Here is a 144179-nt window from a genome sequence, read left to right on the forward strand (position 1 = left end):
TCTAAGGGGTCAAAAAATCAACGTTGATCTCAAAGGTACATTTACTATCTACTATTAGGCAAGACGAGCGTTTTCCTGGCCACTATGACCATCGAGACTCCAATAGTAGCGCCTTGTATCATTTATGGCCTCTTGCTGCTCAGGTGTTAATTGCAGGTCTTCGGTATTGGTCTCTGCGTTAACCATTGGTCTGCGCTGCGGTGAGTCAGATCTTGACCGGTTTCCATAGTTCTGGAGGTAATAGTTTCCTCTTCTCGGAGGAGTCCAGCGTCTGGTCCTGTCTGAGCGCTCATCTGTTTGCACCGGGCGGTTTTGCTGATCTAGGCGACGAGGTTCCGGATACGGGCGATATTGTCTCTGAATCTGTCGATTAGGCCACGCGTTCTGCCTAATCGTGCGCACCTGCGGCGACCTGGTATTCTGCGGATGACGAGAATTAGCATCTTCATCACGTCGTCGCTCACCACCTGCGTTTTCATACTGTCTGAAGCCAATGGGTTCTTCACTCGACTCGTAGCTTTTTAGGAAAGCAGTGAGATCACGAATGTTTCTGGGTGCATTCGCAAGGCACAGATGACGTACACCGAAGGGCAATTGTTCGATAATTAGCGTAACAACTTCCGGTTCTCGCAGAGTGTCCGATAGATTTTTAAAACCTGCGTATATGCTCCAGGCATAACTTTCCATGCTCGCATTGGTCTGCCGCGAGTACCGCCGTCTTCGCAAGGCTGCCAGTTGGCTTTGCTTGGCCTCAATAGAAGCAAACTGTGCCTTAAACTGATCACAAAAATCCTCGTAGTCGAGAAAGTGGTCACAATTATCCGAGAGCCAATGCTCTGCAGTGCCAACAAAAATTCTCGACAACAAGTCCAATCGACACTCATCTGGCACTTGTATCAGATCGAAACTTAGGTTCAACTCGCGGAGGTATTTCTCGGCAGAATGGGCTTCGATGTTTCCATCAAACTTCGGCAGCTGGTTGATGTCTGTCATACGGGGAACTCGAAAAACAGGATCTTGGCACAGGACACTGTCTTTGTCGGAAGAATCTTCGTATCTCAGACCACGCCGATGATCGTTTCTTGCTTGCTTGGTGGGGAGAGACACAGGTACCTGTACATGAGTAGTTAACTGTCTATCGTTACCCATATTGCGAAGTCTGTCAGCTGTTTGGGCACCGGGAACTGACTTACGGGTTAAGTCACGCTCGTTTGTCACTGGAAGTTCTAATGAAGCTAAACCTGTACCTTCAGGGAACGCCTTATCTGCACGTAGCGATAAGTTTGTCACACGTTCTCCAAGTTCTTTTATTGAGTCCATTAGAGTGGAGCGTGTTTCGGTCACCGTACTCTGCACATGTGTTCGAAGTCCCAAAATTTCACTTGACAGTCGACCACTGAGTCCCGTCACTTCTTCCTGTACAGCAACAACTTCAGTTTCTAAAACAGTATGTTTACATACGAGTTCTTGTTGTGCCGACTCCACCTGAGTTATCCTCTCTTCAGTTAACTGAATCCGTGCAGGAATGGAACTAAGTTGCTGCACCACTTCGGATAACTGGCCCGTAAGCTGTTCATGGCGTCTCTTCTCCTCCTCCTTTTCGGCCTTCAATCTCTCTTCGCGCTCTCGGTCTTTCTCTGTGAACGCTGCGATCAGCTGTTCATGTCGCTTGCGCTCCTTTTCCGCTAGGGAAGTCACCAAAACATTGACCCACTCAGGCATCATCACTGTTGCTGGAGACGTCGGAGTTGGCTGAAGTCGTACTTCGAGGCATCTCTGGCATCGAAACTCCTTATCACCTCCATCCACAACAGTCTCTGTCATTGGACAGCACTCCGGGTGATAAAGAAGCCGACACTCCAAACATTGGTAACCTGAAGCGTCGCTCCACGGCTGGCTGCAGCACGCTGCCGATGTCTCGGAGAGTTCGGTGCGAACTTTGCTTCTAGGTATCCGACGATCACCACGATCCATCTTCTGGAAATGGCAATGGATTGGGTGGACAAAACACTAAGGGAGCACTGGGCAACACTTCACTGGCAAGGGGGAAGTCTTGTTTCTTCGCGCCCCTTAGTTGCGGCGCCAACAAATTGCAATGCAATTTGCCCCACGTTGCGGTGCCACAAAATGCAAGTAACTCCAGGGTATGGAGATCCGAATTGGCAACACACCGCTCCTTGCTCCGGCTGGTCAGTTGGGAGCACCAGTTCTCACCCAGGGATCGGGATTAAGACGATCCACCCTTCTTCCAGGAAGGTAACCAGCGAATTGCGACACGTGACAGTAAATAAAATTCCAAATAATCTATAATTAAAATGTCCAAAATCTTTAATCACGAATCGCGCGCGTACACACTGATTCGCACAAGTTAAAAATTGTATTTTGTTGGGTCTTCCACGCTGGTAGGCAGTGACAAGCAATTTATTTAACACGAAAGTCCGCGCACCGCCTTCACAGTTAATAGCAAGACCTCAACTGCCTACCTCAAGCGCGAGGCGCAGCATAACAGATTGTTCTAACTTACAATACAAACTCATAACATAAAATAGCACAAGAAAAACTGATAATTTATATAACACATCAATGGGCCCGTTCCGAAAGTCGCACGAGTTTAACGCGTTAAACGAGTTATGGTAACTGGCCGTTCCATAAGTGCTTCCGTGTGTTTCGTGAGTTTCATTATGCTGTACCAATAGTCGCATTCCGTGCGTTTCGTGCAAGAACGAGATTCACCAAACGCACGGGCCAGGATGCTGGTTTGTTCCGTGAAAATCGTCTGCTCCTTGCAGACAAAGCGCGTGCTGATGGATTCAAACTGCACTAGTTCGGAAAATGTATTATAATTTTAACACATAGCGATATGAAGCAACATGCACAAGGTAAGTATGCCTTGACCGTTCTTAGAATGTGATTAAAATGAGTAACAGTGACCATAATAGAGTTTATTTTTGCCATAAGGACATTCCTTCCGCTGACGCTATGCGGAAACTTTCTCTAAATAAAACGCTGCGCCTGCGCTTTCGCCTAGCGTGTCCCATAAGTCTGTAAAATAACTGGTTTCACCAGATTCACGAGCCCAGTTATTTTCGTTGAATGCGTTCGTTTCGTTAAGACTTTCGGAACGCACCCAATGTTAATTAGCGATAGTAAGCTAAAGTTCAGGTTGGCAACAATTAAAAATGCCAACGTGGAAGTTTTTACATCGCCAAGAACACGAAGCGTGGTTCCCCCACTCCTAACATAAACAGCCAATAGGAATACGATATTTTATTGAAAACGAGGGAGAAATACTTTGCTATAATATTACAATATTAAACTATATAGAAATAACTAAACTGATGTTATCAAATAAATCATATTTGCCCTTGCACATAAAAATGATTAAATAAACATTTAGTTTATAACGAAGACAAATTACTTCAATCTTGTACATTGTTGAACAAAAATCGATATTAAGAAGAGATGTATTTAACTTGTGTTTGAAAAACAATGAAAACGTTGCATATATTATTTGGGATAATTATTAGCCTATGAATTCTGAATAAATGTTGCAAAAATACGCGAATAATATTATAACATAAGATAAATCGTGAATATATACATGAATTATAAAAACAATTAAGTATAAATAATTTAATCCAAGTTCTTAACTTGAAAGTATACGAATAAGATAAATGCCAATATACAACTGAAATCTGCCTAACATGGCGGTCGTTACAGGTTCTTCAGAATGTGGTAAAGTCATGGGAGAGACGATTACACGTGTGTGTTGCGCAAGAGGGACGTCATATTGAGCATGTGTTATAACTTTGTGGTATTGTTAACTCTGCAACAATTAAAGTTAGGTGAAAACAAATGCCACAGTTGTTTTCCTGGTGAAATTCTAGCCCATTTTGATATGTCGGACGACCCCCTTCCCATTTAAATTTCTGAAGTTGAATTCAAGATGGCGGGCATCAAGATGGCTGCCGACCATGCGGGTGACGTCAATGTGGTTCCCCCTTGGCCTGATAACGATTGGTCATCGCCAGTTTCACGTCCCATGCCGCAGTGGCATTGTACTGGGGGTGTTAAGTGACTTATTGAGCCACCCTGTATATATATGACACTGATTTCTCACGCATTTAAAATGATACATTTGTTACAATCATGCAGTCGTAACCTTAATTATATATAGGTTCACCCCTACATTTCTCGTGAAATTGTAGCCTGATTTGATTCTATTCTGACTCTCACTACTCTGAAGCGAACTACTCTACTAAGTCAATGGCTGAGGCTTACTTGTCTAACCTAACCTAACCTTCCTGTGAATGGTGCATGGGGCTATTCGCCAATGGTGTGTGACCTATACATCCATGGTTCTATACTTTTGTAGCACATAACTCGTGAAGAGACATTCTTAATCAAAGGAACCGAATCACCGTTTTCTCCACGCGTAGTTATCAATACATGCACTGTCTCTGTACAGTTTCAAAGCATGCCTGCGTGGACACATGTAACTACCCTCCTTTGGCAGAACACCAAATTCCATCAATTTGTTAACCAAACCATGACCATCCTCTTCTACACCCCACTTATATAACTGTAGCACATTAACAATCTTTTCATTCCTCTCCGCCATTCTTCCATGACCTTCCACGACCAATGCTGTGAACCAAAGAGAATTGCTCTGAACAGCGTCGCAATGCTCTAGGTCTAGACAGTGGAACGGACGTTGATCGTCATTTCCTCACATTATCAAACATGGTACCTATGTTTCTTTATGGGGAATAATTGCGATAATTAACAACATTATTTTACAAGTTTTACAACTCAATGTGCAATTAAAACACGTTACCCCCAAATATTATGTGCATATATGTAAGTACGACTGCATATTTAGTGAGTATAACAACTAGTAGACTAATTACATAATATCTCTATATTGTAAATTCTTACCGATATCAGTGCAAAAGTAGTGAAGAGACTTGCATAATGTTCTGTGCAACAAAAGACATATATTATGTCTTGTCACCATTGTCATGAATATAATGTTATATATATTTTTAAATTCCTTTGTTATTTTCTTTGTTTACGTTCTTTGTTTATGCGTAGCATAGATACTCAATGTTGAACTTTTGCTTTGAAAACATACACACATATAATGCAGCATGATGTTATAAAGGCTTAAGAACAAATCACGAGTCTCTGCAGGTATACAAGTTGTATTAATGAAAAAGGACGTGCCCTGCCGGAAGGGCTATTGTTTAACACTTACTATCAAAGGATTCAGGGTATAATTTCCAGTGATTTGAATTCAACTGTAGCTTGAAGTTGAACAGTGCACAGTTTCCCGGCAGCAGAAATTCAGTATGGATTTTCCTGGTTTCTCCAGTCTTCGTGGAAAGTCATGAAATGATTGAAGTAACGATTCAGTTTATGGAACTTGAAAAATTGACACAGAGCAAAAAAAGTAGCAACTGTATGGGGGAACCCCCTCTTCAGTTAACACCCTGGTGGCAGGAATATTGGGTAGAAAATAATGCTACAGTGGAATGTAGATCAATGCATTTGTTTTCTTTGCAGGTTAACTATAGTCCAGGTGCGGTTGGCCCTATAGCGCACAGGATCAGTGAACCCCCAGTAATATACGATAATCACCTCGAGAATGAACAATAAACAATGTCTTTACATTTTCACATTATTTCGCTAAAAATTCTACACAATAAGTCATGTATTTGTGCCCGTAATACGGTGAACTCTTTTGCTGAGAAGAAGAAACCGCGATTCGGCCACCCTGATACAGACCCTCAGTTGAACCCCCACAGGACAGCTCTTGCCATTGTGAAAGCTTCGTGCGGGAGCAGAAGCGCGAGGAGGGTATAGGACAAAATACATGGGAGGTGAGATTTGCAGAACCTATGTTCAACCCAACGGTCATGCGCAGTTCGTTCTCTCGCAGAAGGCGCGGGACAAGGCTCCGATCTCGCTGCTTCCTCCCTTCCAGTGTTGCTGTGTGCAGTTCAAGTTTGAAGCGCACACATTACATATTCAATATTCCCTTTGTATCATTTTTGTACTGAACTTCTTGGAATAAATGCAAAATTGTGGCAGAGATGAATGAGTGGAAACAAATAAAAGCTGTAATTAGATGCGATGAATTAAAATAAAGGAGATACATTACCAAAATAGCTCGTGCATGCATTCAGAGGTTTTTCCTTAAAGGTGGAAACACTTCGGGTTCGCGAAAGAGAAAGAATGGCGCGAAGACGTGACTCGCTGTCGCTCGGTGTCAATCGTCTCAAGTTTGTTAGTTTTTGAAGTGCTTGGATACTTGTTGGAAAGTATTAAGTGATGCTGCGAGTGAAGCGAGGGATGGACTTTACCTAGGTTATGTCACATGATGCAGTGTAGGCGTTGCTGTCCGCGCAGGTAAGAAATGACCGATAGAAATGCACGTAATTAACGTAAACGAACTTCCTTGTCCACTGAAAAAAAGCGTGTGCTGGTCGACCAGCCCCAAATTTGAACAAAGCTATCTTGTATCAATGAAAGGGTCTCAGGTTCGATTTCTAGTATGCACATGCCATTAGTTGCCATTTCCCTTTAATAAATGTAGGACCAGTTTTGATTAGTCGGCATGGACGTCCGGAAGGGGAAAAGGGGGCAGCCCCTCATGGAAATTGAATGTAAACCAAAAATTATATATTACACGCATATAATTTAATTTCAGTCACAGTAATTTTTGGTAATTATTATAAAAGCGTTGCAGTAACTTCAGACTGAAGGAGTGTTTTTTGCTCCTCCTGAGGAAAAAATATATTACTTGCCCCTACTTGAGGACGTCCATTCCAACAAAACTCAACTTTTTTCATAAAGGCACAATTTATTGTAGTTTCAGCCCTAAATTTATTCGCACACCCCTAATACAAAACCTTATACTCCCATATAAAAAAAATTCTGGACAAATCTTTTAAGCCCGCCCCCCATCCTTTTGTTAGGCGAAGGAAGTTTATTTTGCGGAAACTGAATATATGTCACATGACTTCAGTGAACCCCCGGGTAGGGTTACCAGATCGCTATAAGGGCAATGTAGGACATGCTGTCCCAAAATGTAGGACATTAAGTCAAAATGTAGGACACAAAACATTCTCAATAAAAAATACATATTTCTATACAGAACATGTTAGAAAGTAGTTGAAAAATGACACTTTTCAGTTTTAGAAAAATGAATTCTTAATGAATTTTTAATGCAAAATTTCAAAACTTGCAATCATACTAATCAATGCACCTCTTACTACATGATTTAAGTGGTACGTCTCAGAGAAGACATTTGTTATCAAAATTGCAGGTTTAGTCAAACTATATTTATGTTAGAGTGGACAGAAATAGAGCCAAAGAGACAGAAAAAAGTGAGGTAAAATAAACTAAATCAACCAATCAGTCATTTTGATAGCAAAAATTCTTGACCACAAGAATAATTTATTGCCTTTTTATTGACTTCTTAACCTACTAGTTGATTTCTTTACTTTTTCGTGACTTCCATGACTTTCTTGACTGGCAGACACCGTGAATAACTTTGTTCTCTATACCCCTGCTTTATAATCAAATTATATTGAATAAGAATGGGCAACACCTTGTTCCATCAATATAAATCCTAAGGCAAGAAATTCTGCTCAGGCATTGAACAGTGCCGTTATCAGAAAGTGGTCCCAAAACTTGTTCATTAATTGCTTCCATTTTCCAGTTTGTTTAATAGCAGGACAAACTTTTTTTTATTTTTGGGCAATGACTGAATCAAAATAAATTTCAGTATTGAGTTTGGAAGCGCAGTCCATAGACTTGTAACTTGCATGATTTTTTCTGTTACGTATATTCCTAATTAATATTATGTGACGCTCAAAATGTAGGACATTTATGATATTTTTCAAATTCCTCCCGGACGCCGGACATAAGGCTAAAATGTAGGACATGTCCGGAAAAAACCGGACGTCTGGTAACCCTACCCCCGGGTAAGTAATGCACGAGCCGCGCCTGCTATAGTCTGAAATATAATTGTATAGTTCTCACATAAACCCATATCCAGTAGCGAACTAAAGAGTGGTGATGGGATAATATCCCCCACTGAGCTAAAATTTTGTAAAATAAAATTTAGAAATTTGGATATGTGAAAGGATGGTACCACAACTATTTTGTACTGGTTACCCTGAAAAGAAAAGTAATTATACACCCTACTGATGGTCATATCTTTTCCTCTGCAAAATTTGCAATGCATGAATTTAAGAGGTCGTGAGTTCAGTAGCCAATAGGGCATATTTCATTGTAGAGAAACTCTATATTCAACCGTAAATCATTTGAACTTAAGATCACTTAAGGATGTGCAGTAGCATGCAGAGTAATTTGGAAGGGCTAGGACATAACAGTAAATGGAATATGACTCCAGTTTCAGCAGCAGAATGCTTATCAATATGATATTTTACCATCTTTTAATTTCTTACTAATCCCTTTGGTCTACATACACAACTTTAAGAGAGAGCCTTGAATCGGAAGTATGTCCAAAATACAGGTTATTGTTTAATTAAGTAAAGCAAGAGCATTTCTTGGCACATTCTAGAAAATGAATTCTAGCAACTTACACAAAATTTATGATTGACCAGTGTGTACCAGTGAGACCAAAGCTTCTGGTCCTAATGAAGCTGCAGTTTCTAGTCGGAATCAAAATCACCTAACATGGTTAATTAAGTCAGTACGTAAAGCAGCAAGATGGTGAAGTCTTTCTTATCCAGTAGTGTTGCATCTATTCGTCCCGAGTCTTCAGCGACAATAAAGGAGCGCTCACAAGCTGCTGAATTCACAGGGACTGTCAATAATATTTTGAAGCTTATCAATGAAATTAGGAAAACAATCAGTTAATTGGCTTTCCACTAAAAAAGTAAATTTGGGTTCAAACAATCAGTGTTGTTACTTGCACACATTCATGACAACACATTGGGTTCTGAAGCAAGGCTGGATTAACGGTTCAGGGAACAATTGATCCTTGAAGGGCTTGAGGACACATTGTATTTTATTTTTTTCATATAACATGATAAATAATTATTAATAAATTACAATTTCCACAGTTGGAATGAAATGCAACAAGCATTATGACATTTAAAGACTCACGCAAGAACAGATTAAAGTGAGCCAAGAAGGGACTAGTGGATGACATACCTTACAAGGGCATTATTTTATTTTTCAGATATTGTTAAATAATTTGCAATGATGGAATGAAACGTTAAGGCATTTTGTGACACACTTGACCAGTTAGAGTTAAGGAGAACAGGAGGCAATTGCCACAGGAGTTCACAAGTGGGATTGGTGTGAAAGATACAGGGAGCTGAAAGGAGGTTTTGTCAAAAGTTGCAGGAAATGAAAATACTTGTGTGAAGGACTAACCTTGCTACTCGGTCTTTTGCCTAAGATCATAATGTCAAATGGCGGTAACGGGATTATTGTAATAAACTTCTGAATCCCAAAAGTGGATTCAAGTTGTCTGGAGGTGACCTACCTCCCCAAAAGGTCTTGATAGTGGCATAGGAACAACTGTACAGGGCCTCATTTAATATTTTTCAGATATTGGGAAATAATTCATACTGTTTGAATAAAATAAACATAAGAATTTTCCAGCACATATGCAAAACAGAGACAGCCCCTTGAAGCACAGAGGAAAACGCCCTGCAACGGTAGGTGTTTATAGGATCTCCTGTGAAAACCCTGCCACTTTTCTCTGTGATGCAAATGGTTCCAATAGAAGGTTAAAAATTGAGACCATTTATTTACACGTTGTTTTAGGAATTATCTCATGTATGATAAGCATTATAGTTTTCTCATTGAATAAAATGTTGGAAATCGTGCATGTTAATAAATGTGGTACATTTTCCTGGAATTTTACGTTGCTTAAGCAAAAAAGTGTTGAAATTCTCAGGAAAGGTCACAATTCGCATTTTATGCCAAATTCGCATTTGATAAAAATCAACGTCTCTAGTGACAGTATAGTACTAATTTTTATTTTAAAAAATAGTGTCAATTTTGAACTTTAATAAGACTGTTATTGTTTCTTGTTTTAATTTTTTCCTTGAAACATTTTTCTTTGTGTACAATTTCATGCAACAATTTGACAATTGTTTGAGAGAATTGAAACTTAAATCATGTGTTTGTTGTAAATGCTGTGAAAATTTTGGTATTAAAATGGGTATCAGTAGTTCTTTAGTCGATTATACGTATTAACGAAATTGAACACATTTGGATTGTCAAGGACATGAGCAGTACTTGCTCTCAGGCTTAGGTGTCAAGATACACTGGAAATATCAACCTTCTGCTTGATGGGGAAGGCACTCAGTGGCGTATTTGTGACTTTATTTTGGGAGGAATTAATTTTCAGGGAGTATGAAAATTTGAATATACCTAGGTATGTTAAGGTTAGTAAATGAAGGAAACTATTGCCTTCTGGTTCTAAGAACCTTAGATCTTTGGATCTAAGCTTATTATAATTAACACTTATGGCAGCATTCACAGGTAATCTAGAAACACTATATTCACATTCCAAGAAAACCCAAATTCATACACAAAAAGAACTATCGAACAAGTCCGAAAACATGACTAAATTTCAGTTTGCCAAGTTCAAGCTTCAACCTTAATACCCATCTAACTTAACTACAAGTTTCTTGTGAACACTCTAACATGTGTAAAATACATAGGGCTTCCATGATGGCATAGTAGTAGTAACAGTAGGATCTGCTGGCGTGAGGGGCAGGTAGGTTAGCAGATAATGGGCAATGTGTTTAATCATTCGTGGGTGGGAGATGAGGGTGTACCAGTATAAGGGCGGCAGTGGGATCTGCTAGCGTGAGGGAGAGGTGGGTATGTTAGCAGATGATGGGCAATGTGTTTAATGATCTGTGGGTGGGAGACGAGGGTGTACCAGATGGAGGGCAGCAGTGGGATCTGCTAGCGTGAGGGAGGGGTGGGTATGTTAGCAGATGATGGGCAATGTGTTTAATCATTCGTGGGTGGGAGACGAGGGTCTACCAGATGGAGGGCAGAAGTGGGATCTGCTAGCGTGAGGGAGGGGCGGGTATGTTAGCAGATGATGGGCAAAATGTGTTTAATCAATGTGGGTGGGAGACGAGGGTGTACCAGATGGAGGGCAGCAGTGGGATCTGCTAGTCTGAGGGAGGGGCGGGTATGTTAGCAGATGATGGGCAATGTGTTTAATCATTCGTGGGTGGGAGACGAGGGTCTACCAGATGGAGGGCAGCAGTGGGATCTGCTAGCGTGAGGGAGGGGCGGGTATGTTAGCAGATGATGGGCAAAATGTGTTTAATCATCCGTGGGTGGGAGACGAGGGTCTACCAGATGGAGGGCAGCAGTGGGATCTGCTAGCGTGAGGGAGGGGTGGGTATGTTAGCAGATGATGGGCAATGTGTTTAATCATTCGTGGGTGGGATACGAGGGTCTACCAGATGGAGGGCAGCAGTGGGATCTGTTAGCGTGAGGGAGGGGCGGGTATGTTAGCAGATGATGGGCAATGTGTTTAATCATTCGTGGGTGGGAGACGAGGGTCTACCAGATGGAGGGCAGCAGTGGGATCTGCTAGCGTGAGGGAGGGGTGGGTATGTTAGCAGATGATGGGCAATGTGTTTAATCATTCGTGGGTGGGATACAAGGGTCTACCAGATGGAGGGCAGCAGTGGGATCTGCTAGCGTGAGGGAGGGGTGGGTATGTTAGCAGATGATGGGCAATGTGTTTAATCATTCGTGGGTGGGATACAAGGGTCTACCAGATGGAGGGCAGCAGTGGGATCTGCTAGCATGAGGGAGGGGTGGGTATGTTAGCAGATGATGGGCAATGTGTTTAATCATTCGTGGGTGGGAGACGAGGGTCTACCAGATGGAGGGCAGCAGTGGGATCTGCTAGCGTGAGGGAGGGGCGGGTATGTTAGCAGATGATGGGCAATGTGTTTAATCATTCGTGGGTGGGAGACGAGGGTCTACCAGATGGAGGGCAGCAGAGGGATCTGCTAGCGTGAGGGAGGGGTGGGTATGTTAGCAGATGATGGGCAATGTGTTTAATCATTCGTGGGTGGGAGACGAGGGTCTACCAGATGGAGGGCAGCAGTGGGATCTGCTAGCGTGAGGGAGGGGCGGGTATGTTAGCAGATGATGGGCAATGTGTTTAATCATTCGTGGGTGGGAGACGAGGGTCTACGAGATGGAGGGCAGCAGTGGGATCTGCTAGCGTGAGGGAGGGGTGGGTATGTTAGCAGATGATGGGTAATGTGTTTAATCATTCGTGGGTGGGAGACGAGGGTCTACCAGATGGAGGGCAGCAGTGGGATCTGCTAGCGTGAGGGAGGGGCGGGTATGTTAGCAGATGATGGGCAATGTGTTTAATCATTCGTGGGTGGGAGACGAGGGTCTACCAGATGGAGGGCAGCAGTGGGATCTGCTAGCGTGAGGGAGGGGCGGGTATGTTAGCAGATGATGGGCAATGTGTTTAATCATTCGTGGGTGGGAGACGAGGGTCTACCAGATGGAGGGCAGCAGTGGGATCTGCTAGCGTGAGGGAGGGGTGGGTATGTTAGCAGATGATGGGCAATGTGTTTAATCATTCGTGGGTGGGAGACGAGGGTCTACCAGATGGAGGGCAGCAGTGGGATCTGCTAGCGTGAGGGAGGGGCGGGTATGTTAGCAGATGATGGGCAATGTGTTTAATCATTCGTGGGTGGGAGACGAGGGTCTACCAGATGGAGGGCAGCAGTGGGATCTGCTAGCGTGAGGGAGGGGTGGGTATGTTAGCAGATGATGGGTAATGTGTTTAATCATTCGTGGGTGGGAGACGAGGGTCTACCAGATGGAGGGCAGCAGTGGGATCTGCTAGCGTGAGGGAGGGGCGGGTATGTTAGCAGATGATGGGCAATGTGTTTAATCATTCGTGGGTGGGAGACGAGGGTCTACCAGATGGAGGGCAGCAGTGGGATCTGCTAGCGTGAGGGAGGGGTGGGTATGTTAGCAGATGATGGGCAATGTGTTTAATCATTCGTGGGTGGGAGACGAGGGTCTACCAGATGGAGGGCAGCAGTGGGATCTGCTAGCGTGAGGGAGGGGCGGGTATGTTAGCAGATGATGGGCAATGTGTTTAATCATTCGTGGGTGGGAGACGAGGGTCTACCAGATGGAGGGCAGCAGTGGGATCTGCTAGCGTGAGGGAGGGGCGGGTATGTTAGCAGATGATGGGCAATGTGTTTAATCATTCGTGGGTGGGATACGAGGGTCTACCAGATGGAGGGCAGCAGAGGGATCTGCTAGCGTGAGGGAGGGGTGGGTATGTTAGCAGATGATGGGCAATGTGTTTAATCATTCGTGGGTGGGAGACGAGGGTCTACCAGATGGAGGGCAGCAGTGGGATCAGCTAGCGTGAGGGAGGGGCGGGTATGTTAGCAGATGATGGGCAATGTGTTTAATCATTCGTGGGTGGGAGACGAGGGTCTACCAGATGGAGGGCAGCAGTGGGATCTGCTAGCGTGAGGGAGGGGTGGGTATGTTAGCAGATGATGGGTAATGTGTTTAATCATTCGTGGGTGGGAGACGAGGGTCTACCAGATGGAGGGCAGCAGTGGGATCTGCTAGCGTGAGGGAGGGGCGGGTATGTTAGCAGATGATGGGCAATGTGTTTAATCATTCGTGGGTGGGAGACGAGGGTCTACCAGATGGAGGGCAGCAGTGGGATCTGCTAGCGTGAGGGAAGGGCGGGTATGTTAGCAGATGATGGGCAAAATGTGTTTAATCATCCGTGGGTGGGAGACGAGGGAGTACCAGATGGAGGGCAGCAGTGGGATCTGCTAGCGTGAGGGAGGGGCGGGTATGTTAGCAGATGATGGGCAAAATGTGTTTAATCATCCGTGGGTGGGAGACGAGGGTGTACCAGATGGAGGGCAGCCGTGGGATCTGCTAGCGTGAGGGAGGGGTGGGTATGTTAGCAGATGATGGGCAATGTGTTTAATCATTCGTGGGTGGGAGACGAGGGTCTACCAGATGGAGGGCAGCAGTGGGATCTGCTAGCGTGAGGGAGGGGTGGGTATGTTAGCAGATGATGGGCAATGTGTTTAATCATTCGTGGGTGGGATACGAGGGTCTACCAGATGGAGGGCCGCAGTGGGATCTGCTAGCGTGAGGGAGGGGCGGGTATGTTAGCAGATGATGGGCAATGTGTTTAATCATTCGTGGGTGGGAGACGAGGGTCTACCAGATGGAGGGCAGCAGTGGGATCTGCTAGCGTGAGGGAGGGGTGGGTATGTTAGCAGATGATGGGCAATGTGTTTAATCATTCGTGGGTGGGAGACGAGGGTCTACCAGATGGAGGGCAGCAGTGGGATCTGCTAGCGTGAGGGAGGGGTGGGTATGTTAGCAGATGATGGGTAATGTGTTTAATCATTCGTGGGTGGGAGACGAGGGTCTACCAGATGGAGGGCAGCAGTGGGATCTGCTAACGTGAGGGAGGGGCAGGTATGTTAGCAGATGATGGGCAATGTGTTTAATCATCCATGGGTGGGAGACGAGGGTGTACCAGTGGAGGGCAGCAGTGCGATCTGCTAGCATGAGGGAGATGCAGGTATGTTAGCAGATGATGGGCAATGTGTTTTATCATCAATGGGTGGGAGACGAGGGTGTACCAGTGTAAGGGCAGCAGTGGGATCTGCTAGCGTGAGGGAGAGGCTGGTATGTTAGGAAATTCAATCTTCTATGTTCCTCAATTCCAACTGTATGTGCGCTCGATATATAAGTTAGAAAAAATGAATACATATGACAGGCTATATGTCGTTTAAAATAGCTCTTCCTTCAGGGCCTCCAACACCGTCCCAAAAACTTGTGTATGTGTCAGTGGTGAGGCTGAAACTGAAAACGAAATGAGTATTTTAAGCAATGTCTTGCATTCCCATTGCTTACTGCTTGGACAAAATGTACTGTTCTTGTGGTGCTGTAGTCAATCAACACAATCATAGATAAACATGTGGGATTAATATTTTACTTTGCTACTGTACAAACATAAATTCAGTTCTCACAGAACAAAATATGACAGATTGTAACAGCTAACTAACTAACTCTCTAGCCTTCTTGAACCCGAAGATTCATGGCTGCAGCAACACAGGCCTTCCATCTGTCACTATCCTGAGCAAGATTTATATACTCTTTTCCATCCCTACCAATTTACTTTAGATCCATCTCAACATAATCTCTCCATCTTTGCTTTAGTCTTCCTACTGGTCTTCCATATAATATTAGACAAAATTACTGTTTTGTATATTTTAACTTTTAGTTTCTTAGATATTAAATGAAACTACAAAAGTTTATGAAGAGAAAAGTAACATGCATCTCTGAATTAAGCCTGCTTTTTATTTCCTCTTTAATATCATTTTCCTTTTTTAGTATTACTCCTAAGTACTTTAATTTGGTAACTGCTTCAAATGAGTCGTTATCAGTAATTAGATTTTAATTATTACCTAACACTTAGTTTCGGCCTGTAAGCATATATTTAGTTATCTCTTTGCTAACTTCCAAACCTATCTCTTTAGCTGCTTTGAAAAATATTTTAGCATTATTCTTAATTGTATTTACATAACCCCCCAACAGTAATGTATGCATCCCTCCCAAAAGAAATGTTCATCATACTCCCCCTCATACACACAAGTTGTAGTTTGGATAAACACAGACTTATTGATTTTTGTTTGAATGAATATAATTTGATTTCATTTTTTAAAAATTAAGTTTTTGAAATACGAAAGCTTTAGACAATGAAAACTGACAGTATTTTACAATTATCCAGTCAGTCGTAGCACAGGAACACATATAAGCGAAACTAATCATGCCTGAAATCATCCACGTATAATATAATCATATATAATTATTATCACCTGTAATTTCATTAGCATATGGGGTTAAGTTAGTCTTGCTAAAAGAATGTTAGATAATATTTTATATGTTGTTGAGAGTAGAGAAATTCCATTGTAATTATTGGTTCATGTTATCACCCTTTTTTAAACAAAGGAACAATTATGGGTTCTTTCAACTGTTGAGTGATTTCTTCTTTTTTCCATGTGAAACAAATTAATTTATGAATTTGACATATTAACGAATTTCCACCATATTTAATTAACTCAGCTGGTATTAAATCAATGCCAAGTGCTTTGTTATTCTTTAGCCTTTTAATAGCATCTTTAACTTCAGTCAAGTTAGGTTCTGGAACTAATAAATGTTTTGCTGTGTACTTCATTTACTTCTCATTACATTACTCATTAAAGTAGTTCTTCCATCTATTGAAAATATTGCTTGTGTCAGCCAAACATTTGCCGTTTTTATCTTTTATCAAGTTTAATTTAGGTTACCACCCCTTTCTAAATTCATTTGCACCTTTATATAAATCTCTGATATTTTTATTTTTGCTGTTTGTTACAATTTTGATAATTTTAATTTTCAAGTAATCTCTTTTTTTTACTTCTAAACATGCGGTTAACTTCTCGCTTTATTCCAGGGTGGGTTTAATAGTTTTTTTCAGGTTTAATTGGCTTTTGTCGAGCTTTTATAAATAAAATGTGAATACATGTAATAATTCACATTTGTAATTGCCGCTCAACCTACCCACTGTACTTCACCGCCCAGCACACCAACTAGCAGACCACAACAAACTGCTAAACCATAGTAATGTTTATTTTTTATCCTTTATTCTCTTACGATTTCCTGGTTACCTCTGTGTGTCTGTGGATAGCAAGTTTGTATGTTTGAATTTATATTAGCATTGTATCAATAATGGTATATGATACGTGGGGCGTATCATAAAGAATTACACTTTATTGTATTCGATACATACAGACATAGATACATTTAATCGGCTATATGCACTTTCTCAACATAGTCCCCCTGGAGCTGTAGACACTTATGCCAGCGGTGTGGAAGTTGTTCGAGACCATTTTGAAACCAGTTCTTTGGAGTTGTGTGCACCCATCGCTGGACAGCCTCATGGAGTTCCTCACAATTGTTGAAATGGTGACCACGCAGGGGCTTCTTCATGGTGCCAAACAAGTGAAAATCGGACGGTGCCAAATCGGGAGAGTATGCTGGATGTGGTAACACATTGAAACCCAGTCGGTCAATAGCAGCTGTTGTTTCACGACTGGTGTGCGGCCGGGCATTGTCATGTTGGAGAAGCACACCTTTGCCCCATTTGCCTTGCCTCTTCTTTTGAATTGCACGACGCAACCACGTCAGTGTTGCCACGTAGACTGCACTGTTAACGGTGGTTTCCCTCGGTAGCCAATCAATGAGGATGATGCCATCACTATCCCAAAACACAGTGGCCATTTGTTTCCCAGCCGTGGGCGCTGTTTTGAATTTCTTGGGTGGGGGCTACCCTTATGATTCCACTGCATGGATTGGGATTTGGTTTCCGGTTCGTGGTAATGCAGCCACACTTCATCACCTGTCACAAGCTTTCCCATGAAATCAGCTGGATTCTGGTCGTAAAGTACCAAAAGCTCCCTGGAAATGTCTACGCGTTGTTGTTTGTGGCATGCATTATGACATTTCGGTACCCACCGAGCTGACACTTTACCCATTTTCAAGTCACTGTGCACAATGCGTTGCAGGGTTTGTCTGCTTAATCCCGTAAACGTCACACGCCACACTCACATGTCGCCCTGGCCTCTTTCCCTTCTCTGTCGACATTTGACCGTTTTTTCCAGCCAGTTACCCAATTATACACCGTTTTCCGTGACACTGCATACTCGCCACACACAGCCACTAACCGTCTATGGATACGTGCCATTGTTTCCCCTTCCTTCCACAAAAACCAACTCGTCCATCGTTGACCACGTTCATCTTGTTCCATGTTGTCCGCAACAGCACTCGTGACGTTGTGCTTTGACAGCTGCACAGGCCACAGACTACGCACTGTCACACGGTGCTGCCACCTGGCGGTAGACAAGGTACCTATGCGCCCATCCTGCGCAGTGCGTGGAATTACGCCATTTCATTTTGCATTAAAACAATAAAGTGTAATTCTTTATGATACGCCCCTCGTACATTACGATATACATTTTGACTTTTGTTAGAAGCATCAATAGATCAATTGCAGGTGTACTATTATCTTCAGTCACAAGCATAATAAAAAAGCAATAGTATAGATAGTATACATAGTATTATCCGATAGTAGATCGAAAGAAACTGACTTCAGATCTGAGTTCAGTGACTTTTATTTATTAGAATATATTTCATATGGCAACTGAAAGCATCATATCTTAATTTGCGTAGCTTTCTTCATTTAACAATTCATGCTAGCGCCTCAACGATAGTAGTTACAGAGAAACTGACTTCAGATCTGAGTTCAGTGACTTTTATTTATTAGGATCTAGAAGTTAATTTTGAATGGAATTTTATTTTATATTGTAATAATTATAGTATAGTAATAATTTCGTGTTTGTTATTTCAGGCACTGTAAATAAGTAATCCAGCATTCCGAAAGGGGTGGGAAGTGGTAGAAACACCTGCCTGCAGTGAATGGACTGAAGTGATAAAACTTCAGGGAGCTTGAAGTGTAAATGTATACACTGTAACAGCGAAATCAGTTGTACAATAGAGAGAATAAAATCCCACCTGAGTAAATGTGAAGCTCGATGTAGAAATAATGAAACATCAAATGATGAACCTGAACCCAGTGATGAATTCTTCGAAGTGACATCATCTGTTTCTACAGTATATGTTCTAGTGTTTCTCCCCCCCCCCCTTCCTAAGCTCTCCAATCTCTAGTGTATCAGTTCCTTCTTCAAGCAAAGTACAAAAAATCAATGGCTGAATTTTTCGTAAAGACCACCGAAAGTCAAAAGCACATATTAGACCAAACAATAGCAAATAATTTTTTCTACGCTGCAAACATTCCCTTCAATGTTGCGGGATTAAATCAGTTTAAGACAATGATAGAACTATTGAGACCCGGTTACAAACCTACTGCGAAGAATGGAAGAGAAATTGATGGAATCACTGAAGTCCAGCAGTATTACCATACCACTAGATGGTTGGTCCAGTGTTCGAAATGATCCAATACAGGCAGTTAGTATACATACAGGATCTAAAGTTTCTTATTAAGTGTGTGTGAATCATCTGAAAAAAAAAAAAAGACAGCAAAAAAATGTTCAGCTATAGTCGAGTCTGCAATTACACAATGTGAAGTGCAAATTGGAAGTAAGGTTTGTGCAGTGGTAACAGACAATGAAAACAAAATGACAAAAATGTGGCAATTTTTAAAAGAAAAATACCCTCATATACTAATGCATGGATGCTCATCTCATCTCTTACATTTGGTTGAAAAAGATGTTTCACCTCAATCGGTTCTAAGTTACATTGTTAAGGTGCAGAAGTATTTTCAAAATACAGATCAAGCACGTGAGTGGTTATTAAAAAAAATGGACTGATGCCACACATTCCAAACGACACTCGATGGAATTCACATCCTGATTGTGTGAAGACGTTTTTAGCTTATTAACATAAATATAGGGAAATAGCTCTGAAACACACAGATGAAATTGATAAAATTATTTCAAAAATTTTAAATGATGTTGGTATTTACATTGAGGCTTTGCACTTGGAGAAACAGCTATCTGTTGTTGCTTCTGCATTAGATACTTTCCAACTTGAGTGTACTTCATTATCACTTGTTGTTGAAGTATGATTGGATTTGTGAAATGAAGAAGTGCTACAACCGTACCACAGTCATTTCAAAAAGAGGTTTGATCAGGCTGTTCAACCATTTCATTTACTGGCCAATATGACCAAACAATCCAAAATACATGGGACGTCCACTAAGCCCTGAACAAGAAAGAACAGCAGAAGAATGTATATCCGAGACATTGTATTGCAATGGCAGAAAGTGCATTTGTAATTGATGCTGTGTTGAAGAAATCAGTTGGATGTCACACTTTTAGTGAGAAATGTGATATTATAAACATAGGGAGATCTGTGCCAGCACTTCCAAAATTGAAATTTTTGTATAAAGAAAAGGGAAGGGAATACTTTCACTATTTTAATGTTCATCACATCAATATGAAAAGACTGAATGGTTAGCAGTTAGCTGTAAACTGAGTAAATTATTTTGCTGGCCATGCTTATTGTTTTCTAATCAACAGAGTGTGTAGAGTAAAGAACGTTACAACTTGAATAATCTCACCAACCAATGCTATCACCTTGTATGTCTGAAAGGGGGGATAAGATAGGGCAGGCCAGCCGCCCCCCCCCCCCCCCCGGAAAATGAATGTATACCTAAAAAGTCTATATTTCACACATAATTTCATTTCAGTCACAGTAATTTATATATGCGTTGAAGAAACATGATAATTTGATACTGAGAGTGTTTTTTTAGGAGATAATTATTATGGGAAAAAATATGCCTCCTTGGAAAAAATACCTTGCTTACCCTTCTCTGGAAAAAAATCCTGAAGACGTTCATAGCCATCACAAAAACTAAATATCTGAGTCATTTGCATTCACTTCTTCAGTTACAGTTCAGGCAATGGTGGTTTCAAAACTTGAGGGGAAGGGGGTGGGAACAAGGACAGTTTACTTTTCCTTGGTAATAAGGTTTAGCAAAGTGCTGAGACAAAGGTGGCAAAAAGTGGGGGCAGTTGCCTCCTAATAACCGCCACTGGTTCAGAGCCTACCTTAATATAGAGGGCATCACATGCCCCTGTTTATGACATTAATTATCAAACAATGGCTTACTTTTTCTTGGTTTATGGTATCCTATACTTTCTTCTGCTGATTCTATTGCATTACTAGGGTGGCTAGTCTACGACCATGATAAAATTCAAGTATAATTCCTGGTTTTCACGGTGAAATTTCCAAAAATTCAAAGGTATAAGTAGATGTTTTCTCTATTTCAACCTTATGTACTACCGCCTCTCACCACCCACACACATACACACACAAATATATATGAACAATATAAGGATCTGTGCAATTCCAATGTATCAATTTAAGGTGCAGAGTTTGCATTTGCCATTTCACACACTCAGGCTCGACATACATCTACAAACAAGTCACAAATGTCAAGGGATATACAATTCTACTAAAAAATTGTTAATTGTATGAGAATTTTAAACTCAAATTTACCTAATCAGCTTCAGAATATCTTATCTTGCAATAATAATACATCTGTCAGACAGATTGTAGATTAGGCACACACAGGAGATAACATCACTACACTGGGAGGAACCAGGCAATGTCAAGGTCTTCTGTGTTTCAAAGGCAACAGATCCTATTGCGGTAGCACTGACTGAGAAGATTCCATGCAGGTAAAACAGCAATAGCAAAAAATCAGGCGAGGCTAGGCTGGCTCGGTAGCTCAGTGGTTAGAGCAATGGCACAGTATGCCAGAGATCTGGGTTCGAGTCCTGGTCGAGCCTGCATTTTATGCTGAAAATTTCTACGCAGATAGATTGTTCTACAAAGGACACTAACAAATCAAACGGACTGAGATAATTCTGTTTTTCTCCAGATTTCTTTTCTTTCCTCCATAAGCATAAAAGCTAAACTGTGAAAAACTTGTTTCAGGGTATTTACAAATATGTATAAATTCAATTGAATTTTGAATTAATAGAAGTTGCAATTTTTCACGTCTATGGAGAAAAATTCACGCAGAATTCACATATAATTCCCGGAGACGACAATTCACACAGAATTCTCAGTGAGCAGCCACCCTGATTATGTATGTGCTCCCACTTCTTATTTATGTCCGTTTCATTTATATTTTCATCATTTAAATCCTGCAAAATATCGAATTTATTTGACAGTTTAATTTGGTAATCTTTCTTAATTCTATCATCAGCAAATTTTCCTGTATCAAATTTTAGAGTTTTAAGATTTTGTTGCTTATGATTTATCACTGAGACTTAATTTAACAATTACAGCTCTATGTGAACAAACGTCAATTATATTAGTATGCCTTCTTTTATCAATGAGAATATGATCTATCTGATTATAAGTTTTACCATCTGGAGAAGACCAGGTATACTTATGGATATCTTTATATTTATTCATAGGTGGTACTTTTCACAATTAAATTCTTTGAGGTTGCAATAGTAATTAATCATATACCATTATCTTTACTTAATTCATGAAGACTTTCTTTACCAATAGTAGGTTTAAATGCCTCTTCTTTACCAATCTGTGCATTACAGTCAACTAACAGAATTCTCATATCATACTGGGAAAATTTATCAAAGACCTGTTCTAACTCTGATAAAAATCATCTTTATCTTCTGTTGGTGCATGAATGTTTATTAAAATTTTGCACCACCTACCTTGTAAAACTGCATATGATATCATATCATTAATAAATTCTACTGTTTTAAGGGCCAAGATAATTCTATTATTTATGAAGAAGCCTGTTCCAAAATTATGATTTTCAACACCACCAAAGAAAAAAGTATATTTTTTAGTTTTACAATTACCATCTCCTGGACACCGAACTTCCTGGACAGCTACTATCTAATTTATACTTAACTATCTCATTAACTGCATGCTGATATGCCCCTAGCTGGTAAAGACTCAGAATATTCCAAGTGCCTAATTTAATATCCTTATTCCTAATGCAGATCATATTCTTGTCCAGTGATCTTCCAAAGTAGTCCCCGCCCGGAGATCCGAATGGGAGACTATTTTACGTCTGGAACATTTTACCTTGGGAACATCCATGGTTGCCGATTCTTGACATGTCTTTTTACAGTGCAGAGTTGTCAGCGCTATGCCTAACCCCCAACATGAATGGAGGACCACACCTGTTGTTGGTCAGCGGATCCCTCGGATCCAGCTGGGAGGATCATATTGTAGTCCACCAACTGAACCCCACCTCTGCCAATCGTGGGATGCTCATAGAGCCATGACAGGACAGCTCTGTAAATCCCAACAAAGCAAAATGTAAACCATTTCACTCTGTTGGTTGACTAACTGCAGTGAACAAGCCACTGGGCGATGGGGTCATCACATCCCTACGTTTGTTAAAAATATTAACAATAAATATACTGTTTTGTCATCCCAGTATGTTGCACCTTTATTATGTATATAGGCTAAATGAACAACAAAAACAAAAATTCCACTATCATAATAAAAAAGGGCACATGAGAAATTACCAGCAAAAAGGTGGTATTCAAATTATATCATCAGAGATTGAAGAAGAAAAACAATGCATAACAACAAACAAATTTAGACAAATATTAATTTATCAAAAAAAAAAAAAATTACATGTACATACATATGACTATATTATTTTCATAAGAAACAGCATTTTTGTTTCCTTTTATGAATTAATATACTACAACGTGTTATCACATACTATATGTTTATCCATGACAAAAACAGTTTTTATTCCTGAATACTGCACATTGAGAGCTGTTAATCAAAATTCAATAGCAAACATTACAGTGTAATGGGCTTTGCAGAGCACAATGAATTCTGATACAGGATCATTGTCTCCATCACCTCTCATGGTGCCGGTATTTCCTCATTCTCAGCCACCAGCAAAAAGGTGGTATTCAAATTATATCATCAGAGACTGAAGAAGAAAAACAATGCACAACAACAAACAAATTTAGACAAATATTAATTTATCCGAAAAAAAAATTACATGTACATACATATGAATATTATTTTCATAAGAAACAGCATTCTTGTTTCCTTTTATGAATTAATATACTACAAACTGAATTTAAAATTTGTAACGTGTTATCACATATATGTTCATCCATGACAAAAACAGAATACTGTACATTGAGGGCTGTTAATCGAAATCCAATAGCAAACAGTGTGTCAGCATCCTTGTTAACAGCTGAAATGTCCTTTACATTACAGTGTAATGGGCTTTGAGGTGCACAATGAATTCTGATACAGGATCATTGTCTCCATCACCATTCATGGTGCCGGCATTTCCTCAGTCTCAACCATCGGAAGAAACAGTCGTACACACTGATGTATTCGTAGAGAGGAGCAATGGCGTTGAAAACCTCTGTCACACTAGTGTTCTAGAGTTAACATTAAATACTTTTCAGAGTTTTCACTAGACTTTACTGTTGGCCTGTTAGCCGTTCTAATAGATGTTCTGCCCTCAACTGCTTTCAAAATGATCTGAAATGAGAAAAAATATGTTCTTGTAGATGAAATGCATGGTTAAGTGTGTCAAATGGTAGACTTTCAATCTTGCCAGGTTCGAGTCCTGGCCTTGGTAAGAGTGTTCTAATCACTACTCATTATTGCAATTAGTAAAAAGTTGCAGAAAATCAATGTAAAAACAATATATATATATGTCTCACAACCAAGCATTCACATAGGATGAGACAAGATGTGTGTGTGTGTGTGTGTATGTGGGGGAGGGGTGTATACAGGGTGTCGCAAAACAACTTCAACAACATGCTTGTAGATATCATAAAAACAAGTAACTTTTCCTCATAAATTTTACCTCGAAAGTGCTTACTTTCTGTGCTGTAAGTGCTTACAATCTATCCTGTATATATGCAACCCAAAATAAAAAAACTACTGCTCTGACATAACTTTCAGGGGCACGTGGCAGGGTTGCCACTAGCGTAACTTACCAGTCTTACCTGAGCAAAATACAAAAGAATGATGATACTTGCCATGTTGTAAGAAGTATTTACAGTACTTACAAACTTACAATGTCAAAGAATTTAAGCAAGAACTGAAATTCAAGAATGCTCATTATAAAAAGTCTCCATCATGTCTCGACTCTCATCAAATATGAATTATCGCAAGGGAGCCTTGCAACAGATGATGAAATCGATGAAGAACAAATGCTAACATAATGTGCTCGTTTTGAACATGCAGACTGTAACAATTTATTTGGAAGTTATATCTTGGCATGTAGCGTAATTTCTAATAGAATCTGTTACATAATATGGGAGAAAGCCACTCCCTGAAAACAAAATAATGTTAATGTCTTTTGCAATAAAATGAAAAAAGTAGTTTAAACATACATTAATTCAGAAAAAAATATAATAAAGTGATCAACTGCTTACTAAGAGCCATCCTCCATGGCAGAGTGGTCTCAACAGCATGTTACAATGACAGGGGTCCCAGGTTTGTTTACCTACCTCCGACCTACCTAGAGACGACTTGAAAACAACAACTTGGGAGTCTTGCCTGAGCATAATCCAAAACATTAATGGTACATGCGATGTTGTAAGAAGCATTGACAGTAGTTATAAGCTGACAAGACAAATAATGGGCAGATTGAAATTCAAGATTACTCATTCTAAAATATCTCCATAATTGATTGATTGATTTGGTTTATTTTAATTCACTTTTCTGCAACATTTGGCTAATCGCGAAGATGAGGATGATATGATGAAATAACAAATGACACCAATGTCTAGGCCAGGATTTAAACCCGAGATACCTGATGCCGTAGCGAGCTGTGTTAACCACATCACCACAGAGTGTTTCGTGTATCATGCGATATCAACAATTGCAAGGGAGACGTGAGATATGGGAAATCCACGAATTAACAAATGTAAACATGATGTGTTTGCTGCCTCGTTTCAAACACGCAGAGCCGCCCCCCGTGCCGGAGTGGTTACCACATCGCGCTACAACGATTATGGAGATATTTTAGAATGAGTAATCTTGAATTTCAGTCTGCCCATTATTTGTCTTGTCAGTTTAAAAGTACTGTCAATGCTTCTTACAATATCGCAAGTACCATTAATGGTTTGGATTTTGCTCAGGCAAGATTCCCAAGTTGTTGTTTTCAAGTCGTCTCTCTTAATGAGGCAACCCTGCCACGCGCCCCTGGTAGTTATGTCGGAGCAAGCGTTTGCTGTGTTGGGTTGCATACGTACAGGATAGATTTTAAGAGCTTATAGCGCAGAAACTAAGCCGCGCGTCAGGCTATCCTTGCAGCAGGTTTTATGTATCAATCCGCGCGAGAACTGAGCTCAGAATCTTCCGTTCCAGTCTTGCCTCAACCGCCGAGCTGCTTGCATCGCAGACACTGAGAAAATCCACAGTATTGCCAACCGCACAACACATCAAAACCCGCATGCATGTCAAGTGGAATGTATTTTTGCTTCTCTTTGTCTCCTGAAACATAACATTTTAAAAGTACTTTCTGCACATATATTATTTAATAAATGTGTCATTACTTAATATAAGAGCGAAATAACATCTGAACATGAGAGCATGTGTGTATATTTCGAGCACGCAAAACGAAAAATTAAAGGAGATAAAAGTAAACAACAATAGGCCCCTCTTGAATTTAATGACAAATTATTGTTTTTGGTTTAGAAAGAAATACATTTATGAAAAACTTGGTTGCTTCGTTCGCAATACATCCGTTACTGTAAGAGACACGCACTTCAAGTTATACCACCAAAAAAGCATGATTTGTTATTGGTGATATATACAATCAGGTGCATTGTCTGGCGCTATTACTCTGGTTTCAATTTATGAATCACTTCACTAAACCAGGATTCAAATCTTGGTCTGTCCATTTCTTGCTGATAATCACCCTTCCCTTTCTTTGCACGGAACAGTAAATATGCGCCTTCAACAAAGATTTCATTGCCGCCAGTGGGTGAAACAATAAGGCTCCCCCTTCCCCTCTCCTTTTATCATCGGTTTCTTCAGCCCTGGCGGTGGTTTTGCACGGTGGTATCCTTCCATGTTTTATTCCCCCTTCCCCCACCAAGTTGAAGGACGTCTTGTCCAAATAATAAACATGTTTCTTCTCACGGCGATATCTTTTAATACCGCGGAGATTCTTTTGTCGTCAAACAACAAGCAATCGTTTCCTCTTGCTAAACTCAAACCGCAAATCATTCAACACACGTGATACAATTCGTGCACATTGACGGCAAATCACCTCACGCCCTGTTTTACTTTGATTTTGTAGCCGCAAGGAGGATTATGCATTTCAAACAACTTGCTTGACTTTGAAGAGCATTTCCCTTCGGATGAAGCCCAAAATAACATTCGGGTAAAACCGCATGCTGAACAGGAGATTCAGCCATTCTCGCCGCTCTACAATAAACATAGGGTTAAAATAGTGGGATGTGCAACACTGGTATCACCGATTCCACGCGCTCTGCAACGCATTCAGTCTCGCTCGACTCGCTCTAAAGTTTCAGTGTCTCTTCAATGCAATACAGATTCGAGTTGGCGAATCTGCAGTTCTAAGTTCGTCTGCACAGTGATTGCAACCAATTAAGTCCATACCTGCTAATGGATGTATTATTTTGTCTGTATATTACAAATTAAATAACGGTTTTCTTGCAAGTATGCAGTTGTGTCGGAATAGAACCCGTCTCAGTAGAACTACATTCTGCGCGCACGTTTGGATCTACATATGCTAAAACCTGCTGCAAGGTTGACCTGACGCTTGGCTTAAGCGCTTTTGAGGTAAACTTTATAGTGAAAAGTTACTTGTTTTTATGATATCTGCCAGCGCCCAAGCGTTGTTGAAAGAGTTTTGCGACACCTTGTATATATATATAAACACGGGAATAGCATACAGAAAAATGCCAGAAAGGCAGGGGGAAAAAGAGAGGTACAAGACAGAAAACACTTACTACAAATGAAATATTAACCTTTAGCCACTCGAGCCTCTTTCGCATGTAACCCCCTTGCCGATTCTCAGCAAAATGCAGTATTTTATAAAAATGACTGTAGATCGGACGTTAATTGCCGTAGACAGACAAATGATATATCATTTTACTCGGAATGAACCATAGATTCGGACTGTATAAAATTTATGTACATTCGGCGTATATATGGAGTAGGGAGGAGAGGAAACTGAAAATTCCAAATTTTTTGAAGAAAAATGGCAGTCTGAACAACAGTGACAGCACCAGACTGAGTTAAGTAGGGGCTACAGATTTCGGAGTCAAATTCTCAGGGGGCTAATTAATACCAGCTAAAAGGTATTTACTTAATACTTTACTAACTAACTAACTCTCTAGCCTTCTTAAACCCAAAGGTTCATGGCTGCAGCAACACAGGCCTTCAATTTGTCCCTATCCTGAGCAAGATCGATATACTCCTTTCCATCCCTACCAATTTAATTTAGGTGCATCCCAACATTATCCTTCCATCTTCGTCTTGGTCTTCGTACTGGTCTCTTACCATCAGGTTTCCCAATAAGAATCCTGCAAACTCCTCTTTCCTCTCCCATTCGTGCCACATGGCCTGCCCACCTAAGTATTTTTGATTTAATCATACTCAAATCTGGACACGAATACAAATTGTGTACTTCTAAATTATGTAACCTTCTCCACTCACCTGTCTCCTCATCCCTTATAGAACCAAATATTTTCCTAAGGATCTTATTTTCAAATACTCTCAATTTATGTTCCTCTTTCAATGTAAGGGACCAAGTTTCGCATCCATATAATAATACAGGCAAAATTACTGTTTTGTATAATTTAACTTTTACAAGGTAACCAAAAAAGTTATTGCCGTTTTTGACGTCTCATTAATCATGCGCTCACAGAGAGGAAACAAAATGACGCATGTGCCTGCCAAGAATCAGGAGTTAGTCTGACCATCGACTGTCAGTAATACAGGCACGTTGCACACACACAGCAGTCATAGCTCGTCCAGTGTCGAAGAGAAATGGAGGTATCGAAGCAGCTTGTTCGCATGTGTTTCTTGTATGACTTTGAAGTGGGCCTGTCAGCTGCTGCATGAAGTTGCCACATTTGCCAGGCATTTGGGGAGAATGCCGTGAACGAACGAACGCACTGCCAGGCATTGGTTCCAGAAATTCCATTCAGGAGATGTGAGCCTTTCGGATGAACCTCGCAATGGACGACCACATGTGTTGGATGACGAGGCCCTGAAAGCAGCCATCAAGGAGGACAGTGGATGTGTGATGAACTTGCAGAAAGGTTCCATGTTTCCGCTGAACCAGTCAGACTGCACCTGCATGGGATAGGGAAATCATACAACTTAAGCAAGTGGGTACCCCACGCATTGTCGGCACCTGAACACACACATATTTGAACACTTGATCACTGGTGACGAAAAGTGGGTCCTCTATGACACACCCAAACATACCAGACATTGGTTGTCGCCACGTGACCCTGTTCCTCACACCTCAAGACCACCTCTGCACCCACGAAAAGTTATGCCCTCTGTATGTTGGAATTTTCGGCAAGTGGTGCAATATGAGCTCCTTCCACCTGGTCAGACCATCACTGCTGACCTCTACTCTCAGCAGTTGCAAAGGGTGCACCTTGAACTGCGGCAGAAGGAGCCGGCATTGGTGAATCGCAAGAGTGTGATGTTCCTGCATGACAATGCCAAGCCACATGTGGCAAACAGGATCCAGGAGACCCTTCAGCAACTTAGCTGGGAGACACTGTGCCTCCACCATATTCACCGGACCTTGCACCAACAGATTACCACCTGTTTCATTCCCTCGACAACCACCTCCGTGGGAGATCCTTCGCAAATGAGGGAGACCTGCAGAACGCACTCACGGGCTTCTTTGCATCCAAGCCTGCCGAGTTTTATCACCAGGGTATTGTGCAGCTGCAGGAACGTTGGCAAAAGGTGTTGGATGCTGATGGAGATTACTTCGAAACCTAAAGGTACGTACGATCCACTGTAATGCTCTTTGTTTATCACTGCTCTAGAACTGCAAGAACTTTTTTGGTTACCTTGTAGTTTCTTAGATATTAAACGAGAAGAGAAAAGTAACATGCATTTCCTGAATTAAGCCTGCTTTTTATTTCCTCTTTAATATCATTTTAATTTGTTAGTATTACTCCTAAGTACTTGAATTTGGAAACTGGTTCAAACGAGTTGTTATCAATAATTAGATTTTGATTATTACGGCTCAGCAAAGAAGAGAAAACCCCCGGAAAATATGCGAACTAAAATCCACCCCCACTTGTTTCTGTCCTGGTGAACGGCAGCAGATGAGAATCTGGTCAACTGTCTCCCAGCTTCCCTATTCTACCCTGTTCTACATCTTCCCTATTCTGTAAATTTGTGTAAATTATAAGTGACTTTTTAAGTGCACATTTTAAGTGATATTTGGTTATATTTTGCCATTTTTAGCAATACTTAATCCGCTTCTACAAAAATATATTTGATTGATTGAGTTGGTGTTTTAAGTCCACTTTATGCACAGTAAGGCTAATCGGGACTTGGCCTACAGTCGCTACAGTTTAAAGTGGGATCCGAACCACTATATGTCTCCCCGGTAATCAAACCCGGAACCCATTGATTACAAGGCGATGACAAAACCTACCCCTGCTCCATCGGGAAGGCTTACATAAAAATATTTAATTTTTGGGAAAGCAAAATAAACACTTATGGACATAATGGGAACACTGTATTTGAATGTTTACAAGATATAAATCATACCATTTTAGGTTAGCTTAGGTTATAGTTAGTGTTTATAATACTAAAGTGCCGATTTTTGTGATGGGCATCTTTAAAGACGGCACAGATGATTGGAGTACTATTTTTATTTATACTATTCAGATTCTCGTTAAAAGAAAATAGGTTAACCCATGATGAAATTAATATGTTAAAGAGAGGGCCTCTCCGATGGCGCAGTGGTAGTGTCGTCGCCTTGTAATCAAGGGGTCCCGGGTTCGATACCCGGTGGAGGAACAAGTGGTTCGGATTCCACCTTAAACTGTAGGTCCAGTCCCGATTAGCCTTACTGTGCATAAAGTGGACTTAAAACACTAACTCAAAAATATGCTAAATATTTATTTGTCATGTAAAATTGGTCATTACTGAAACAAGAATGTATTTGTCATGTAGAATTGCTCATTAATGAAAGATGAATGCAAAAGTACGCGCACGGTTTCTTTTGTTTTGTGATGGTGACATGATCACAAGTACTCACAAGTACTTCAAACTACACAAAAATCTTTCGTGTGGTTAATCAAGCCTATTAAACGAGAAAGAGAAGAATTTAGTGACCACTAAGGTAAGTAAATAATTTTACAATTCATAAGTAATAATTAAAACTGGTTTAAAACAATTCAGTAAAAACGCACACCTACATGAGATACGAAACAATACCGTATATATTTTCACAATACTCTTAGCAGTCTGGGAAAATGACAGAAATGATGATAATAAAAATAATAATGCCTTTATTTAGCGGGCGAGGTTCTTTTATGTCTTTTTTTGTTAAGTCAAGTAGTTAGATCAGATGGCTCTTAAAAAGAAAAGAAAAAAAATCTGCGGGATTTATACGCATGGCTTAGATCATGCAGTTAAAATCTGAGACTTTTTAAATTTCAACGGTGTTCATGATTTATAAAGTGATTTCATTTGAGATTAATGATGGTAAGAATTGGGTCTCTGCAGTCTTACCTTTTTTTTTTTTTACACAATTGGATTCCTATTTATGTCTGGTAACACTTGCTTCGGAATATGAGTGATAACTTATTTTGGAGAACAATTTTTTGGTACATGTGTGTTATATCGGAGACACACTTATTCATTTTTACAGAAGAAGCTACTTAACGGAAATTAGTTTCTGTAGCATTTTGAAAGTTCTTGGATGTATTTTATCACCGTAGAATGCTGCACAACAAGAAATAAGCACTTTTGATATAATAAACTTGTATTTTGTGCAAAGCAACAACATTATGCCATAGTTTTCATTATGTACCTGCACATGGCCAAGCGTCGAAGTCACGCGGTCTTGGCAGTGTTTCCAAACGTGCCTTTTTTTTTTACGAGATTTTTTTTTTACTATGCTTACCTAACCTTGCCGGAAATGGTCCGTGGGGCTATCGTGAATGGTTTTTGGGACTATCCGTCAATGGTTAGTGAGGACATAATGAACACAAAAGTTAAGAAGGTGGAAACACTGCATACCAACTCCGAATTGACAAAACACAAGCCCGACGCGCAATGATTCACAGCTATGTGCGCCATATTGTATGTTCTGCAACGGAAGAATGCCATATTGTATGTTCTGCAACGGAAGAAAAGAACCAAAAGAATTACTCGTATTGTGAAAATCGTAGTTATTTTTGTGTAAAAAGCATAATGGCACCTTCAACTATGGTACGCAATACACAATTGGTAAGTACAAACCATCCAATACACAAAATATCAGATTTTAATGTGTCTCCGATATAACAGACATTTACCCAATTTTTTTTGCTTCCGTATACTCCTGTGAGATTGATTGTGAACAGACATTCACTTACTGTGGGCTTGGATACTGGATACCACTTACCATTTACTTCACATGCATTGGGGACAGAGCTATGATGTTTTCGTTGCTAAGTTAGGCATGTTAGGCTAGGTGAGTGGCTAGAGTCTAGTTTACGTCCTTCTTGCGCACTCCTTATTGCGTTTACAAAACCGTGCTAGCAGACAGCTGGCGCTCCGGCATCCGTAGGGTAAGTAAATTTTTCTTTTTACACTTTCTGTCACTAACCATTCCCCGGGATGAGGTATGCCTATGAGGTTAGGTTAGGTTCCATTAGCACTCATTTCACCCCTAAATATGTGCTTCATCATCGAAAAATGTCCTCAATACATTCAATCACGCATATCCGGACAACATCGGTTTTTCTCGATTTTCTCCTCCACGAAATTTTTCCTCGCCTTGGGATTTACTTCGTTGAATTCCTTATAAAATAACCTTTCCAACGATATATGACACATATTCCTTAGGAAAAGGACGTAAACTAGACTCTTACCAGGTGAGTCAGGTTTATGGCTTTTACAATTAAAATGACATCACTAAATGCTTCCAATGAATGCTCATGTGACATCTGGTCTCAAGCACGAACCCCCTTTGAGCCTCACATGGAAATCAGCCACAAATGTGTCCAGTATTCTAAGGCACTTCCTAATACTCTGGGAACATCGTTAAACATTTGGAACCGTTACCAAATTATTTTACAAGTTCGTTGTGAGAAAAACTTACTATTTCAGAATTCATGTTAACCCCCAAACTCCATTATTTCCATGCACTAGAAACTTCATATATTTTTTTCAAACCAATCAAATTTTATGCGAGAAATAAATTCTAATGTTATAGAAGGGTGAGGAATGTATGTATATAGAAGGAGCTGGTGACCAAATGTCCACTCTCGAAAATTACCTCTTATTATTTTAATAGGTCCATTTTTATGCTTTACACAACATAAATTTAGTGACATGTCTGTTTTGTGTATATTTTGTATTAACATTAAAGTTGTGTACAGAGGCCTAATTTTTTCTTGATAGATTTAATGCCACTATTGAAATGAACGGACAAATATTGAGCTTCAGAAATAATTGTTTGATGTGAATCACACTGCAATGTTGACTACCTCCATCGGGATTCTAAGTCTAGACTCCTTGATTACAAGATAATAGTCACCACCAAGTTTTTTCTAACTGTCACTGTTTGGTAATAGAAGAGTAACTGTACCTCATTATATTTAATATGTACTAACTAATTCTTGATTCTTTTGCAGGTGACAGATAGCCTTCCACTGGAAATGAATTTAGTCAACCTTTTTCCTGTGAGTATAATAGTTTTTGTCCTTTGCTTTAACCTTATATTTCTGGTGATACATGAAATATTTTGACTTTCTAATATCTGTGCAACCATTTGCAATGACAGTAGCCTTCATGATCACAAGAATTATCCAGATTTACTGTGAAAACCATATTTTCAAAATTAACTCAAATTGATTCCATGTCATGCACTTTATTGTAACCATACAAATGGAAAATGGTTACTATTGACAGTAAAAAAATGTTTTTGATCTTTGTCACTTTTATGCAAAGCTGGTCTGTAAAGTCAGATTTTTTTGTTTTTTACTGCAAATTTGTAAAATGCGATATCACCCGAACGGATTTCTTCAAATATACAGGAGAAACTACTTACTGAAATCAGTTTCTGTAGCATTGTTGAAGTTCTTCGAGGTATTTTCTTTCTCGGAAACTGAAAAGTTCACCATAGAATGCTGTAGAACAAGAAATGATCACTTTTTATGTAAAGAACTTTCATTTTCTGTAAAGCGACATTATGCTGTTGTTTCCATTATGTACCTGCAGATGGCATGAGCGTCGAATGCCAGGTGGTCTCCTCAGTGTTTCCAAACGTGCCTTTTCTTTACGAGAATTTTTTTTCTTTTTAACTACGCTTACCTAACCTAACCTTGCTGGAAATGGTCCGTGGGGCTATCGTGAATGGTTTTTGGGGCTATCCGTTAATGGTTTGTGGGGCTATCGTGAATGTTTTTTTTGGGGGGTTATCTGTCAATGGTTTGTGATGACATAATGACATGAAAGTAGGTATTTTTCGGTGAAGAAGGTTGAAACACTGCATACCCTCGACAAAGCACGAGGACGATGATCCATGACGAGTGCATGCCATATTGTCTGTTACCCAAGCGGAACAAGGAAGACAAATAATGACTCGTAATATGAAAAGTTGACACTATTTTATGGAAAAAGACATATCTTTACCTTAAAGAATCTTCCGCAATGCAGAATAGGTAAGTATCAATGCTAAAATTAATGAAATAAATGAGTAAGAGGTGTTCGGGTGATATCGCATAATTACCAGCTTTTTTTTAGTTTTCGTTATTACATTTTTTGCAGGAACATGACATATTTTTGTGTATCATTGAAATAAAATTTTATTCATCCTAACCTATTTATGGTATAATTGTATGTATGGTATATTGTATATACAGTCACGGACACTTCTGGGTTCTAACAATTCCGTTAACTTTCAATGGAATCGTTAACAACCCACAAGTGTCCATGACTGTGCAAAGTAACCCTGTTCTAGAGACATTTTAGGGCATTGACCTGTTGTAACTGCTAAAAAATTGAATATGATGATTTATGTGCAATGTTTTCTTTCTTCTTCCTTTTCATACCAAGTAACTTTTAAGTACTGTTGTGTCAGGGCTGTAATTTTATACCTTTTGAATAGTTTCCACCCTTGTGAAGTGTCCCTAAATAATTTAGGTTTTTGTTCGTAAAGTATTGAGTATTTTTTTCAAGAAACACAAAATGTTATTGTTCCAGGTGCATGCAGGACACTATGCAGTAGTATTGCAAAGGACGAGATCGTGTGGAGAAACCAGGCCAAAACGCACCAAAATAGTGAGTAAGTAGTTTTACATTTCTTTTCTGGTTTTATATTCAGTAAATACATAATGTTGAATACATTGTTTTTGACAAACGTGAAATGTTAAATCTGCTTGGCAGGCACTGGCCTCCTGAGCACTGGACACTAATTAGGTAAAGGTAAAGTGCTCCCCTGTGCTTAGCACAATGCCATGAAGGCGTATAGGGGGTGTGGGGGTAACGCCAGACACTTTCTTGATCCGGTTGTGAGTGGGGATGACGTGATCAGCATCACGTCCCTGACCGCCTTTATCCCCCAGGGTTTCCCCCAGGTACCCATGTTATTCGACACTGGGTGGGCACCTAGGCTGCTTCCATTAGAATAGTTCCCGGATTTGAACTGCCCGGGGATCGAACCCGGGACCTTTAGCATGGTAGTCAGATGTGTTACCGACTGAGCCACCGCGGCCACTAATTAGTGTAATTCAAATTGTTAAGTATTATCTGAGTGCTTATGTTGGCAGGAACTGATAGAAGTTATGCAGATAAACTGTTATCTATTCATACATATACAGGGGTTCCGGTTTCAAATCCTGCACTGGGCATGGATATTTGTGAATGTCCATTCATCAATTTCATCATGTCATCATTCATCTCCATGTAAATTTTCTGCACAAAATTCTACAAGACACCAATGAAGTTAGAGAACCTTAGGGTTTTAAAATCAATTTTAGATTTTAACACCAAAATAACATTTTATATTTGATTTTGATAAAAACTATGTTTAGTTTTTTTTTTGGAAAAAAATAATATTTATTTACTATTAAACCCACAAGTACTATGGATGTCAATAATCACACAACTAGTATGGAGGGGTCTGTCAGACTGCTGTTTTGATTTTGATGTGTAAATTACCTGTTTTACTATTCTCAATTTCTGACGTGTTTTACATTACTTGACATGGTTACAGAAGACTATTTTAAAGCAGCTTTCATTTATTATTTTATAGTTTAAGTTAATTTATGCAGTGAGGAAGAAAATGGGCCAAAAATTGTAACAGTTGTGTTGGGGAAGGGGAGGGGGAAATTCCAAATTCTTAAAATGTCTATATTTTATCTTGTCAAAAAAGCAGGAGTTCAAAGTTATATGTAATCTTTTGCTGAAATTAAAAATGAGTAACGAGCCATTAGAAGGAGAACGTTAAAAGAAAAAACTACTATGGTCTGTCTGTCAGACAGTTCACTCAAAATATAATTCAATAAGATTTCGACAGACAAAGGCAAGACCTTGACATCCTGTAGCCATCACCTCAACTGAAAAGTGTTCATTTTTAGTTGGAGGGGTGTGAGAAATAAGCTAAAAGAGAAATTCAGAACACTGAGAGACAGTAGGTAAGGGTCTTCATTAACATGCCAGACCAGAAATGTTACGTTTATTTCAATTCATGGATTCAAGCTACCAAAGAAATTATTCTGATAGAAAACAATTTTTGACAAAAATATGTTGTAGTTTACAAACAGAAGTAACAATTATAAGCTCATGCTTGTATTGGGGTCTCTAGTATCTAAGTATATTTTTTCAATGATAATATTATGACACTATGAAGCCAGAGAACCTGGGTTCTAATCTCAGCCGGGACATGGATGTTCGTTGTGAGTGTCTCTTAATCAATTTTATCATATCATCAACATCCTCATCTTCATAAATAGCCAAAACTGGCAGAAATGTGAAGTAAAAAAAAAAAAGATTAACACTACCTAGTAAAAAAAGGTTGAAGGTTGGATTCCTTGAGAGGATGCATGGTGGTTGAGATATAACTTTAAATTGAAGGTTTAGTATCATTTGATCTGTGTGTGTGTGTGTAAAATCAGCTTAAAAGAACAAAGAATGTGTCTCATTTCATAATGCATTGAAAACTGTCACATGGAATAAAAAAAATAGGAATTCTTGCAATGTTGAAAAAATGAAGTATTGATAATGTCACACCTCTGGAGTACACTGTAAATTCAGTCGTACCCAGAAATTTATTTTTGTGTATGTTTTGGTGAATTGATGCCACAAATCTATTTTTTCCACCATTTTCTATTTCAGAGAAATGAAGCTGAAAGCCCACATAGACACAACAGGAACTGATGGAAGAGCCTGACTAAGGACCCCTTACAAGACTGAATGAATACATGATATGTAAAAACTATGAGAAATATAAATAATGAGTTGAAACTACACATGTGGTATTTTTCTTTTATGCCTACTTACAAACTACAGGTGAAATTTATTAACTGCAATTTTATTATAAAATGAACGAATTCCACATCTATAACAAACACTAGATCCACTTTCACTTTGATCAAATTACAATAATCTGTTTACAACTGCAGGCTGCGAATGTAGTAGTCTTGTAAAATATAATTTTGGGGGAAGCGCATTGCTGGATTTGGGAGTAAACTCAAAATGAATATATTTAACTAGAAATTCACTTTCCCTTTGATGAGAGATTTATTCATACTTCTCCGGCTAATTAGTCCATATCTTTTGTTTCTTTTTTTTTTAAAAAAAAATAGTTCAAGTATTTTCCATGTGTTTGGCTATTTTATTTTCTGCAGCAAATTTATGTATTTTTATTGGAGACTATTAATTAGTTTGATCTGTGCATAAGAATTTCAAAGTAGTTCGTATATGCTTCATGTACATTGAATGGCATTGAATTTAGTTTTAGACAGTTTTTTTTGTCTTTTTTGCATTTTTCTTCATGTTACTCATTTTATCAATTAGTAGTTAGTGTCAATTTTACATATCATTCGTCCTTAGATTTGGAAATATTGGTTAAAAATGAGACTACTTGGTTCTGTGGTGGGAATATTTACCCTACTGCATTTAGTGGGTCTGAATTAGATGAAGGGCTAGTAAGAAAAAATGGTGTAGTAGAGAAAATTATATCAATAGTTACACACACACTCATTAGAAACCACAAGTATGTGTAACTATTGGTTTAATTTTCTCTGATACACCATTTTTTCCTACTACTTCTTTACCTTATTCGGACCCACCAACTGCTGGTGTTAGTTGCCCAGCAAGATTGTGGTCCTTAGATTTCAGGTTAACTTCCAGCAAGCCTCAGATCTTTAACACTTACTTTGCAAGTTTCAGGTTAACTTGTAGCAAGCCCTTGAGACTTTACCACTTGCATTACAAGTTTCATGTTAACTTGCAGCAAGCCTTGAGACTTATCGTGCAAGTTAGCTGCAGGTTACAGTTAGAACTTACTGCAATTTCAAATGTTGGTAATTAGTACCTTTGCTTTCAAATTCCTGTAAATTGACAGACTTGCTCTGAAATTTTCCTGCAAGTTCCCGTTACTTGCATTGCAAATTTAATGTGGATTTGAGGTAAGTCTACCTTGCTATCTGGGTAGGGACCTTCATATTTTTTTTTAAAATTGGTTTATTTCCTTATTTTTTATTTTTTACTATACAGTGTTATTTTTCCCAAAATTCACATTTTCATTTTAACGCATTTTCTGGAAAATATCTGAAATCATACCTTCATGGTGTTTTTAAACTACTGTTTCAAATTGTAAGTCACATGACCTATGCCTCTTCGTGAGAGTTTGATATCTTGAAAACTATTTTGGGAAAGTTATTTTCCATACCCCTTTTTTAATTTTAAAGTAAGGATTTTAGATAATGGAATTTTCCCCGTATATACTGAAAAGTGCATAATGACCATAAGTGGCGACGCACCCAAAAAATTAAAATCAATCAATCTCACGTGAGAGATACCGATATATTATGGCACCAAAAATTGGCATTATCTTTTTTTGACTTGTTAGTGTTACGTTTCCCAAAATTCGCGTTTTTGTTTTAGAACATTTATCTGCCAAATATACCGAAACGTAATACGCCATTGTGCTTTTAAACTATTATTTCGAATTGTAGGTCACATGGTCAACGTATTTTCGTGACAGTTTGATATGTTGGAACAGATTTTTGACGAAGTAAAAGTAAAGTGCTCCCCTGCACTTTTCCATGAAGGTGTATAGGGGTGTGGAGTTAGGGCACAACACTTTCTTGATCACGGCTGAAGGTAGGGGTGATGTGATCAGCACCACGCTCCTGGCTACCTTTATTACTCAAAGTTTCCTCAAGGTACCAGCTTCATTATGATGCTGGGTGGTCGCCGGAGCAGTTTGAATAGGTGTAAATCATCCTGGTTCTCCCCCGCAGGGGATCGACCCTGGGACCCTCGCATAGTAGTCAGATGCCCTAACGACTGAGCTCCATTATTACTTCCTCGACAAATGTCGATGGTGTGCACTTAGCTTGGTAATTCAAAACATATCTCGTGCGACAAATACGAAGATGTGGCTCCCGTGTGACGGTAGATACTCACTCGATCTCCTGTTAGAACCTGCCACTTTGCTCTGTGATGCAAATGGTTTTGATAGAAGTTTAAAAAATTGTGGGAAATATATGATTTAATGTGGCTGCCGGAATTATTCCATGTACGTATAACTCTATAGTTTACTCTTTTGAGTAAAATGTTGGAAAACTTACACGTTCTATGTACACAAACATGGCCTAGAAAAGACAGGAATGTTGGATTTCATGGAATTTTTCATTGTTTTAGGATATTTCTTTTTGAATAGGTGTAAATCATCCTGGTTCTCCCCCGCAGGGGATCGACCCTGGGACCCTCGCATAGTAGTCAGATGCCCTAACGACTGAGCTCCATTATTACTTCCTCGACAAATGTCGATGGTGTGCACTTAGCTTGGTAATTCAAAACATATCTCGTGCGACAAATACGAAGATGTGGCTCCCGTGTGACGGTAGATACTCACTCGATCTCCTGTTAGAACCTGCCACTTTGCTCTGTGATGCAAATGGTTTTGATAGAAGTTTAAAAAATTGTGGGAAATATATGATTTAATGTGGCTGCCGGAATTATTCCATGTACGTATAACTCTATAGTTTACTCTTTTGAGTAAAATGTTGGAAAACTTACACGTTCTATGTACACAAACATGGCCTAGAAAAGACAGGAATGTTGGATTTCATGGAATTTTTCATTGTTTTAGGATATTTCTTTTTTAAAAAATCGCTAAAACGCAAACAATTCGCATTTTATGAAAATTCGCATTATTTCGATATTTCAAACAGGCAAAAAAGGTGTCCAGACATCACTGCACATTCCTAAACACAACACCGCAGCAATTACCATTTTGCGTTTGTGAAAAATCAATGTCCCTACTAATTGGAAATTACTTTCTGGTCACCCCTCGTATAAATCAGTAGATGGAGAGTGAAAGTTTAGCAGGGCTGGCAGAGAAAAGTCAATTCTTGAAGAAAGTGATTTGCTTTTATGATTGAATGATTTGAGTAAATATGATATTAAAATATTTACGTATTTATTATTAGTATTTTATTTCATAATATTTGACATTAACCTTACCGAGTGAGAGATTAATGACCATCTCTCATGAGTTTAAACAGACAGGGCAGAGTGTGGCGTTAAATTCATTGCAATACTTTGTAACGCCGTTCCTCGATGTCCCATAAATATGGAAGTATAAAATAAAGACCAATACTCGCAGAGGTATACTTAGCGTGGACAACATAAAATCGAGGAACCACAATTACAATTTTTACTTGTTACGGGGTTCGCAGATATGTACACGGAATATTTCCCACAATAACAACAGTTTGAAAAAATACGTGACGTATAACCACACCCTTCTTTACCCTTCCAAAATTCGGTAAGTTATACAACTAACCTATATATCTGTTCCGTCGCCAATCATGACTCTCACCAATGACAAAAGGTATCACATTCAACTATACACGTTTATTTAACAATTCAGTCATAACAACATTCTTTCAATATTTCGTTCTAATTTTAATAAACTTTCACAATAAAATTTCAGTTTATGCTCGAACAGACAATTCTCATTTTTAGTATTTTTTTAGCCAGAATAAATTACAATCCAACTAGAAATACGCCTTTTTACCTACGGCAATTATTGCAGATAAAATTTGCTTCATTTAAAAGTTTTTTAGCATTTTTACATTCAACACGAGTTTCACTAATTTGTAAAATACATAAAATTGTAATTATTTAAAAATTCTTTTTTTTTAAAAAAAAATAAATAAATCTGCCTGTATGTTAAGAGAATTAGATGCTCATGAAATTCTAGATACAATGTTGTTTATTATTATTCGTCTCAGTTTTTGTTGTTGCAGTAAAGGACTTTCATTACAATGTCTTGAGGTTGAATTATTATTTCCACAGAATTTGGAATCTAGATTAAATGTGTATCGGTTGCACTTTGAGCTTGTTCTAGTATCACCCCTTAACACTATTTTCAAAGTACTCATACAAGGTACATATCTATTCTTCACTCGAGATATTTATATTATACACATGATGCCTTCAAAATCCCCCATCTGTTATCACGTCTTTTTAGTAATGCAAATTTCACTTCCGCAAATCATCGATATTTAAGGTTCACAATTTTTAACAGTGATAATTGGGTACGAATCTCAATAGAATCCGCGAGAATAGTAAAGTATGTGCCATTCAAAAAAAAATACCCCTTTTCTGCTGCAAATGGGCAAGTATGAATTTTGAGTTTTGTTACGTAAGTTCAATTCACTATAAACACACGTATTCTTACATACCTTCGAATGTTCTAGTTGCGAATTAGCTAGACCTTTCGTAATATCCAAGTCGTCAAATTGATGTGGTCAAATTTAAGCGTTGCGGTTACGTAATGGATTTTGGTACTATTATCGTATGGGTGAAACACCTACGAATCATATATTTCGGACTTCTTTACATTGCTAACGCGTTGCGGAACATTTCTTAAGGCGAAATAATGCATTTCTAACTAAGATAATGTTTATTTTCTCTATTTACGAGTACTTACTGTTACTTGTTGTTTCGAATCTGTAACACATTATGGCCGTGATAGCATACTGGTTTAGGGGGCGTTCTGAGAGTGTTTTGTCGATTTATGGGGTCGGGTACCCTATTCTACACCCTCGAATTTTGAAATATTTTTTTTTTTCATTATGAACATTATTTGATCCTATTTGTGAATAAAAAAAAATTGGAGCGCGGAAAGAAATATTTACGACTGTACAGCCGTTTAAAGTTGAAATTTTGTCGTTTGAAATGGTTCACAATTATTTCCAATTTCTAGATCGTGATACTAACACGACACCAAATTTTAACTATCGATCTCAACCTAACTGAACTAACCTATCCACGCGCCAATGGTTCGTGGGGCTAGCGCCAATGGTTCGTGGGGCTAGCGTCAATGGTTCGTGGGGCTAGCGCCAATGGTTCGTGGGGCTAGCGCCAATGGTTCGTGAGGCTAGCGCCAATGGTTCGTGGGGCAGCAGACCATCTCCCTGTAAGTCAAGTACAATGTCCCGTATGTCTCGTCGAACAAAGTCCTCTATGTCCTTCATCCATTGAACGTGTGTCAATCTCATCTTTAGTCCTTTTGTATTAATTCAATGTCACACAAATCAATTCCAATGTCTAAAGTCGCACAAAACAATTGCAATGTCTCAAATATCCAATCCGCCAATAAATTACATAAATAATATATTGAAATCGCAAATTATCCCATTGTACAAGTCATTCATAACAAGAAAAAATTGCAAATTATCCCATTGCACAAGTCAAAGATAAGAAGAAAAAGAAAATGTTCAGACGTGCGCCTGTGACATGAATCTAAGATGCGCCATGATCAAATCCCTGCAAAACCGTTTCGACGTTACATAAGGAATCTAAATATTGAAAAACGTAAGTTTCCTAGCACGTAGATCTAAAAAAATTACTTTCCGCGCTATTTAGAAACATCGTTTCTTATGAAGAACTAATTTTCGTAACGAGAATATTTGAAATGTGCGAAAAATCGAGAGTGTAGAAAAGGGTACCCGAGCCGATTTATGCAGTGGTGCAACCTCGTTCACCGGAAAATATCTACTTTCGTGCCCCTATTTGAAATTATGCTAATACGTCGCATTTACGTGTAGAACTTGTAAAATAACCTTGCGATTCACCACGTTTATTGTCCATACACAGCAATTCGGAACCATCTTTCTTTCGCAATTCGTTAATGGTCTTCCTTTACGCACAACTCTCTTGCAACCTTGAACATTGACGTCAGACGAGGAATGCCTACGTGGTTAGGTTAGGTTCCATTAGCATACATACAAAGAAAAAAAATAATATTTTCGCTAAGAGACGCGTTACCTTTGTATTGCCTAACATGAAAAAGGTCTCTCCTGTGACGTCAGAACACAATGTTGCTACAGTGTTGTGCGATAAGTGACACCTATTCGGGTCGGAACCATCTATCTTTCGAAAGTGGTTAATGCTCTTCCTTTACGCACTATCAATCTTGCAACCTTGAATATTGACGTCAGACGAGGAATGCCTACGTGGTTAGGTTAGGCCTGTTAGGTTAGGTTCCATTAGCATAGATACAAAGAAAAATTATTATTTTCGCTAAGAGACACGTTAGCTTGTATTGCCTAACATGAAAAAGATCTTTCCTGTTACGTCAGAACACAATGTTGCTAGAGTGTTGTGCGATAAGTGACACCTATTCGGGTCGGAACCATCTATCTTTCGAAAGTGGTTAATGCTCTTCCTTTACGCACCAACAATCTTGCAACCTTGAATATTGACGTCAGACGAGGAATGCCTACGTGGTTAGGTTAGGCCTGTTAGGTTAGGTTCCATTAGCATAAATACAAAGAAAAATTGTAAAAACAGCTCTCTCCTGTGACGTCTGAAAACAATGTTGCTACAATGTTGTGCGATAAGTGACACCCATTCGGGAAAAATGGCTTGTTCCGTACTCGACAGGTGGTTCTAGTGAAAACACGGCGAGGCTGAAACACTGGCTACGGGGTTGCATCGTCTTAACACACGGAACATTGCACTCTCATGCAAAAAGCAAATGGCGTGAGCAGAAACAGCGTGTCGGACAGAGATTTTCGCAGAAAACAACACGCATTCACATTAAAATGGATCAAATCTACATTCAGGAACTTCCAAAACGCTCAAGAAAATGATTTCCGTAAGTACTTTCTCCTGTAAATTTGAAGGAAATTTGAAGGAATCCGTTTTACCCATACGATAATGTTACCTGGATTTTTGCCGTTACTTCCTGGTTGACACGTGCTCGTGTGGAAACTGCAGCAAGAGTATCGGATGTAGTAGTTTCAAGGTTCAATGCCAAAGTTCAATCTCCAGTTCATACTGACATCAAAAACTTCTCACTTAATTATTTCGAAATAAATACTGGTCGTGCAAATACATATATAGGCTATATATAAAAATGGTACCACGAAATTAAAACAACTGGGCGTGACGATTTCCACAAAAAATGTCTATCGCAAGATTTTTATATAAAAATGAAAGTTGGTTCACGAAAAATAAATCCAATGCACAATTCCTTACTAATGTTTTCGTGACGTGACTCGTTGTTGCGAGAAACAAACTAAGTTCAAAATAGCAACACGTAACTTTTGAAATGCATGCCGAAAAGTTCACAAAGTTTCAACTTACGATATAAGGCTGCACACGATAGAATAAAAGCTTGACCCAGTTTTAAAAATGAAATACCAATACGACGTTGGTTGAACCTTGAGTGGAATGTGACGAACTGTGTTGTGTTTGTTAATACTTCCGCTGCTAGCGAAGAAAGAAAAGGTGAAAAGTGACTGGGGAGACATCTATTCATATAAATTGTAATGAGGCAAATAACCTCAAGGGTATTTTTATGGATGCGAAATTTCCCGGGTGGGAAATTTTCACTTAATGTAATGGGATGACATAAAGCGGGACTTACAAATGACAGATTCACGTCATCACCGTTACAACTAGTATTGCAGTAAATTTGAGGTTGGGAGCATGCACTTGCCAATTTTTATAACGTTCACCAATGCAGATTTATGTTTCACTTTTTCGTGATAGTATTCAATATATATCCCATTTGGTTTGATTCTTCTTGATATATAAGAATAGTGCAATGTCATTGTAAACGTATGTTAACTTGTGTGAAACCAGTAATACGTCAGGGTGATGAAAGAAATCCTTCGTAAGCACTGCTACATTAAATAAGGTGACGTGAGCCAGAAGAGTAACAAAATTCGAGCAGCATACGAGGTCACTATTTATATTTTGAGCCTAACAATGAAAAAACAGGAATTTGGCATTGAAAACGGCTTTATTGTTTTTCGAAGTGTTCTCCTTTATGGTCAATACACTTTTGCATTCGTTCGAACCATTTGTCAAAGCAGTTTTTCCAATCTTCTTGAGACACCTGCATAATATGGTTTTTGAACGCATCAACGGCGTCTTCCGCCGACGAAAATCGTTGTCCACGCAATTTATTCTTGACATTCGGGAACAAGAAGAAGTCATTGGGTGCCAAATCAGGACTGTACGGCGGATGACCCATCAATTCGATTTTTTGACCGTTCATAAATTCGGTTGTTAGACGAGATGTGTGACAGCTGACATTGTCTTGATGAAGAATGATCCGACGGCGTTTGTTTGTTTTCCGTATTTGACCGAAGACCTCTGGCAAACAAATTGTTGTGTACCATTCAGAGTTGACCATTCTACGTTCCTCTAAAGGCACAGTTGCCACATGACCAGTTTTCCCGAAAAAACAGGCGACCATTTCTTTCGATGTGCTTCGAGCGCGAACAACTTTTGCTTTTGTTGGATTGGGTTCATCTTGAAACACCCATACAGTCGACTGCTGTTCACGTTCCGGCTCATATGCATATATCCATGATTCGTCACCTGTTACAATCTTATATACGTCTTTTGAGGCACCACGATTGTATTTATTGAGCATTTGTTTGCACCAATTGACGCTAGCATCTTTTTGAGTTTTTGTCAAATTGTGTGGTATCCAACGAGAACATTCCTTTCTCACAGCTAAATGATCATGTAATATTTTATATATGCTGGTGGAACTAATGCCTATGGTTGCCTCAATCTCACAGTATGTCACATGACGATCTTGCAGTATTAGGTTTTGCACAGCATCAATGTTTTCTTGAACAACAACTGATTTTGGACGACCTTCGCGAATCTCGTGGGTGAGCGAATGGCGGCCACGATTAAATTCGTTATACCAGCGTTTCACAGTGGCAAAGGATGGGGCTTCATCGCCAAATGTGGAAGTAAGTTGATCGATGCACTATTGTCTTGATAATCCACGTCGAAAATCGTAAAAAATCATTGCACGAAAATGTTCACGAGTTAATTCCATTTTATTGTTGTCGCGCAATCAAGGCAACATAAACAACACAAATGAAGCTATTGACAAAAACATTTGAAGTACGTTATGGTCAATAATGCCAGACGATTCCGTGCAAAAGTCAAATCGCGCCTAACTTCAATCGGTGTTGACAAGGCTCAAAATATAAATAGTGACCCTCGTATTGTCAGTCTAAAGCTCTTATTGGTTATGCATGCGATTTTTTGATGTTGCAGTCCATGCAATTTCTGTTGCATGTTGTAGTGAGATACTTTGTCAGGTGGCGATATTCGACAAAAATCGTATGTATCAATGGAACCTATTTGTTTCCATGTTCCTTTAGTTTGCCCAACAAAATGCCTTTCTACGACGTCCGACAACTATCGGACGGCGCCACCCGCTTCCATCCCCTCCATCTGTTGACAAGTCCCCTTACTACTCCCATATGGACAAGAAAAAAAATGATAATTCAATGCATTTTCCACGTAATATTTAGAGGCTTAACCTTTACTCCCCCGATGATACCATATGGTATCATCAGAGTAAGGTCGTACTCACCCGATGATACCATATGGTATCATGGTGCTGATTACGAAATGAATGTGCACTTTGGACCTTCACACTCTTGTGTTTGGGTGGAAACTCTGACACAGGTCTGGAGTAAGCCTGGGAAATTCATATTGATGACCAACCTCCCCCCCTCTACTCAACATATCCAAGCCACGTTTCCTAACAGAGTTTCACATTTTGGCTCATTATTCAACTTGTATGGCACCCAGGAACATGAAACATGTTTCAATCTCTTTGGAAACGTCCATTCTTTGAAGAGAATACTAAGGTTTGCACCTTCTCTACAAAATAGCGGGAGAAGAGGGGGCAAACTCCAGATTTTTTGTTTTTTTTTCCCATTGAAATTCGGGGGTCGCGCCCCCAAACCCCCTTCCTCAGTTCGTCATTCTGAATTGTACACGGTTGCATGCTATGATGTTTTAGCTGAAAAACAAAACTTATCCGAAGTAAATTGCTCCCATAGTACCCGAGTTATGACAATTTTCCTCCAAAAATGCAAATTACCTATTTTTTGTAAAAAAATAAAATAAAAAAAATCACATTTTGGCTTATTATTCAACTTGTATGGCACCCAGGAACATGAAACATGTTTCAATCTCTTTGGAAACGTCCATTCTTTGAAGAGAATGCTAAGGTTTGAACCTTCTCCCCAAAATAGTGGGAGAAGAGGGGTAAACTCCAGAATTTTTGTTTCTCTCATTGAAATTCAGGGTCGCTCCCCCAAACCCCTCTTCGTCAGTCCGGCATTCTGAATTGTACACGGTTGCATGCTCTGATGTTCTAGCTGCAAAATAAAACTTATCCGAAGTAGATTGCTCCCATAGTGCCAGAGTTATAACAATTTTCCTCCAAAAATGTAAATTACTATGTCTGGTAAAAAAAAAACACATTTTGGCTTATTATTCAACTTGTATGGCACCCAAGAACATGAAACATGTTAAGTTCTCTTGAGAAATGTCCATTCTTTGAAAAGAATAGTAAAGTTCGCGCTCTCTCCCCAAAATAGCGGGGGAAGAACGGGAAAACTCCACATTTTTATGTTTTTTTCCATTGAAATTCGAATATTGTGCCCCCAAACCCCCTTCCTCGGTCTGGCATTCTGAATTGTACACGGTTGCATGCGCTGATGTTTTAGCTGAAAAACAAAAGTTATCCGAAGTAAATTGCTCCCATAGTGGCCGAGTTATCACAATTTCCCTCTGAAGAGTGTTCGAATTTTTAAATTCCCCCCAAGATGCCCGGGCGAGAGAAATTTCTCTCTCTCTCTCTCCTCCTGCCATCACTGGTTTCTGGCGCCATTTGAATTTGAATTTGAATTTTATTTTTCTTCCGTTGACCCTTGTTTAAAAGGGCATGGAAAACGTCAAGATACATAATGAAATAATAATTAGTTAAGTACATCATAACAAAAAGAAGAAACATTGCGTAGTACATTACATCACTACACCAAAGTAAAAATGAAAAAATACACTTCATTACACTACAATAAAAATAAAAAAACACATTATCATTGTTGCATGATTGAAATAAGAATACAATTAAAATACACCTTTTTTAGTACATTGGCCTTGTATTGTCTTGTTCCATGAATTCTCCGATACTGTAGAGAGCTCTATCTGTCAAATATTTTTTTATTGATTGTATTTGATTATCTTTTGGAGATATCAGTTTTATGTCATGAGGCAGCTGGTTGTAGAATATTTTTCCGGCATTCATTGGTGATTGTTTTGAGATATTGAGTCTGTGTTGGTTCTGGTAATAATTATCTTTCCCCCTTGTATTGTGGTTGTGTAATTGGTTATTTTTAGTCATGCTTCCAGTATTTAGAACAAACGTTATAGCCTTATAGATGTATAGGGAGTATATTGTCATTATTTGTTTTTCCCTGAATAACTCTTTGCAAGATTCCCTACAGCCTAGTTTGTACATTATTCTTAGTGCTCTCTTTTGAAGTCTCAGTATTCTGACAGTATTATTATAAAATGATCCACCCCAAGCTATTATGCCATATTCAACATAGGGGTAAATTAGTCCATAATATATGCATTTGTTAATTTCTGTTAAATTATATTCAGCCATTTGTTTTAGCAGGTATAGATTAGATGAAAATTTACTGCAGATGTTGTTAATTTGTTCTTCCCACGTTAATTTTTGATCTAGTGTTATTCCCAAAAACTTTACTGAAGATACAGTTTCTATAAGCACATTGTCTATGCATAGTGTTTGTGACTCAAAATCCATGTTTCGGATTGTATTGAATATCATAAATTTTGTTTTATTGTTATTTATTATTAATCCATGTGAAGTTAAGTATTGTGCTAGTTGGTTTATGGTGATAAAAGTGTTTATTTCAAGCTTCCTAGGGTCGATACCTCTGGCAAGAACAGTTGTGTCATCGGCATAGGTGACAATTTTTGTGTTTGGGTATTCTGGTACATTGTTTATGTACAAAATAAAGAGCAGGGGCCCCAGGATTGATCCTTGGGGTACCCCCATTAACACTTTCCTACTTTGTGATTTAAAGTTAGTGACTATACCATGCATGTTGTAGCTTATTTGAGTAATTTGCATTCTGTCCTGTAGATAAGATTGTATAAGTTCATAAGCTATCCCTCTTATTCCTATATTGCTTAGTTTGACCATAAGCAGGTCATGTTTTACCCTATCGAATGCCTTGGAAAGATCTAGATATATAGTGTTTGCAGCTTCATGTTTCTCTAATGTTTCGGTTACATAATCAATTCACTGTGCTAGAGCTGTGTTTATTGATTTTCCTTTCTGGAATCCATGCTGGTTTCTGTTTATTATGTTATATTTGTTACAAAATTTTATAATATAATATGATAAAATTTTTTCCAATATCTTTGAAAAAGCAGATGTTAGGGAGATAGGTCTGTAGTTCTCAATGTCTGTTGCAGCTCCTTTTTTGAATATGGGTATCACTGTGCTGTGTTTTAGAACTTTGGGGAATGTACCAAATTTTATTGAATTGTTGACTGCATACAGCAGGGGTTCTAAAATAGATTCTGAGCAGGCTTTAATAAGTTCAGCTGACCATTCATCAGGTCCGTGTGATTTTTTGTTTTTTAAACCTTGTATGACTTTTTTTTAGCTCATTAGCACTTACTTCTGGGATATATATACTGTTTGACTGATATTTCTCGATTGGGATCTCTAGTGTTTTGTCATTATTTTCATTCTCTCTGTTTGTGTTGGTTAAGTTTATAAAATATTCGTTGAATAAGTTACATATGATATTCGGGTCAATTACTTCAGTGTCATTATTGATGACTTTTATGTTTGCTTTATCATTGTTTGTGTTTGATACACGGTGATTGTTTACTATTTTCCAAATGGCTTTTTGTTTATTAACAGACTTTTTTATTTGTTTACTGAAAATATTTGATTTTTTATTCTTTATGGCTTTCTTGAATAGTTTTTTTACATTTTTGTACTTTTCCTGGTGCTTAGTGTCTTTTGTAATTCTAAATTTTTCATATTCTATTTTCATATTACTTTTCAAAAGTATAATTTCTTCTGTTAGTGGCACTTTCTTCTTATTAGGGTATATTCTTTTTGTTGTTTTGGGACAAGCTACATTTAAATAATATGTTAAGTGGCTTATTAGCAATTCCCAGATATCATTCGTGTCAGTTAGTTGGTAAAGGTCTATCCAATTTTCCTGATGTAAGAGGTATTTAAGATAATCTATATTTTGCTCACATGTATCCCTACATTCTATTGTGTAACTTTTTGAGTATTCTAACCTTTTCCCTTGTATTGTAATTTTTTGAGACGTGTGGTCAGAGATAAGCGTATGTAGGACTTCAGCTTTAATGTGATTTGATTGTATGTTTGTTATTACATGGTCAATCAGGGTTTCTGTACTTTCTGTTATTCGAGTTGGTTCTTGAATTATTTGAGTTAGGTTGTTTGACTTCAAGGTATCCAAGTATTGAGCACAGTTTGTGTCTTGTTTTAGAAGATCTATGTTTATATCTCCAACTATTAATAGTTTGTTATGTTTTTTTGTCAAATGGTTTAGCATGTTGTCCAAAGCATTTACAAAGAGATTTATGTCACTGTTTGGTGATCTGTATACTGCAATAATCTTAAATGTATCTAATCCTATATTAAGCTCTACACCACTAACTTCTAGTATATTTTCCATACAGTATTTGTCAAGGTTTAACACTTTTTTGATATTTTGTACACTATTTTTTATGAAGATCGCAGTGCCACCACTTTTTTGAATTGACCTGTGGTAGACTGCATGTAGATTGTAACCTGTAATTGTGCATAATTTATAATTTTCAGACCTGAGACCATGTTCAGTAACTACAAATATATCTGGTGTGCACTCACTTAGCATTATTTCCAGTTGGTCAATTTTGTTGGAAATGCTCTGTACATTGTTATGGAGAACTGTAATCGTTCCTTCTTGGTTTCGCAGGCTGTTTTTATTGGGGATTTGGTTATCATAAGTATGCTTATCACTTACCATAAAAAATCGTTTTTCAGTTTACTGGGTGTACACTTCTTCCGTTGAGATGACCGTACATTTGGAGCATTCACTTTTTCACTACACTTTTCACTGCTATCTTCGGTGTCGTGACTGATTGTAGCACAATCCCTGTTTTCAGATTGTACTTCTACCATGGAAGAATGTGTTTCTTCCTCAATTTCACTTTGGTTTATGCCATTCTCCTCACTTTCTTCACTTGATTTCCGCCCTTTCTCTTCCATGAAACCAATATCACTCACAGTTTTCATAGCAATGTTGCTAGCTTCTACACCCACCCTATCATTTTCCTTGCTGCTCTTGTTGTTTGTCTCAGTTAAAGTGTTCTGTGTTTTTCCCTTGTCGGATTCAACTAGTGCTACTCCACTTATCCACTTCCTTGTGTCAGTACACTTTTTCCAGCAGAGTGGGATGATTTGATTTTCCTGTGATTTTCTGTTAATAATACCATGGATCATTTGACATACATACTGTTTTCCTTTGTGGTTCAAGTGCTGTCCATGTCTTGTATGATATTCTCTGCTCATTGTGTCAAGGTCGATTATGGTTACATTTTTGAAGTGTTTACAAGTGTTCTTCATCTGTTTATTTATTTTTTGTATTTCGATGTTTACACACGACTGAGGGATGAGATCATATCTGTGGGGTATAGTAGTTACAATTACATTTGTATGAGTCAGTGAACCTAGTGAGTCACGTACTGCCATTATTGCATCGCTGCCCTGATTTGTCGCAATATCATTGGAGCCAGTGACTATAATAACATAGTCATTTGAGCTGAACCTTGAACCTTGCTGCTTCTAGTACATGTTTTGACTTTGCCCCGGGTTTCACTGAACCATATATATTCATTGCTGGTAGAAAATCTTTCATATTGGTGGCCAGGTGGCGCCCATGGCTGTCGGCGAAGATCACTGCTTTGGGTCTCTTTTCTTTGATTTTCAGTTTTGTAGTACTTTGAACTTTCCCGTCTCGAAGTGCATTGATTGGGTCTGTTGTATGCCTCTTTCTTCTTTCTTGGTATTTAAGCTCCCTACACTGATTGCTTGCAATTTCGATTTCACCAGGTTCATTGGTCAGTGCTGCAAAAGGGTTGGTATGCTCGAATGAATTATCCAAGCACTTTACTTTTGAGGCATTAGTGGATGGATAGTGCTGATTGAATAGAACTCTCCCATGTTTCACTACTTCACTCCAACTATCTTGCTTATTTGTCTCGCACAGATTTTGGGCAATCCTTCTTTCTTCTTCTACATCTCGAAAGTCCGATTTCAGAACGTCGATAATTTTTTCCTTTGACGCTAGTTCCAGTTTCAGTCTCTCACACTCGAGGCGTAATGATTTACAGCTGTCACAATTCGGCATCCTGTTTCTTGACTTTTGTGATTCGTTTGCCACAATTTTTTGCACAGGTTCGATCAATACACCACACTCACGTCAAGGTCGAGAAATAGAACCTACACTGAATTTCTTATACTTTCGTTTTCACTGCACTTCCTCACTCCCGAGTTGGGAAACACGCCTGACAATTGTGTGAATACCTCATATGGTTTATGAATGTGCTTCGTAAACAAATTACTTACTGCCTAATTATTATTATTATTTTTCACTGTTCACTTAAAGGACCCGTTCTTCTGTATGCATGTATGTCTTGTTACTCGTTGTCACTGTTCACTTAAATGATCCGTTCTTCCATATGCATGCATGTCTTGCGACTCGTTGTCACTGTTAACTTAAAGGACCCGTTCTTCCGTATGCATGTATGTCCTGCGACTCGTTGTCACTGTTCACTTAATGACCCGTTCTTGTGAATCAGGACGAACCAAAACATATCGCTGTCTCTGCATCTCAGGTGGGCCTAATAGTTGAGGCCGAAACTTACGAAGGAGATTTCCTGTTCCTGTGCAGAGTTCCATAACGATATCTTTAAATAAATAAATAAATAAATAAAAAAAAAATTAAAAAAGTCAATGAAGACAAAATTCCCTGATATTTCCCTGACTTTTTCTGACACCTCAAATTCCCTGACTTTTCCCGGTTTTCCAGGTCTGTCGCCACCCTGTTTTATGTCAATTTATAAAGTGGGCTGTCACAATTACTATGAGTGACACTAATAGTGTTAACGACAGCAATGTTTGGGCAGACATGAGGTCTTTAAACAAAGTAGAAGTATTATTCCACATGAGTTCAGTTTTTTTTTCAAACATTAACTTTATTTCAAAAACGAAAAATACTATTAATTACTAACAAGTTCAAAGCAATAAAAAAAGCCATAGATAATGTGGAAGGAAATGAAGCCCACTTCCATACCCATGGAACACCACAAAACAGAAGGTAGTTTGTTAAGAAAATATATGTATCCAACTCCTGAAAAGACGAGACTTGACTTAACAGGAGAAATAAGCTTCCAGAGTTTAAAAAAAATCGTGTTACAAATACTGCACAGTATTATAAATGTTTCATTCATTTATTAAGATACAAAATAAAGCATAAACAGTATCAAGTAGAAGTATAATATTGTAATCTGAGAGAACATCAATTCAACATGGCCATGACACCTTGGGTACATGTGACCGTGAGACTTGTATTTTCCTGTCATGCAGTATAGTGCCAAAATATCTTAAACTCCAGAAAATATGTGAACTACATGCTTCCCTTTCACCCCTGTTGTTTATCTGGGTGCTGTTAAGGCAATTGCCTTACCATCCCTGTGACATAAACTACAGACATTATTGCCACTCCTTCCTAAATACAATGGTGGATCAGTAATTACTGAAAATGTAACATGTTACTAATGCAAGTATGGTGAAAATAACATGTCTTTCTGTGGAAGACCCCTCCTACCTTTAAATCAGTGTTTCTTAACTTTTCAGAGACTGCCCTCTGGTAATTTCTTTTATTTAAAAAAAAAAAGAAGAATGCCCAGGTCCTGAGAATTTTGCTTATAAATACCTTTCTCAATTTTTAACTTTATACATTAATCAATATGCACCCTTGAAATTAAAAATTTATTAGTAATAGTTTGATTGTCTAAATTTCCACAGAGATATATCCTTTGTGAAAAAATTAATTACCATGCAGCAAGTAAATCTGAATGGTATAAAAACTATATCGTCAGTCTTTAACTTTTGTGGTAGAAAAAAAGATCGTGTGTTTCGATATATTATACAAGCATACAAAGGTATATGCACACACACATACACACATATGCACACACAAGGTTAAGGTACATACCTCTTCGTTCTTTGAATCCAAAGCTGAAGTGACTTCATCCAGCAATAAAATATTTGGGTTTCTGATTAAAGCCCTTGCAATGGCAATTCTTTGTTTTTGCCCCTGTGATAGTTGAGTCCCATTTCTGCCAACTCTTGTTTCATACCCCTGGAAATAATTGCAAGTGAAATCATATGCCAGTCTTTCTTGTGGAGTACTGAAAACACGTGTAACTTAAATACAGAGGTCTCAATTATATGTTTTAAGGAGGACAGAAGAAAGAAAACTTATAACTGAGAAAAACAAATTATTGAAATTACTGAAATAGAATTAAAATGTTAAAAGTAGGTATACAAAGCAAGAAAAAAAAGTACTACACCATACAAACGTGTGTATAACACACCCTGGTTTTCATGGGGAAAAACAACGAATTTTTTTTTTCTCAAATATAATGTACAGCAGAATTCAGGTTCAAGAAAAGTGTTTCTCAATAGATCATAAAGCAGTTGCTATGTCCATGAAGATGGAAATACATGCCTATGTACCTGTGCTGACCAAGATGGAATATCATTCAATGTATACAATGATTCACCATTTCATGCAAGCAGTCACCCACCACCCCTTACCTCCACCCCCTCTCTCTCTCTTTTCCATTCCCAATGTTAACTTTCCAAATCTATCACTTTTATAGCCACTTTGTTTATTCCTAGGTATTAGAAAAGAAGTTTAGGATGAGAAAGTGGGTGAGTTATACTGCTGCTTTCAAATTACTGATATACACTCAGTAAAATAGCAACAGTACTGAAAATTTGAGGTTGGCTAGGAAAATATTAGAGAATGGGTATTACCAGTGCTCAAGAAGTCATTTTCCAGTATCTCTCTCACATGACAAATACTGATGTTATGGCTCCCATGTGTATTCGGTCAGCATCACAATAGCAATGGTTAGCTTGGCAAAACAAAATATTCTCATAGAAGGTAAAAAATCATGAAAAACAGTAATTTCGCTTTTGTATGTTTTTTAATTATTTAATGCTAAAGAAATCCAACCTGGATGCCTAACTTAACATACATGCACAAGAATATAAAAAAGAGGGGAAGAAACACCTGACAGTAAATGTTTTACACTGTGGAAGAAATTTCTAATGAAGTTGATTGTGATGCTTTTCTGCAAACATTGAACTTGTAGTCTTGTATTTTTGCCTGTTGGTAATATATTAGGTACAGTCATTAAATATCAGGAATTTTATTATAACTTTCAGGGAGATTGATGCACAATGAAAAATTCTATCACTGCACACAAAAAGGTTCCTTAGCAATATGCCACATAGGTGAAGGGAAGATCAAGCAGTTTGCGCCCGCGCAGTAGTACATACAACATGGCCGCTCCGCTGGCGACCTGCACCAAAGAAGAGCAACGAAGTGTTATTCATTTTTTGTGCTCAGAGGGAGTGAAATCTTCTGAAATCTACAGCAGAATGAAGGTTTAGTATGAAGACAAGTGTTTAAGTAAGGGGAGAGTGCACGAATGGGTGGAAAGACTCAAAAATGGAAAATAAAATGTGAGTGATGAACAGCGGAGTGGGAGAACAGTTTGCATGGGAACTGAGACAGTGAAACAGCAGATCGACCAGCGAATCCATGCCAACAGGCGAGTCACTGTCGATAAATTGCCGTTGAATTCAACATGAGTCGTGGATCTGCATTCAATATCATCCATTATGACCTTGGCTATAGGAAAGTTTGTAACCGATGGGTACCAAAGCATCTGTCGAGTGTTCATAAGCGTGCGTGGCAGACAATCTCTCAGGAGCACTTGGACCGTTATGCTCATGAAGGAGATGCTTTTCTTCATCAAATTGTGACCGGGGACGAGTCCTGGGTGCACCATTATGAACCAGAGAGTAAGAGACAATCGATGGAGTGGAAGCACCCAACGTCTCCGGTCAAGAAAAAATTCAAGACACAGGCATCCGCTGGGAACGTGCTGCTTACGATCTTTTTGGATGTCAATGGCCCTATATTGGTGCACTTCCAGGAGAAGGGTCAAACTGTGAATAGTGCTCGATACAGTGACATGTTGGTAAGCAAGTTGAAGCCTGCCATATGATCAAAATGTCTGGGACTTCTTTCAAAATAAGTATTGCTGCTTCACGACAACGCCCGCCCCCATACGGCTGTGCATACCATGGATACAAAACGTGATTTGAAATTTTGAGGTGTTGAAACATCCATCATACAGTCCCGACTTGGCACCATTGGATTTTTACTTATTTGGACCTTTGAAAAAACATTTGCGGTTTCAGACGTTTGCAGATGACAATGAGGTGATCGAGGCGGTGCAAAGATGGTTACACGCCATGCCAAAAAGTCCTTCTGTGGAGGGCATCCGCAAGCTTTTGGACAGGTGGCTCAAGTGTGTTGAAAAGCAGGGTGACTATGTCGAATTGAATTTGAATTTAAAATTTTGGGTCCGTCAGCACTTAGGCTATTTTGCACCCATCACATTACACGGGGGCCAGCCCCTTACCATTACAAATAACAACTCTAACGTTGCGTAACTAAAAATCTTAAAAAATTCTGACCTGTTGAATGCTGAGGCTGTAAATGGGCACTCAGCACACACAAGGACAAAATACAGGACAACACACACAGAATTATACTGGCCATAGGGCCAGTTGCCAGAGCCTCGTTAGTCTACAGTCCAGGGTGTACTATGTGGAAGTGAGGTTGACATTTGGGTGTACTATGTGGAAGGTCACCCCTTACACCCCGACTATGTCGAAAATTAAGGCAAAAAAATTTCTGTATGTATCCTTGTCAAAAAATTATAATACAATTCCTGTTATTTAACGACTGTACCTTGTATATTATACATAGTGAACAGATATTGTTTGCACCTGTTCATACAAATTTATAGCCTGGACACAAGTTATCAGAACAGGGGGTACATTGTACCACCCCAAATTTTTGAAGGGGTACAGTACCCTCCCTAAACTGTGGATCTGAGTTGTACCCCCAATAATAATTTGAAAGATTCAAGGTGCTGCTGTAAAGAGAACCTATTATCTAATAGCTCGACAAAGTTTATATTGTTTACAAACATTACAAGTGGCGCAACCACAGGGAGGGGCACAGAGATGTCCAGCCTCCGGAGGCCAGGCCTCAGCCTCGGCCGAGTTGGAGTTCGGAGGCTGAGGCTGTGTGAGACTGGAGGTCAACCTTTAGCTTGGAGGCTGAGGCCGTGTGAGGCTGGAGGCCGAGATGGAGATCGGAGGCTGAGGCCAAAGCCGAGTTGGAGTTCGGAGGCTGAGGCCCTGTGAGGCTGGAGGCTGAGTTGGAGGTCAGAGTCTGAGGCCATGTAAGGCCGGAGGCCAAACTTGATCTTGCAGGCTGAGGCCGTGTGAGGTCGAGGCCAAGTTAGAGTTCAGGGGCTGAGGCCCTGTGAAGCTGGAGGTCGAGTTGGAGGTCAGAGGCTGAGGCCGTGTGAGGCTGGAGGCCAAGATGGAGTTCGGAGGCAGACCTTGAGCTTGGAGGCTGAGGCCTTGTGAGGCCAAGTTGGAGGTTGGAGGCTGAGGCCATGTGAGGCCGTAGGCTGACCTTCAACTCTGAGGCTGGGCCTTGCGAGACTGAAGTCAATTCTAGGGGGGAGGGTAATGTTGAAGGCCAAGGCCACCTGCAGAGGGGCACAGAGGAGCAATTGCCCCCTCTCTAGATTTCAAATTTTATTCAAATAAAAATACATTTCGTTAATTTTTCTTGCTTGCTTTGCTTGTAATGCCTCCATTTCTCAGTGTTGTCAAGTTCAGAGCCGTAACTATGGGGTTGAGAGCCAGCAATGGGGCCGAATGATCTAAATGGAAAAAAGCTGTGAAAGAAAGAATGCCTTGGCACCCTGTGATATTATTTGCACCCTATTAGGGGAGGGGGAGTACACTTTTCTAAAATAGTAGTCTCTTGATTTATAAGACATATATCTGCATCAGAAGACTGTACGACTGACCTCTCCTTTCAAATTTTTCAAGTAGAGTTTTCTTAGACTACATGCATCCACAATTCTCATAAAATAAATTGTGAAAATTTTTACTGCCTATGAAATTATATAAATTATAACCTAATATTATGTCACTATAAGCAGAAGTTAGGAACTAGGATCTACAGTTTAAATAAAAAAATCTGCAAATAATTTGTCTGATAAAATTTGTATGATGATAATTTTCAATGCATTTATGTACAAGGTTCACCAAAGAGAAGGAGCAGATTTCAAAATGTTATTTCAATCAAACACTACACGACAGAAATAATCCACACACACACATCATTGGATAGATTAAGGTTCAAAGTTTTCTTGTAAGATAATTGGTTTCGTTCGTGCACTAACAATAACATTTTTATCCTCGTTGCAGGTAAATGTGGATGCCACAGGACAAGTTGTTTTGTGTTCTAAAATTTGCGAAGTGTGAATCCATTGTGCAAGTGCAACGTGAATTCTATCATAGATTGAACACAAGGTCTTTGAGTGAAGAAAGAGGCCATGTGTTTTGAATGTGAAAATCTTCAGTTAATGATTCTGCACATGCATTCACTTTCCTCAAAGTTCACCTTTTCACATAAACGATGTTGACACTCTTTAGAAGGCCAATCTGCATTTAAGAGGTCTACATCAAGAAAGAAACCCAAGTCTTCAAACCGACTATTCATATTACCCACCAAAGATTGTAAAGAAAATTTTTCCAAATGTATAGTTTTCCTCTAGCTCCTAAACTACCATCCACCCATGGCAAATAAATTATTTTCAATGTTTCAAGACTTTTTCTATCTATGTCAATTTGTTGCTTTGCTCCAAGAATGGAAGAATTTAAGTTTTGCACATATAATGGTATTAATTTCAGTACTTGTAGAGTGGGATGAGGCCTCTGTGGGGCTTGTGTTGTGTCCTGTCCATACATGTGATTGTCCTTCGCTAATCTCATCTAATCACCATTCATCATAATCTTTACGATTAGTCAGAAAAACTAAGTAAAGAAAATCATTCAAGTTCTCGTAGAATGTCGTAAAGTGCTGCCCATTCCATTGTAAATAACTATTTTGTCAAATCTTTTACGCACAGCATGCTACGAAGCCAGTGCTTCTGGTTTCGAATACCAGCTTAGGCATAGGTATTCTTTGAGAGAGTCCCTTCATCAATTTCATCATATCACCACCAATCCTCATCTTTGCTATTAGCCAAAAGTGAAACAAAATAATAAAAATCTTTCAATCAATCAAATCTTTTAGCAGTTCTTCAAACCGCTCGCAAGTCGATCAGGAACCACGTGATGTCCCACTTTTCTTTAAGACCCAACAAAATATTATAGCTTTCAACAAGCGCTTGGACAGCATTAGCCTCCCCGATGGTGCAGTGGTAGTGCAATCAAGAGGTCCCGGGTTCGATACCCGGTGGAGGCACAAGTGGTTCGGATCCCACTTTAAACTGTAGGTCCAGTCCCGATTAGCCTTACTGTGCATAAAGTGGACTTAAACACCAAATCAATCAATCAATCAATTGGACAGCATTAAAGGACGAAACAACCCAACAATAAAGGCACCTTGGGGGTTGGAAGCATTTGTTCAGCCATTCAGATCCCAGCAAAATACCATGTTAAATATTATATTACATTTGCCATAACTATCGTTTACTGCTTTATACATTTTCCAAGCTGTGCCCATATAAAATTTGGCAAGAAGACTTTCAGGCAGCAACCAGGTGACTTTTCCCTCCTTTTCCCCTTCCTTGCTTTTGCATCAGCACCTAGGTATAATGTTGATTGGGGGAGGGCCATAATTTGCATTTTCCACACCTCCTTTGATGAACAAGAAGGGAAAAATTGGTATTTCTTACATCCCCTGCCAAGTAGGAATCCACTGAACCTTCTGTCTGGTATTGTCTGGCAGGTGTGGCACCAGACAGCTTGAAAATTTCTTTCTTTCCTAACTGTGACTATGCTAAACAGTATGATACTGACAGAATTACATTTTGATACATTTTAATTAATTTACTATGTGAACTATTTATTGACCATTACAATGAAACACAGTGTGTATCAGGTAGAATCCATCGTGATAATATTTCAAGAACAAGATATTTATGTTCAACTTGCCTTGCCATGCCACAGATGAAGACACAAACACAGCATGAACAAAACAGAACTTTACATCATACATTTCAACCTTCTATCAGAGTAATTGCCTGGAAAGGAATTTGTAGGCAGTAGGAATTGGAAAGAGTTTCACTTAGATGATTGCAATTGCATTGGTAGGTTTACCTGTCTGCTACCTACCAATCACCACCCTCCAACACTGCCAGGTGATAGAAATGAGAACAACTGTTAGAAGAGCAGAAAACTTGTGCCAAGAAACACCCACCAGCGCTGTCAGATACAAAAAATTGCGACTACATGGATACAAACAAAACAGTGGTGTGCTAACATCTCCGTTTCAGATGTTGCAAACTTTGTTAATAAGGGGAAATTAATGGGAAAACCAACGAAATTCGCACCATGGAAATATGGAACAAAATTACAAATACAAAACTAAAACCATGTTTACCATGTCCAACATGAAACCTAGCTACGCTCCTGACAGTGGCAATTTTGAAAACATGTTTAACAGGTTGACTGCCACAATGAAATCAGGTGTTGACTCACCCTTGCCACAATGTTTTTTTTTGTTTTATTTTGTTGAAAATAATCTAAGAAACAAATAAATTATAATGTAACTTTATTACTAATTATAATTACATCATAATTGGCGAGTATCAATTTTGATATTCGTGGCAACCGAGATAAAATTTTTACTGTATTGCCATGAGTATCAAAATTGATACTCACAAAAATTGGGTATGATGAAAACTGTTTACACATTTAGTACAATTTAGATATTTCAGGAGAATGATTTTTACATAAAAAATGCGATTTCACAAATAAACAATCACTTTTTTCAAGAATCTGTAACAAAAATTAGATTTGTTTTTGCTTATATAATTATAATGATACTCAGTTCCAAATGCTGGTTGAAATTACAAAGAATTCCCAACAGATAATTGTTATGTAAACAAAAAAAAATGTTGTCTTCAGTTAGCATAAAAATATTACTTTTGTTTCACTTTATGTAACTCAAAGAAGCACTCTGCACAAAGAAAAATGTTGCAAATGTTACATTTTTTGCTCACTTGCTTGCACTTTTTCTGAGCTTCTTTCCTTCCAGAAGCAGCAACCAACTTCTTGTAGCAATTATTGCATTTACTGCGTTTTGGTGCTAAGGAAATAAGATTGTGCTGCTTCTGTTGCGTCTGGGATGCAGAAGGCACAATTGTGTGTTTCTTGATAAGTTCCATCACAATACATTGTTTGAAGAAAGATATTTCCATCTTCCTTCCAGTCACCCTCTTGAACAAAGAAAGTGAGTTGGTTACACTTGTTCCCATTATTATATCAAAGGCTACTTTTCTATACCATTTAAGGCTTCTTCGTAATGCACTTGAATATGAATTCATTTCATCGGCCAGGTCAATCAAAGCTTTGCCTTTATTGTAATCAGCTACAGCAGCTGGCTTCAAAACTGGTCCTCTTCTTTGCTGCACTTCGTATACTTCATCCCCGTGCTTTGTAGTAATCATCAGGACGTCTCTTCTGTCTTTCCATTTGAGAACAGATACCTTCGTTGAACTTCTCAGAGCAATAACCTCACCTTTTTGTAACTTTTTAGTTGTCACTGCTCTTGGTACATACTTCCGATTGGAACGCATAGTTCCCACCAAATGAGTATTTTTTTGTAAAAGTTCATGTGCCAGTGCAATTGAAGTGTACCAATTGTCCGCATACAGAGTTCTACCTAAATGTAGATATGGTTCGGCTAGCTCAAGTACAACTTTACATGATACAGCCATTCCAGGTTTGGCTTCTTTTCCCGCACAAATTTTGTATGCAATAGTATAAGAATCTGCACAACATAATTTGAAAATTTTGATACCATACCTGTGCCTCTTGTTTTTTATATACTGGCGGAACACAATACGACCTAAGAAAGACACAATAGACTCATCAATGCACATAAATTCTTCAGGTATAACACATTGAGTAAATTTTTGTAGTAGTGTTTGTATGAGCCCTTCAATTTTGTGCAATCTGCTCCCAGGCTGTGAAGTTGCATTATCTGCACAATGAAACATTTGTAAAAAAGCCTCAAATATATTTCTTGACATTATTTTTGGTACATTGTTATCAAACAGAAATGAATTGTTTCCAATATGAAGCGATACTAGGCATCTGCACAAGTCCCATCCACATAACTAAACCTAAAAAGTTTCTCATTTCTTCTCGATCTGTGTCGATCCATTTAGTCAAGCGAGAATGTATTGGCAAATTGTTAGAACTTGAAATTTTTTGCCTTGCATATTTGTTAGTTTCAACAACTAGCAAATCAATCAGATCATTGTCCAAAAATAAACCATAGAAAACTGCTGGAGTTCCGTCAATGAGAATTTCAAAGAGATCTGGATTAACCCCAACAGAGTCATTGTTGGGATTGTAAAGAAACCGTGCAGCACTAACCTGGTCTACTGGATGCCAAGTCAAAATATAGCCGTGACTAGGGTTACCATTATCATCTGATTCAGTATCAGAGTTATAAATGTTTACTGGAGGTTGCAACACTGCTCCTGTAGTGCAAGGACTATTGGCGCTATTATCACTACTGTCTTCGCTTACACTTGTAGCTACATATGTTGGGTCCAAATCGGAATCATCACCACACTCTATTACGTCGTTAATTATGTGTGTCGCTGGAAAATCCTTCAATGTCACTTTCTTCATCTAACATTTGCCTAAGTTTTTCTGCTTCTTTGTCTTCCATTTTTCAGCACTTCATTTACAGTAATCCTACACAAAAAGGAACCTCCAAGAAACTACCAACGAAGTCAATCTGTGCTTTCCACAGTAAAGAGAACGCAGCAGTGGTGCCAAGCCATTACGCTTCTGAGAGCAATGATACAAGTGTATTTTTGTGTCGAAAATTCTGCTCCTTAATGTTAAACTAATGAGAAAGTAATGTAATATAAATTTATATATATATCTTAGTGTAGAATTGTAATACTGCAGTGCACCAACAATCGTTTAAAAGCTTGAAATTTGTAGAACTGTTTAACGTGAATAAACACCGAAAACTGAGTATCAGAAATGATTGTCAGTGGCAAATAAACATCAATGTGTGAGTATCACCTTTGATACTCGTGGCAAAATTGGCAAAGCAAGTGAGTATCTATTTTGATACTCATGGCAGTCAACATGTTAAACCATCAATTTCAACATTCCATATTGCCCTAAGAATATTGTGCACAAAGCTCACTTTTGAGACCAGATCAATCTGATAATTCTGTGTAATCTGTTATCACCCTTGAGCCATAGCCATAATGGTCTAGTCGGTAAGGTGTCTGACTGCCACAAGGGGCACTCAGGTTCAATTCCAAGGATATGTGATCTAGGGTCAAACTTTTTAATGGCTTGTTCCTAGATAAAGTACCTTTGGGGTTCACCCACTCTCATGTGAATGGGTGCTGGAGGAAACCCTCAGCAGTAAAGGTGCTGGAGTGTAGTGCTGATCACAACACATCCTATAATGACCAAGATCAAGAATGTGTAGGGACCAACCTCCACATCTCTCGTATGTATTCATATAATAGTGCAAATTATATTTTTTTTTTCCATCTTTCTGTATATGTCAGGCTATGCAACTTTTCAATTGCACTGTACAACACATTATATTCTTGAAACATTATGAACCATTCCTAACTCTTCCACACAATGTGTGGTAGAACTAGCATTGGCTGAACTTTAATCAAAGAAAGAACAAGCAATTCCTAATACATACTGCAGGTAGGGATGACACAAAACTGTGGATGTTCGCCATTCTTGAAGCCTCCACTATCTCATCCATTGCTATATTTCTACTATTATCACCATATGCGATGTTCTCTGCAATTGTTCGGTTAAATAACACTGGATCTTGTGATACAAAACCCAGTTGCGAACGTAGATAATGAATATTTAAATTCTTCACATCGATGGCATCTAATATCTACAAAGAAGAAAAAATTAAATACTGTTAATACATACTTCTAAACCTACTTTGGAGTCACTCTTGAGCAGTCATATTGCAATTTTACAGTGAATATGTAAGAAATTTCTATTCATAGGTCACAAATCAATGTACCATGCATATTGTATTGAAATGAATATAATCAAATAAAAACTATTTTTCAATTCATCAAATTGATTATCAGAATGCATAGAATTAATAGTATACAGGAGTTACACATTGTAGCACTACACACTGCTTCATACATTGATTGGTGTCATTCCAAGGGAGTTCTTTCTATGACTTGCATTGATTTAGAGAAGAGCCTAAAGCAAAACCATAAGTGACACACTGTATGATAAATTCTTTTGAAAAGACAGTGTGGTCAATAAAAGTTTGCTCCAAATGTCAGAATTTAAATTCGTCATCTGTCGTCCAAATAAAGGAAACGTCTTTCTTTTGTTTATCTAAAAGAAGCAATCAAAGTCGAGTAATAGGGTATAAATTTCCCATATCCCAGTAATCCAAGATTTCATGGTCCCCATGGGGTGTTTCAGGGGCAATAACAGCATCCACTCTCTTGGAATCTAACAACTATTGTCCCTGTTGAATTATATACCCAAGATATGATGAGAGATCCATTCACTTTTTAATGGGTTAATGATAAGTTCTGCATCACAAAAGGCTTCAAGGAAAAACTGTCAATGTTTTAGGTGTGACTCCTTATCCAGCAAATAGATGAGTGCATCATCTGCATAATTAACTAAAAATGTGTACTTGAATCTGGCCAAAATTTTGCCTAAAGCTCTACCCAGCAGCTGGGTTCCTAACTTTTTTCTGAAGGGAACCCTTGTATATCTATAGCAGGGATCGTAAAACTCTCAATGGTAAGCTATTGGTAACTTGTGCATTGCTTGCTGCAAACTGCATGTGCTGACAGCGATCTTGTTGTGTGGGAAACATTTTTGGAATATCATATCCAACAACAGCAGTGAGCAGACCATTAATTTTTCCAAGAAGCAAAAATAGAAATAGAATAATTCAATCTCACATACAGCTACTACAGCCCTAAGATATCTGTGCCATCGAAAAAATGTGAATTACAGGGTTCCAATCATTTAAACATTGGCACTAGCAATACTGCTTCCAAGCCCGAGTTAAAAATATACTGATATGGCACTGATCAGTTAAATGCTGACACTGATAATTATCCCAATAAAAATAACACATTTTTAGACAAAGCTGAGAAAAAGACCCTTATATGTCATTGAAGTCTGTCTGCCCATGTCAGTAATTTAATTATTCACTGCATTTGGAGACAATGTTAAATAAAAATAACTTACCACGTTTCCCTCTGTTGGATCAAAGAACCTTTCCACCAGATTGAGTATTGTGGTCTTGCCACTCCCATTAGGGCCAATGACAACAATAGATTGACCTTTCCATTCAATGGTGAAATTTATGTCCTGAAGAACCTTGGCATCTGGTCTTTGGGAGTAAGCGAAAGATACATCTCTGAACCTGACACATCCATTACACCTTGCCTGTAATGAAAAAATGTGTTCGTTCATATCAAGAACACTATGGTCTAAATGCACAGAGATTACTTATTAACAACAAAAAAAAAAGAGATACTATTATTCATTCAATTTTAACAGTTCCAATGTAGTAAAATGTTATAACATTTTCCTACATTTTAAATTTTTTCAACTTCGTACCCTAAAAAATTTAAAAGTGAGGTTACACTGTATTTATCACAGTCACCTATGATTCACAGTGGGTTTTGTGGATATATCTGTCCAGGCCTGTAGAGAGATAGGCTAGGGGCACTCAAGCCTAGGGTGGACTGAGAGAGTACTGTTATTTTCTTAACATTTATTATTCTATTGATTTCACTTGATTTTGTTGGTTTGGTTAGTCTGTCATTAGAAATAAACAACTGCTAAATAGATTACAACTGATTTTGTACATGTGGTCATCAGATTGGTCATCTTGTTCGATGCATGCAAATGATATTATCAGGGCTGCTGTTAGGAAGCACGAGGCCCTGTGCGAACTATAGCCGTGAGGCCATTATATTTTGAAAAATGAAAGTGTATACACCTTCAATTCCTGGTAAAATTCTACACTAAAACCAACGTGGTTATTAATATTGCAAAATTATTACCCCCACCTTCAACACAAAGATTTCCCTTGAGCCACCAACGAAATTTGGCAGCATGTTGAGGACATGAAGACAAATAACTTTTTGCTACTTCAGGACCTGTTTCGGCTTTCTATGAGCCCTCGAAACAACACATTTTGTCCTGTATGTATGTAGCCATGCACTACAGATTCATTGTTGCGAACATACATAAGAGCGGTCGAGCATCTGCCTGCCACGCGAGAGACCCGGTTTCGATTCCCGAGGTTGGTGATCTAAGGTTGGAATTTTTCTGGCCTTGTCCCCGCATAAAGCCGATCTGGGGCTCCACCCAGCCTGAAATAAATGGGCACCTGGGGGCTCACCTGGGACAACCCCGGGGGTAAAGGCAGCCTGAGCATTGTGCTGATCACATCACCTCCAAAATGGCTGAGATCAGAATGTGTAAGAGCCTACCCCCACATCTACTAAATGTGCCTTCATGACACGGTGCTATATGCACGGGGAACTTTACCTTCACTAACATAGATACATTAATACTCTATGCAAGGGGGATTGTGCTGGCAGAAAGACATTTCTGATTTTAACTTTTGCTCAATTCACGTACTGTTGCTTATTGTTCTTTAGTGACTCGCTAAGTTATATTAATATCCTAAGGGCAACCCTTTTCTATCTATCTGTAGCATACTAAAGATTTCGTAGTTTTCCGGTAAAAAAATGTGATTCGTGACTGCAAATAAATATGATAAAAATGCTGATTTTTGAGGAGTCATAAAGTTGAAAGGAAACCTCAACTTTACATCAACAAAACGTTATCAAGAAAAGTTGTTCACATTGATGTCCTTTTCATACTGTGAAAGGTTGTCGGTGGCTCGCAGCAACAGCCTATGTACTATCTGTCCAGAAAGTAAATGCTCGGTGGATGTGGCCAAAGCTGGAACTAACGTTGGAATGAGAAATTATTTGCAATGTGTGACAATGCCACTTTGCATTTACGATACAAGAGATTTGTCACATTAGAGTAGACAGGAGACAATAAGTTACCACAGAAGTCTAGTTCCAGACCTCAAGTCTATTCCCGCTTGTAAAAATAAACTAGTGTAAAACAGCAGGTATGTTAACAAAGTTTGCAAGATTGCTGACGACTCTTAAGACAAAATTTAAACTTGGATTGATCGAGTAAAAGTAGGAAAGTGGTAAAGAGCTGGCCCAGTTGTCTGAAGATCGCAGGTTCAAACCTTTTGTAGAACAGACTTTTTTATTTAGTAGAATTATTGCTTTTGGACATTTATGAGAGGGTGGATATATGAAAATTCTTCTTCTGATAAATCTTATTACTCGTCAGCACCACTTAGGATGTTTTTTCCATGTAGCTTCTCCAATACTAAATTACTTCCTGCAGGAAGCAATAGGGTAAACAAAGAGGTATTGGTGAAAATCTAAACCCTTTGTAGCCCAACTGTGAGGTAAAATATGAGTTGAATGTTTTAAAAAAATAGAAGCCTTTACAATCCATATACGTCGTTTACAAATTCCTCCTGCAAATCAACCAAGGATGACATCATAATGCTGAGAGAACCTTCACGTTGACTTATGAATTGGGGTCTCAGGCAGAGAACACGATGCTTGCCAATCGTAGAACTGCGCAGCTCAGCTCGCAGTCTTCTGTAGGTAGACTGTTGAATCATAAACGACATGGGCTATCCTGTCTGTGACCGAACTCTAAATTCTCTCGTTTTCAATATTTAGAGTTAACAAGAAAGCATAATGTTTCGTAGTTTCGAAAAACACCAATGTAATTGTAATATTCTGTTTGAAATACTTTCTATGAATAGCAGATAAAATAGTGCAATATGGTTGGTTCAACATATGGGTAGGAGCATATAAGCAATACATCAAGAAGGAGGGTGTGGTCCAGTCACTATGATACCTGCTTGCCACATGAAGGGTCCCCAGTTCGATTCTCCCCAACAACACTTTTTCTTAAACAATAGAATGCTAATTAATGTAAGTCTGAGAAATATTTATTGCTTATTTGATGACAAATGTTTTTACTTTTTAATACAAATAGTTTTGAAAGTTTTGAATACAAAACTACTTTAAAAAAATTGAAACCATAAAATGAGATAATGTAATAATAAAAGCAATAAGCAGTGTATTATTTAAAACTAGTGTTTGCATGGAATTTATGGAACTATATTATTTGATTAGTGCATCATTGGTTTACTAATGTACGTAGCTATGCTATTAAATCTTGCCTCTAAATCAATACACAGACGCAAACGTTAATGTTGGAATTGTTAGTAACCCTGTGTCAAGGTTTCATTTCATAAAGTGATGTTTGGGTAATGGATAATAAACCTTTTCCTGCTCCCACAAAAATAAGCAATAATTAGGCTGGAGAGTTCAATGAACTAACCGATCTCTAACTTCGGTAACGATCAGGCTGGAAAGTTCATACGAACTAACCGATCACTGATACAGTTCAGTTTTGTTTCACTTCAGATCATAAAGTGATGTTTCTTGCAGTTTGCCATTTATATTCCTTCAGTGTCTATTAAAATATTGAATGGTTTATGTTGTTTATACCTTGAAAAATTGTGTTGTTTTAGGAGTTGTATACATTATACATACAGTGAGCGATGAAGATATCGACTTTGTATCACTGCACTCACCAGTCTCTAACTACATACAAACGTTCTTTAAGAACTGAGATAAATGCATCACCTCACCCCTACCGTCCCTCTTCACACAACCATATCCCTTGCTTTCAAAATTACTCCTCTCACCACCACAAGGAGGTTTCGTTTGTGGAAACAAATGATTGAACTATGTAGGTGACATCATATCGTCATATCGTGGAGGCTACGCGTTGAGGTCATACCAATGGTCTAGGGTTTGCTTCTCATAAAAAGCAGAACTTTTCTTTACAGTGCAGTGCCAAATAGTGTATACCTAGGATGGAATTAATTACACATTTTGGCACGACTTATTTTTAATAAAAATGTAATTGTTTTGAGAGTAACTACTTGATATTAATCCTCTTCCAAAATGTGGAAAGGCATGTGAACGAGAATACAGTTCTTGCTTTGTGTATCACATAAGATCAAGAAACAGTGGAACGTTAATGTGGAAATTCTTAGCAACCACGTCAAAAATTCGAGCTGTTATTGAAAAAAATATTGGTTGATTTATGAATAAAAATTCGATTATAAACACAAAAAATATAGTAGCTAAGAACATATTAGGTTATGTAAGTCAACCGAAGTAGTCCAGATCTTAAGATTATAATTATGTTGTATAATCTGTAGCTAAATATAAGAATAGTCCTCCTCCTGGACCATGCAGTCTAAAGCTTTGGGCTCCGACTGCGAAATGGCATGGGTTTGAGTCTGCCTGGGTTCTCTGCCTGTTTATAGGACCGGTGGCAACCCACCATTTTGAGGAAATTTGAGAGCTATGAGTGAACAGCGTAACCGAGTCTCGGAAATCTTCTACCCCGGCTGGAAGTTCGATGTGTTGAACCCACGTAACCCTATTACCGGTTGAAGAACTCCACACCTCTAGGTAGGATTGTGGGAGGGAAACTGGCAACCGGGAGATAGGCCCAGGCCCTTTTGAGGGCTGTTGAGCCATGGGTTATTTAAATATAAGAATAGCAAAAATAATGTTCTGAAGACTACCTTCAGCACATTGTATTTTGGCCGATCAGTATTGTCTCGATTTACATTTGTAGTATCCATGTGCTGTGCAAAAGTATAAACGTCTGACTCATCCGCATTCTAGGATTCCAGAATAATATCTCTTTAGATACAGATTAAATTAAACAAAAATTTTAGGTGACAATGCAAACTTGTGTCACCCAACTCGAAATAATTTTTTATTAAAAATGTAGAAGCATGTAATTTACGAGGAGGTACCAAAAAAAAAAAAAAACGGAATCATAATGTTGCACGGATTACCGATGTAGTTACGGCTTGTGCCGCTAGGTGTCATTAGTATGGGATATCTTGCATCAATCTGCAAGTTGGCATTATTCTGTGCCGAGCAATTCGTTCGTAGTGTTGCATTGTTTGTGGTGTTGCGGCAAGAGTCTGGCGATTTTTGAGTGATTGTTGAGATGGCGAACCACAAGGAGCAAAGGATCTGTGTTAAATTTTGTTTCTTGCTGGGAAAAACGGTTGCCGAGACCGTTCTTATGCTTCGCCAAGCTTTTAATAAAGCTGCTTTGGGGAAGACACAAGTCTACGAGTGGTTTTCCTGCAGGGTGGCTACAAACAAGCAAAAATGAAATTCCCTGACTTTTCCAGGTTTTCCAGGACAAAATTTACATTTTTCCCTGACAATTACAAACTGAACTAAATCGATGTTTTTGTAAATTGAAATAATAAACTCATGCAGATCCAGGCATGGATTTGTTAAACACCAATATTATCTTCTATGAAATTGACTTAATTCCTCTATTCTCTATGATTTGAATTCAAACTGCAAAATAGTGAATTTGGAAAATTATTACAATTCACAAGCTAGGGAAGGATTGATTACGGAATTTTGTCATACACAGTAACTTTAAAATAAAATACTTGATTATTTTTAAAGTTACGACTAAATGATATAAGAGTGAAGAGTGAATGATTAAGAAATACAATTTGTAATTTATCAGTCTCCTTATCCATTCTCGGTATTATATGTTGATATTTCCACTGAAGTTTGGAATCCTCTTCTTGAAAGAACCATGAGTGCGGACTCATTTTTCAATGCATAAAGCTACTTCTCTCTTCTCTGCAAAAGCAAACAACTTAACTCTTTCATATAAGTGAAACAATTGAATCGAACAAAATAAAGTGTCATATTTCCTTACTTTAGCAATGGGGATTTCTGCTTCAGTACAGTATATCCAAGTGAAGTACTGTGAAATAAACAACATGCAGTTATACCTTTAATGCTGACGAAAAGGGTATGTAGGTATTAGAAATATAACGCAAGCAATTTATAGAATTGCATTGTATAAGTACCTGATTTAGCTAACCACACATTAAAACAGGAACACACTAATAATAAAAGCTTCTGAAAGTTCATATACGAGGGGCCTCCTGAAAAAAAAAAACTCCAATGGTGCCTATACGCAACAATAGTGGTCGGCGAGTGATGCACAAACATGCAGACAGGAAGAAGTGGCATGGAGCTGTAATCTGGTACAGTTGTAATGCAGACGTTTTAGGACAGTTCTAGGTTAAAGATTGCAGCTATCATACAGTATCCCACAGACTGCGATGTAACCTACATTGCACGCTCAGAATTTGGCACAGAGCCACCAGCAATTGTGTGAGGTGTGCAGACCGGATGCCGTGAATGATAGTATGGTCAGACAATTCACGGAAGGCCAATCGAATGTGCACAACCCCATACAGCACAACAAAGGCCCTTTGCATCACTTCATGTGAGAGATCTTGGACCACTCCCTGTACAGCCCTGCCCTTTAATGTATCGACTTTCATCTCCTGGTTTAACTGAAGAGGTTTCTGGCAGGGCAAGGATTTGACAGCTACACTGCAGTAGAGATAGTTCCAGTTGTTTGTTTGTCAGACACATATACCATGGGCATACAAAATTTAGTGCCATGCTACGACAAATGCGAGAACAACGGTGGTGATTATGCCGAAAATTAAGTTAGGACTCACTGTTACTAATGCAATAAATTACTACTGATATTATTGTTTTATTTATGCCTAATTGGTAGGGACCTTAATATTTTGTTATTTTTTTAAATTGGTGTATTTTCTTATTTTTTATTTTTTACTATACGGTGTTATTTTTCCCAAAATTCACATTTTCATTTTAGCGCATTTTCTGGCAAATAGCTGAAATTATACCTTCATGGTGTTTTTAAACTACTGTTTCAAATTGTAAGTCACATGGCTTACGCCTCTTCGTGAGAGTTTGATATCTTGAAAGTTATTTTCCATACCCCTTTTTTTAATTTTAAGGTAAGGATTTTAGAGAATGGAATTTTCTCCGTATATACTGAAGGGTGCATAATGACCAGAGTTAGGATTTTTAGGGGAAAATTTCATTGGGAAAAGGGAAGGGAAAAGGTGCTAAAATAAGACCCAAAAAGGGGCAAAAAAGGTGCTGATTGGGGCAAAAAAAAGTGCTGATAATTATACTACTTATTAAAACTTTCCCTCCTATTTTATTAAGCCAAGCTATTCACTCGAAGCTGTGTACACATCACACACATAGGTTGTGTTACAGTTATTCACCAGAGTCGGGGAAAAACACAAAGCATTAAGCCTTTCTAAATTTTTAAAAGTGAGTTTGTTTCTTTTCGGAGATAAAATATCTTTATAGCCCATAAGCTGAAGCTTCTCTCTACATCCACAGAAACAAGTGGGGCAAACTTAGTATTCACTCGGAATGGCAACTCTGTGGAAGTGGCAAATTCCACAACATCCGGATTCTTGTCAAGACTAGCCTCAAGTGTCTCTCTGGCAAAAACCATCTAACAGCACCCTCACAGTAGTAAATATATCCCATTGTTTTTTTTATTTTCGACGCCTTGTTCTTCTAATCTTTTGATGGCTGTCGACAGGTACTTGTAGGAATGTACACAAAATAGTTATTTTTGCAAATCATCTATCTTGTCTGGGAGGAGAAGTTGCTGTGCCTTGGAAATTGCACCTGCGTCAGTTAATCCAGGGAAAGCACAAACTCCTTAATTTTTTCAAAATTTTCACAAAGAAATGCAGCACACTCAATCCATGATCCCCAGCTAGTAATGATGGGGAAATGTGGCAGGGGCAGGCAGGTAGTTTCTCTGTAGGCAAGAATACGACTCGGGGCCTTAAGGAGTATTTCCTTCAGATCAGATATGAAGTCATTTACAATGTTGTATTCATTCCTAATAGATTCAGAAACCCTGTGAAGGGCATGAGCCAATCAGGTTACGTGCTTTAACTTAGGGAACAACGGCTTCAATTGGTTAAATGCCGAAAGCATGTAGGGAGCCTGGTCAGTAACTACAACAACAACTTTTTCGAACTGAATTCCACCGGGCCATAGTTTTTGACAGAAATCCATAAATGACTGCATCACTGTACTGCCATTGGTATCCTTCAACTCATGCATGTTTAGTAACATGGGTTTACCTTCCTCACCTGTCAGATGAAAAACCAAAATGTTCAAAAAATATCTTTGCATTGAGTCTGTCGTCTCATCCAGAATTACACCTATATCGCAATCTGACACTTTCACCTTAATTTTACGAACAGTTTCTTCATACATTAAGGAAAAACTCTCATCGGGCACTGACAACCGTGTGTACTTTTCAAGGAACCCTTTCAAGGCCGGATGGTTCACCTTGTTGAGTGGAAAGAAGCCTGTGTAAAAGGTGCACACAAGTCAACATTAAATTCCTTTAAATTTTGGTTCTTGGAAGAACACTGCTCAAATGCATTGCATAAGAGAGCCTGCCGAGATTTACTTCCTTGCAGATTCTTCTTCTTTCGATGCTTAGAGCTGGAAATATGTTGCTGGATGCAATCTCTCTGGTGTTTTTCATCTAATGTGATTCCCGTATCATAAGCCGTGCATCGAATAACAGTTCCGTCACTTTCTATGAAGTCGTGCTTAAATTCTTGAGACAGACTGAGAAATCGGGATCTGGGCACTTTCGGCATGGTAAAGTACATGCACTAACAGGATCTAACAGAATGAAAAAGCAGGTAAGGAACTTTCATCCACAAACAATATTTGTCCACTGCGCACACATGAAACGTGAAACCCACCACTTCAGAAACACATTGTTGCTTCACTGCTTCCAAGACCAAACTGCGTTTCCTTCTTTCTTCTATCTTAAAAACAAACAAACTGCGATCTGGTGCATATCAGTAGCGGTCTTTCCATTGTCGATTTCAAATAGGCAACAATCAAGCACAGTTTAAATACATTCAATTTCAGTTAACAATGTGAAAACATCTTAAAGAGAAAAGTGTCGCGAAGAAAAAAAAATCAATGATTTGCTGAGGAAATATATTTAACACCAGTAAACGGACACAAAAAGGGGAGGAAAAGCGATTAAGAATATGAAAAAGGGGGGAAATAGATAAATGTCCCGGAAAAGGGAGGGAAGGGGAAAGGTTATCAAAAAAGGGGAAAAAAGGTGCTGGAAAATTAGCTCCATTCTCACGTTGAGGCAACATTTCACACACCGAGTCCTTCCAGAGAGGTCTCACTTTCACTACGAAAAAAAGGTGCGCACCTAAAAATCCTAACTCTGATAATGACCATAAGTGGCGACGCACCAAAAAATTAAAATCAATTAATCTCACGTGACAGATACCGATATATTATAGCACCAAAAATTGGCATTATCTTTTTTGACTTGTTACTGTTACGTTTCCCAAAATTCGCGTTTTTGTTTTAGAAATTTATCTGCCAAACATACCGAAACTTAATACTTCATTGTGCTTTTAAACTATTATTTTAAATTGTAGGTCACATGGTCTACGTATTTTCGTGACAGTTTGATATGTTGGAACAGATTTTTGAGGAAGTAAAAGTAAAGTGCTCCCCTGCACTTTTCCATGAAGGTGTATAGGGGTGTGGAGTTAGGGTCCCACACTTTCTTGATCACGGCTGAAGGTGGGGATGATGTGATCAGCACCACGCTCCTGGCTACCTTTATCCCTCAAAGTTTCCTCAAGGTACCAGCTTTATATGATGCTGGGTGGTCGCCGGAGCAGTTTGAATAGGTGGAAAACATCCCGGTTCTCTGCCGCAGGTGATCGACCCCGGGTCTCGCATAGTAGTCAGACGCCCTAACGACTGAGCTCCATTATTACTGGCTCGACAAATGCCGATGGTGCGCACTTAGCTTGGTAATTCAAAACATATCTTGTGTGACAAATACGAAGATGTGGCTCCCGTATGACGGTAGATATGCACTCGATCTCCTGTTAGAACCCTGCCACTTTGCTCTGTGATGCAAATGGTTTTGATCGTGGGAAATACATGACTTAATGTGTCTGTCGGAATTATTCCATGTTCGTATAACTCTACAATTTACTCTTGAGTAAAATGTTGGAAAACTTGCATGTTCTATGTACACAAGCATGGCCTACAAAAGACAAGAATGTTGGATTTCATGGAATTTTTCGTTTTTTTAGGACATTTCTTTTAAAAAAATCGTTAAAAACGACAACAATTTGCATTTTATGCCAAATTCGCATTATTTCGATATTTCGAATGGGCGAAAAATGTGTCCAAACATCACTGCACATTCCTAAACATAACTTCGCAGCAATTACCATTTTTCATGGTTTTGGCGTTTGCGAAAAATCAATGTCCCTACTAATTGGAAATTACTTTCTGGCCACCCCTCGTATAAATCAGTAGATGGAAAGTGAAAATTTAGCAGGGCTGGCAGAGAAAATTCAATCCTTGAAGAAAGTGATTTGCTTTTATGATTGAATGAATCTAGTAAATATGATATTAAAATATTTACGTATTTATTATTAGTATTTTGTTTCATAATATTGGACATAACCTTACCCTGTGAGAGATTAATGACCATCTCTCACGAGTTTAAACAGACAGGACAGAGAGTGGCGTTGATTTCAATGCAACACTAGTGTTACAGTAAATTTGAGGTTGGGAGCATGCTCTTGCCAATTTTTATAACGTTCACCATTGCAGATTTATGTTTAACTTTTTCGTGATAGTATTCAATATATATCAAGTTTGGTTGAATTCTTCTTGATATCTAAGAATAGTGCAGTCATTGTAAACGTATGTTAACTTGTGCGAAACCAGTAATACATCAGGATGATGAAAGAAGACCTTCATAAGCACTGCTACATTAAATAAGGTGAAGTGAGCCAGAAGAGTAATAAAATTCCAGCAGCATATTTGCAGTCTAAAGCTCTTCTTGTTTATGCATGCGATTTTTGTTGGATATTGCAGTCCATGCAATTTCTGTCGCATGTTGTAGTGAGATACCTTGTCAGGTGGCGATATTCAACAAAAATCATATGTATCAATGGAACCTATTTGTTTCCATGTTCCTTCAGTTTGCCCAACAAAATGCCTTACTACGTGACAAGTCCCCTTACTACTCCCATATGGACAAGAAAAAATTATAATTCAATGCATTTTCCACGTAATATTTAGAGGCTTAACCTTTACTACCCCAATAATACCATATGGTATCATCAGAGTAAGGTCGTACTGGCCTGATGATACCATATGGTATAATTGTACTGATTACGAAATGAATGTGCTTTTTGGAAATTCATACTCTTATGTTTGGGTGGAAACTCTTGACACAGGTCTGGAGCAAGCTTGGGAAATTCATATTGATGACCAACCTCCCCCTTCTCCCCCCCTCCGCAACATATCCATGCCACATTTCCGAACAGAGTTTCACATTTTGGCTCATTATTCAATTTGTATGGCACCCAGGAACATGAAATATGTTTCAATCTCTTTGGAAACGTCCATTCTTTGAAGAGAATACTAAGATTTGCGCCTTCTCCCTAAAATAGCGGGAGAAGAGGGGGCAAACTTCAGATATTTATGTTTTTTCCATTGAAATTCGGTGGTCGCGCCCTCAAACCCCATTCCTCCGTTCGGCAATCTGAATTGTACACAGTTGCATGCTCTGATGTTTTATCTGTAAAACAAAACTTATCCGAAGTAGATTGTTCCCATAGTGGCCGAGTTATAACAATTCTCCTCCAAAAATGCAAATTACGTATTTTTCGTAAAAAAAAAATAAAAAAAATCACATTTTGGCTTATTATTCAACTTCTTGTAGCACCCAAAAACATGAAACATGTTTCATTCTCTTGAGAAATGTCCATTCTTTAAAAAGAATACTAAACTTCGCGCCTTCGTCCCAAGTAGCGGGAGAAGAGGGGGCAAACTCCAGATTTTTATAGTTTTTCATTAAAATTCGGGGGTCGCGCCCCCCAAACCCCCCTTCCTCAGTTCGGCGGTTGCATGCTCTGATGTTTTAGCTGCAAAACAAAACTTTTACCGAAGTAGATTGCTCCCATAGTGCCCGAGTTATAACCATTTTCTGAGCAATATGCAAATTACCTATTTTTTGTAAAAAACAGTGTTTCACATTTTGGCTTATGGCCCCCAAGAACATGAAACATGTTTCATTCTCTTTGGAAACGTCCATTCTTTGAAGAGAATACTAAGGTTTGCGCCTCATCCCCAAAATAGTGGGAGAAGAGGGGGCAAACTTCAGATTTTTATGTTTTTTTCATTGAAATTCGGGGTCGGGCTACCCCAAACCCCCTTCCTCGGTCAGGCGTTGTGCATTGTACACGGTTGTATGCTGTGATGTTCTATCTGAAAAACAAAACTTATCTAAAGTAGATTGCTGCCATAGTGCCCGAGTTATAACAATTTACCTCCAATAATGCAAATTACATATTTTTCGTAAAAAAAATCACATTTTGGCTTATTATTCAACTTCTATGGCACCCAAGAACATGAAACATGTTATGTTCTCTTGAGAAATGTCCATTCTTTGAAAAGAATAATAAAGTTCGCGCCCTCTACCCAAAATAGCAGGGAAAGTAAGGGCTAACTCCATTTTTGTTTTTTTCATTGAAATTCGGGGGTCGTGCCCCAAAACCCTCTTCCTCGGTTCGGCGATCTGAATTGTACACTGTTGCATGCTCTGGTGTTTTATCTGAAAAACAAAACTTATCTGAAGTAGATTGTTCCTATAGTGTCCGAGTCCGAGTTATAACAATTTTCCTCCAAAAATGCAAGTTACATATTTTTCGTAAAAAAAAAATTACATTTTGGCTTATTATTCTACTTGTATGGCACCCAAGAACATGAAACATGTTTCATTCCCTTGAGAAATGTCCATTCCTTGAAAAGAATACTAAAGTTCGCGCCTTCTTCCCAAAATAGTAGGAGAAGAGGGGGCAAACTTCAGATTTTTGTTTTCTCTATTGAAATTCGGGGGTCGCGCCCCTCAAACCCCCTTCCTCGGTTCGGCGTTCTGAATTGTACACGGTTGCATGCTATGATGTTTTAGCTGCAAAACAAAACTTATCCGAAGTCGATTGCTCCCATAGTGCCCGAGTTATAACAATTTACCTCCAAAAATGCAAATTACATATTTTTCGTCAAAAAAATAATTAATCACATTTTGACTTATTATTCTACTTGTATGGCACCCAAGAACATGAAACATGTTTCATTCTCTTGAGAAATCTCCAATCTTTGAAACTAATTCTAAAGTTTGCGCCTTCTCCCCAAAATAGTGGGAGAAGAGGGGGCAAACTTCAGATTTTTGTTTTCTCTATTGAAATTCGGGGGTCGAGCCCTCCCAACCCCCTTCCTCGGTCCGGCGTTCTGAATTGTACACGGTTGCATGCGCTTATGTTTTAGCTGCAAAACAAAACTTATCTGAAGTAGATTGCTCCCATAGTGCCAGAGTTATAACAATTTTCTCTTCCCGTGCAGAGTTCCATAACGATATCTTTAAATAAAAAAATTTAAAAAGTCAATGAAGACGAAATTCCCTGACATTTCCCTGACTTTTTTTGACACCTCAAATTCCCTGACTTTTCCCGGTTTTCCAGGTTTTCCAGGTCTGTCGCCACCCTGTCCTGGTTCAAAGATGACTACATGTCAACTGAAGACTTGCCAAGGCCTGGCCATCCTTCGACAGGCAGAAATGAAGAAAACATTGGAAAAGTTCGAGATGCCATTAATGAAGATCGTCGAAAGACCATCGAGCAAATTTCTGAAGAAGTGGAGTTGTCCTGGAGTACCTGCCAGTGCATTTTAACTGACGACTTGAAGATGAGATGGGTGTCTGCTAATGTGGTTACTGCACCATGACAATGCCCCAGCTCACACGGCCATGTCAATGTAACAGTTCTTGGCAAAGAACAACAAGGTCCTTATGCCCCATCCCCCGTACTCACCCGATTTAGCACCCTGTGACTTTTTTTTGTTCCTGTGGATGAAGAGGAATGTGAAAGGGAAGCGATTCCATGACGTCAATGAGGTCAAAGATATTACGAGCAAAACCTTGAAGAGTATTGCACCAGAGGAGTTTCGAAACTGTATACAACAGTGGGAAAAATGTTGGGACTATTGCATTAAAGCACATGGGCAATACTTTGAAGGTGACTAGAGTAGACATGCTTACCTGAATGTACCTACAACATGTACATGTACGGTCAAAATAAAACAAGGTGACAAACTTCCAGTTTTTTTTTGGGTACCTCCTCGTATAGTCACAGTAAAAGTAGGTATGATCTGACAGCTCTATGTTTGGTCCGCAAATGTAAAGTATTTGTTACAAAGGAAAAGTCTAAGGTGCTTTTCAAAATTTGCAGGTAAAATCATGGATTACAAATGCATGTGGTATCCACATCTTTGGTTACACAATGAAACAATACTCTGCATGTCAACAATGTTGGACAATAATTTGGTGGAAGTGGAAGCAACAAAACGAAAAGGCTTGAATTTACTGAAACGATTCTCTCATTCTCTTGTAAGTTTTACTTTGGCGCTGTCATACTGAGAGAGGAGGGGGGAGGGCAATCTGTTAACCCAATGTCAGATGAATGGAACTTAGACTTGGGAAAATATGTTAATTCTTGAACAAGAACACATATTTAATCACTTCTCGAAAATTTATTATATTTCAATGTGTAGATCAGTTAAAATAGAAATATATTTTTCCATGTTCCGTAAGATTAAAGATCAGGTGAAGAGTGAGTGAACAGCCATGCCATTCACAAACATCTGATGTGGAGTGATGTGTGTCTTATTGTTGGTGCTTTTGTTTATTTTTCTTCGCTTTTCTGCCACATTTGGTTATTGTGAAAATGAGGATCAATGATGACAATGAAATTGATGAAGGGACCTCACAAAGAACACACATTCCCAGGCTAGGATTCGAACCTATGAAGCACACATAATCTTGTTCCCATGTGTTGTACTCTGCAGTGAAAAATGAAATAATTTGGAATGAAAAATTTATCCCAGAACTTAAGAAGCCAAACGAATATTATTGAAGAACCTACAAAAAAAGTAGGGCTGAGCCGATACCGATGCTGATGTATTGGCATTGGCCAATATCAGTTGTATCAGTATCGGTTGATGAATTCATCATCAATACCGACCGATACTTTTCCGTTTATTGCTCTTTCACGGAGTTCATAAAAATACCACGCGATACTTTCACAGAGTCTAATTATCCTGGAAATTATGCAAAATTTTGCACGAAAAACTATATTTTGTGATTACATAACATCTATTATCATATTCTGATGCAATTCTTGAATATTCTAAAGCAAATTTCTTAGTACATTGATGCTTGTAAGTGGAAATGAATATTTACACACCAATATTGTCAATATTTTAAACAATTTTCAATTATTGCAATTTTCAAGTATTGGTATCGGTATCAGTAAGAGTATCGTCATTGGTATCTGTATCGGCTCAGCTCCACAAAAAAGTGTAGTTTGTTACCAGTTTATCTACCTCCACCTCCCATCACATTTTCTAGCTGTATAGATTTAATTGCGATAGTAAGTAGCTAATGAGCTTATGGAAGCCATGGGGTACAATAAACAGTGAACTCTGGTGTTTCAAAAATCTGAGGGAAAATGCAGTTTGCTTTACAGATACCCACGTATCTGAATGGTTAGCACTTTCCTCTTGTCTTTGTTGCCAGGCAACCTCCTTGGGTCAGTGGTCATGGGCGTAACTTGAGACCTAACTTTGATGAGGCTTGACCGAAAATTTCCATCCCATTAAAAATAGCATTCAGGATAATTTTGCTAAATAACTGCTGTATTTGTTAAATTATAAAGTTATATTAATATACAATCAATTTTTAATTAATGTTTTAAAACCATTAATTATTTATTGGAAAATTAACAAGTCGAATAGAAATTTTAAGCACACAGCAAACTTTTGTTGAACTTAATTAAAACTTAGGAGATAAAAGACCATTCTGCTTTCTGGTTGCAAATATTAGTCCTTGGGGACTTGTTTTAAAGAGGCCCTCCAACCTGGAAATACTTGTTTCGAATGGTACATGTTAGAAATTTTTAATATTGAAGGAGAAGGTCAAATTGCTTCAACAGTGAATAGATGATGATCATGCACATTTGCTGATGCCAGAATTATTTAATATAAGGCAAACTGTCCGCATTTAAGTATTCAATTTAATATTTTAGATATTTAAAGTAATATCTGGTTATTCCCATGGGAATTTACACATACTATTGTTGTCACTATTCCTAAAACTGTAATCAAGGGGCCCAGGTTCGATACCTGGTGGAGGCCCATAGTGATTCGTATCCCACTTTAAACTGTAGGTCCAGTCCCGATTTTCCTATTAGTGCATAAAGTGAGGTTAAAAGAACAACTTAACAAGATAATTTATGCATGACACGCATGGAACTTTTCAGATTCGTTGACTTTCCGCCATCCACTGTGCACGTCCCAACACTTCAGCTGGAGAGAACTATGGATTTGTATGGAAATTCTCACACACATATATCTTCCATGGTTTCATGTGATTACTGGTGGCCATGAACAGCAGGACTCCCTCCATGCTGTAAGGACCATAAAATATTTCCAAAGCCCTGAAAACATGGACAATACCTACTTTATGAATTGCACATTTAACCAACGTAGTTCTCTTTTCTAAATTTCAGAGGCTTTTCTGTAGGATAGTTCATTCTTTGTATTTCTGGCATTTTTTAAAGAAAATGAATGAGAGTTCAACCATTTATCCACGATGACGTCTAAAGTGTACTTGGGGAGGGAAAGGGGTGATTCTGAATTATTTAATTATCATATTTTTTATCCCTGTATCTTCATTAAATAATAATATTTCTCAAGAAAACTGGTCATGTGTTTTGGCCAGAATTTCAGGCCTTTGAAAACTCTGTGCCATGGTGTGCAAAGTATGCAGTATGGTGTGAGGTTGTTTGCATGAATTTAGTTTCATCTTGCACAGTATAGTTAAACTATGTTTTAGCATGTTAAACACGTCATTGTGGCAGCCTGTGAAATTTCTATTAAATTATTTTACAATATGTTTGCAGCAAGTTTTGTCACTCATGTTGAGCAGTTAATAACTCTCATGCATAATGGTTATGTTGTTTGAGAAGAAAACATTAACTGAGTCCAGCAACTGATCATCAATTTCTCCTGTGTAAGCAATCTCTACTCTTAAAATACAAGAGATAAAAATGCAGTAGTTTTCCGCTATCTATGTTGAGAAATTATGTTACCCAGCCATGCAAGAAATGTGGACCTTTAGAAAGGAATTTCTTCAATATTTGGAATCATGTGAGATGTGGCATGGCCCAAGAGTATCTGTGAGGTCTTGAAGCGTATATAGACCATAAAACAATTTCTAAGGTGTTTCTTTCAATTTTAATGCATATTTCGATCTTTATGTGGCATATAAATCCGACCCACCACATATAGCACACAACTATGAGTGAAGCTTCTGGTTTTAAAAGTTTCAGTCTCCTTTCTCGAAGTTATGATGGAGTAAAATTCATTTATAATTTTATACCTATTAATATCGTATGTTTGTAAAATATACAAAACAGCAAGAAGGTAAATCATTTGATGTCCAGTAATGTTGAGTATACAGTGTATTCGTCCTGAGCCTTCAAGGGCAAGTCCTCACATTATCCTGAACTCACGGAGGTTTTCAATAATGTTTTGAACAATTCATTTCAAATTCGGAAAATATTCTCTTAAATGATGATCTTCGCACACATACACAAACTTCTGGGTTGAAACTCATGATCAATGTTCTTGTATTCACACATTCCTGACAACACATTGAGTTCTGAACTATTTTATGTCTCTGACATTTTCTGGGTGAAAAATACCTCTCTTTAACTAAACACCTCATTTTTTTTTGGTGGGGGCAGTTGCCCCCCTTGCCCCCACCAAGTTACGCCTATGGGAATGGCTATCACATCATGCTATGACACCACAGTTTGCGGGGTTGAATGCCAACCTGAGCAAGGGTGTTCTTTGTGTGTGTGTCCCTTCATTAATTTTTTCATATCATCTTCGTGATTAACCAAATGTGCCAAAAAAGTGACACTAAGTAACGAAAATCAAATCAAATCATTGATTGATTGTTTAATTTGGTATATTTTACTTCACTTTTCTGCCACTTTTTGCTAATCGCATAGATGATTGAAGGGACACACACAAAAAATACTCATGGCCGGGCTGGGATTCGAACCTGGGACATCTGGATTAGTTGTCAAATCAAATCTTTTTGATTTTCAAAAGGGGAGAGTTAAGTGTACTTCTTTTAGAAGCCATTCCTCATTTGGTAATCTTTTTTTTTTAGAAATACTGGGCCCTAAATACTGGATGAAATTGACCTCCACCAACCCTCTCTTGGACACAGCACTGATTACCCCAAGTGTTGACATCACCCCCACATCACTGCTTACAACACTAATTGTTACTTACAAGCTTCAACTCTGAATCTAATTCTGGTTTGCAATCAATGAAGGAGAACACATGTTTTGCACTAGACATGGCTTGCTTGTAGTTGGGTGCTATTGCAAGAGCTTGACCTACGGAACTCATTCCATATATCAGCGCCTCACTTGCCCTACAAAGAAATAATAATAATAAAAAATAATGTTATAATACAGCATAGTACTAGTATTAATAAGTCTAGGAAGATTAGAAAGATGTGAAATGAGTCTTTCATTGGCAGAATTAAGGTACTAACTAAAGAAAATATTTTCCTTCAAAAATTATACACATACTGTAGAACAGTGGTTCTCAGCCGTTTCAAACATGCAGAAGGCAACTAGAAGAAAGAAAATAGAAAGTCATAATATGGTATCAAAGAAAATGCTCTTACAACTGCATGCAAGCCGGACCCTACCAAAAGACTTACCCAGTACTAAAATTAAGTAATCATATCAGAATATAAATGTTTAGCATTTGTTATATAATCAATGGTCATTAATTTCCACTGAACTTGGAAGGCAAGGAATTTGGATCAAATGGCTTTCAAGGACAGTTATAAAGATTATCATTATGCACACTACTACTTATGATAAAATCCATAAAATATTAAGCAGGAACTTTACTTTTTGACAATTGAGTCTAACATCTTTTTTGTTATTCAATAAATATTCAATTCTTCAACTATTTGACATTAATATCCTTGCCACGGCAGTTGTTTTTGTACAAATTTTGGTCATATTAACTACATGTATATATTTTCTTTTACCATGTTTTTACCTATTCACATAACAATAACACTATGTTAATTAATTTATGCATTTAATTAATATTATTTTAATTCAATATAATTATTCTAATTGTGTTGTTGTTGTTGTTATAGTTATTATTATTATTATTATTATTATTATTATTATTATTATTATTGAAACACTTGGTGAAACCCCCTTTCCTGAAATGTATTTCTAGATAATTGACTGACTGCATGGTAACTATTTGTAAGAAAAAAGTGTTTCAATTACTGATCTCAATTTGATGAGTGCACTTGTTTCTTCATCCATATTTACATTTCTTAGTTGGGAATTTTACTACTTTGAGCAGCACTTTGTTCCTCCTTCCCAGTTCATGTATCACTCACTCATTCCTTTACAGTGGAGTCATGAGTTTTCTTGTCTTCTGGCATTGAAGGGCCTAGCACTGGCTCTGAAACATCTTCTGTGGAAGGAACTTCCTTTGGTGGGAGTTCGTTCCAGTCTTGAGCCACTGATCTATAGCAAATGCTCAAGACCAGCGCAAAGTGTGGACTAATGATATTTGACACTTTTCCTGAATGAAATGAAGCCAAATGAACTGAAAAGATGGCAAGAAACTGAAGTAAATGCCGTGGTGCAATCGTGTGTTTAAAACTCCAACAGTAGTAGTGGTATAGTGGTAATATCATTGTCATATAAAGGGATCCTGGGTTCGATACTTGGTTGAGGAACATAGTGGTTCAGTTCCCACCTGAAACTGCAGATCTAATTAGCCTATGTGTGCAGAAAAGTGGGCTTAAAACCAAACTCAAACAAAGAAACAAATAAATTCCAACAATTGAACATCAAAGAACAGTGTCAGGGAAATGTTACTTCATGGCAGTTTATTATTTCAGAAGTGGTATCATTGCACTTCAAAAATGTCATGGCGACCTCACACTTGAGGCAGGTACTCGGAATGCTGAAAACTAGTTGCTGGGGTGACCATACAAGTATGACCAGACATTTGTCATGGAACACACTGGGAGTCTTTGTGGAGCTCCAGGGCCTATTGAGAACACTTTGAGAATTGCTACTTTTGAAAATGAATAAGAACAATCGAAGTTATTACATTCACTTGGATTGTGAAGATAATGCTAATTACACAAAGACCCTTCCAATCTGATGGGATCCTTTCCAAGACCAACAACAACAAGAGAAAGACAACTCCATAAAGCATACTTCTACGTGTTTTTTTCTATTTTCTACTGCATCAGACTTTACCCTACTGTTTTTTTCCATGTTTGATCTTGTAGAGTTTTTAGGCATTGAAGGTAAGGTCAAGAATAATATACAAGAGGATAAGAAACTCCATAACGCATGGGGAATGCGAAAATCACTAAGGCCCGATTATATAAAACAGTTGATCCTCGATTAGCCAGCAAAATTGATCTTTGATCACGCTGAACTCTGATTTTGTGGGCCGGTTGTATAAAACATCACTAACTGGAGATCAGATTTGACCTACGATCCAGGAATGAACTAAGTTCAAGCTTCTATCATGTTGTATAAAGTAACTGTCGATTTGACGATCTTAGATCAAATCCTGATCTTGGGTTAAAGAAATACGTTTGGCAACGTGGCAAATCCAGACATGTCGCTTGTGTGCCTGTGATGTTGCCAATTGTCCAACACTGAACAGAAAACATTTTAAAGTCGGTTTTGGAAAATGCATGTATTTAATATTTGAATAAAGAATAAATCTGAGGTGCTGGATGTAGTAAATATTCGAACATCTTGCAAATTTAGTAAAATCACGTAAATTAGATACTAAACTGCCATTTATTGGTTGTGCGAGTTCCACGTGGATGATTTGTCATTGACTAGCGGTCCTCGGATGCAAAGGAGACAAAATATGCTTGCATAAATAGATTTTTTTTAAAAAAAAAATGTATTTCTTTTTAATGCTAAAAAGATATAAAACAACTTTCTTGTACTGGGATTTGGAGCTATTGTTCATGTGAGGAGATGTTTATTACATTTATTTTGTGAGTACATGATAACGTATTACAGGTGGACCATTAGTTCCTGTAAGAAGTATACGAAATTTTCCTTGCACTTAATTGAATAACGTACGTTGTGAAATGTAAAATGTGTTTGCGTTTTCCCGAATGGAAAAAATATTGAAACAACAATGGCGTTTGTCCTCTCGGATGTAAAGGTAACGGTTCCGATTGTTTTATGATTTCTCCTAGCACATCGTAGAATTTTGGAAATCATATGTCACATAAAATTTGAACCTTCCTTAAAGTAATGAGCCAGGGGCGACAACTTATCAAAATTATTGGGGGGGGGGAGCCCTCTGATCACTGAAATAAATTAATGAATGACTCACTCTCTCACTTTTTTAAGTTTTGGCCTCAGTGTTCGGAATTTCATAAAAGTCCATGAATTCCTCAAAAATATCAAAATTTTTATTCACAGTTCTAATGCAGAATATTAATTGTCCACGGATGGATATGTCACAAGTTTCATCAACCATAACAGCAAAACATTCCCGACTTTTAATATCTGCTACCACGGAGCACAAAACAGATCTCCCTAATATATCAATGATCTCATTCTGAATGTCATGTTAGAGCCATTTGTAGCCCAAACGTCCCATCCACTATCATAGTTCATGCACATCGTCTTTTGAAACTCCTTTTAGTAAAAATTTTAACAATACTCATAATTACATACTTAGTAGAGTGCATCACACATATCATTGCCATTGCGCACATACCAATTTTTATTTGGTCTCCCTCTCTCTTAGCATCGTGTGTCCTATGCTGCTCGCAAACCTTCACCATTGTTGCCATACAGTCATTCCATTCCTGGACACACTCCCGCAAACATCATTGTAAACAATTGAATAGCGCTCCAGCTCGTGGTTCACGCCGTTCGGCAGGGTCGATAATGTGGCAATATAGCATGACGAAGTGGTTGCTTCTTTTATGCAGTGCATGTTCATTGGCTAGCTAGTAACTAGTGTTGCCAACTGTAATAATGAAGCACTATTTCTGTCACGGAAGGAGAAAGGCAGTTAAAGTGACGGTGAGTTTTGTTGGATTCGAAGCACCATATTTTTATTTCATACTAATGCCCGTTTCGCTCAACGCACGTTAAATTTTAAAGAAGTGTTAAATCAAGTTAACATTACATTAGCACATCGAGGCATTTCTCGAACCTTTGTTAAGAGGTAGACTTGGGAAACAAAAAATTATGCTGTTCAAACTTCTTAGCAACACATCCAAGAAAAACATCCAAATACATTAGGCACTTTTAATACAAGACTACTCAAAATATCACAACTGTTCTACATACTGAAAATTGATAAATCATTTTCCGAAGTTTGAATCTGAAAAAGATTTTTTTCCCCAAATCCTGATCCGACATTATACGGAATCCCACACACCTTCATAAATCACAAAATCCATAAATGTCTTTGTTATGTTGCTAGAGTAATACAGGATCAAATTGTAAAGATTAGTGAGAATTCCAGGTAGATATGTATTCTGTATTTTTTACAGGGGGGCAGTTGCCCCTCTGCCCCCCTATAGCTACAGGCCTGCTGTGACGTCACTTACGTAGGGGAAACTTCTTCCGAGGGTCGCCATTTCAGCTCTGAAAAAATGATGATTTGAAGAAGGGGGGGGGGGGCTTATGTCAATCTCACACAAAGCATTTGTGGGGGCGGGACAGATTCGAAAGTGTTGAATGCTCAATTGATTTAATTAGATTATTTACGTAGTTTTCTGCCACTTTGGCTAATCACGGCGATGATATGATGAAATTGATATGAGAACATTCACAATGAACATCCATGCCCAGGCCGGGCATAGAAATACACGTAGAATGAAACAATTTAATAATGATTGACTACTATAAATGTGGAGCTGAAAAAAAGGAAGGGGTGGGCTGACATCTGATTGGTGTCGTTCTATCCGAGTCACCAAATAGCTATCCAGGTTCTTTACTCTGGTAGTGAGAAATTGGAATTTCAATAATATTACATCCTTTGTAATGTGATAACTAGGGCTAGGATTTTGATGCAAATGCATATTTTTTTTGGTAAGGCAGAAACATTGCATAAGTAGATAGGAACGTATTTTACACGTAAGTGAATAAATGGGAACGCCTTTGTTTGGGCATTTTTTTGCAATTCTTTGAACATTTTTGGAGTAAATGTAATTTTTTAGACTTTTTAAACCGTTTGTTATTTTTCGGCCTCTTTTTAAGTCATTTTATGAATTTTCTACACTTTGGTGAAAGAAGGGACATTTTACATGCAAATGTAACCCTTTGAAGGAGAGAGGTTCCCGACTCTCGTCTCATTGTCTTCAGCGCAGTTCTGAATGACTGTGTTTGAAGAAACAAAGAAATTCTGTGCAGGATTGTTGACACAAGGTGTTGTATAACAATTCAGCTCAAACAATGTGATTTCCCCTATATCAGTAAATATATTGTCGCCAGACGGATTATTGTAAAAAACAAAGGGTACAAAGTTTTGTGCTCTGTATCGGATATTTTGTCAGGGAGCAATTTGCACTCTATGGAATTGAAAGTGACTTAACAGGAAGTGATATTGTTCATTTCAAGTAAGCTACTCTTGTGTAGGTGGAAGTCGAGAAAAAATTTCCGTGCACAAATTTCTCTTGTCCGAAAACCGACAATGATTCGTTGTGTACTGCAACTCAGTACTTAAAGTGTAAAAGATGACAAAGAGTGAACTTTCTTACTTGTACTACCACCATACGCAATGAGCATGTGATAGATACTGTAACGTTTATTTGTAATTTGAATTTCTCTTGGTAGTTTATAAATTTGTTCTACAAATCTTTTAGAATTTTTAGGTCATTTTTCTAATTTTATAGGGCATTTTCTTGCATGTATTAGGTCATAAATGCATTTACAATGTACTTAAACCTGAGTTGAAGAAATAAAGATGCATAAAAAATAATAGAAAAATTGGTATTTTAGGCAATATTATATATATAATATGGGCAGGCCCGTATTTTTATAAAAGGGAGGGGGTGAGTCATTCATTCATTTATTTAAGTGATCAGGGCCACCCCAATAATTTTGACAAGTCGGCGCCCCTGGGCACGGTGTTATATGCACGGGGAAATTTACATTACATTTACCTATGGAACTCACCAGAATACATGTTGCTAAATTCCACTGAGTCTTTTTTTGCATTCAAAAGTAAGTTTTAAAAAATTGCAATGCATTAATCACTTCTAGGCTATTCACTTCATCAACATTATTTACTAATGTAGATGTAGATTCAGTACCACTTGAGAGTTCACAAGGGGATACGTAATCAATACCGGGAAGAACGTTCGCAATAATGCCGACCCAATGCGACGAGGCAAGGAATTTTCACAATTCTGGCAAGAGTCACCGCGTGACTTTTTTCTTGGGGGGGGGGGGGGAAGCGGGAATGCAAAATTGAATTTTACGGTGGCGGTAGCTTACATGGTTTAGACATATCGAAAGTTCTCAAACAACACTGTAAAGATTCGTGATAAACCTCCAATACCGCTCTCCAAATTTTCCATTATATAATCAAAGCTCAAGAATGGGTTTAAACTCGGTACACTTAGTACACTCCACTGATGTTCCTATTTCTATGCGCTTCCACGTGAACACGATATCACAGGAAGGCAAGTTCTTAGAGTCGATGTGACGATGACGTCACAGAATTTTCAGACCGCGAGGGTTGACAAAATCCCATTCATTCTCTTTGCAAAAGGGGATGAGGCCTTGCTCGAAAAAGGTTTTATATCCCTGCAAAAGGGGACCTTCAGGCAGTGGGCAGAGAACACAACGTAACTTGACTGCGGGACAGAAGGGATGTCTTCTTGCGAGGCATAGAGGACCAGTCGTCCTTGAGCGAGGGAAGGTTGGGGGAGAGACGAATCCATTGACCATAGTTTGATGTCGTGCGTCAACGATTTCTTTAAAAACAACCCGCAAACTCCGTGCTGTGACTTTCCTGCGTGATGTAGGCTTTTTCTTGGTTGGGACCAGAGGCGCAAACACGAATTTTTGTCTGGGGGGGAGGCAAGTACCAGGATAACCGTACCAATAATAATAATAATGTTAATAAAATAATGTTAATAATAATCTTACTAATAATGTTATTGTAACATTATTATTATTATTATTATTATTGATTTACTTTATTTTACTTCTCTTCTTGTGCCGATCACCACTACTAGTTAGCAGTTTTAAAAATATTCCCGAATCAAACGATAGTATTATATATATTGTAATATTGGGCAATGTTTGTTAGAAGTTTTAATTTAAATTTTAGATTAACTGAATACTTAAGAGGAAATGATGCCTCTCGCTCGAGCGCGACCGTCTCCCGAGTTTTCCCCGTTTACTTCTGAAAGAAGTAATCAATTCCACTTCTCCGTAACTATTGGACTTACGACCTTCAAATTTTTATTATCACAAATGGTTTGATATTTGGTTTTATTTACATTAAATTTGGCAATGTTCATTCCAAATGCCATAAACAGGCGAAGTCAACCTCGACCCTTTACACGGGACGGGGTCTTTCCCGGCGGTTGGAGTTTTTTTCCCCTCGTTTTGGCAGGACCGCGAAGGAAGGGAGGGGTGCTGCTAATGGCCCGCCTGCTTTTGACCACGGAATGCTTGAACCTCCTTTCAGTGTGTTTTACGAAGCAACGGGAGTTTGTGTTATTTGTAACAAGTGCCAAACCTTCGTTGGAAGAGTAAACCTTCAAGAAATGGAAGATCGAAGAAAGAAAAGGCGCAGAATACCATATTCAAAGGTTCCAAAGAAGAAATCTCGGCAGGGTGCTCTTCGGAATTAATGGAAAAACCACAATTCATTTATTTTCATTTAGATCGTTCGGCGCCCAAGGCCGACTGTCGCCACCCCCAGCTACGGTTCGGAACTTGATAATACTAAGAAAAGCAGGTACTGCTAGCGAAGCGAGGAAGAAAATTTTATGAAAAGTATTTTTATTTACATAAAATTTCACAATATTTTTTATTAGCTTTATTTTTACTTCAACTTTTGTTCACTTTTTGGCTAATTTGCGAAGATGGGGATGAGTGATTATATGATGAAATTGATGAATGGACACTCACAAACATCCATGCCCAGGCCAGGAACCCGGGACCTCTGGCGTTGGAGCGCAATGTGCTAACCACTCCGCCACGGGAGCCGGCTGTTCACAATGAAAATTGTTTGCATGTCCGGGTAAAAATAAATATTTAATTTCGATTTTGTGGTTTGATTGAATTGGTTTATTTTATTTGCTTTTCTGCCACTTTTAGCTAATCGTGAAGATGAGGATGATTGATGTTCTGATGAACCGGCACTCACAAAGAACAACCATGCAAAGCCCTGGATTCGAACCTTGCATCCCTGGCATTGTTGCGCACAGTGCTAACCACAGCGTCATGTAGGTCGGCGATTTGGTGTATTAAAAATAAACAGAGAATCCTTGTGTATTAAATCATTCTTAAGCGAAGTGATAGCAAGGGACACCAGATCACCAAAAATAAAAAAAATGAAGACAAAATGAAATAAAAATAAAGAATACGGCTTCGGTAGTCTACTTGGTAGGGTGTCTGATTGCCACGCGGGAGACACAGTTTCGATTCTGGAGGTGGGCCTTGTCCCCTCATAAAGTGGCTCTGAGGCTCACCTAGCCTCTAATCAATGTGTATCTGGGGGGGTCCGAAATAGAGCTGCATCTGCCGCCACCTCCCAGGGAGGCAAAATGACTAGCGCCGGCCCTGGTTCATAACAAAAGAAAAAGCCGCGCAGCTTATCGTCTAGTGGCAGTATATGTACTTGTTATTGTTGTGGAAGCCGGCATCCTTTGTAAATGTACAACAAAGGCAACCGACTGTCGCCGATCTCAGAGAGGAAAAAATAATACTGCTTGAGGAGGAGTGTTATGATGCAATTGTAGCGGTTTAACACGTTGGCATGTTATTATCTGCCGTTGCAGTTCCATACCAGTGTATACGGGTTTTGGGAGTGAAAAGTTAGAACGCCACCAGTGCATTAATGCAATGAAAAATAATATATATATATATATATATATATATATATATATATATATATATATATATATATATTTATTATAATATATATATATATATATATATATATATATATATATATATATTATTTTGTTTGAAACCACTCAAATAAGGAATCGTATGAAGAAGTCTTCTTTGCAGCATTTTTGGTAATTTTACTTATGTGTTAGTTCATATTTTGCGAATTTTTAGTCCATATGTATGTAGCTACATACAAAGCCACTTGTTAGTACATATTAATCCTAGTCCTGGTATAATGCATGACGTTTAAAACTCAACGTTAGATAGACCTGAATTCTCTAATTTTATTGTTGTACGTAACAGCTGTGCATCGGCACACTGCAGCGATTTTTCTATCTGCTCCATTAGCAACACTGCTTCTTTAGCTGTTTCGCGCATCGCACGGCAGAAATAACTGCACTGGACTCTACAGAAATTTATCCACACACCCCTAACGCAATTGCAAAACAGTGCTAGACTTTTTGCTAGCTTCCTAGTAATACAAACTTTCTAGTAGAACCATATCATATTCTTACTTATTATACTTGGAAAATATTTCTACTTAGTAACAACTTTTCTCCCGAAAATTTTGGCCAGGGTATGATGCTGGAGGCCACTCACCATCGTGAGCAAATTGGGGAGCTACGAACGATTAGCGTAATCCGGTCCTGGAAACCTATAACAACAACTGAGGGTTCGTAGTGCTAATCACACGTCATCCCGTAACTGGTAGCATGACAGAGGAGGAACCATGATTTTTTAAAATTTTTGTCTGGGGGGTAAGGCAAGTACCATAATAAACGTACTAATAATAATAATGTTATTATTATTGATTTTCTTTATTTTGCTTTGCTTCTTGTGCCACTTCTGACTTATTTGCAAAGATGGGGATGAATGATATGATGAAATTGATGAATGGACACTCATAAACATCCATGTTCAAGCCGGGATTCGAACCCGGGACCAACATTATTATTATTATTATTATTATTGGTAGTAGTAGTAGTAGTAGTGGTATCAAAGATAGTGTTGCTCACGGGACGGGACATGTCCCGTCTCGTCTCGAAAACGAGATGGGACAAGCCTTTTGAAATTCGAGATGGGATGGGACGGAATGCCTCTCTCGTCTCGTTTTCGAGACGAGACACGAGACGGGACGGGATGGCTTTTGAAAAGTCTTGTCTCGTCTCGAATGTCTCGAAAAAATAAAAGCAAAATTTTTAATCAGTTGCAAATACTTGTTTGCTTGGAATAAAGTATTTCAATTAGAAACGTTGAAAGCGTGTATTAAGTCAAAATGAGATGACTATTCTAGAGAGAGGCATGAATGAATACCTAAACTTATTTCCTATACTCTTTCGAAACACAGCGTTACTCCCCATTTTTTTAAAAAAAAATATTCCAGGTTAATAACTTTATGTTACGATAGTACTCCAGATACTAATACAATTCTGAATAACATCAAGTAAAAGGGCAGGTAGAGAAGGTGGAAGGAGGGGCCAAAAGATCGTGGAATGTCTGCGTCCGAGGTTTATCTTGTAAAAATAGTCTCAGCTCTATAGGTTGGAAAGATAAACGGACCGACGGATAGGGTTTTTTATTATTATTTAGTTTTTACATCAAAGGGTGTACAGAAGTGATTGTTATTAGGAAGTAGGAAAAGCATTGTAGGAAACATGGCAGTACAAATTGATAAGGAGTTGTTGGGAAAGTTATTAAGGACTCCAAGTTATAAGCAAGACTCTGAGAAGGAGATAATTAGGGACAAATAATCTTGCATTATCCCACTCCGAACAGCTGAGAGCTAAAGAGGAGGGGAAAATACGGGAAATATGGAAAGAAGTAATTTGGTGATTTTAGTGTTTACAGGGAACCACGACAAGATTTTACCACATGATTATTTGCACGGGTTGCGAAATTATTAGAATGTTATGGAAATTTTGGATATGTCTTTGTTGAGAAAATTCTTGTTGTTCCCCTCAGGCATTCTGCAGGTGGTTGGATTCGATTTTTTTACGTCCGTTTGAAGATTATTTCCAATGTTTTTTTTTTATTTCTTTATTTCTTATTTAAGGAGAATACTATTCCTTGGATTGTAATAACGAAATACTGATACTGATATAGAATAGATTTCAAATGAAGGAAGGACACTAAGTTCTGTATAATCGTCGTAGGAGGAAACTTTGTTCTATGAGGGGACTCACCGATGGTACAGTGGTAGCATCGTCGCCTTGTAATCAAGGGGTCCCGGGTTCGATACCCGGTGAAGGCACATTGTGATTTGAACCCCACTGTAATATAATTAAGCCTTGTTTCCATATTAAAAACAATAAGTTGCTGACCAAGGCAGTTTATTAAGATAAAAACACTTAACACGTAACGTTTCGACCCTGTATCAGGGTCTTCCTCAGACGAAGAACTAAACTAAAATCTAAAATGAGGAAGACCCTGATACAGGGTCGAAACGTTACGTGTTAAGTGTTTTTATCTTAATAAACTGCCTTGGTCAGCAACTTATTGTTTTTGAACCCCACTTTAAACTGTGGGTCCAGTCCCGATTAGCGTTTCTGTAAATCAGATGAAGGAATGTTGTAGCTGTTCTTTTTATTCTGTACAATTAGCCTTGAAGTTTATGAGCAAAATACATGTAGTATCTACTGTCTACATTTTCACTTGTTATTAAACACATTTCACAAAGTAGTTTTATCGAACTTCAGAGGGAAGCTGACAGCAATGTCAGGGTGACGGGAGCTTGTTTATGACCAGGGTGTATTCCGAGACTATTTTTCGCCGTTCCCCACTGACAAAGGTTTCGCTTTGAACAATGGACACCGTTGCTTCAGGGGGCAAACACCAAACTTAGGGCGAGGTTGACCTGCAGTAGCGGGTACGTGCCATAAATCCAGGCCTAAAGTAGGAATGAAAGTTGATGCAAGGGAGGGGCAATAAAAATTCTGTAATTTGGTTTGTTTGCGGACAGGAAGTTTTGCAGGAAAAGCTGAAAAGGAAAACGGCAGACTTTGAATGAAAGAGGGACAGTGAACACAAGTTCTTTGTATTATTCGCCGACACACAAGCTTCCATTTCGAAGGTGAGGTTATCAGCAGCGAAGTTATTAGAGGGTTGGAAGCAGTGACGATGCCAGAGGGGGCAGGGGGACGCCCCATGTCAGACACTTCGCCCCTCCCACCCGGGCACCCCAACTGAAGTTAATTAAATATCGAATAATAAGAGAGTTCATTTATAAGAGTATGACGATTTTTAGCTTTTCAAAGTGGTGTATTCTGCATGATATCACTTTCCTGCTTATAATACCAACTTGATTAACAAATATTAATTTGTTTCATCCAAGATTCGAGCGCCGACCTGGGCATAGGTGATTTCTCATTCATTTATGTCCTGTAATAGCCGAGATTAACCTAAGTTTTAACCAGTCTTAAGAACTAGGAAAAAGTGTTGAATGTGGATGATTTTAAAACATCACGAATATTTTCAGGACCACAAGACATCATCTGTAGTATGGGCAAATTAATCTAATCGTGGTCGTTAGTGACAATGCTAATTATTAAAAGACATTCAAAGTTGATTCAAGATTTGGTTGGTTGGTTGATTTGATGTTTTAAGTCCACTTTATGCACAGTATGGCTAATCGGGACTGGACTTATAGTTTAAAGTGCCTCCACTGGGTATCGAACCCAGGACCAAATGTGATCGAAGAAAAACCGACACTACATGTCAGTTGTTGTGGATTCATCGCGGTTTCTTACTATTCAGGGACTTGAATTTCGAGATGATGAGTCTGAGGCAAACCTTAAGAAAGGGAATTTCTTTGATACTCTTGAAGTTAATTTCAAAATGATAGGATATTATTTGGAAATGTGTTGAACTTGAACCTTAAAATGCAAATTACACTTAAAATTTGATTCAAAACATATCGCGGGCAGGTAAAAGAACGCTTATTAGGAGTTGCCACTCTTCAATCATTAGATGCAGGTTCGCTCTTTCTCGTACATACACGTATCAAAATCGAAGAACTTCTTCCCACGAACACCATAGGTTTCTGTAATTGTGTAGCACTGACATACGTTGGAGTGGTAGAGTAAGAGTAAGTATTGCCAGGGTCAGAATATTTCTTGAATTATGAGATAACTGTAACCTTTGTCTGATTTTTTATCCTGTGATAACGTTTCCCTGAAAGGTGAAACACAAATTTTGCCCAAAACTCTTCGGCGTTACGAAGATGGTTGTCCTTAAAATCTTTGAAAAGGTTTGCTCGAAACAGGATGCTGGATGCAAACTGCCTCATTTGGCTGTTCTTGCCATTGAGAAGAAATGTCAAGTCCTGGACGTACCAAAGGTGCGCAATGTGTTCTCCAAAGCACATACAGCAGAATTCTCCTACAGGAGAATTGCACTTCACTAAGTGCCTCACATTGTTTCTAATACTTAAGAAGATTCATTTCTTCCAATGTCACGTTTATTTTGCAAGAAAATTAAACTCTTAGAAGCATTATTTTCATAAATTATATTATTATCTTATAACTTAAATATTTATATCAGTAGTTTCATCTCAAGAAAGACGATGAATTATAAAATTATGAATGTCTTTCAATACTGAAATAGGCATCTAAACATATTTTTTTCAACTATAGCATGTCTAAAAGAATCATTGAAGTTGGGATTTTTATAACTTCAGGAGGCACGGCTCTGTAAGCGTGCGATATAAACTTAATGCAGGTTTGCCTTCCATACGTGGTGGTTTTGTCACGTTTCTTCGCTTCGTAAAACATACACTTTTGCAGGAAAGGCTTCTTGCATCCTCCTGGGGCCTTGCTCTAGCCAAACAAAAAATATATTTGTTTAGCATAATCGAGGGTTACATATTCCTGCCGAACTTACTAGAAAACAAGGATTCTATTGGGATCATACTGCTTTGAATGACAGTATCAATGAAGTTTTATGTACGCTACTACAGGGAGGTTATTTCAGTCGTTCACCACCAGCGTATCGGCCGTTCAGCGGACTCTTCATGCAACAGGTCCCGGCAAATTGCGTTCAGGAAGTCCGTAACAGAAACCGCTTGTTTTGTAATGTTTCCACTTTTCACAATTACAGTTACAATTACAATTGAAATAAGCACGTACCTTGTCGCAAGGATGCTGTGTGTGTGTGTGTGGAAAAGGTGTTCTCCCAAATACAAATATTTCTGGCACCTTATTTCTGACAGAAAATCTTAGATTAGACATCGCTACTTTATCGTCAGTTGTCAGAAAGGGAAGACAGCATCCCGGCGCATAAAGCAAACCGAAAGCGTAAAATGATATTTAAAAGTAATAATAATGATGATCACTAACATCCTGTGTTATAAGAGATGTTGAAAATGACCTCCTTTAACAGCAATACAACATGTTTCTTAGGTTCAAGAGATCCGGTCTATCGTAATTCCCTGACCACTTTTCTGCAAGAATTCGTTTTCACGTAATTATCGTACATAAAAACTCTCTGTTCAAGACTATATTTGTTTAACGACATAACTAATGAATGAATAACAATTAACACACAATAAAGCACTGGCCATGAGTAGCAACACAGTATAAACAACACGCGTACTGATAAACGCAAACAGAAGTGAACTTGAACGTACACTGACTAGTCTGGTAGCCGACAATGTTGCTAACCATTTTTCGGCAATGTCCCTACAGACGTAGTCAAAATGTCCCTACAACTGACCAAATGTCCCTATGCCAAGTAAAGCGACTAAAAAAATTATCACCTCATGAGCATGCAAAACAGAATATAAAATATACACATTTACTTACCAAATCTTTCTGCTCGGTGCTTCCACAATTAATGAAGGAGCGAATTTACATTTGCCTATCCTAACTTAACCTAACCGTACCTGGAAGCGGACCCGGCGCCTACCCAGCGTCGAATAACATGGGTACCTGGGGGAAACCCTGGGGGGTAAAGGCGGTCAGGGGCGTGATGCTGATCACATCACCCCCACTCACGACCGGATCAAGAAAGTGTGGGGCGTTACCCTCACACCCCCTATACGCCTTCATGGCGTGGTGCTATGCACAGGGGAACACTTTACCTTTTTTGTACCTGAATGGTTCGTGGGGCTACCAGTTTTTCGAGCCCAAATTTTGCCTTGCCTAACCTAACTTAACCTAACCTTACCGAGAATGCTCAGTGGGGCTATTCCTGAATGGTTTTGCGGTAATTGTGATTACGAACCGATAAAAAATATTTTTTTCGTATCACTTTAACATCATCGAAGACGCCATTTTCGTATCCTGCAATTTTATGATTGATGTAATGTTGCCAAATTTACCTGTAATCAAATCAGTTCTTCTACATCGTGATTGTCGCTGTCACATGTAAGCATGTTCTTTGGGCAATATACTGAAATGAATAAGTTTATTAATTAGCCCTCCTGCACACTCCACCTAACAATCTGTATAACATTAACAACTTTTTTACTGTTCTCTTCCGCTATTCTTATACAATCCATGCTCTCCAAGTATGAAATCAACAGTGTGGCAACGCTGTAGACAGCGTAACTAATTGTAATTTGTTCATATCAACAAATATGGCTACTATACTTGTATATGGAGAATCATTGCGAGAATTGAAATGCTTATTTTACAACTTTTACACGTTAATTAACATTTTTTCCCCCTCACCCCAACATGTTAACTTGAGATAAATCATCACGAATAATTATTTCGTGAGTATAAGACGTAGCATAGAAATTACAGAAGGGTCCGGTATTGGAAATTCTTGCCTTAATGAATAATAGGGGTGTGCGGGACAGAATTTTTTGGGTCGGGACGGGATCGGGACGGTAATTTTTTTAAATCCCGACATTCGGGACTGAAAAATTTGCAATTTCCCGACCAAGTCGGAAAATTTTCGGGACGGGAAATGTTCGAAATTTCCCGAAGCACTGGAAATCTCGAATTTTACAAGTCATTTTCACTTTAAGTGATTGTTTTTGCATTTCTAGAATAAAAACTTACAATTTTCGATAAGTTCCAGAAACTTACAAGGCAGAAAACGTCGAGAATTAACGACTTTTTAAAGTAAAGGATCCCGCACACCCCTAATGAATAACATTGAGTCGTTTACTGTTGATTATGTTATTTGAAGTCATACATGCTGCTGCTGTGCAGAGATAGATGTTGGTTGGTGATGCTGTATTTCCTGCAGTCTTTAACAATTCTGGTCCCATTTTATTTCCCTTTTTTGTTTTTGTTGAGTTGAGTTGAGTTGGTGTTTTAAGTCCACTTTATGCACAGTAAGGCTAATCGGGACTGGACCTACAGTTTAAAGTGGGATCCGAACCACTTGTGCCTCCACGGGTATCGAACCCGGGACCCCTTGATTACAAGGCGAAGACGCTACCACTGCGCCATCGGGGAGGCCCTTTTTTGTTTTTGTATCACTTAACATTGAAAATATTCTTTCCGTTTCCGCTTTAGAATGTGGCAATGTTAGCACTATTTTCGCGAGAGTGGAAATGTTTTCAAAAAGGAACTTGCCTTGAAAGTTTTTGGTAACCGATAACATGTTTCAAAATTCTGATGGAGATTTGTTAGTTAGTTCTTTTTTCTCCTCTTCGCTAAAGTATCCAGATAAACTAATTCATAAAATGTCATTTACCAAGATTGAAAAAAGTACCTACGTTTTCCCTCATTTGGCACAATCTGTCCCTACGTTCTTACGCGGGAGAAATTTAGTGAAAAGTCCCTATGCTTAGGGACATGTCCCTACGGTTGGCATCACTGCCGACACGTGCAGTATGAAGTGCCCTCTCGCGGCTGACAGACAACTCACCCAACCCCCGATAAGCTGCCGGCGCTGTCGCGACAACTGAGGATAAAGTAGCGATGACTAATCTAAGATTTTCTGTCAGAAATAAGGTGCCAGAAATATTTGTATTTGGGAGGACACCTTTTCCACACACACACACACAGCATCCTTGCGACAAGGTACGTGCTTATTTCAATTGTAATTGTAACTGTAATTGTGAAAAGTGGAAACATTACAAAACAAGTGGTTTCTGTTACGGACTTCCTGAACGCAATTTGCCGGGACCTGTTGCATGAAGAGTCCGCTGAACGGCCGACAGGCTGGCGGTGAACGACTGAAATAACCTCCCTGTACTTATAATAATGAGCATAAAATATTAATCAGGAATTTTATTTTTCGTCAAATGGATGTAACATCTTTTTTTGATATTCAGCAAATATTCAATTCATCACCTTTTTTGACATTAATTTTCTTGCCAGGACAGCTGTTTTTATGCAGATTTTGACGATCTTAACTACACGTAAGCTAGATATTAGCTAATATTTGTGCTGTTATATTACTATTCTTCTACCATCTTTGTAACATGTCATGCAATAACAATAATACAGTGTGTCCATTTCGATCTTCAGCCGAGAGAGCGGGAGAAGCGTGGCAGGCGGCGCTGACGGAGATGCCGACATTTGCGGCCTGTAATGCCCGCTTATTTTTATGGACATATGCAGACATTTATATAAATATTGCAAAACGAGCACTAACCTGTGTTATAATTTATCATCTGTAATTCATCCAAGTTCTGCCCTTATATACACAAAAAATACGCTTTAGAAACGATGTTAAGAGCCACAGATAATAGAACATTTTAATCATAATTTTGACCAGTAACGTCCTGCTTAAGTTTATATCCTTCAAAGAGTTTTGTATCGATGGGGATCGTTTGGAAGTTTCGAATGTGCAACACTGTATCAAGATTACGCTGAAGACGAAACCAGGCCTCCCGCACTGGTGCAAAAATCCGAATAAGGTTAATTTCGGAATTAATTTGTTCGTGCATGAATTAACCAGCTACCAGTCGGCACCACCATCGATGCTAAATTCTAATTTTCTCATTAAAAATTTAGTTTATGTATCTATTAATCAATGATGATCACTTGTACGTGATTTTGTATTTTATTAAATGCCTTTCCCTTCTTAAACATGTATAAGAAAAATCGTATTTTTAAAGTCACTACTTCTACATGACGTAACATCGTTCCATATGATCTGTCATGGACGTACACTAACTATTTTAATAAGGATGTAGAAGAACAAAAATAAAAACAATGGCTTATTGTGCAGATTTTTATTGTAAAAACTGTCAGAAGAGGAATCCAGAGCTGTGTTCGTGTTCTGTCATATCATGAAAGGTTAGTTATTTATGAATTCTGTTCGCTCTTTATGCAAAAATAATTTCCATAAAGTGAGTTTCCACGGAGAATAATTCCTAGCATGTCTTCGTATTCTGTATTTTGCTTCATTTAAGTAAAAGGACATGTGTTAAATAAAACGTCTGAAAGATTAAAGGTTCGATTTTGTAACTTAATGTTATTTATAAGTTACACAGGAGGATAGGAAGCCAACGAGAATAGTAGGAATGACTTGAAGTTTGTTTGAAGTTCAGAAAAGCTCATTTGTGCATGTTATAATGCAGAAAGTTGCAAGTGATCGCGCTCCTATTCGCTCCTGCATGAAGTTTATTTCTTTTAGCATTTAAAACTTTGTCAACATGTACAGGAGATTAAAAAAAGCGTGTAAATATTAAAGCAATGAAACCTAAGGTAACGGTTCCTATCGTTCTATGATTTTTTTAAAAATTCTCTTAGCAGGAAGACTAATTATCGAACAATTTTAGCAATCATTGTCACAAAAAATTTGAACCTTTCTTAAAGTAATTAGCACTCTATAGATTTTTTTTAAAGAATATTTATGTTGAAAAAACAACTTAAAAATTACCTTACGCAAGCTTGCACGCTTCCCAAGGACAATGTATTTTCCATTGACAAGGGACTGTAAGTATCATAGACTAGTGGGAATTAATGTAGAAGTAAATCGGAACCTTAGTAAAATGAATTTAGGTAATTTATTTATAATGCTAAGAGAACCAAACCTGGCCTGCCTAACCTAACTACGAAAGCATACATTGAACCAAATCATAAGTAATCACTAGTTTTGGAAACGAAATGGGTGTAACTAACCTACATGTGCAATATATGCAAAATATCTTACGAACATTTACACATGTGTTACTGTAAAGAAAAATCCTTTCTCACTGGTGCCACGGGAGGAAGATTTTGTGTTTCAAATCGCATTTTAATCTATGTGCTTTAATCCAACCATACAGAATTATGGATGTTACTCCTATTATTAATAATAATATATTTTGTTGATGGAATCATCTAATTATACCTGTAGTTAATATTATTGCTGTAATAGCTCTTGTTGCTGGTCATGGGCTTTGATCTACTAGATGGTATGGGTGATTTTGATTTGTTAACATATTTCCTGTCCTGGTATCTTCTTCAGAAATATGTTGTGTCATAACATTTTTCTTGAAAGCACTCCCGGGAGTAGATTCCATGATCCATTCAATGAGAAAAATTGCGTTGTTAGCCAGTTGTAGGTTAGGCAGTAAGCTTCAGGGACTCTTTCTAAAAGATAATGTGGTAAAACTTTGCTTCATATGTTAGGAAGTTTAGTGCAATATCTATAATATTTTTTTTATTTGCATTGCCACACACTGTATGGTGCCATAAGAAGTAGTTACGATGAGAAATAATGTGAAAATTGAGTAAAAATAAATCAATTGAATGGTGACAAGCTCATAAGATTTTGCGCAATTGTTGAAGGAGCTATCATAGAATGGACCCTTATACATTTGACACTACTTTATTCAACAGATACAGATAGTGATCTAATGCATATTCATTTTCAGTAACTTTTCTTTGTGTTGACACGCTTTGACCTTAGCTCACTAACAACTCTTGCATCTTGGAATTTATCTTTTTTGAGTGACATAAAATGCAGAATGCTTTGTCTTGCATAGTTATATGTTTCTAAAATAATTTTTCGTCTTTTATTTTTCTCGTAGAGCTGAGATATAGTTGGAGAAAATATGGCGAAAGGACTTGAGGCACAAAACATACAAAAGTTGCAGAGTTTGTGGAGACAATTTTTCAGAGAAAATGTTTATGAATTCTAATAGAAATAAGTTAGTGCATGATGCATACCCATATGTAGAACCAAGTAAGTATATTGCATTTCTTATGGAATAACATTGTCATCAGTTATGTGGCTCATGCATAAGAAATTGTATTTTCCCTTTTCTGCATTAAAAAAATATATGCTTTAGAGATAAATTTTGCTTAAAGTACATAACACCTAACAACACGATACATTGCTTGAGGATGTTAGAAACAAATGTATTTAATGTTTCACTAAATATTCCAAGCAGGATGGATGAAAAAGATAAACAGTCCTGTACAATATTTGAAAAGTTTGATTAAAGGAAATAAAATGCACATATTTTTCTGTTTGAGACTGTACATATGTGAACCTACTATGGAAATGTTTTGTTGAGTGTGTTAATGATGCTTTAATAATTTCAGTAACTTTTATTCCAGTGAAAGTCTGTAGGACCTCAAGGAGATTATCATACCTTATGCAAAATATATTAATTACTAGTGATTCAATAAATATATATATATACCTGAATAACAACGTGTTTGTTTATTTTCCCTTACATTTGTTATTAGCAATAGAATATAATGTTTTACATTTCCACAGTATGAGTATTAAATCATTAAGAGTAATGTACTTACTCTGAAACTGTTCTCTTCTTCTGGAGTATTTCAACATGTAAATTCATTCTTGGTGAAGTATAACATGTCACCATAGTGAGTGTCCGACCAAGAAACCTATCAGTACGACACAATGGTTTGTCTAATGGAATTTCATTAACAATATTATGATAATATTCAATACAGTGGAAATTATTTGATGTAGTGTTTTAAGGATTTCTTATAGTATTTTACTTTATATTCCATATGTTTAATGCTAACAATATAATGTATATGTGTAATTGGAAGTAAGATGCTTGAAATAAATTTTGGGACTTGTAGTCATAATGACCATATTGGGCCATTCAATGTATGTGAGGAAGAATCCTCTTATCTAATATCCTTACTTGAGTTTGAACTGTTCTTTTAGGTCTACTTTATGCACAGAAAGGCTAATTTGGTTGAAACTACCGTTTAAAGTGGGATCCGAAACACTATGGGTCTCCACCGGGTATCGAACCCATACCTGAGTTAAAGAATGGGTGTGAAGAGCCCCTTGAGAAAGGTTGAAAGTGAAATGTTATAAAGACTTGCAAAGGATATACACAAAACTACGAACTTCTTCAGAGACAGTATAAGAGCCTCGCTCTTCTCAAAAAGGTAATGACATTTCTTAAAGTGCTTTCATTATCTCCCAACCTGGTCAATAATTGGTAAGATCAAAAGTTTGAGGAAAGTATAATCTACACATTAGGTAGGAATAAGCCAATCACTTAACATTTAGACATGACACATTCGATGGTCTAGCCCTTGCAGCAAATCATCATGATTGAGACACCTATGTTCAATATGAGGCCAAGTTCAATTTACTTCTTGATGGAAGGGATGATATGAGAAACATGCACCAATGATCGACCTGATAGTGTGAAGCTTGAAAGAATGATTATTTATTAACTCTTTATGTTCACTTTCTTTTAGACTGACTAGAAACATGTGTGACATTAATTTAGAAGTAGCATGGGATTTTGTCAATATGGCCTCCACTATGAGTGAAATGTTGCTGTTCATTGGTTCATTTCCAAGTGGCATATGTCACATGTCACTTTGGTGTGAAATATCTCTAAATTGCAAAAAAAAAACTGTTGGTTTCTTTGTCATCAGCTGGAAATTTGCACATTTCTTTTGTTTTTTAATTAGCTTTAAAAATTCATGTGCAATATTTATTCTGAATGCATGGGTTGTATCATCTTCAGTACTGTATTAAGTATATGAATATATAAAATACATATCTGTGCAGGATAAGATCTTTCAGTGGTGTATTTTTAATTCCGTTGTGTGTGTGTTTAGGAGTGGGGGGCTGGGAGTGTGCTTATCTAGCTTGATCCTACATACTCAATGACTGCTTTGTTTTTTATTCTAAGACATTCATATTTCGAGTCCAGATTTTTGTGTAACTATGAAATATGTAATGCCATATGAAATTGTAGTCAATATGTAGAGTGGTTCCAGTAAGTAACTTCGAACAAAACTTGCTTGTATGACATATTCCTACTCCCATTCTAGTTTAAAAATTAGGGATGTTTGACAAATACTAAAATGAATAAGCATGCAGTGATTAGTTAATAATATATCTTACAAACATTCACACGTTTTTAGAAATGGGTTGAAATTACTCTCATGCAAACCAGAAAAGTGAAATTCCATACAACTTCAATTGATTGATTGATTTGGTGTTTTAAGTCAACTTTGTGCACAGTGAGGCCAATTGGGACTGGACCTACAGTTCAAAGTGGGATCCGAACCACTATGCGTCTCCATATAGGTACAACTTCGAGATGAGGTGGTTGCTATATAGGCATTCTAGGTTAACTTGTGTAAGGTGTGACCTTTTCTTACTCTATTTTCCTATAACTATTCATTATCACCATCATAGTAGTTTTTACAGAGAAATAGACTTATAGAATTAAAACAATTACAATTTTATTTTAGAAATTATTCTGTTTGATAACTTCCCCAATGAGCTGTGTCACTCATAACTATTATTTTATTCTATTCTCTTATGGCAGATGGCACTGAACTAGTTTCTATGTCGTATTGTCCAAAATACTATTTCATCTACAGAACACTGAATGTAAGTTGTGATAGAAATTAACTGTAGTGTAAAATATTTACTTTCATCTACAGCATAACATAACCCATGGTTCTACAGAATAGTTTCTCAACCTATAGGGTGCGACCAATTCCTGGGTCCTGAGGGGACATTTGGTGGGTCGGAAAGTTGGGTTCGAAACTTTGTTAACTGGGTCTTAAAAACCTATTACCTTAAATTACTTAGATATATTGTTTTAACAATTTAAATTCAGGCCTTGTTGTTGTAAAAGAGCAAATATATGATTATAGACTAGGTGCACACCCCTACAAAGTAATTCCGCTTGTTCCCATCTTATGGGTCCCATGAAGTGTAATATCCTTCAAGGTGGGTCCCCGACTGAAAAAGGTTGAGATCCACTTCTCTACAGCCCTGGAAGGTCCTTGGCCTATCAACTGACTTCCAGTCTGCCTCCCACAACCCTACCTAGAGGTGTGGAGATCTTCAACCAGTAATGGGGTGACGTAGGGTCAGCACATCGAACCCTCAGCTGTTATAGGAGATTTCCCAGACTGGGTTATGCTACTCACTTTTAGGTCCCCAATTTTCTTAGGATGGTGGTTAAGTTTGGAAAACAAGTACTGACTGACTATATGTATATATATTTTATTCCAGTATATTTCATACCTACAAGCCGCCAGCCGATTTGTAATGGTTTCGTCAGATGAATAGCGTTAATGTTCCATCAGTAGTTTTTAATATACGTTTTATGATTTATTCTTATTTCCTGAGACAGAACCTTCGAATCCTGTCTTTTGTTTCCCTGGCATTTTCAGCATCAAATCCCCCCCCCCCCCCCTCTCAGGGTACTCCACTGATATCAATTGCAGAGAAAGTGGATTCATTTGTCTTTCGTTTTATGAGGCCATAGACAGATGAATGGAATTGTCTACGTTGGTAAATCAGAAGTGTCTACATCTTGCGATTGAATATGGTAGGCCTACACAAGGGAGAAAATTACAGTGACGGCACCAGAAACAGTTGCTGGTATTAAGTGTGCTGTATCCTGCAGATTTCCACCCACGTTAAACTGTGCAGCAATTACTTTGAAGAGAAAGAGATAATTTGGGAAATGTTGCAACATGGCTCGAGCGCCCTTTAGAACACTTTGGGTAGCGCAATGATCTTCTCACCCCACCCTTCCATTCCTGCTTTTATTTTCTTCTAATAATTCGGGACATATCTCGTAAGGTCGTAGTATTTATTTTATTTAAGTTCATAAAAATGTTCTACAAGGATAAATACCATTGTTCGGTTAATGCAGGGGTCCTGGGTTCGAATCCCTGTTAGAGCTTTCTTTGTGTCATCAATTTTTCATAGCATTTGGAAAAATGCGACGCTAAATAAACAACGACGAGGGAGGGGTAAAACGCATTGATCTACGAACAAAGTAATCGCTGTAGAGTTTACACAAGATAAAATCGTGATTTGCCCAAAATGTCAGAAAAGCAACGCATAATAGGGAGAATACGACATAAAAATACTTATTACCACAGATAATACACGGACCATTTTTCATGCACAACGGAATGATTTACGTGCTGGAATTTCAGGAACTTGAAATTATTCTGTATATCTCGTAACTTAGATGTAGAAATCATTCAAACGTAACGTGCATCAACTGAACAATGGTATTTATCCTTGTACAACATTTTTATGCACTTATATAAAATAATTAATTCGACCTTACGAGATATGTCCCGAATTATTAGCAGAAAATAAAAGCAGGAATGGAAGGGTGGGGTGAGCGGATCGTTGCGCTGAGACGCATTCAACTGTCACTTCCAAGAGTAAGATATGATTGGCGGAGAGGTTGCTATGGCAATGCTTTACGTTTCGAAACAGCCGTAGGGTGGCTCCACATGTTCGGTTTGGTATACGCACAGATTACAAAGGAGAGATAGGAAGTAAGCGATCTTATTAATCTGTGACGAAACCGTTAAAAGAGAATGGTTTTCGTAAGCTTTCTTGCAATCCAATATCTCCAAGCTCGACTTTTTTTGTTCCTTCGCGACTAGATGAGGACAGAGCTGTGAATATAGTGGATAGCAATGTAAACCAAGAGCGTGTTAATTTTGTACTGTGCGCAAGAGTGTTATTCTTGGTTCCTTGCAGTTACTTGTTTGTGTTATTGCAGTGTGTATGTGTGTTGTGTCAGACGATTGGAATGCCAGCCGCAAGGTTCACGTTAGAACAAAGATTTATTATTTATGACACGTACATGAAAACAGACTCGTGTCGAGACCTGTGTAGGCAATTTGTACAGAAATTCCCAGGCGTTTCAAATCCACATAGAGATACGGTTAGACATCTTGTCCTTAAATTACGACAAAATGGATCGTTAAATTTTAAAACACCTAAGCAAAAACGACGGATTCTAACCGAAGCAAAACTCGATGATATTGGTGCAGCGTTAGAACGTTCTCCAAACAAACCTCTACGCCGTGTTTCACAAGAGGTGGGCGTGTCAAAATCATCGGCACATACAGCCACTAAGCTACTAAAATCAAAACCGTAATCTTATAACACAGGTTAGTGCTCGTTTTGCAATATTTATATAAATGTCTGCATACGTCCATAAAAATAAGCGGGCATTAGAGGCCGCAAATGTCGGCATCTCCATCAGCGCCGCGCGCCACGCTTCTCCCGATCTCTCGGCTGAAGATCGAAATGGACGCACGGTAGAATTGATTAATTTACATATTCAAGTGAATAGACCTATGAAGTATATTAAAGCATTAATTTAAACATTTGCTTAATTGTTGTCGTTAATGTTATTATTATCATTTTTTCTGAAACACTTGGCTCAAACACCCTCTCCCGACATATATTTCTAGATGCGTGCTTGCCGAAGGATAAATTAGATCAAGCGGTGGTGGTACCGGACTTGGAGGCTAAAGGGAAAACAAAGAAGTGTGTGCATCATAAGCTGAGCATAAGAAACAGCACAATATCACAAAGAAACACTTGTTGAAACTTATGTCATAGAAGATGTTTAACAATATTAAGAACAATAAATGCTTTCTATTTGTAATATACTAAATATTGAAATTTTAAATAGTCTTTTGTGTTCGTACTGCACATTTTAAAACTTTTTTGTTGCTCCCCAGCACCAAGCTTAGAATTTAAAGAAAAAATGTACATTTTCATAGTGCACGGAAGTTCGACATTCAGAAAGAAAGAAGGTCTATTGGAAAACATTTCAAGACTTCCAAAAGGTATAGCAGTAATGAAAAAGAGCACTCACTTATACCGTGTTTGTTACAACCTGTCCGGCTTCCCGCGGTAGCTGATCGCTGGCTTTTCTAACATAAACCAAGCGGTGTTGCTGCTGAAGACCGCCTGAACTCCGTGCTGGGGAAAGCCAAAGCCAGGCAGCAAATTAAAATACGCAACGTGGCAACAACGTCTACGTAAGCTCTCTCTTCTGGCTTCCATTCGCTCCTCGCTGCCCAGCAAACGACTTTTTTCTCGTTTCTCATTGGCACCAAAACTGTCGAGCGATCGCTAGCGCGGGAAACGGGACAGGTTCTAACAAACTTGGTATAAATGTACGATGGATAGACAGTTGTATGAAGCGAGAAAAACCACATAAGATACCTAGCAATCAGTAACCAACAAACTGCATTTTTAATATTAATGTCCTCATGATTAACGAACCTTATTTATTCTCACTACTCAATGGGTAAAATATTTGGAGCTTTATCCCACTTTCCGGAAAAATATTTCGTGTTTCTGCTACTTTTGACTTTTGTTGGCATGATATCCCGGATCACTTTTACGAGACGGGACAAATGAATATTTTCGAGACGAGACAGCATTTTCACGAGATGGGACGGGACAGACCAAAGTCTCGTCTCGTCTCGTGGGCAACACTAATCAAAGACGTTATTACCCTCGTAAATTATGCAAAAAGGGGGTAGAAGTTGGTGCTAAAGCATTTGTTTTCGAACAAACGATCTAAATTATTTTTCAACACGTTCAATTTCACATTAATAATGAAAAACAAGTACTCAAACTATTTTTGAAAGATAGTAATAGGCTACTTGATAAATTCATTCAAAATATAATTAATTTCCTTTTACATTAACATGTATAACTCATGCATGATATAGTATGTTTCGCACATATGCAACATGGAGCGACGTGGACACTAATCGTGAAAAAGTTTCTTTAATGCATATTATATACAATATAATATATTATTTAAATACACTAAACAATAAATTCATCCATCTCACAATAAACCAACAGCAAAAATTACATAAATTTTGAACACTCCTTTTCCTCAACAATTGCTCATACATATAAAACAAAATCAATTAATAAAAGTGTTACTCTCTCTCTGGTAATTTACAATGCATTACAGAAAACAAACTGCAAGCAAGAATATTTTTAGATCCAATTTTTTTTAAAATTTAATAGGGGGCAAATAATTTCACGGGACGCAAATGCATTCTATCTTTTATAACTTTTTAGCCTCCCCGATGGCGTAGTGGTAACTTCGTCACCTTGTGTGGAGTCCCGGGCTCGATACCCGGCGGAGGCACATGACAGTGCTTCGGATCCCACTTTAAACTGTATGCCCAGTCCCTATTAACCTTTCTGTGCATAAAGTGGACTTAAAACCACAATTCATCTCTTTTCATTTAGATCGTTCGGTGCCCAAGGCCGACTTTCGCCAACCCCAGCTATGTTTCGGGACTTGATAATAAAAAGAAAACCAGGTACTGCAAGCGAAGCGAGGAGGAAAATTTTACGTCATCTTCTGGAGATAACACCGAGTGGCTTGAAACACTGACAACGGGGCCGTGCTACGGGATTTACGCGTACCACGCATTAGGGCTGTTCGTAAACTCCAGCCAAGCAGTGTTGCCACATGAAGGGACATTTGGAGCTAATTTTAAGTGAAAAGGGAAAAGGGAAATTCGATTAAAAATAGCGACTTTTCAGGGAAATTTTAAGACAGACTAAACATTAATTATATTAAACATTATAACAGATTCCAGTTTTGAAAATGAGAACTTATTATTTTTTAATTTTGTTGTATACTTTGTTCTGAGAGGAAGGGTGGAATTTGGGTTGACCCACATCTGGCTACCGTTTGGGGCCGGAGGTCTTTGACCATTCACCCTTATGGGAGTGGGAGTCCGAGGGTATTGTTTATTTAAGCTTTCCCCGTTTCTCTGAAATTTGCCTCAAACACTACACGTGCAAACCATAATGTTATCTTTGTCGCAAACCTATCTTTACTTGAGTCTTCATTGGACAGTGGGTGGGTTATTCGTCGTGTGCGAGTGTTTGGGGGAAGGCTGTGCCCGTCTTGAACGACGCGAGAACAAGGGAAGCAAAGGAAACTATCTGCAACTCCAGAATATATTAGAAAACGTCGTGGAGAATTATCGGAAGATGAAAAAACACCGCGGAAACAAGTTAAAAAATTCCGTGCAGAGTGGCAAGAAGTGACCAACAATGGATTAAATTTTAATAAAAAACTTGCTGTGTTTTAGAAGTTTCCACCTAATATGTGAAATTTACCAGAATAGAACATTTGCTCAGGTATGTACTACATATCTTTTTTAATAAAACGCGTATATCCATGCGCCGAACTTAACATTTTTATGGGGAGGCAAAAGAGTGATTTTCCACACAAACTCTTCATATGTGCGCCTTACTAGAACAGCATTTTGTGTAGAATATTTTTAATTTTCTTCTGATGGAGTGATGAAGACAAGGGGCATTGGCCTCCCTAAATCCAATCTTTGTTTGTGTGTTTTGATTTTTACTGATGAAAATCTTTAGTTGCCAACTATAACATAGTTTTAGCTTTCATCTCAAAACAAAAAAAAATAGCTTGGTTTAGAAATAAAATCTAAATCTTCCAAAAAAACATTTAAAAGTTATTGATTTGGTTTATTTTACTTCGCTTTTCTGCCACTTTTGGCTAATTGCAAAGATGGGGATGAGTAATGATATGATGAACTTTATGAATGGACACTCACAAACAGCCATGCCCAGGCCGGGATTCGAACCCAGTACCCCTGGCATCGTAGCATTTAAAAGTTAAATTGATTAACATTTTATACATACATACCAACATGGGTCAACGATAATATTTAATTATTATTATTATTACACAGGCCTGCGATGAAAAAAATACAAGGGAAGTGATAGGTGAACTTTATGTATTTTGTGGTGCGGAGTTAAAAAAAAATAAAGAAAAATGTCTATCACGTCACGTTTTCTTGAAAAATTTAATTGTACGTGGATTTGTATGAACATTTACCATTAATATGTTGTTTAGGCGTGGAATATCTTTCCTCCCTGCCTGACTGTCATTCTACCGTGGTGAAACGATACCCCTCGGTGACCCCCCCCCCCATCGACGTCCCTCCCTCCCATCGCAATCGCTCTCGACCAATAGCGTCGCGCAAATCCTTATCTTGGTTCGCCGACTGTGCAGGAATGCTCGCTAAGCCAGCGTAATCAGCAGTCACCTTTCAGTTGTGTCGAGCTTTATCTGGATTGAACCTGAATGTGTTATTCGTAAGACTGAATTCTCGCGACTTTTCTGGAGGCAGCAGAAACGATATAAAACAGATGTCCTCATGAGGGACTCAGTTTATCGCTCTTTAACCCAGCAGATCATGTACTTACCATGTTCATAGTAAGATAAAAGACGTGGAAATTTGTAAGTTCGTCTCAATTTGTCTTTCATGTGTAGTGTCGTGCGTGTGCTGATACAGTGACAAGTGGAAACTGCATCACAAAAACAATTGTAACTGGTGTTTTCCTCTGTGCGTTTCGTGAACCATGGCTTCGAGTTCGAGACGACGTGAAAATGTGCCAGATGACTTTTGTTACATATGCAGTGAATATAGTGCTCTTAAACATCGCATGAGGAGCATTACAAACTATGTAAGAAAACTTTATCTGTCGTATTTTGGCATGAGACCAGGACAAATCGTGGGCTCCTCATAAAGTGTGTGTGTGCAGTGTCTCAATGATCTACGCTTATGGCTCAACGGAAAGAAGACTGCTTTACGCTTTGGAATTCCTATGACATGGAGGGAGCCGGGGAAACACTGTGATGACTGTTACTTTTGTGCCTGCCATGTCCGTGGGTATAACCGAAAAAATCACAAGCTAATCTCTTATCCTGAGAACATTCTATCGGCCATACGCCCCGTTCATGGACCTGATGTGCCAGTGCCTTTGCCTCCAACTGAATTACCAGTCATCTCTTCAGAGTCTTCAGACTCGGAACATCCAGACGGCCAAGGCTCTGATACCGAATATAAGCCCTCTGGAGGCGATTCACCTCAGCCCTTCTCTCAGGTTGAACTTAATGATCTAACTAGAGATCTGGGACTTTCGAAAGAGGCAGCTGAATTGTTGGGCTCCAGATTGAAAGAAAAACATTTATTGGCCAAAGGAACCACGTTTTATTGGTACAGGAATTGAGAAAAGGACTTTGTTCAGTACTTTGAGGAAGCGGAGAACCTGGTCTATTGTTCTGATGTTCCCGGATTGATGAGCAAATTTAATATCACCTACGATAAAGATCAATGGAGGCTGTTTATAGATTCATCGACAAGGAGCCTGAAAGCTGTCCTTCTTCATCACGGAAGCCAGTATGCATCTGTACCAGTTGCACACTCGGTACATTTACAAGAACGCTATGAAAACCTGGCTCTCGTCCTCAACAAAATAAAATATGCCGACCACAGTTGGACCATTTGCGGTGATTTGAAAGTTATCTCCATGCTTCTTGGTCAACAAGGTGGATATACAAAGTTCCCATGCTTCATTTGTGAGTGGGACAGCCGTGCAAAGACTCAACATTGGGTCAAGAAAGAATGGGCTAAAAGGCAAAATCTTGAACCAGGCACCAAGAATGTGATTCGGAACAGCTTAGTTGACCCAAAAAAAGTATTGTTACCCCCGTTGCATATCAAATTAGGTGTAATGAAGCAATTTGTCAAGGCTATTCCAAAAGATGGCGATTGTTTCAAATACCTGTGCAAAAAGTTTCCAGGTTTATCCGCAGCCAAGTTGACAGAGGGAATCTTTGTTGGTCCAGATATCCGCAAGCTCATGAAGGATAAAGACTTTGAGACTAGCATGACAACAAAGGAGAGAGAAGCTTGGGTTGCCTTCAAAGATGTGGTCGGTAAATTTCTGGGGAATTACAAGAATCCTGACTATAAAGCACTTGTTATGAATATGCTGGACAAATTTCAAGCGTTGGGTTGCTCCATGAGTGTCAAACTACATTTCCTTCACTCACATGTGGACTATTTCCCCGAAAATTTAGGAGCAGTCAGCGAAGAACAGGGTGAAAGGTTCCACCAAGATATTAAAGATATGGAGCGCAAATATCAAGGACGATGGGACAAGAACATGCTCGCCAACTACTGTTGGATGTTAACACGAGAGGCCTGAGATTGCATATAAAAGAAGAACGTCAAAAAGAAGTTTCAAAGGCAAAAGGGTACGTACGTAAATATAAACTTTGTTTGTGTTTGGTTTTGTTGTTTGTTCAGTTTACAATTTGTGTCAAACGTTCATGTACACATACATTGCTCCTCGTGGTCTATCGTCTATTTTATGTACGTTACCTTAATAAACACAAATGAACATAATACGTTGGTGCTTTTTTTCTAGAAACTTCACCATAATGAGATGTTAAAAGTGTAAACGCAAGGGAATTTTGTGTTTTTCTCTCAACCAGAGGCGGCTCGTGCGATCTGGCAACAGTGGTTTTCTTCCATTTAAACCTATAAAAAATAAAATCAATTGCCAATAAATCAATTTGCATCACCAAGCATCGATTTTACATAGATTTAAATGGATCAAAACCACTGTTGCCAGACAGTGCATGCAAAATTGTTCGCGAAAATTCCTTTTCACATAGGATTTTAGCAAAAATATTGATATCGATTTTACAAAAAATCCTGACGTGATGGAATAAAATGGAGGTCATTTTCGAAATCAGCACACGCAATAACATAAAACTCAGCGAACACGTCTCTTGTATTTTTCAACAACTTCAATTTCGCAGGCCTGTGTTATTAATAATAATTCTTTAGATGAAGGGAAAAAATGGGCGAAAAAGGGAAATTTTACACCTTGGAAAGGGAAATTGTGCTTACAGATTGTGGCAACACTGCAGCCAAGTCAGACGAAGCCGGCTACTCTCGTCCACAAAGCAAATGGCCGCACATCAATAACGTGTATAGTGCTCTCGCAAATGGCGGGAGCAGAAATAGCACGTTGGAGAGAGATTTTCGTATAAAACCACATGAATTCGCATTTTAATGGACCAAAACTACATTCCGGAACATCAACAACACTCCAGAAAATGAATTCCGTAAATACTTTCTCCTGTAAATTTGACGGAATCCGTCTCAGGTATAGTAAAGTGTTACCGAATATTCTATAAGGCGAAATTATGCCTTTGACGCAAAAATAATGTTAATTTTTCATGTTACGAGTAATTATTGTTCTTCCTTGTTTCGGTTGTGTAACACTCAATATGGCGTGCACAGCTTGGTTAGCATTCATGATCATCCCACCTCCTTGATTTAGGTTAAAATTTTGAACTTCAAGCAGGGGATTGAAATTTTGTGCGAATGTTGTCCGTCGTGCTTGTGTTCTGTCGATTTGCAGCGCGTATGCAGTGTTTCCAACCTTATGAACTGAAAAATACCCACTATTACGATTTTTAGTTTTCACATGTTTCGATGATTTCTTGAACGGGTAGCCCCACAAACCATTCACGAATAGCCCCCAAAACATTCACGGATAGCCCCAAAAACATTCATGGATAGCCCCACAAACCATGCACGGTAAGGTTAGGTTAGGCAAACAGTTAAAATTTGCTGTTGTAAAAATGTCAAGAAGGACAAGTCATCTTCTTGCAACATCACGGGTTACGTTATCTAACGATGCGTACAGGAAAGAAATGAATGAAATGGCAATTGCTTGTTGGAGAGATATTTTTCAAGAAAAATATAATTTTTTTTCGCTCAAATAGATTACACGATGAAAGAAAATACCTTCACGAACTTAAACAATGCAACAGAAAGTGATTTCCGTAAGTAGTTTCTCCTGTAAAATTGAAGAAATCAGTTTGGGCCATACTCCATAATTACCAGGGTATGATTCAAGGATTCCAGAAATTTAAAATTTAACCTCTTCTTTACCAGTTATCTATATATAGATATCTCGACAAGGTCGTATTTTTTTCATCATTATGTTGTTATTTTTCGCTAGAATTGCGATTTTCTTCTTTTATATTATTGTTAACACATATAGTGCACAGGTGCGTTGCCTGATATTGTTTGCATGAGCACGGTCTTAAATTACGTACATATTAAATGCGCACACACACCCACATACATAAATTTGTTCAAATAATTACTATGTTTGATGTACGAGTATAATTTACTCTCAGACGACTTCTTTCACATCTGGTAACTTTTCTAGATAGTTGGTAACACTGACTCCCACGGTGTTCCACGGAGGGCATTGAATACCATTGCTGTGCGTGTTGCATAGAGCTGACAGCTAAGGGTCTGTAGGCCACCATACCTCGAAGATGTTCACTTCGCTGTGTGAACACTGATGCATGCAGCAATGCTTTTTACATTTGGCACCAGTGTGCAGCATATACAATGCATGTCTAGGGTGACTCGAAAGGTCTGTGCTACATGGTTGCAAACTTTAGCAAGAATTCGCTAAACCTGGCAGATTTTAAGGGGGGAGGGACAATTTCCCCTAGGTCCTTCTTTTATTACTTCAAGTATAGCGTGATTTTTGGGGGGGAAATTGTTGAAAATAAATTGAACTGTTATTCTTACTTTTTCAATTGAAGATGAAGTTACAAGTGAAAGGAGTAAATCTGCATTCAGTACAAAACATTATTGTGAACACTCGTATGCGAATCGCACGCGATGCCACTGATACTGCACCGTAAAGACTTCCACATATACATGTCTTTTGGGGGTACAAGTCATATTTTATTGTTCATATCATAATATTGTAATCATTTTCTTGTTCCAGACATGCCAGCGATCATTTCCATGTTTATTTTGACAATGTCCTGTACTTTGTTGTCCAGGGGGGAGGGGCATTTTTCTTCAGAAATTTTGGAATTTTCCTGTTCCTCCCCTCCCCTCCCCCAGCATCGATATAAACACTCAATGTGCATATATTGTATGTAGTCCGAATCTATGGTTCATTCCGCGTATAACGGTACTTCATTCGTCTGTCCAGAGCAATTAGCCTCCGATCTACAGTCATCTAAATGAAACTCTGCATTTTGCTAAAAAATGGCTCGGTACTGGGGGCCTTACATGGCAAAATGGGCTTGGTAACAGGGAGGAAACAATTGGAAGTGGAAAAAAAGTAGTATTAATTGCATCACAGCATTCAGAAAATTAAACCTCACAATCACTAAAATTACAGTGGAATTTTATTAATAGTGACTATGACTCATGGCCGTATTTAGAGGGGGGGTTTAGGGTTCAACCCCCCGAAACTTCTGGCATGTTGGATTAATGGAAGTTCTGAAACCAAAATCTGTAACACGTCAAAAATATATTTTCAGTTTTACAAAAATGCAACAGGGAGACAATGCTGAAATGATCGAAATGATTGTGGGTTTATATAATGCTGTTTGGTAGCATAGGAACAGTATGAGCATCGGAATGTGGGATCGAACTGGTCCATAGAACCCCCCCCCCCTTTTCATCCTGAATTGACATAGTTTATTGCAAGTCACAAAATAGCAGAACTTTTGTTAGTTTTATTGTTAATAAAAAAACAGCGTTTGATCGAAAAATTGAGATTATAATACAGGCACCAGGTTATGTTTTACCATTTAATCCAAAGAATAACTGGTTCTACAGTTTTCAAAATTCCAAAAATTAAGTTTTGTGAATAGTCAAACAACATAAACTTCATGACTAAAATTTATCTTACTTTCAAAGCTCTTCACTGAAGGTATCTAAAATTTAATAACAAAATATAATAACTGTGCATTTCAGTATACACTGCATGAATCATACAAAAAAAATATAATAAAAGCAGATGTGCTGCATATTCACACTTCTGATGGAGAGAGTAGAAAAGTCTCCTCAAGGATTCCCTTCGTCATTAATTATCAAATGTAGTTTAAAGCCAAAAAACCAGCCAATAAAACCTGGAACTTGAATTAACTGAGTTGCATGACCTATATCTTGAATACCGTTCCTTAACTTGTTAAATCTAAAGCTTCATATTTTCCTGGTTCCATCTATTACCAAAATTTCATATTCTAGACAATACCATTCTAAGGTCACGTGTGAAAGATTTATTTCAAGGACAGCAATAATAATAATAATACATTTGGAAAAAATAGTTTATTATTATGAAATTTTAATTATTATTACTTAGTAATTAGTATTGTTATTATTCAAATTTCTTCCGACACACATGGGAACAATTATGAGTGAATCCCCCCGAAATTTTTACCTGCCTACGGCCATGCTATGACTACACACAATATGCAAAATTTTCATATGAAATACCTAGTCATATCATAAATACTGACACAACATTGAAAGTGAATTATGACGAAAGTGTTAAAGATACTTTAATGTTTTGATTGTATAGGTTACTTACAGGTCTAACGAACACATAACACCAATCATTTTTCAAAATGGCCACCTTTGGCCTTTACACAGGCCTGAAGTCTCTGTGGCCACTCATCTACAGAATTACGCACTGTCTCCGTATGGAAAGTCGCCACTGCCTTCACCAGGGACCGTTTCAGACTGTCAATATTGGCATGCCTCCTCGTACAGACCATGCCCTCAAGCACTGACCACAATTTGTAGTCTAACGGGTTGAGGTCAGGGCTGCTAGCAGGCCAATCAGCTGGAGCAATGAAGTCCGGGACATTGCTCTTGAGCCACTCCTGGGTAGAGTGTGCCTTATGGGCTGGTGCGGAATCCTGTTGGAAGGTCCAATGTTGGTTCCTGAACAAAGTGTCACTCAAAGGCTTCACAACAGAGTTCAACTCAGTATTTTCGTACACTCTGGCTGACGTTTTCACCCCTTTTTCACAAAAATGCAGCTTAGTGGTGCCATCATACGCCACGCCCCACCAAACCATGACTGAGGCCGGATGATGACCCCTCTGGATCTTCGGGGCTTTCTCCCGAGCTTCGTGGGATGTTGACGCATACACCCGGTCATTTTGGCGATTGAAAGTTTCCTCAATGTTGAATATCTTTTCATCTGTGAAAAGAATTTTCCTGTGGCCATTGTTGGCGTAACGCTGCAGGAGGCGTTTTGCTTTTATCACCCTCTGCTCTTTCAGACGTGCATTGAGGAAGTGAACTGTACTTCGCCGGTAAGCCTTCAACCCCAAGTCACTTCTTAACACACGAGACACTGACATTTTGGGAATGTTCAGCTCACGAGCAAGCACTGCCTGCTTTCGTAAGGATTTCTCCGAATACGGGCTGCCACTGCTTGCACTAACTTTTTGGTTCGTACGCTGCGTGGGTGGCCTTGCCTTGGGCGATCATCAACTGTCCCAGTCTCTGTGAATCGCTTGATGTCCGATACACAAAACATTTGCTGATATTCATCCCTTTAAGTGTTCTGAATATCATGGGGGCTGTTTGACCCACTTTATGAAGCGCTATTACTGCCACACGATTTTCATAATCGCCCCACTCCATAGCTACACTTTTACGAACACACTTCCTCTATGACAGCTCAACTCACAATGGCCCGATCCAGCCTCTTGTACAGGAAGGTTGGCCGCGACCTTGAAAACTGGTTGTACACACTGCCTCAAACTTTGTGTCAGTATTTATGATACCACTAGGTAGTTTCAGAGAATTAAACACACACAGACACTATTATATACAGAATGATTCAAAAGTCCCCAAACTCTGATCTCAATTACTTACGTGAAATTTAGAAATTTCATATTTCCACGTTGCACAATTTAAGGTTGAATCCTATTAATTTCAAAGATCCACTGTCTTCATTCACTAAGGGTACGACATCTGAAGCAAAGCTGGTACCGCGTCACTGTATTGTTTCTTCCCGGGCAGCAGTAGTTGCAATTTCTCACTTTCAGCAGTGCTGGTGTGTGTGTCCTGGTTTGTGTCTTCTGCTTCCTGTTGTCAGGTGGCATTGCTGGGTGGTGGTTGGGGGGCTGGGCCGTGCTGTTCGGTGCAGTGCAGTTCCTGTACCCAACCGGCTGTGTCATAGAAAACGCTGTCAAAGAATCCCATGCTATCATCCAACAGAAACCAGCACTGAACCTGGACAATGGATAGGCACACCCAACTTGGCACCCCCACCTCAAAATGATCCCCGACCAGAAGAAGAAAAGACGAGGTAGGCATACTCGACACCCATCCAGCCACACAGGCTACAGGAACTGCACCGCAAAGAACAACATGGTCCAGCCCCCCAATCACCACCCAGCAACGCAACCTGACAGCAGGAAGCAGACGGCACAAACCAGGACACACATGCCAGCACCGCTGCCCGGGAACAAATCAATGCAGTGATGCAGTACCATCTCCCCTCCAGATGCCGTACCCTTAGTGAATGAAGACAGTGGATCTTCGAAATTAATAGGATTTAACCTCTAAATTGTGCAACGCGGATATACGAAATTTCTAAATTGCACGTAAGTAATTTTAAACCGTGTTTACCGCATTCATCATGAACATGATCTCAATTTTTTTCTTTAATGAAAAGAGTGAAGGATAATTTAATTTAAATACTTTTATATTGTGACCCATAACTACATTGAAATTGTGCATACATATTTACATAAGATGCCGGAAATGTCCACGATTTTCTAGAATACCCAAATTCACGTGACAACACATGTTAGGTGCTACTTTTTTTAATGTGTTGCTTTGGATGTCTCTCACTGCTCTGATTATGTTGTTCTTCAGATCTGACTGTTAACATGCCCATCCAAATGAAACAAGGTTTCATCACAGAAAGTATAGTTAACCTGGTTAATCACATTGTTGCACGTGATTCTCATAGGCAGAGTCAACATGCTTTGCAAAATCCAAAGGACATAGCTCTTGCACTAAACAAACTCGGAAAGCACAGTCGGCCACTTCTAGGTTTAACTTCTACCTGTATCGCCAAACTAATTCACTAGATCACAAACTGTTGTTTTCCCTAGCACAGGAATAGTGTCATGCATGCTGTCACCTACAGCTTTCCTATGGAACAGCATGTTTCCAAGGTCACACATATGTCACCACAAGCAACAATGCTCAGATATATTTTCTAGTTCTAGGGCAATGAATTTTTAAAATGAGAGTTCGAGGACTTTTGAATCACACTGAAGTTTTCGTTTTAACGATAACACCCACAAGTTGAAGATAGCAAAATAAAGTGGTCAAAATGTATTTGGACAGGTTAAAGAGTTAAGTAACATATTGAGACTTGGTGCATGCTACTCACAATATAATAAAATAAAATAAGCAATACTAAATTGTATAAAATTAGTTAAAAGCTACTTACATAAGTGAGTATAGATTTTTTGAACAATGTTGCAGTGTCAAACTGCCCCCTTCATCGGGTTCGTAAAAATCTCTAGGCACAATTACACCACGTTACAAAGTGTTAAAAGAGGATTAGGGTTGAAAGTTGGTTAAAAACACTTAAAATTTCCCTGACATATTACTGGTAAAAAAAAACCATTGATCAATAATCCTGTATTAGACAAACCACACCCATTTCACTCGAGATCACACAGAAAACAGGAACTCGTAAAATCGATAAAAACATGTACAGTTGCACAGTCAGTCCTCGTGAACACCTCCGTTCTGAGAAGTGAAAGCTATTTCCCCTCCCTTGCTGTCCCCCCTCCCCTCCAATTACGTCACCATTCCAGCGCGAAGTCTCGTTCAACACCGGCCGCTCTGACGACTTCCGGAGTAACATGAAAGCCTATCTTCGGTTCTATTTTGATTGCTTTATCCTATTCTTTGAAAAATTTTACCCACCCTTCTTCCAAATTGCCATCTTCCATGTTAAGTTTATTATTCCTCCCTGCACAAATATTTGCGGCTTCGTAAATATTCCTATTCAATTTATTCCCTTCTTTCCCGATCACCTTTCTCTTTATGATTTTATGCCCACTCTTAATAATATGTTCTGATAATCCTGTTTTGGGAACTCCTTCTCTAATGTCATCTTCATGCTCCCCTCCATCTTACCCGCATGCTTCCCCCTGTCTGCCCGATATATTCCTTACCACATTCGCATTTCATTCTGTATACCCCTTTGAAGTTTTCTGTGTGATCTCAAGTGAAATGGGTGGTTTGTCTAATACAGGATTTTTGATAAGTGGGGTTTTTTAATCAGGAATATGTCAGGGAAGTTTTAAGTGTTTTTAACCAACCTTCAACCCTAATCCTCTTTTAACACTTTGTAATGTGGTGCTATGTATAGTGCCTAGAGATTTTTACGAACCTGATGAAGGGGGCAGTTTGAGCCTGAAACGTTGTTCAAAAATTCTATACTCACTTACATAAGTAGTTTTTATCTAGTTTTATACAATTTAGTATTGTTTATTTTATTTTATAAAGAGTTAAGTTTTCAGTGTTTCAGAATCGTGAAATAAAATGAATTATGCCAATTTAACAAAGCCGAATTTTGCATTTTAATGAAAAAGCAGTGAAATATGCAATATAAACTGGGGATGACACTTCTGAAAATATTGATAACTACCTGAATTTTATTACATCTGTCATTTCTAGTCTAGCTGGTGAAAGTTAGATTCAAAAGGGATTGTCATGCTTCATTTATTGCAGTTTGGCGCAGAAGTGACTGACATTGTTTAACTTCATCCTGAAATAGAATTCTCCTGGAGGGAGGAGGAATCTTCCCAGAAGGGAAATTTCGTAGGAACGGGAAAATTATCAGGGAGAAGCACCTGTTGTGTTTCGGGGAGGAGAAGGATGTCTGGGCATGCACAAAAAATGCTATATTGAGGTTGCAGAGGGAGTTTTTGGCATTGTTAGGGAAACGTGATTGTGTTCAAAGATTTGGGTGTTATTATTTTATAAACATTTCATATTTAGTAGCTTATGAGATGAAATAGTTTTCCAAATGAAAGAAATTTGGTCATTTTTCACAAAGGTAAGCCATATTTTATTTTGTCATTAAAGCTCAAATTTGCCTCAATTTCCCAGAACTGAAACAATGTTAAAATGTTAAGCATGGAAGGAACAGTAAAAATAAAACCAATTTTAAATTATTAACACCAAATTGCAGTAAAAAATAACATCGAAATTTAGGAAAAATAAAATGAAAACTTCACTTCCCTACCTATAGGCAGCAAAACAACAGTTCATATTTTGAGAATTACTATAGGCCAAATGGCTAGTGCTCTGGACTTTGTTGTGAGCAGTCCATGGTTGGATTCTCTGATGGGAGCCCTTCATTTTCAGCGATGACCCCTTGTCATGAGGACAATTGGATGAAAGCAAGAAAAGAGTGGAGACCATGTATCAACTAACAAAAAACTGATTGATAGGACCCGGCCCAATAAGAAGAAGGGAGAGGAGGAGGACAGGAAGAAGCAGAAGCAGCAGCTTCTGGTCAAACTGTCAACGCTGAAGTTTACGAGGGAGTGCAACGGCTTTTGCAACGCATCCGGCAGGTTCGACCAGAACTGTACCGGAGTGGACAGTGGACTTTCCTCCACGACAATGCCCGTCCGCACACTGCGATCCGCGTGGTGAACTTTCTCACTCAACGCCAGGTGACTGTTCTTCCACACCCTCCATATTCTTCAGATTTGGCACCGGCAGACTTCTTTTTGTTTCCCCGCCTTAAATTAGCCCTGAAAGACTTCCGCTTCACAGACGTTGCAGATATCCAACAACGCGTGACCACGGTGCTTCAAGCGATTCCACAAGAAGCGTTTGCTGCCAGTTTCCAACAGCTTTACAACCGATGTCAGATGTGTGTTGTAGCTAATGGTGATTACTTTGAAGGCCAGTAAAGATATTTTGTTTGTAACTCTTGTTTCCTTTCTTTTCTGAGACCATTCACTGAACTTTTCAGACGCACCTTGTATTTTATAGTAGACTTACAAATAAGCAAGAATTATCTGAAATATACCAGAAAGGCTAACAAAAGATGACCAGCAATTGTACAAAACATCCAAGAAAATATTTTTTGATTATCAATAACTTAAAATTCATTTCCCAATGACTAGCATTACCAAAATTCTAACTGGGAGACAGCAATGCTCACAAAGATCTTGAATTCTCAGTTGTGCATGGGTCATTTTCAACATTTAGCATAGACCAGTGGAAAATACTTTGATTGTTCAACCTAACACAGATGAAGTACAAAGATTAGTCAAAACTGCTATGAATGTACTCATTCTGAAGGTGAATAAAATTATTTATCTATCTATATCTACTTTGATGTTGTATAAAAATAAAGAATTTGTTGTTATGAGACATGCAATAGAGGTAAATACTAAAAAAAGCCACAGTCAGCATTTAAAGCTAGGACTCTACTAAAGATATTGGTCAGTCAAAACGCAAAGGTGTGAAACTTGAAAACTGTAACAAGTAATATTTATGGGTGAATATTCCTCTCCAATTATATGCATCAGAAAAATGTATATTTGTGTGTCTGCCTGTCTATCCATCCATCCATCTGTCTGTCTATCTATCACAGATCATCAAAAGAGAAAAACTGTTTAAAAGTCAGTAAATTCCTACCAGTACAACTGGTATGGGTAATACCAATGCATTCACATCAACTCAGCCCTACTTTTTACACTTTCCACCATTTATAACCCAGGCAATGTGTTACCAACCTGTGTAGATTCCTCCAAGTTTTCTCTTTTGACATTGGATTCTTTCTCAACCATGGTAGTTTGTATGTAGGTTGTTGCTATTAGAAGTGGTGCAAATCCAAGCATCACTATCATTAATTCCCAACTGAAAAACGCCCCACATAAAATCGAAAATGCAACTGTTGACATTACGCTTAGGGAGCTACCAAACCTGTTTCCGCTCATCTGAAAAGAAAGAGAAACATGAATCAAAACAGATGCAGAATATTTAGTGAAGCAAACAGGAAACCACTGTTCTAAGAATAGAATTTAACATCAATATATATAAGTGCACATCGAGGAAGGTCATTTGAAATCATTGATCCACAGAAAACCCACCAATTACACGCAATACTTACATTTTTCAGCTCCAACAATAAGAAAGCAATTCCATTCTTGCTTGCCTCAAAGTACAACACCTTCACACTTCACCCACCTTTCAACAGAATTACAACCACTGCCTACACCAAGACCTGATCAACCATGGATACCCCACCACCCTGGTCACCAAACAAATATCCAGAGTTGCCTCAAACACCACTAGCAAGAAATCTGCCACCAACCATCCCATACTCGAAACACAATATCACCTACACCTCAACAAAATCAGACATGCACTACACTCCCTTCTCACCATTCTCCACAGTGATCCTGAAACCAGAAACATCTTTCCTGACAAGTTGAGACTTGTTTTCAAATGCTCCACCAACCTCCAAATCATCCTGCTCCATAACATCCCTTCACCGCACAACCAACAACCCCCTTCCCACAAATGCAACTGTTCCAGGTGCAAAACCTGCCCCATTCTCATTCCTCACTCCAAAAGGACATGCCACACCTCACCTGCAGCATCTGTGGTGACATTTATATGAGGGAAACATCAACTGCCCTTAATCTCAGAATCAATAACCACCACTCCTCTGCCTGCAACCTGGATTTAGTATGCAAAAGATGGAAGAAGGCCTACATATTAGCCATGAGTGCAACCACACTCCCTGGCCTGAACAAAACTACTGAGTAACTTCCCCAACCAAACGTGTCCCTTGCTATTGTTGATACTGCATGACTCTTTAAACACTCAATGGTGGGTGAGAGGGTGTCTCGAGTTCAAATCCTCGTCTGGGAATGTTTGTTTTTTGTTATTTCATCATATCATTACACTCATCCATCCTTATTTTCACGATTAGCCAAAAGAGGCAGAAACGCAAAGTAAAATAAGCCATATCAGTCAATCAACTATGGAGACCTTTAGAATGAATAGTCTTGAATTCCAGTCCATCTATTTTTTTGGTCAGTTTGTGAATACCGTAAATGCTTCTTACAACATCACAAGTATCACTAATCTTTAGGATTTTGCTTGAATGAGACTTCCAAGTTGTCTCTCTTGACAACCCTGCCATACATTCCTGGAAGTTATGTCAGAGCGATTGTTTTCTGTGTTGGGTTTCATATATACAAGTCAGATTTTAAGTGCATATAGTGCAGAAACTAAGTGGTTTCAAGGTAATGTTAAAGTTACTCGTTTTTTATGATATCTACCAGCTCCCAAGCATTGTTGAAGTTTTTTTCAACATTCCAGTTTTGAAATTTACACATAACGAACACAATTTTTCTGGTTACAAAGGAACAGTATGTTACCATGCTTTCTGTAATTTATGTTTCCTCTTTATTAATGATTAAAGCTATAGGTTTCACTAATTCTTTTTTACTAGATACTTCACAACTAGGTACAGTCTCAATATGAGTAGTTTGAATTACATGGAATTTTTACCAATAGAACATAAACATATTTTATACCCAGTCTTGCTATAAATACTGTTACAAATGTCTTGACGTATATCCTCAAACAAGTGTAAACAATAGAGCGCCACTTATGTGCTGGCTTCCACCCTGAGTCATTGTGAGTGTGGCTGTGAAAGAGCAAGTACATACCTGTAGCTGTCAACATGGAATGGGGAGATTACGAAAACTGTGTTGCTGTGATAGCATTACACAAGGTTGGGAAATCAGCCAGTGGAAATTTCCAGACTTTAAAACAGTTGAATATCAGTCGAATGTTAGTGCATCGGACCATCGAGTGCTTCAGTGAAACCAGGTCTGTTAAGGATCAGTAGCGACAAGGTGATCCTCACGCTGTGCGGACCCCAGCAGTGCAGAAGGCAGTGGCAGCACATGTTCATCGAAATCCAGTTCGGAAGCCTGCAGTGATGGCTCGTGAGATGAATGTATCGAAAAGATCGATGTCCAGACTACTTCGTGAGGACCTTGGACTTAAAGCATATCACCGATCTACTGGACATTACCTTGATGCATGACTGAAGCAGCAGAGGGTGGTAAAATGCAGATGCCTCCTGCAGCATTACACCCAGAATGGACATCGGAGGATTATTTTCACCGATGAGAAAATCTTCACGATTAAAGAGAACTTTAACTGCCAAAATGATCGGATGTATGCCACTAGCTCGCAGGAGGCCCATCAACAAGTTCCCAGAATTCAGAGAGGCTATCATTCGTCCTCAGTGATGGTTTGGTGGGGTGCGAGTTATTCTGGTGTCAACCAGCTGCATTTTTGTGAAAAGGGGGTTAAAACCAATGCAGTAACGTATGCAAACACAGTCCTGGAGACCATTGTCACAATAGTGGCTTGAGCATCAGGTGCCTGATTTCATTTCACCTGTAGACTGGCCTTCTAGCAGCCCCAACCTCAACCCATTGGAATACAAGTTGTGGTCAGTGCTTGAGGGCATTGTGTGCAAGAAGAGGCACTCTACAATATGCCAGTTTGAAGCATTCCTTGGTAGCAGCAGTGGTGGATTTTCCAGTGGACATCATGCATGCTGCAATAGATGAGTGACCTGGATGACTTCAAGCTGTGTGCATGCGAAGGTGGCCGTTTTGAAAACTGATTGGTGCTAAGTGTGGTCAATAAATACTCCATGTAAGTGCCATGTAAAGTTACATTAATACATCTTTAACCACTTCTCAGTTCTTCATTATTTACATTGTAGCAGTATCTATGGCAAGACTAGGTATAAAATGTATGATTTTATGGGTACAACAGTATATTTATATATATATATAAATTATAAATATAATTATAAATTGTTACAAGTGAGGACAAGGTGGGCTAGGTGGGTCAGGATGTTGGTGCTGGGGTTGTGAGGTTTGGGTCTGCTATTGAGATAACCGTGGATATCCCTCCATCCTGGTCACCAAGCAAATATCGCGAGCTGCCTCACATACCACTATCACCAAGAAACCTGCTGCCACCAACCCACCGGCACTCATCACCCAATATCATCCCCACCTCAACAAAATCAGGCACACACTGCACTCTCTTCTCCCAATTCTCCACAGTGATCCTGAAACCAAAAGCATATTTCCCGACAAACCCAGGGTGGTTTTCAAACGCCCCCCCAACCTCCAAAACATCCTGGTCCACAACACTCCTTCACCACACATCCAACACCCCCCTGCCCATAAATGCAACCGCCCCAGGTGCAAGACCTGCCCCATCCTCATCACTTCTCACACCCTCCAGGTGCACATGGCCACTGGCAAATTTACCCTCCATCCCAAAGGGACCTTCCATGCCTCAAACCTTATCTACATCCTCACCTGCAACATCTGTGGTGTTTTTTACCTGGGGGAAACATCAACGGCCCTCAACCTCCGCATCAATAACCACCGCTCCTCCACCCACAACCTGGACTTTACTGTCGCCGTCCACACCAACCACCACAACATCAGTTTCAACGACTGCTTCCGGGTAGCGATCATCCATCTCCTTTCGCAAAAGATGGGAAAGGGCCTATATATCGGCCATGAGTGTAACCACTCCACCTGGCCTGAACAAGGCCACCCAGTAATGCCCATCCCTCACCCATCTTTCACCCCAAACCATCCCGTCCCTCCCGCCCTCCCAACTCTTCCTACACAATCACAGTTTACGACGAGCCTGGTGACGAAACAGTGTTTTTTTCGTTCTACGCACCGCTTCTTCTTTGATGGGGACCTGGCAACTCTGCAGTGCCCCAACTTCCGGTTCCGTCTATTTCCTCTCACACCGATGATGCTATGAAATTAGCGAAAATTTTGAATTTTTCTACTGTCCGGTGAGTGTTTCCTTTTACCTTCTTTGATTTTTACTTAGCCCTTTTGGCCCTCCTTGCTTTTATCCATTATTATCCACTTTTGGTATGAATCCTTTCGCGTATAACTCCTATCAACTGAACCGCCTGCGATCTCTTATTGTTTCCTACACCAAAGCTACGTCCCATGCACGCTTCTTGCACTCATGTTTGATATTAGGCCTAACACCCAAAAGCCTCACACCCAAACTGCCATTTTCTGCCATGCCCCCAAGCATAAAACCCACGATTTTCCCACTAGCGAGAAATTTCGCTATTGAACTGACCCACGCCATGTACCGATCCCAGCTAAATCGCACCCGAGAATTGTCCATCTCTATTCAATCCCTTACCAAAATCCTGTTGCTGACCCCAGGTAACCACCATCACAAAATAGACTCCTTCTGGTACACCGCCCATTCCATTGCCAGTGACCTTAACACTAAACACCTCCAAAAACTCTCCCATCTCTGCCGTCAAGCATTTCAGACTGGCTGCACCCTTCCCCTTCCACTGCTGCCCAATTTCAGTCCCAACCAAGATGCCCGCTATTACCTGACCCCCCTTTACCATTGCCCACCCCTCCCACACCCCCACAGACCCCCCCTGAAAACCAAAACTGCACTCCCACACATCACACCTTGGGAAACAACCAGTCCACGGACAAACCCACCCCTACCAGATCCATGACCACCAATGACCCTAACCCACTCAAAAACAACCAGGCTGTACTCAATTTATCCAGCCATAGACTGAGCACTGATGAAATAGCTGTTTTATCCAAAGGCCTGACCTTCTCCCCCACAACTCCCCCCAACCAATTTCGCCTACATTTTGACATACACACATTTGCTCGCAACCTCCGATGGCAACATTTCTGGGCCAAAAATCCCTCACTCCAAACTACCACCAGTGAAACCCACCCGAGCCTCCTTCAATTTAGCCCCCCTCCTCCCAAGATCCACCCCCCTGCCCACCAACCACCTCTTGGAAAGATACATCACTGCCGTCATTTCCACCACCTCTGACAGCTCATTCTTAAATAACTTTCACAACCAACCTAACCTCAACCCCCCCCCCAACAGAAAGCTCTCAGAGACCTCCGCAACAACCACAACATCAAAATCCTCCCAGCTGACAAAAGGTCCACCACGGTGGTCTTGAACTCTCAAGACTACCTGGCGGAAGCCAACCGCCAGCTGGCTGACCCCTCCACCTACAAACCCACCACAGTTGACCTATCCGCCGAACACCTCAACAAAATCCAGGACTTCATCCACACCCGCGGCCCCCCTGAAGGCCTAACAGCTCGTACCACCGCCATGTTAATACCCGACAATCCCCGCACCCCCACCTTCTATCTTTTGCCCAAAATCCACAAACCTGGCAACCCCGGTAGACCCATTGTGTCCAGCTATAACTCTCCCACAGAAAGAATCTCAGCCTTTGTTGACTCCCATCTCCAGCCTCTTGTGAAAGCTCTGCCCTCCTACCTCCGTGACACCAACCACTTCCTCCAGAAAATCAGCACCCTTCCACCATTGCCCCCAAATACCATCCTTACCACCATCGATGTTACTTCCCTCTACACCAATATACCTCACTCCCATGGCCTCCGCTCCATAGAATTCTATCTCAATAGCAGACCCAAACCTCACAACCCCAGCACCAACTTCCTGACCCACCTAGCCCACCTTGTCCTCACTTGTAACAACTTCACCTTTGAAAACCAAAATTTCCTACAGATCCGAGGTACAGCCATGGGTACCAGAATGACCCCATCCTATGCAAACCTCTTCATGGGCAAACTTGAGCAAGTTTTTGGCTACCCAACCCCTCCTCTGGCTCCGCTTCATAGATGACAACTTCATGCTCTGGACACATGGAGAACCATCCTTGTCAGCTTTCCTGGACGAACTTAACCACTTCCGTTCCCTAAAATTCACCTGGACGCACTCCCCCAACCAGATCACCTTCCTGGATGTGGACGTGCACATCGAGGGAGGACACCTGACTACCTCCATCCACATAAAACCCACCAACCACATGCAGTACCTACCCTTCTACAGCTCCCACCCGTTCCACACCAAAAAAGCCATTCCATTCTCTCTGGCCCTCAGGGGACAGCGCCTGAACACTTCACCCACCTCCCGCCAGAATTATAACCTCCGCCTACACCAGGCCCTGGTTAACCGTGGATATCCCTCCATCCTGGTCACCAAGCAAATATCGCGAGCTGCCTCACATACCACCACCACCAAGAAACCTGCTGCCACCAACCCACCGGCACTCATCACCCAATATCATCCCCACCTCAACAAAATCAGGCACACACTGCACTCTCTTCTCCCAATTCTCCACAGTGATCCTGAAACCAAAAGCATATTTCCCGACAAACCCAGGGTGGTTTTCAAACGCCCCCCCAACCTCCAAAACATCCTGGTCCACAACACTCCTTCACCACACATCCAACACCCCCCTGCCCATAAATGCAACCGCCCCAGGTGCAAGACCTGCCCCATCCTCATCACTTCTCACACCCTCCAGGTGCACATGGCCACTGGCAAATTTACCCTTCATCCCAAAGGGACCTGCCATGCCTCCTCAAACCTTATCTACATGCTCACCTGCAACATCTGTGGTGATTTTTACCTGGGGGAAACATCAACAGCCCTCAACCTCCGCATCAATAACCACCGCTCCTTCACCCACAACCTGGACTTCACTGTCGCCGTCCACACCAACCACCACAACATCAGTTTCAACGACTGCTTCCGGGTAGTGATCATCCATCTCCTACCCAAACCAGCCAACACCTCTGTTCGCAAAAGATGGGAAAGGGCCTATATATCGGCCATGAGTGCAACCACTCCATCTGGCCTGAACAAGGCCACCCAGTAATGCCCATCCCTCACCCACCTTCCCCCCAAACCATCCCGTCCCTCCCGCCCTCCCAACTCTTCCTACACACTCACAGTTTACGACGAGCCTGGTGACGAAACAGTGTTTTTTTCGTTCTACGCACCGCTTCTTCTTCGATGGGGACCTGGCAACTCTGCAGTGCCCCAACTTCCGGTTCCGTCTATTTATTGAGTTGAGGCGATGGCCTCTGAGGGCAAGGGAAAATGGGATGGCTTTTTTGGCACCTGCCACTCATCCAACCTAATTTACACCCTCATCTGTCAAATCTGCGGCAACTTCTACATAGGCGAAACCTCCACCCCCTTGAATCTAAGGACAAATAATCACCGTTCCTCCACCCAAAACTCCGATTTCACAGTTGCCATCCACACCAACAGCCATAACACCACCTTCAATAACTGCTTCCGTGTTGCCATCATCCACCTTTTACCCCCCCGCTCTGACACATCTTTCCGCAGGCGATGGGAAAGGGCCTATATAGCAGGCATGCACGCCACTATACCCCCCCGGACTCAACCTAGCCAACCAGTAACTCTTTCCTCTCCTCCCCGAAACTACCCACCCACCTTACAGTAAACACTGGCTAAAGTATTTCGTGTCTCCTTTCAACTGTTTCTGGCAACACTGACCGTAGAGACGCTACGGTCAGTATTCTGTGCCTCTACTCAAAGTGTCGTCGATCTTTTATCTACCTTCTTGAAAATGCGACTCAGATTGCGAAATATTGAATTATTTCTATTCGTGTGGTAAGTGTTTACTGTCTCCTTCATTATTTGTGTATATATATATATAATGGATAAAAGCAAGGAGGGCCAAAAGGGCTAAGTAAAAATCAAATAAGGTAAAAGGAAACACTCACCGGACAGTAGGAAAATTCAAAATTTTGAATTTTCCTACTGTCTGTCCGGTGAGTGTTTCCTTTTACCTTATTTGATTTGTTTTTTATATATATATATATATATATATATATATATATATATATATATATATATATAATATCTTAATTTGCAAGAACTGTCTACATTATACTGCCAGCACCTGGTTCGGTGGTCTCTGTTCTACATCTATGACTAAAGTCTCAGAAGAAAACATAAGAGAAAAACTATAGCAGACTTACATTTTGAATTTTTTGAACATCATTTGTTAACACAGAACATAAAGATCCTGGTGTATAACCTTCAAACCATCTTATGTTGTGTTGCAGAATCGCACGAAAGCCTTGCTGCGCAGTTTTGAGGTTAAGTTTTCACTATATATAGTGAAAAGCTTGAACTGTATGAAGGGAAAAGGAAAATAAATAAGACATGGAACTAATAAATAAAGATTTGACATATACACAAAATCTACTTACGTATCCATGTAAAGGTGTATTTAATTTGATTCACTTCAGTTACAAGTGTAACCATCTACATGAGAACTTGTATCTATCATTTTCATGGTCTTCTAGACAGAATTTTTTTGTTTCAAGTCCATTTGTTGCACAGATTGCCTAATCAAGACACAACTTACAGTTTAAAGTGGCATCCAAACCACTGTGTGTGTCCACCCCTTGATGGTAAGGCAACAGTGTTGACACTACTCCATCAGGGACATTGTTATGCTGAGGGTCACTAGATGAGCTGCTGTGTCATCCATCACTGCTTGGTTTTACTTGCTCGAACAGCAAAAGCAAAATGTGGCTTTTCCATTATCAATGTCTAAAGTGAGAATCATAGAACTTCAGACCTTCTGTAAACAAAAGCACGTGTACCCTAACAGAGTTGCAAACTTATGAAAGAAAAAATAATCCACATAGCCTACAAGGTGTAAAAACATTCCATTTGTCAACAGATGCAGAATATGCAGTGTATCACTGAGTGATGACCTGTTGAAAGTTATTGAATGTATGTTTAAAAAAAGTTTAAAAATGTACATCTTGCCTGGTGGCCGACTTTCAGACTCATCACCGAAGTTCCCTGGCTCACCCCGTCATGGGTGTTATTTGTGAGTATCCCTTCATCAATTTCATCTGACGATCACTCATTCTCATCATCGGGATTAGCCAAAAGTGGAAGAAAAGCAACGCTAAATTAAAAAAATCAAATACAAAATGTACATCTTATCCCCCAGGAGTAAGACGGTTCCGTACCAAAGGATTAATTTTCTCTCATATTTTACTAAAAAAACCTTGCTAGTAGAATGTGACACATGAGATAAATTACGTTTTGAAACCGGGGTTTCTTCATTAAATTTATTTGATGTTGGAAAATGTTATGATTTATTGTACGCTACATATAAAATAAAATGCATATTTGGGGGTGAATTTTTAAATATTGTCACATTTTTCTTCTCTCTTGTTGTGAGGTGTTCATTTTAAATCAACCTCCCTCACCCTACGGCCTGCCCTCCTTCACCTGCAAAAGTATTCCGGAGTGTGAGGATGTCACCACCCAGATGGTGAACACCTCTGTATTATAGATCGATAGATAGCGCCAGTTTCAAACATGGCAACTTCCATGCGTGCAGGAAGGTCTCCCGTGTTTTCAGAGTAGTCTTTCGGAAATACAGCCGTTTGAAAAGTGGCAAGAAGCAGGTTGTTCTTAACGTTTATGTGACGACGTGTCGGTGCTATCCTAAGCAAGCAGTGAAGTTGGTGTCCAAGTGTAATTGTGTGTCTGCGTCTTTGTGTTTTCGGTGTGGTGAAAGAAAATAAAACGACCGGTCAAGTTGTGAGTACCGCGAAAAAAAAAAACACGTTGTTGCTCGTATAAACAAGTACACCGATTTTGAGATAAATGCAATACAACGCGAGGTCCTTTCGTATTCTTTCAATCAAAGAGCCGTCCTGTCCACTGTGGAGAAGATGTTGATAGTGATGATTGATGACGATCTCCATAATTTTAACAGTCGACGTTAAATCGCCTCTTGTGCCACGTTGAGTTCCTTTTTGTGAAGCAAATTTGACAGACCGTACTCTGTCGAGCACCGAAAATGCCTCAAGTTCAAAAAGGAACTGCTGAATCAAGGTAAGAAAATACATTACTTGCATGAGACGAGCGTAAATAATGTGCTTATTATCGTCTTCTTGTTTTCTAGTGCACGAGAAACAGAGAGAAAGATAAACAATCTCTTTTTATTCCCCGGCTTATCTTTGTTCAGCTTCTGTTAAAACTGGCGGTATATTTGTTGCAGAAAGGAGAAAACAATACTCCACATGTCAACAATGTTGGACAATAATTTGGTGGAAATAAAACCAAAAGGCTTGAATTACTGAAACGAATCTCTCTCTCTCTCTCTCTCTCTTGTATAACTTTGGCGCTGTCATACTGAGATAGGAGGGGGGAAGGGGGATCTGTTAACCCAGAGTCAGATAAATTGAACTTTTGGTTTAGAAAAATATGTTCATTCTTGAACAAGAACACGTATTTAATTACTTGTAGAAAATTTATTATACTTCAATGTGTAGATTATCAGTTAAAATAAGAATACGTTTTTCCATGTTACGTAAAATTAAAGGTTGCGAGTGAGCAGCATATGATGGCCGCACCATTCACGAACAGCTGGCGCAGAGTGATACGTTACTCGAAGTGAGACGGTTGTTTACAGAAGGTCGGAAGGTTCGTGATTCTTACTTTAGTTCATTGGAGAAATACATCATGACATGTGCTTCCTTGATTTTTTTTCTATTGGGTTTATGCTAAGTATTTGGTGGGCACTTGATTTGGAGGTTGTTATATCTTGTGTTTTGTTAAGTCAGTGCTGTTGAATTCTTTCCTCAAAAGAGGAAATGTAATGCAGCTTGAATCAATGGCATAAACCATTATGCAGATACGGAACTACATTTTGTGTGTATATTAATATCTTATTGCATCTAAATCCTATAACATAAATATATGAAGAGAAAATGTGTTAATTAAATTCATATTGAGATCTCAATATTAAAAAAGAAAACAATTTCTTTCTATTCAAAATTGAGCTACAAATAACATGCACTGATGACTAGGGGCATGCATATTTCGTTTTTAACGAAAAAACGAAATTTGAAAAAAACACATTGTAGTGTTAATTTTTTATGTTTTTGAAAGGTGTGAGATGCATTTTGTGACCATATTTTGTCACAAAATAATGCGAAATGAACTGCAAAAAGCGAAATTAACTCTTAAACACGAAATTCAGGGTTTATTCACCGACGCGACACCTTCTGAGGTCTGAATTATCCTGCGAGTTATGCAATTCCCGGAAAATTGATTAATTCTGCTGTTAATATTGGAGAAGCAAAAATGGACTCCTTTACACAGATATAAACTTAATACTCTGATAACTACATAAATGTGCAACTAGAAGTGAAATGTTAATTCTGTGGAATAAATGTAGTTTTCAAATCAAATTTAGAATTATATTCACAATTTTAAAACCAATATGTCTTTTTATATACCACTTTTCATCCATTTTTTCACCGCTATAACACCGATATTTTATATTATTTACCGCTTTTGAACCCGAAATTGACTCAGTTTTTGTACCGAAATTTTGCTTTTTTATTTACCAAAAATATGTGCCTCTACTGATGACAAATTAGATTTATGGTATTAAATTGCACAATATTCTTTACCTGGAATATGGTTGTTACACATGCAGCTACAGCGAATACTGTATAAAGCAACGCATTCAAAGTTGCCATTCTTTGAGCCTCCTCATCACCTTTGACTGACATGACCTATATAAAAAAAAGTTCAATCAGACCAAAATATTAATATTTTACACACATTTACCAATAATTAGCTTGTGTAAAGTATAGTTAAAGAAAAATTTCCCCTCCCCCAAAAATTCTTCCTTGATAAACTTGGAATTCACAGATTTCTTCTCTTCTTGTATCATTCTTCTTGAATCAACTTTTCCTGTACTAAACTATGTACTTACTCATCTATATATATGGTTAGATCACATAATCTAACTCCTGTTAAGAAACAAACTTCAGGGCACCGGTTGAAGAGCATCACAGTAATTATGATACATGTCTTGAACAGTGATCAGAAAGCTAGATTTTAAACTACTTTTTCTTGACCTTTCTTCTTTCTTGACCTTTTCTCCATTTTCTTAGCATTTATTTCCTCCTTACATATGGTTGGAAATTAAGAAAATACATATTTTAATTCAATGTTAGTTAGTTATCTAGATATTAGAACTTTTCAAATATTAATGAAAAAACAATACCAAGATATTTATAATCTAGATTATCCGTTAGTCAGTCATCCTTTGCCATTTCCTGCCTCTGACTGGGTCGGCATAGAAGTAAAGCCTCTCCATTTTTTCCTGGTCTTCCACCACTCCTCTCTTTCCACGGTGTTCCAATCTTGCCCTCTTCTTCTAACACACTTCACTATCTCCTCTTTCCACCGACATTTTGGTCTCCCCCTCGGCCTTATTCTCACTCCTTAAACTCTTACCGGTAGAGTTTCTGCAACCATCCTTTTTGTGTGTCCAAACCATCTCCTCTGTGCCTGATCTATCCTGTCCTGAAGATTCACCACACCCACTGTGTCGGATCTCCTCATTCCTTATTCTATCACTTCTAGTCTATTCCTTCTTTCATCTCCACTGCCTGCATCTTCCTTTTCTATCTCTCTATCATTGTCCAAGTCTCTGCTCCATACGTAATTATTGGTACATAGTATGTCTTCTTGCATTTCATAGGTACATCCCTGTTCCATATTAATCTTCGAATGCTTTGACATAGTCCACTACCTGTTTACCTCTTCATCTATCCTTCCACTTCTCTCAATCATGCTTCCTAGATATTTGAAGCTTTCCACAACCCTCAACTATTGGTTCATTTCTGGCTGTGTGTTTTTTTTTTTTTTTTTTTTTTTTTATTTATTTATTTATTAATAAAGAACCTCACTCTTTTCTGCATTGAATTTCATTCCTGTTCTTCTGATTTCCTCATTCCAACTATCAAGCTGTCTCTGTAATTCTTCCCTGTCCCCCCCCCCATTACGAAGTCAACAGGACCTTCATCTCTTCCTCTCCTATCTTCCCCACCTCTTCGTTAATTGCATCCATTGTAATTATGAAGAGCAGTGGGGAAAGAGCACTTCCCTATTTTAGTCCACTGAACCACTTCATTCTTCCCACTGGTGTCTTCACACAGCTCTGGTTGGCTTTGTATGCGCTCTGCACTCTATACACCTTATCTCTTCCTTGACTCCTTTCTATCTTAGAGCCTTGCAAATCTTTATTCTGTCTATGCTATCATATGCCTTTTCTCTATCTCGTAGTGCCCTTCCGGAATTTCCTTATCGTGCACATAAGATATGCTACTGATCTGCCTCTTCTAAATCCATTCTGTTCCTCTCTCATGTTCAGCTCTGTCACTTCCCTTATTCCTTTCTCTCATATTTTCTCATACACCTTTGCTGAGTGGCACATTAGTTTTATTCCTATGTAGTTTCCATATTCCTATCTTGTCCAACCTCTTGGAACTTCCCTCTCTTGCCACAATTTTCATTGATCTGTACACATCATCTGCTCCAGGTGCTCTACCTCTCTTTATTCTCTTCAGAGCTTCCTCCACTTCTTTCCATGTGAGATTCACTTTTTCTTTTTCTTTCAATTCTTCATGTTCATTTACTTTTTCACGTTCAGAGATTTCTCAATGATTTCTCCACATTCTCCTTATTTCATCATCCTCTTCTACAACATTCCCCCTTTCATCCCTGAGCTTACAGCTGTCTCCTCCTTCTCTTCTCCTTTCTCTCACTACTGTCTAATTTCTTTAGACCTAGCTTAAGAATTGTATGAAATGATCACTGGTTTGTCTAGCAATTGATTAAATCAAGTACTGAACATTACTGGAAAGCAATACTTGAAACTTTAGACTGAAATGTTAGCATTATCACAAAAATCTATCTTCCATCTTTTCCAGTATTTGACATCATTTTCTTCTAAAATGTTACGTGAAGGGAAGGGAGGGGGATGTTGATCTATGAAAATGTCTACGAACAAATATAATTTTAAAAATTGTCCAAAATGTACACTTAACATCCCAAAAACTTACACCCCTCCAAAAGTTTCCAACACTCTGCCAAGGGAAAAATCGTGGTTAAACTCTTGTCTACAAGTTTTGTAGCTAGCTACAGTAGCAATGCTGCAACACAAAAACAACAAAAAACACATGTTTTCTTTCATGAAATAACACTTACGGATATGAACTTTGCAAACATGACAGAATATATTGGGATTGTACTGCCTCTTAAGATACTGAAAATGGCTGCCCCACATAGCATTCGCCAATCCTCAATATTTGTCTTCAGGATTTTTCGGAGTGGTACCGCATCACTTCCATCAGTCTGTAAGAAGTGAAAACTTTAGACAATTTTTATAAGCTACAGCCTTCAAAACACATAAATACTACATCAACCTTCTTATAATATTCCCTACACATTCAATTTTTGATCTGGGTAATAAAATAGACCCATTCCCTTTGAACACAACCACAATTAAGGACTGGAACCTCGCTGAACAAGCAAAAAATTACTCTTATAAAAAATCAAAATGTTATAGCTTGCTTGCTTTCTGTCACTTTCACAATCTCAAGGTCTAGCAGAGTAAATAATTTGGACAACAATACTGTATTTGAAAGAAATAAAAAAAAAGAAATTAATTTGATTGAAACATTTTTTTAAAAATAATAATAATAAATAGCCGAACATCTTTTGCCATTCTTCTCCTTCTTCTTACTTCATCTGGTTAGTGTGCTCCTCAATTTTGATTGGCAGTTCTATGGTATTAATGATGGATTTGAAGATTGGTTTTAATTTCATCAGGAACTGATTGTTAAGAAAGGAAGTTAGAAGTCAATCTGGAAGTGAAGACGTACCTAATTGCCATGTGAGACTGACTTAAGTCATAAACTATACTTTTTATATGAAAATCTAAATCGACCTCGTGCCAATTCTGTGGACCTAAAGTGTCCACTTTCCCTTAAAATTGTTAATCTTACACATTTGTATATATTTACGGATCAAATAGCAAGCTCTCGATTTATTGCTAATTTCTTTTGGATCACTGTGTATTGTTCTGGATTAAAATGACAAACACAACGTTTTGTTTTAGTTTTTACACCTAGTAAATCCGGCAGCGGTCGACTACCAGAAATAAACTCTCACATATCTTTTAAAATTTCTCAGGCTGGGGCATTCGATGAAGCGAGTTTCCTGGATTCATTCCCTTTGGGTCAATTCGAGGGCAGTAATTTAGATAACTCTAAAGCGTGATTTGAAACACATCTATTTGATACAAATGCCACAAATAACACAAATGAAATTAACTGTAATAACTCGCTCCAAAAAAAATTAGTTCTAAATGGAAGAAAAAGCAAAAGTAAAGTAAAGTGTTCCCCTGTGCATAGCACCACGCCATGAAGGCGTATACGGGGTGTGGGGGTAACGCCCCACACTTTCTTGATCCGGTCGTGAGTGGGGGTGATGTGATCAGCAACACGCCCATAACCGCCTTTACCCCCCAGGGTTTCCCCCAGGTACCCATGTTATTCGACGCTGGGTGGGCGCCAGGGCCGCATCCACCATTAGAAAAGTTCCCGGATTTGAACTGGCCGGGGAAGAAAAAGCATTATAATTAAATTATTTTTAGGCCAATTAGTTTGGAAGAAACAAGGAGGCTGGAATGAGTAGCACAGATGCATTCCATTTACAGACAATCTATGAAGCAAGTGAGACTGGCCTGAGCACACACGAAGATAGAAATGCCGTCTGCTGGAGACACATCTCACGGATTTAACAACAGCTCAGTGTGTTAGAAGAATAGCGACTATGTAATAATAGTTTGAATAAAACTGAAAAATTAATCTGACCACATACGCATAGTTAATGAATGAGTGTGTTTTCTTTTATGTAAGGGAATGGAATGACTCATTCCCTTCATTCCATGGAATAATCACCACACACACACACACACACACATATATATATAAGTAACGCCCATCTTTCTCCTTCAACTTGAAAATGCGACACAGATCGCGAAATATAGAATAATTTCTCTTCGTGTGGTAAGTGTTTACTGTCTCCATCATTTATATTTATCATGAAGGATAAACCTAGGGGCGTCTTCCGTCGCCCCCCCCCCCCCAACCTCCAAAACATCTTGGTCCGAAACACTCCCACCCCTTCCACACCACTCCCCCCAGCTCACAGGTGCAACAAACCCAGATGCAAGACCTGCCCCATACTCATCACCTCCCCCACCCTCCTGATCCCCACAGCGGCAGGCAAGTTCACCCTTCACCCTAAGGGCACCTGCCACTCATCCAACTTCATTTACACCCTCATCTGCCAAATCTGCGGCAACTTCTACATAGGCGAAACCTCCACCCCCTTGAATCTAAGGATTAATAATCACCGTTCCTCCACCCAAAACTCCGATTTCACTGTTGCCATCCACACCAACAGCCATAACACCACCTTCAATAACTGCTTCCGTGTTGCCATCATCCATCTTTTACCCCCCGCTCTGACACATCTTTCCGCAGGCGATGGGAAAGGACCTACATAACGGGCATGCATGCCACTACAACTGGGGGAAACATCAACAACCCTCAACCTCCGCATCAATAACCACCGCTCCTCCACCCACAACCTGGACTTCACTGTCGCCGTCCACACCAACCACCACAACATCAGTTTCAACGACTATTTCCGGGTAGCGATCATCCATCTCCTTTCGCAAAAGATGGGAGAGGGCCTATATATCGGCCATGAGTGCAACCACTCCACCTGGTTTGAACAAGGCCACCCAGTAATGCCCATCCCTCACCCACCTTCCCCCCCCCCAAACCATCCCGTCCCTCCCAACTCTTCCTACACACTCACAGTTTACGACGAGCCTGGTGACGAAACAGTGTTTTTTTCGTTCTACGCACCGCTTCTTCTTCGATGGGGACCTGACAACTCTGCAGGGCCCCAACTTCCGGTTCCGTCTATTTCTTCTCACACCGATGATGCTATGAAATTAGCGAAAATTTTGAATTTTTCTACTGTCCGGTGAGTGTTTCCTTTTACCTTCTTTGATATATATATATATATAATGGATAAAAGCAAGGAGGGCCAAAAGGGCTAAGTAAAAATCAAAGAAGGTAAAAGGAAACACTCACCGGACAGTAGAAAAATTCAAAATTTTCGCTAATTTCATAGCATCATCGGTGTGAGGAGAAATAGAGGGAACCGGAAGTTGGGGCCCTGCAGAGTTGCCAGGTCCCCATTGAAGAAGAAGCGGTGCGTAGAACGAAAAAAACACTGTTTCCTCACCAGGCTCGTCGTAAACTGTGAGTGTGTAGGATGACTTGGGAGGGGGGGGCGGGAGGGTGGGTGAGGGTTGGGCATTACTGGGTGGCCTTGTTCAGGCCAGGTGGAGTGGTTGCACTCATGGCCGATATATAGGCCCTCTCCCATCTTTTGCGAACAGAGGTGTTGGCTGGTTGGGGTAGGAGATGGATGATCGCTACCCGGAAGCAGTCGTTGAAACTGATGTTGTGGTGGTTGGTGTGGACGGCGACAGTGAAGTCCAGGTTGTGGGTGGAGGAGCGGTGGTTATTGATGCGGAGGTTGAGGGCCGTTGATGTTTCCCCCAGGTAAAAAACACCACAGATGTTGCAGGTGAGGATGTAGATAAGGTTTGAGGCATGGCAGGTCCCTTTGGGATGGAGGGTAAATTTGCCAGTGGCCGTGTGCACCTGGAGGGTGTGAGAAGTGATGAGGATGGGGCAGGTCTTGCACCTGGGGCGGTTGCATTTATGGGCAGGGGGGTGTTGGATGTGTGGTGAAGGAGTGTTGTGGACCAGGATGTTTTGGAGGTTGGGGGGGGCGTTTGAAAACTACTCTGGGTTTGTCGGGAAATATGTTTTTGGTTTCGGGATCACTGTGGAGAATTGGGAGAAGAGAGTGCAGTGTGTGCCTGATTTTGTTGAGGTGGGGATGGTATTGGGTGATGAGTGCAGGTGGGTTGGTGGCAGCAGGTTTCTTGGTGGTAGTGGTATGTGAGGCAGCTCGTGATATTTGCTTGGTGACCAGGATG

At 38.9% G+C, this 144179-nt stretch overlaps 1 protein-coding gene and 1 non-coding gene across 2 annotated transcripts; one reads left to right on the top strand and one right to left on the bottom strand.

Moving 5' to 3' along the window:
- Positions 1-21392: 21392 nt before the first annotated feature.
- On the top strand, positions 21393-21464 carry TRNAT-AGU (transfer RNA threonine (anticodon AGU)). Its single transcript has one exon. It is a non-coding gene; the product is annotated as a tRNA-Thr (tRNA).
- Positions 21465-23050: 1586 nt separating this feature from the next.
- On the bottom strand, positions 23051-119854 carry LOC145987055 (ATP-dependent translocase ABCB1-like). Its single transcript, XM_083121512.1, has 6 exons — positions 119826-119854; positions 84502-84646; positions 66188-66388; positions 64638-64844; positions 54753-54899; positions 23051-24180 (listed from the first exon to the last, which is right to left on the bottom strand). The coding sequence occupies exons 1-6, from the start codon at positions 119852-119854 to the stop codon at positions 24070-24072; spliced, it is 840 nt and encodes a 279-aa protein (XP_082977638.1). The 3' UTR covers positions 23051-24069.
- Between the last annotated feature and the right edge of the window lie 24325 nt (positions 119855-144179).

Source organism: Lepisma saccharinum, chromosome 4 (assembly GCF_977018435.1).
Source record: "Lepisma saccharinum chromosome 4, izLepSacc3.1, whole genome shotgun sequence".
In the NCBI taxonomy this organism is placed as follows: Eukaryota; Metazoa; Arthropoda; class Insecta; order Zygentoma; family Lepismatidae; genus Lepisma; species Lepisma saccharinum.

Excerpts from the sequence above, each read along its gene's own strand:
- LOC145987055 (XM_083121512.1), bottom strand. The coding sequence starts at position 119,854 with ATGATTGGTGTTATGTGTTCGTTAGACCT. Across the intron at positions 84,647-119,825 it reads GTTATGTGTTCGTTAGACCT|GGCAAGTGAGGCGCTGATAT; the intron begins GTAAGTAACCTA and ends ATTTCTTTGTAG. Across the intron at positions 54,900-64,637 it reads TTGTGTCATCCCTACCTGCA|GGGTATGAAACAAGAGTTGG; the intron begins GTATGTATTAGG and ends AATTATTTCCAG.